General features: G+C 48.3%; 3 protein-coding genes and 1 non-coding gene across 5 annotated transcripts; 2 read left to right on the top strand and 2 right to left on the bottom strand.

Moving 5' to 3' along the window:
* Positions 1-59,877: 59,877 nt before the first annotated feature.
* Positions 59,878-88,726, bottom strand: SCPEP1 (serine carboxypeptidase 1). Its single transcript, XM_062215953.1, has 13 exons — positions 88,599-88,726; positions 85,718-85,866; positions 81,626-81,715; positions 79,953-80,108; positions 78,803-78,877; positions 77,873-77,945; positions 71,986-72,023; positions 70,986-71,114; positions 70,295-70,388; positions 68,840-68,953; positions 66,682-66,819; positions 65,558-65,721; positions 59,878-60,629 (listed from the first exon to the last, which is right to left on the bottom strand). Exons 1-13 carry the CDS (start codon positions 88,690-88,692, stop codon positions 60,567-60,569), a joined length of 1,377 nt encoding a protein of 458 aa, XP_062071937.1. The 5' UTR covers positions 88,693-88,726; the 3' UTR covers positions 59,878-60,566.
* Positions 88,727-93,393: 4,667 nt separating this feature from the next.
* On the top strand, positions 93,394-112,014 carry COIL (coilin). 2 transcript variants are annotated; one of them, XM_062216172.1, is made up of 7 exons: positions 93,394-93,681; positions 102,743-103,853; positions 103,973-104,059; positions 104,604-104,651; positions 107,365-107,434; positions 110,106-110,194; positions 111,042-112,014. In XM_062216172.1, exons 1-7 carry the CDS (start codon positions 93,437-93,439, stop codon positions 111,129-111,131), a joined length of 1,740 nt encoding a protein of 579 aa, XP_062072156.1. In that variant the 5' UTR covers positions 93,394-93,436; the 3' UTR covers positions 111,132-112,014. The 2 variants fall into 2 exon arrangements, with proteins under 2 accessions (XP_062072156.1, XP_062072158.1); XM_062216174.1 differs by lacking the exon at positions 104,604-104,651.
* On the bottom strand, positions 98,706-98,812 carry LOC133747458 (U6 spliceosomal RNA). Its single transcript, XR_009864390.1, has one exon. It is a non-coding gene; the product is annotated as a U6 spliceosomal RNA (small nuclear RNA).
* An 8,304-nt stretch (positions 112,015-120,318) lies between the features above and the next one.
* On the top strand, positions 120,319-139,409 carry TRIM25 (tripartite motif containing 25). Its single transcript, XM_062215648.1, has 9 exons — positions 120,319-121,000; positions 123,871-123,966; positions 126,088-126,321; positions 128,456-128,627; positions 130,131-130,196; positions 130,947-130,970; positions 131,581-131,685; positions 131,771-131,869; positions 134,344-139,409. The coding sequence occupies exons 1-9, from the start codon at positions 120,401-120,403 to the stop codon at positions 134,865-134,867; spliced, it is 1,920 nt and encodes a 639-aa protein (XP_062071632.1). The 5' UTR covers positions 120,319-120,400; the 3' UTR covers positions 134,868-139,409.
* The last annotated feature ends 2,718 nt before the right edge of the window (positions 139,410-142,127 follow it).

Here is a 142,127-nt window from a genome sequence, read left to right as displayed (position 1 = left end):
GGTTGGCTGGTATACTTGGGGAAGTGGGAGATACAAGTCAAAGTGGAATTGTGGAGAAAACAGGATTAAGTATATGTAATCACAGCCAGAGCTCAACCAGGTAGCTGTGGCTGAGGGAGTGGCCACAAGGTCAGGGCAGTTCATAAAGTGACCCTATAATAAGGTCAGAAAGTAGAGGAATGAGAAGGGAGATGAGGGTGGAAGAACTTGGCCATAGCCTCTCTGCTTTTCCCATAGCCTCTCTGCTTTTCCCTATTTGATGGCCACATCTTCTCTTGTAGTGCTAGCTGTGTCCCTGATACATGGTGGTGACAGCTGGCCTTGTGGCACAGCACATTAAGCTGCTGCCTGCGGCACTGACCCAGCATCCCGTATGCATGCCTACTCTAGCCCCTGCTGCTCTGCTTCTGATTCAGCTCCCTGCTAAGGCACCTGGGAAAGCAGCCAAAGATGGCCCAGGCACTTGGGCCCCTGGCATACATGTGAGAGCCCCTGATGGAGTTCCAGGCTCCTGGTTTCAGTTTGGTCCATACCTGGCCTTGGTGGCCAATTTGGAGAGTGAACCAGCCAACAGAAGATCTCTCTATGTCTTAACCTCTCTCCCTCTATAACTCTGCCTTTCAAATAAATAAAATCAATTTAAAAAAAGAGAGAGAGAGAGAGATACTCATGTGAAGACAGGGAGACACAGAGAGTTGGACTGATGCATCTACAGCCAAGGAATGCCAATAATTGCCAGCCAACAACCAGAAGCTGGGAAGAGGCATTGAAGATTACCCTACAGATTTCAGAGGGAACATGGCCCTGCTAACACATTGACTTTGGACTTCTTCCCTCCAGAACAGAGACAATTCGTTTCTGTTGTTTTGCTCACCCTGCTTGTAGAACTTTGTCACAGCAGTCCTAGGAAACTAACATTGTGCCCTTAGACCATGGGCAGTTGGTCAGTGGGAACGTGATGTCATTCAAGAGATGATAAAAGGGGATACCTCCTGTCTCTCCTCTGGACGCAAAGTCTATGGCTGGACAGGATAGGGGCCCAACCAAGTGGCCATAATGAAGGAGCCTTGAATACCTACTACCCAGGTTTTGGCAGCATCATCACCACATACTTCTTAGAGTTTGTTTCAAATACATACGTGTGTGTGTGTGTGTGTGTATTTAACATATGTTTATTTGAAAGCCAGAGAGAGGAGAGACAGAGCAAACAACAGATTGTTCATCTGCTGGTTCACTCCCCAGTTGGCTACAACAGCCAGGACTGGACCAGGTCAAAACCAGGAGCCTGGAACTTCATATGGGTCTCCTATGTGATGGCAGGGACTCAAGTACTTAGGCCATCATCTGCAGCCTCCCAGGTACACTAGTTGGGAGCTGGATCAGAAGCAGAGAAGCTGGGACTGGAATCGGGCATTCCTATATGGTTTATGGGCATCCCAAGCAGCTGCTTAACCTGCTATGCCACAACATCCACCCTTTCAGCTGCAGGTTTAAGATCTTAATTCTGGAGGCCAGCGCTCTAGCTCACTGGGTTAACGCCCTGACCTGAAGCACTGGCATCCCATATGGGTGCCAGTTCTACCCCCGGCTGCTCCTCTTCCTGTCCAGCTGTCTGCTATGGCCTGGGATAGCAGTGGAGGATGGCCCAAGTCCTTGGGCCCCTGCACCCATGTGGGAGACCCGGAAGAATCTCTTGGCTCCTGGCTTCGGATTGGTGCAGCTCTGGCTGTTGCGGCCATCTGGGGAGTGAACCAGCAGATGGAAGACCTCTCTCTCTGTCTCTGCCTCTCTCTATAACTCTATCTTTCAAATAAATAAAAAATAAAAATAAAAAGATCTTAATTCTGACTCTGTTCAGTGGGTGGCTGGCAGGATATGGCGAGCCATTTTCCAAAGCCCCTTCCACCTGCCTAAGCTTCTTCCTGTGGCAGGTAAATCTAGAACTGCTGTGAGCCTTCTGTGGGTGAGATTTATTTGTTTATATGTGGGTTTCCCATATTTATTTGTTAGCTCACTTACCTTTCTGTAAACCACTGCAGTTGAAATAGACTGAAAGAGCAAGATCCAGAAGTCTTATCCCTGGGGATAAGACATTTAGACAAAGTGACCTACCCCTAGGAGTAATGGCACTGAGTACATAGCAATATGTGAGCTCAGATGTTGCACCACCAAAATTTTCCATTGTCTCCAACACACACACACACACACATACATGTACACACACATGCATACACACAGAGAGGGCCAATTTTCTGAAACCATTTTTTGCCCTACCCTTCTAAAACCTGTAAAATGTCTATCTCCCTTCCTTCCTTCTTGCCTGCCTGCCTGCCTGCCTGCCTTCCTTCCCTCCCTCCCTCCCTCCCTCCTTCTCTCTCTCCCTCCTTCCCTCCTTTGTTCCTTCCTCCACCCTTCCTTCCTGTTTCCTTTCTCTCTTTATTTCTTTCTTTCTACTGTTGGAAAGGCAGAGAGATAGACAGACAAAGAGATTTTCCATTTGTTGGTTCACTTCCCAAATGCCCACAACAGTTAGGGCTGGGCCAGACTGAAGCCAGGAGCCTGGACTCAAACCATGGCTCCCGTGTGGGTGGCAGAGAACCAAGTACTTGAGTCGTTGCTGCTACCTCTCAAGGTATGCGTTAACAGCAAGTTGGGTCAGAAGTGGAGCGTCCAGGACTTAAACCAGGCACTCCAATGTGGGATGCAGGTGTCCCAAGCATCAGCTTTACTGCTACACCACACGTGTGTCCCTGTCAAGTCTCTTAGTAACCTCTGTCTTCTGTTTGATCAGACATATCAGTTTCTCACAGACTAGTATACTCCACTTAGGACTGCCACTAGCCCATGCAGTGCCAATATGCAAATTAGGCAGCAAGTGTCCCTTACCCCAGATAAGCACAGTGCTGTGGCAGCCCCGTTGGTGAGCAAAGTGTGGTAGCACAGCCTGGATTTCAGGGTCCACTTGCCCCGGGTTGGATGCCCACATGCAGGGCACAGTCTGTACCACTCTGCATTCCAGCAGTGGAGAGTGAGTCCCAGTAGAGCTAGTGCTGTCTACCATGACTCAGCCAACCAAGCAGACCTCTTAGGGTTTAGTGTACCACACAGTAATGACTTTTCCAAAGCCTAAGGTATTGCCTTGTTTAGCACAATTACAAAATTGCTTGGTGATAACCCTAGAACTTATATCATACCAATTGCATATTGGTTAAGAAAGCAGACTCTGAGGGCCAGCACTGTGGTGCAGCAGGCTGGGCTGCTGTCTACAGAGCCAGCATCCCATGTGGGTGCCAGTTCAAGTCCCAGCTGTTCCACTTTTGATCCAGCTCCCTGCTGATGCATCTGGGAAACAAGTAGCAGATGGCCCAAATCCTTGGGCCCTTGCACCCATGTGGGAGAACTTGAGGAAGCTCCTGGCTCCTAGCTTTAGCCTGGCCCAGCCCCAGCCATTGCAACCACTTGGGGAGTGAACCAGCAGATGGAAGATTTCTCTCTGTGTGTCTCTCCTCTCTCTCTGTAACTCTGACTCAGATAAAGAAATCTGGGCGTATAAATCAATCCAACCACTTTGAACTACAAATTGATTAAAATCTAGTACAGTTAAGGATATACATGTTATAGACCTGCCTTAGGGGAATTGCATTCAGATGTCCGTTGGAATGTTTATGATAGCAAGAATATAATTTTGGGGGCCAGCGCTGTGGCATAGACGGTTAAGCCTCTACCTACAGTGCCAGCATCCCATAGGTGTACCAGTTCAAGTCCTGGATGCTCCACTTCTGATCCAGCTCCCTGCTAATGCACCTAGGAAAGCAGTGAAAAATGGCCTCAGTACTTGGGCCCTTGCACAAGTGGGAGACCCAGAAGAAGCTCCTGGCTCTTGGATTCAGCCTGGCCCAGCCCCAACCATTGCATCCATGTGGGAAGTAAACCAGTGGATGGAAGATCTCACTCTCTGTCTCTCTCTCCTTCTCTCTCTCTGTATCTCTGCCTTTCAAATAAATAAATAAATAAATCTTTGCAAAAAATAAATAAAATAAATTTTTGGAAACAATTTAATGTCCATCAATGGATGAATGACTGCAGTATGGCATATTTCTACATTAGAATGCTATGTGCAATACTATAAAAATCTATTTATTTTAATTTTACTTGAGAAGTAGAGAAATCGAGATTCAGACAGATATCTGTAATCCACTGGTTCACTGTTCAAATGCCTGCCATAGTTATGTCTTAGTCAGGCTTAAGCCAGGAGCCCAGAACTGAATCCAAGTCTCCCACATGGATGACAGAGACCCAAGTACTTGAGCTGTCACCTGCTGCCTCCCAGGGTGCACATGACAGGAAGCTGGAATGGGAAGCAAAGCCAAGACACAGACCCAGGCACTCTGATTTGTAATGGGAGTTTCCTAAGTGCTGATTTAACCACTGTGCAAAATACCCTCCCCTACTATGCCATTTTGTATAAGAGACCTGGGCAGCTGCAGAATTTGATAACTGTGGGTAGTCCTGGAATGAGTGCCCCCGGGATATCAAGGGATATATTCATCTACATATATATACATATACATATATGACATATGTGATATACACATATATGTATATGTACATACTTTTATACATATGTAACATGACATATATTAATGTGTATATATATATATTTGTCAGAGTGCACAGGGGACTTCTGCTGAAGCTATATTTTTTATTCCTTTAAAGACAGTATAAAATTCGAAGCAAATATGAAAAGTGAAGACTGAGGGAAGCAGGAATACAAAGGTAAGTAACAGCTAAATCTCTACGGTTATTTGTATGGTTGAAGTGTTACACAATAAAATTTTTTCTCTTTGTAAAGTGAGGCTTTTATCATCAGACTGCTCCTGGTTGAATCTCTGCTGCCCCATGGCAGTGTAATCTCAAGCAAGTTATGTAACTTCTCAGTTTCCTCATTGGTACCTAAGGATAGTAAGACCTACTCGTGGGGTTGTTGTGGAGATTAAATGAGATAATCTATGTAAAATACTTTGGACAGTGCTGAGTAAATAAATCCTATTACTCTCTTTCAAATGCTTTCACCAATGAATCAAAGCAAGTTAAAATTTACCCAACAAATATTTATTAGACACCTGCTTGTGCCAGGCCTTGTGCAAGAGGCTATGGTTGCCAAGGTGAATTACGTCCAGTCTGCTGGGAAGGCAGAGACACACAGGAGGGAAGGCCAAGTGCAGTGGCTCTGACTGTGACGGGGAACCCTAGGCAGCATGAGAGAGGGTAAGAGGCAGCGGGTTTCATTCTGTTTGGTGGGGGCAAGGAAGGACTGAACATATTGCTGGTGGTCTGTCTCTGCATTTGGTACTCACCACTAAAAATATGATTGCCTCAGTTATCTTTGTTGCATAATAACCTTAACACTGAATGGCTTTTAAAACAACATCAATTGTTTGTTAGCTCATCAGAGATATCTGTTTGTGCTCTACATGTTGTCACCTGCGTGGCTGGACTGCGCATGGAAGATCCAAGATACAACATTCACATGTCTAGTGCCTCAGCTCTGATGGCCAGAAAGGCAGGGGAGCAGGCATTTCTTTCTTCTTATGGTCTCTCTAGAAGGGGTACTGAGTCTCTTTACATAGTGGCTCAAGTCTCCAAGAGGATAAAAGCTTATGCTGCCAGGCCTCTTAATACCCAGGCCCAGAACTTGTGCTTCAGTCTTATCAGCCAAGAGGCAGGCATTGTTACCCAGCAGGTTAAGCTTACAAAGCCAGCATCTCACAGAGGAGTGCCTGGTTTCAAGTCCTAGCTACTTTGCTTCAGATCCAGCTCCCTGCTAATGTGCCTGGGAAGGCAGCAGATGATGGCCAAAATACTTGGGTCCCTGCCACCCACATAGGAGACCTAGATGGAGTTCCAGGCTCTGGACTTTGATCTGGCCCAGCTCTGCTTCTTGGGGGCATTTATGGAGTGAACTAGAGGATGGAAGATCTCTCTCGCTTTCTCTCTCTCTGTCACTCTGCCTTTCAAATAAATAAGTGAGTTAAAAAGAAAAATAAAGTCACCAGACTAGCCCAGATTCAAAGGAGGGTCCGTAGACTCCGGCTCTCCATGAAGGAAGCAGCAGGACGTAACCTTAACTAGGAAAGTCTTCTGTTGTATATCAACAATTGCCCAATTTATTTTGACTAAATCGAGTACTGTAGAAGTGCATGATGGTAGCTCCCTGGCATACAATTCTCCCAGTGGCCACAATTGTGCTACATATTTTTCTAATAATAGATGACCTGGAGTTATGGCATTGGGCAAGTTTCTCAAGCTGTGGACACCTTTCCCTTAGCACATTTATTACACCACTTTCCGTTTTACAGCCAGTGTATGACTTTGGAAGTTCCTCACTGTCGGGAATCCAGTACTGCTTTAGGAACTGGTGGTGTACAATGCCATGCCATCTAGGTTCAAATCCAGATTTTAGTAGTTACTCACTGTAAGCCCCTCGGGCATATTATTCAGCCTCTCTTCCTACTCCTTTCTTGTGCATAGGATGAGGGCTATAAGATCTAACTTCCCAGGTTATTCTGAGCATTGAAGCCAATGCAAGGAGAGTGCTGGCCCAGGTAAGTGAGACAGATGAAAAGTGCCATAATACTGATGGGGTCAGGTTTCCTGCCTTCCTTCTTAAGTGAGGTAATATGAGGCATGCATTTGGATGCGGTTTCTTCTGTCCCAGGAAAATTGAACAGACCCAAAGCATTGCTTGCTCCTGCCTGAAAGGCTCAGCAGTTGTACCACGGGGCATGGCTTTGAGAATTTGTTCAGCCTTTAGGGAAGCAACTTAGTAATCATCAACGAGTCATTAAAAAAAAGTTCATATATTTTTACCCAATAACCAGATTTCCAGAAAATTATCTGAAGGAATGGATTCAAAAGAAAAGTAAAATCTATATCCATCAAGCTCCTGTTGCCATTTTCTTTGGGGCAGCTGAAATAGAGAAGCATCTTCAATGTCTAATAGCAAGGGGATGGTTAGCTAAATTTTGATGCAAATCAGTATTTGCTGAAATATTAGCCATTATGAAAATGACTATTATTATCACTATATGGTGGTGTAGAAAATTTTAAAAAATGCCAACAGCTGCCTATTGCAACACTAGTAACCCATATCAGAGTGTGGGTTCAAGTCCTGGCCACTCCACGTTTTTTTTTTCCCAAAGAAACCTTTTATTTAATGAGTATAAATTTCATAAGTACAACTTTAGGAATATAGTGATTCTTCTCACCATACCCGTATTCCCACCCCCGCTCCCACCCCCACCCCATGTTTTCCTCCCTCTCCCATCCCCAGTCCCATCCTCCATTAAGATTCATTTTCAATTAACTTCATATACAGAAGACCAACTCTATAGTAAATAAAGATTTCAACAATTTGCACACACACAAAAAAAACTGAGAACAAGTTTTATAGTTAATTCTCATAATAGAACTCATTGAGGACATAAATTCTGTATAGAAAGTAAGTGCACAGTGACTCCTGTTGTTAATTTAACAATTAATACTCATATGGATGATGTCAGTGATCACCTGAGGCTCTTGACATGAGCTGCCAAGGCTACAGAAACCTTTTGAATCCACAATCTCTATCAGTATTTAGATAAGGCTATAAGCAAAGTGGAAGTTCTCTCCTCCCTTCAGAGAAAAGTATATTCTTCTTTGATGGCCATTTCTTTCCACTGGGGTCTCTCTCACAGAGATCCTTCATGTAGGATATTTTTTTCCACAGTATCTTGGCTTTTCATGCCTAAAATGCTCTCATGGGCTTTTCAGCCAGACCAGAATGCTTTAAGGGCTGACTCTGAGGTCAGAGTGTTATTTAAAGTGATTGTCATTCTATGAGTGCTAGGCACTCCTCTTCTGACCCAGCTCCCAGCTAATGTGCCTAGAAAGGCAGTAAAAGATGGCCCAGTGCTTGGGCCCTGCCAGCCACATGAGAGACCCAGATATAATTCCTGGCATCTGGCTGGCTTGCTCCCAGCCATGGGGGTTATTGGGTAGTGAACCAGCAAATGGAAGACCTGTCTTTCACTCTCTCTCTCTCTCTCTCTCTCTCTCTGTCACTCTGCCTTTCAAATAAATAAGATAAATATTTTTTTTAAAAAAAGAAAGTAAGAAGTAAAATGCCAAGTGACAAATTCAGTATTTAAAAGGTTTTTTGCATAAATAAGAATCAGAGATAGACATGGGAAAAGCATTTGTTTGTGTTTGGGAATTGATTTTATATATATATATATATATATATATATATACACACACACACACACACACACATATATATATATATATATATGCTTTCTTGTCATTTTAAATCAAAATCAGAAACAAATTTAGGCAAGGTCATATTGACAAATCAATTATGAAAAAAAAGAAAAGTGATATAATAAATGCCAGAGAATGCAATGCAGAGCTTTTAAGAATGTACATTCATGGCATTGGGGCAAGATGGCGGAATAGGAAGGGAGCACACTGAAAGTCCGGGAAGAGACCGTTTAATAAAAGTGGAGATACTGCAGGTTCAAGGAAGAGTAGGGGAAGAAACAGCAGAGGAAACTCTTCTGGAACTAGTGATTCACAGTGGACCTGTGTGGAGAGCTTGGGAGCCCACAGTTTGGGACACCTGCGGCAGAATCAACACACCAGCACTGGAACGTGAGGTGAGCTGAACCTCAATAGCCCGAGACACCAGCGGGCAAGCGGAAAGAGGAGACTAGAGGGAATGAGGCTTGAAACCCCATGGGGAAAAGTTCACCAGGCTATCTAGTAGAGAGAGGAAAAAAAAAAGCGACCGATACAGACACAAGTTTCTCTGTCTCTGCTAACCTCTCAAAGGCAAGAAAGGCAAAGAGCAGGCGCCATTTTGGACATACGTCATAAGCAGGGCGACCTCAGGTCTGCACCCGCCCTCAGCCAAGCAGAAAAACCTTACTCTGGGTGTGTGTGTGTGTGAAATAATAGGAGATTAGGACCTAGTGATTGTGTGGTGCTAATGAACTGAGACTGTGAAAAAAGAGACGGTGGGGGAGAGAACTCACAGAATTCTCATGAGTACTCTCCAGAGATGCTACAATTCGGTAACCTTGGCAACCCAGTGGGAGACTGCAGGAGAATTGGAGCCCACACTGAGGGCAGCACAGATTCCCTGTGTGGTCCTTGGGAAAGAGCTTCCAATCGCTGGCTCCCGTGGGTATATCATTCGCCTGCTAAGTACCTCCAATTCTGCTCAGCTGTGTGGAATTACTCCCCTTTTGAATCAAAAGAAAGAAAGAAAGAGAGAGAGAGAGATTTACCACGCCTAACCTGGGAGTGTCACCTTTGGCACACCCTTAACCCTGAGGAACCAAACAGAACTCTCAGGCCAAACCCATCTCAAGCCTCTAAGGCTCCATCAAAAGCAGACAGTCCGGCCGGCGCCGCGGCTCACTAGGCTAATCCTCTGCCTTGCGGCGCCGGCACACCAGGTTCTAGTCCCGGTCGGGGCACCGATCCTGTCCCGGTTGCCCCTCTTCCAGGCCAGCTCTCTGCTGTGGCCAGGGAGTGCAGTGGAGGATGGCCCAAATCCTTGGGCCCTGCACCCCATGGGAGACCAGGAAAAGCACCTGGCTCCTGCCATCGGATCAGCGCGGTGCGCCGGCCGCAGCGTGCCTACCGCGGCGGCCATTGGAGGGTGAACCAACGGCAAAAGGAAGACCTTTCTCTCTGTCTCTCTCACTGTCCACTCTGCCTGTCAAAAAAAAAAAAAAAAAGCAGACAGTCCACTTAATACAGTCATAGTATAACAAGGAAAAAAACACCACAGCGAGGGAAGAAAAATCCAAAGAATATCTCTACAATGCCAAGCAACAAACGCAAAAACCGAGGAAACAAGAACAAGGAAGACATTATGACACCCCCAAATGAACAAGACACCCCAAGCCAAGATTATGAAGATGATGAGATGGAAGAAATGCAAGATACAGATTTCAAAAAATTTATGATAAAAACAATTACAAGTTTTCAAAAACAAATGCTTGAGCTACGGAATTCCTTACTGGACAGGATAGAAAATCTCCTTTGAGAAAATGAAATCTTAAGGAGGAATCAAAATGGAATGCAAAAACTAGTAGAACAGGAAAGTGTGATAGTGAAGAGAAATAAAAATGAAATGAAGAACTCAATAGATCAAATGACAAACACATTAGAGAGCCTTAAAAACAGAGTCAGTGAAACAGAAGAGAGAATATCGGACTTAGAAGACAGAGCACAGGAAAGTATACAGTCAAACCAAAGAAAAGAAGAGGAAATTAGAAATCTAAAAAATATTGTTGGGAACCTACAGGATACTATTAAAAAATCCAACATTCTGGTTCTAGGAGTTCCTGAAGGCATGGAGAGAGAGAAAGGATTAGAAGGCCTTTTTAGTGAGATACTTGCAGAGAACTTCCTGGGTTTGGAGAAGGACAGAGACATCCTAGTATAGGAAGCTTATAGAACCCCTAGTAAACATGACCAAAAGAGATCCTCACCACGACACGTGGTAATCAAACTCACCGCAGTGAAACATAAAGAAAAGATTCTAAAATGTGCAAGAGAGAAACGTCAGATTACTCTCAGAGGATCTCCAATTAGATTCACAGCAGACTGCTCATCAGAAACCCTACAAGCTAGAAGGGAATGGCGAGACATAGCCCAGGTACTAAGAGAGAAAAACTGCTAGCCCAGAATATTATATCCTGCAAAGCTCTCATTTGTGAATGAAGGTGAAATAAAGACCTTTCACAGCAAACAGAAATTGAAAGAATTTGTTGCCTCTCGTCCAGCCCTGCAAAAGATGCTTAAAGATGTGTTACACACAGAAACACAGAAACATGGTCACCAATATGAAAGAAGGTAAAGGAAGGAAACCTCACAGCAAAAGATCACAGGAAGCTCAAAGTATATATTAGAAAATATCTTTGGCAAATGGCAGGGCAAAGTTACTAAAAACAAAAAGCAACTCAAATCAATTGGCAATTTACAAAAAGAGTTAAAGATTTTAAAAGCTATTATCAAAATTGCTATATTGATCTATTATGTTATGTTATATGTGTGTGCATATTGTATGCCCACATGGGAAAATTTTATTAAGAGTTTTATTTTAATTGGCTTATAGATAAGACTGTCCATAAATTTAAGCTGCTAAAATTAATCAAAGATACGTTTTGATTCTTGTGACCTGAATCTCTGTATCATATGTTTTAACTTGTTGCTAGAAAGAAACTAAAAACACTTTATATGTTTGTGTTAAATTTATTGGTTAAACAAACTACACCATGTTAGATATTTAAGAGGTGTTTCCAAATACATGATTCTTAAAATTTATAGAAGGCATTGGACCTTCTGGTAAATGTTTTCTTAAGTTGTTATCTAATGGTTGAAACTGTTTGCTAAGTTTTCATGTGATATTGCTATTGTCAGCAAGCGATCTAGGACTTGCTCCCTCATTTCTCTATTCTAAGCCCAACTTGTTCTTTCATTTCTCTATTCTCTTCAAGGTAGGAAACTAATTCTATTATGAAGGAACCTGTAGGATGCACAATTTAATCTTTAGACCTTATAAAAGAGATGGCTAACATTTTTCTGTAATAGCATAGCCAAAATAAGAGCTTAAATTATAATCTCATAGCTAGATTTACTTCGCCATCAGCGAAGTATACAGTAAGTAGAAAAAACCTCCCTTTCAGACCAAAGGGAAAGAAAGTTTTTAAGTGAGAATATATTTACTCATGGGCATTGTCTACCTTAGAAAAACTACTACAGAACATGCCTGTGACTATAGACTTGTAGTTCAGGCCACCGAAGATTAGAGATGGGAAATGGGCACTCCCTTGACTTGCATCCTCTGGTCTGCTTTAACACAAACCAGGAAGAAAAGAAAGCTAGGCATCAGAAGCAATGGGTGGCAGGCCTATTAAGGGCTGATCTGTACAGTGATCTGCCCTCAAGGAGACCCAACAGGCCAGTCCACTGCAGTGGCTTTCAATGTGGTAAGCCTGGGCTTCAGCAGAAGTTAACTTGTGAAGAGCCCTGGCAGCTCTGCCAAGAGTTGGATCACTGGAAATGGACCTGCCCTGGAGTCGAAGGATGCCCAGGTCAGAGCCACAGATCTTATTGGCTCTAAGCTGAAAAGCCCTTCACTCAGCCCAGCTTCCAAAGTGACCACCGCAGCTGGGGGGGTGGCCAAGTAGGGTCAACAACATTGCAGGCAGAACTGTAAATTTCTTGTTAGAGATGCCACCTGCCTTTACCTGGCCAGATCTCCTCCCAGGCTAGCTAAGTAATGAAAGTCAACAGGGTGCCTTCTCCCAGGAGGTTCACACCTCTCTTAGGATGTACCCCATGTGAAAAGATAGGTCTGGGCCTCTTAACTTACAAGGTCTAAAGCCCAACAGATTATTATCAAGCCCCTTCTATCAGGTTCTATTTGCCTCTCAATCAGAAAACTTAATTGTAGCTTAGACAGCACCTTTCTTAGCTCCTCTAATAATGACTCTGTCCTTTGTTCTAGACCTGTCTAGCACACTTGGGCCTCATTCCTTTGTAATCATAACCTCTACTCTACCACCAATGGCTCTACTCCCAACCTGTGTGTACTGATGGTCCTCTTCCCCACTTAATGCTGAATAATTGTTCAGAATTCTCTACAGACAAACCCCTCTACCTACAAAAGATGAGTGACTTTTCTCCCAGTCTTGGCTGGAATCAGCTTTAAGCCACATCCATCAAACTGTCCCCACAAGGGTCCAGAGAACCCCCACACACACACACATTTCCTCTCCTCTATGAAATCCTCTCATTACCTGGTTAATGCCACTCTTAGGACCATTGGTTACTATTCTCACCCTGTCTTTTATACTACAGTGTCTAAGTGTTTACAGCAGGTTATAATGGAACAAACAGAGGCCTACAACAACCAGGCGGTCAACCAATTGCTGCTACAAGGATATACTCGGCTCCCCACCCAGGAGACAGTGGCCTGAGACATCGCCCCATGCCAGCGAAGAGTACCTACCTCATCGCCCTATGTCAGCAGGAAGTAGCTCTAAAGACAGATCATCGTCCCTCTACCCCTCCTGGACTTTTGAGACTAATATAACCCCATACAACTCCTGCTTTATAAAAAAACAAAAGGGGGGAATGTTAGGAAACTGGGCCAGTTTTAGCCAGGTGGCTGAATGGCCCAGCTATCTGAGCCAGGCTCCACCCCTCATCCTAATGTGATTTGCTGCTCCTGCTTCCCTGCCCGCCCTCAGGCAAAGTTTTAAAAGGGCCTGTTCCTGAACACCGTGCTCTCTCAGCTCTTCCCTCCTGCTCTCTTGGTTCTTCTCTCTTGGCCCTTCTCTTCTGTGCTCTCTTAGCCTCTCTTGGCTCCTCTCATCTCTCTTCTCTCTCCTCTCTGCTCTCTCCTCTCTCTTAGCTCCTCTCCTCTCTGTTTCTCTCTTATACTCTCTTTCTCTCTCTTTCCCTTCGCCGCCCCTTCACTCCGGTCTGTTGGGTGTTCCCCAATAAACCCTTTCCCTTAAAAAAAAAAAAGAGGGAGGTGCCTTTCTCTGAAGGGAGGAGAGAACTTCCACTTTGACTATGACCTTGTCTAAATATGATCAGAGTCGGCGAACTTGGAAGGCTTCCATAGCCTTGGCAACTCATGACGACAGCCTAGGGTGGTTACTGGCACCATAAACTAGAGTGTCAATTTGTTGGGTCAACAACAGGAGTCACTGTACACTTGCTCTTCATGTGGGATCTCTGTCTTTAATGTGCTGTACATTGTGATTTAATGCTATAACTAGTACTCAAACAGTATGTTTCACTTTGTGTTTCTGTGTGGGTGCAAACTGTTGAAATCTTTACTTAATATATACTAAATTGATCTTCTGTATATAAAGAGAATTGAAAGTGAATCTTGATGTGAATGAAAGGGGAGAGGGAGTGGGAGAGGGGAGGGTTGCGGGTGGGAGGGAAGTTATGGGGGGGGAGCCATTGTAATCCATAAGCTGTACTTTGGAAATTTATATTCATTAAATAAAAGTTAAAAAAAAAAGAATGTACATTCATAAGGTTCTTCCTGGAGATTCTAATTCAGAGGGTCCCTGGTGGGGTAAATCCTCTATTTATTCATAAGTCTAATAAGTTTGCTGTACACCAGGGTGAGACCCCCTGAGACAGACACTCGTGATTATCCTTCCAAATAATCTGATAAATGCATTGTCTGATCAGCAATAGCAATACAAGCAAAACTCACATAATTAGAATACTTTCCCCTGAATAAAATATGTTCCTGCTTGTGGGGCTTTTACTCTTCCATCTACTTAGTTGTACTCTGACAAATTTGTAGCCTTTGTACATAATCCAGAGCACGGTGAGGACAACTTTTGATAAACACATGTGGTTCTGTACAATATAAAGAAAAAAAACTATGACATTAAAACTGATGGCCTGGAGTTTAGCAGGGAAAGAAATAGAAGCAGACAAAATGTTATTTCTGTATTCATCAAAAGCTGTGGATGAGAATTACAAGGACAATCTCCTGCTGTGACCAGCTGTGGCTCTTTCTTGAGGACTAGAAGTCCTGGGTAGTATTATGAGATTTAATATGCATATTTTTCTTTCTTTTCTAATGTTGGCATTAACACATAGGAAATTATTGTTAAAGACTTGAGAGTTGGGCTGGTGTGGCATAGTGGTGAAGTTGTACCTTGGGACACCCACATGCCACATGAGAGCACCTGGGTTGAGTCCTGACTATTCCACTTCCAATACAGCTTCCTGCTAAGGCATACCCTGGGAGACAGCAGATGATGGCTCAAGTATTGGGGTCCCTGTAGGATACTCAGATTGAGTTCCGGGCTTCCGGTTTTGCTCTGGCCTGGCTCTGGCTATTGTAGGCAGTGGATGGAAAATCAATCTCTGTTTGTGTCTGTCTCTGCCTTTTAAGTAAAATGAAACTAAATAATTTTTAAAAGTTTTTATAACAACTGTAAGAGTAGAAATGGAAAAATCCAAACTGATCCTTGCTCTACCCAGTTCAGCCTCTATAGAATATAATGAAAGAAACAGTAGATTCTTTGAGAAAATCCTAGGCTTAACCAATTTTCTTGATAACTTGCTTTATGTTCTTTGTACAAAGCAATTTCTCAGAAGGCTGGATTGTAGGTATTGTTTGAAAAGAGGTTCCATGATGAAGGAGGTTTGGAATGCAGGGTCTATCCAAGTTTGAGAGGTTTCTTTGCAGCGTTTCTCAGGGCCTTTGTGAATCTCCATGAAAAGAATGTAGTATGAAGGTTGAGTGTTTGGCCTCGTGATTAAAATGCTGGTTAGGATGCCTACATCCTGCATCAGCACCTGGGTTTGACTTCTGTCTCTGGTGTCTGATTCCAGCTTCCTGGCTAATGCAGATTCTAGAAGGCAGCAGATGGTGGTTCAAGTAGTTGGCTTCCTGCTCCCCACCTGGGAGACCTGAATTGAGTTCCTAGCTCGCAGATTCAGCCTCTCAGACATTGTGGGCATTTGGGGAGTGAACCAGCAAATGAGAGAGCTCTCTCTCTCTCGCTCTCGCTCTCTCTCTTTCCATCTCTCTGCCTCTCAGAGTAATTAATTAATTAAAATCCAGAATGTTGATTGGAATATGAAAACAGCTTAGCTGATGGTATACAGTTTACAAAACACTTGCATAGACCAATATGATTTCCAATAAGAGTTAAATAACTGTTAATTGTTAAAGCATAGAAAATTAATGCAAGCTATTATAGTCCTAGATTTATATTGGTTAATTTAGGTTTTTCACCTAAAGAATATTAATTTTCATGTGAAAATATGTAGAAAATTCAAAAGCCTCTCTAGAAAAGTCACTAAAGTTTCTGGGCATAATATACTTGCAAAAAAAAAAATAGAAAAGAAAAAAATTGGGGGCCAGCATTATGGCACAGTGGGGTAAGCTGCCTGTTGTAACACCAGCATCCCATGCCAGAGTTCAAGTTCCAGCTGCCCTACTTCCAGTCCAGCTTCTTGCCAATGCACCTGGGAAAACAGTGGAAGATAACCCAAGTTTTGGGTCCCTGCCACCCACGTGGGAGACCAGGATGGAGTTCTGGGTTCCTGGCTTAGGCCTGGTCCAGCTCCTGCCTTTTTGGACATTTGCAGAATGAATCAGCAGATGGAAGCTGTGTGTGTGTGTGTGTGTGTGTCACTCTGCTTTTCTAATAAATAAATAATAGATAAATATTTAAAAACAAATAAGTGCTTTCTTATATGTGGATAATAATTAGAAAGTAATATATAAAAATACCACTTCCAATAGAACCCACATCTACAAGGTATTTGAGAATAAGTCTAATTAAAGTATTCTCAAAATATTTACACAGAAAATGTAGTGTCATTCCTGAAAGACATAGATGTGTTTCTACATAAGTTGGGGGATCGTATTGTGCATTTGGAGAGACAATGTGTTAAGGACATCACAGCCTCCACCTTCCAGCAGTCTCCATCTTTTACTTTGCTTGCTTCCTTGTCATGTTTGATACCACCCAGCTTACCCTTTCTGTCCCATGTTTCTTGTAATGTCTGAAAATAAATTGTCAGGTGTCTTTTTCCTCTTAGCAAGCCTCTAGTGACACATGTAGGTGTTCTGTCTAAAGCTTCCTGATAACAACCTAGTATGCATTTCTGAGGTCTCTAGCAAAGTGCAAAGCATATTTGTGCATCACCAGATTCGGTGAACTTATTTATGTCTCCCAAACATTAGATATCCATTTGGATACCTTGGTTGAGAAGTGTTTTTGTTGTGCTCAAAATTGCGCAGCTTAATTTTACTAAATGGAGTGCAGCAAATGTAAGTGGAGGTATCTCCTGGCTCAAAACTTCTCTCAATAGAATTTTGCCACCTTTTTTTTCCTGGTAATAGATTCACCCAAAGTCATGGAGGTGAGCATGTGACTGAGGTTGGGTCTATTTGTAATGCCTCATTTCTGTGGCCTGGGATTGGGCCAGGTGGTAGACGCATGACATAAGCTGGGCTGATCAGCCTTTCTACATGTAGGGAAGAATAAAGCTCATAGGAAAAGGCAGCAGAGAAAGCAGAATCATAGTAATTTTTTTTATAATTTGTTTACTTGAAAGGCAAAATAACAGAGAGAGAGAGAGATAGAGACAGAGACATGTTCCATCCACTGATTTACTCCCCAAATGCCCACAGCAGCTGGGACTCGACCTGGCTGAGGCCAGGGGCCAACAATTCAAGCCAAGTCTCCCACATGGGTGGCAAGAACCCAACTACTTGTGCCATCACCACTGCCTCCCAGGGTCTACATCAGCAGGACAGTGCAATCAGGAGTTGGAGCTGGGACTCAAACCCAGGCACACTTACATGAGATGTAGGTATCATTTTTTTTTCTTTTTTCTTTCTTCTTTTTTTTAATTTTATTTGTTTGACAGGCAGAGTGGACAGTGAGAAAGAGAGACGAGAGAAAGGTCTTCCTTTTCCGTTGGTTCACCCCCCAATGGCCGCTGCTGCTGGCGCACAGTGCTGATCCAAATCCAGGAGCCAGGTGCTTTTCCTGGTCTCCCATGCGGGTGCAGGGCCCAAGGACTTGGGCCATCCTCCACTGCACTCCTGGGCCACAGCAGAGAGCTGGACTGGAAGAGGGGCAACCGGGACAGAATCCAGTGCCCCGACCGGGATTAGAACCCAGGGTGCCGGCGCTGCAGGCGGAGGATTAGCCTATTGAGCCACAGTGCCAGCCAAGATGTAGGTATCTTAACTGCTGGCCAGACCCCCCCACCTGGAATGTATCTTCAATTTATTTAATTATAATAATTATAATTATATATGGACAGGAGCACACTGTCCTGTTTTAATAATATTACTATTAAAATGCAATATCTTGATTTTTTCCATTCATTAAATATTGTAATGGTTAAATGACCCACTGTCCCACTAAGTATGTCATGAGAGTACTTTTCATTCTCTCCCTGCAAGAGTGTGGCTATCTCTGAGAAGACAGAACTATACTCTACTTCCTTTTCTTCCTCACCTTCATTGCCAGTGTTTCCTTGGCCACCTTTAGAGGCTCACCTTCCTTATCCTGCCCTCTACCTGGGATGTAGTGGACTTCCTTGTGGAAGTCCATGCTCTTGTCTTCCATTTTCTTAGGTTCTGAGGCCACGAGATTTCTCTACCTGTTGTCTTTATACGTGTTCAAATCTGTGTGTGTCTCTGCCTCACCCAGAGCTGTTTCTGCAGCTAAACCCCAGTGGCTTGCTCTACCTGCATGTTGCAGTCATCTCAAACTAAAGATGCAAGGCTCAACTCTCCCCTCCAAAATCGGTTCTCCTTCCTCATCCCTCTGTTTCTGTTGATGACGTTATTTTTCTCCTAGCCTCCCAGGTTCCAGTATAACTTATCTTTTATTATTCCCCTACCTTGGCCCACTTCTAAGTATGTCCTCCTAACCAAACCTTGCTGAAAGAAATAAGCCTTAGCCATTTGATTATAAAGTAAAGGTGGCATCAGATATATGACCAGAGTCAACAGATTCCAGCAATGTTCCATACCGGCTGTGTCCAACCCACTACACAAAGGAAAGAGAGAATCTGGTTATGTCTTTTGTTTTGGCGTGGTTAGTGTTCCTTCTTCTAGGAGTGGAACTGTCTTGTCATTAGGGGAAAACATCCCCCTCCCATTGTTAGTCGGTATTTTCTAAGTGGGGAGGATGCATTTCTGTTTCAAGATTTACTTCCCAGGTTCCACATGAATCAAGCTGGACTCATCAGGGTCAGAGAGAGTGGATCAGGAATGGCCATGTGACTTAGTCTAAATCAAAGGAAATCATCTCAGAGACTTTGGTTAGAAAGCAACAGGAAAGGGACTCTCCTTTAATAGTTGGTGGAAAATAAGAAACTGTGGAAGGACATTGATATGGTAACTTGGGGAGATACTAGCTGATAACAGAGCCAGACAAAAGAGAGCTGCATGACTGTGAGCACCTGGACCCACTGGCTCTGGACCCAACAACCCCTAGACATAGGTGAGCCAGGAAATTCCTTTTCTGCCCAGGCCAGTTCCAGTGTAATTGCTGTCATTTCCAACTGAGTGAGGCCTGAGTATTCAAAGAGCTCTTCACAAATAGGCTTCCCTTTTTTCCAGACACGAGATAAGAATGCACCTCAAACTGTCTTTGAAGTGAGGTATGGCCATGGGGTCTGCTTTGACTGATGACATGCGAGCAGGCATTTTAGCCAGTGCATGATCTGTTACTTCTTTCTTTCTCTTTCTTCCTTCCTTTCTTTTTTTTAAGATTTTTTTTTTTTTTGACAGGCAGAGTGGATAGTGAGAGAGAGAGACAGAGAGAAAGGTCTTCCTTTTTGCCGTTGGTTCACCCTCCAATGGCCGCTGCGGCGGCGCATCTCGCTGATCCGAAGCCAGGAGCCAGGTGCTTTTCCTGGTCTCCCATGCGGGTGCAGGGCCCAAGCACTTGGGCCATCCTCCACTGCCTTCCCGGGCCATTGCAGAGAGCTGGCCTGGAAGAGGGGCAACCGGGATAGAATCCGGCGCCCCAACTGGGACTAGAATCCGGTGTGCCGGCACCGCAAGGTGGAGGATTAGCCTGTTAAGCCACGGCGCCGGCCAAGATTTATTTTTTATTTACTTAAAAGGCAGAGCTACAGAGAGAGGAGGAGAGACAGAAAGGGAGAGATTTTCCATCCACTGGTTCACTCCTCAAATGGCCACAATGGCCAGGGCTGGGCCAGGTTGAAGCCAGGAGCAAGGAGCTGCTTCCAGATCTCCCACATGGATACAGGGGCCCAAGCACTTCCTCTGCTGCTTCCCTAAGTGCATTAGCAGGGAGCTGGATGGGAAGTGGAGCATTTGGGACTCAAACTGGTGTCCATATGGATTGCCTACATCGCAGGCAGAGGCTTAACCTACTACACCACAATGCCAGCCTCACTTCTTTCTTTAATGCTTAATTCATTTATTTGAAAGGCAGAGTGATATAGGGGGAAAGAAAAGCTAGATCTTCCATTTGCTGGTTCATTCCCCAAATACTTGCAAGAGACAGGGCTATGGCAACTCAAAGCCAGGAGCCAGGAACTCCATCCAGGTCTGCCACATGGGGAGCAGGAACCCAAGAACGTGTGTCATCATCCACCACCTCCCAGGCACATTAGCAGGAAACTGGATCAGAAGCACAGATGAGCTGAGACTTGAATCTCATACTAGATGCATCCCAAGTGGTGGCTTAACCCACTATGTCATAGTACCTGCTCCTGTCACTTTCTTTCTACCATAGAAACCAGCAATACTACAGATAGTATCTCTTCAATTCCAGGTTGAAGTGATGGGAGAGCCCCTAGCTGACTTGCTATGAGCAAGTATCATAAGTGAGAAATAAATATTTTTAAAAATAAGATAGTGGGGTTTTTCCCACACTTATTTATTTGAGAGGCAAAGAGAGACAGAGAATCCCATCCTCTGGTTTTTTGCCCAAATTCTTGCAATGGCTGGGACTGGACAGCACCAAAAATAGGAGCCAGGAATCCACCAAGGTCTCCCCATAGGTGGCAGGGACACAGGTACTTGAGCAGCCTCCTGGGGTCTGCATTATTAGAAAACTAGAATCAGAAGCAGAGCTGGGCATTGAACTCAGCAGTAGTGGCTGACAGGCATCCTGGCCACAAAACAAACACCTGCTTTTTCTAACCCTTTGCCTTCTTCTTCCCTGGTATGATGTCCAAGGGGACAAGCTCTGGAGTCCAGCACAGCACACTCAACTCCCAACTCAGCCACATACTAGCAAGTGAATTAATTTCTCTAGGCCACCAGCTCCTCATCTATAAGATGGGGATGCAGATGGCACCTGCTTCTTAAGGTTGTCATGAAGATGAGATTCTTCACCTAAACACTTAGCCTGAGGCCTGGCACTGAGTAAGTGCTGAAGAAATGTTATTAGTTATCATTTGTTAGTGCCTTCTTGTTCTAAGCTCATGGTTTACACAGAGATACTGGCATTTCTAACTGACTAGTGGAAGTTACAGCCCATAATTTTCTGTCATAAAATAGAACTACCATATGATCCAGCCACCTTCCCTCTGGGTACTGAACCAAAGGAAGTAAGAACAGGTTCTTGAAGAGATCTCTTTACCCCACATTCACTACAGCACTATTCACAATAGCCAAGACGTGCATCAAGCGGTGAATGGATAGAGAAAATATGGCATGCAAAGACAATGGAATATTACTTCGCTTTTGAAAAGAAGGAAATCCTGCTGCAACATGGAAGATCACAGAGAACCTCATGCTAAGCAAAGCTGAAATAAGCCAGGGACAAAGAGACAAATATTGCATGATTCCAATAAGTGAATTCTGAAACAGTTGAACTCACAGAATCAGAGTAGAACAGTAGTTGCCAGTGGTAGGGAATGGAGGAAATGGGAAGATGTTCATCCAGGGAGCACATTTTCAGCTACAAGATGAATATATTCTGGGATCCAATGTATAACAGGGTCACCATAGTTAATAACAGTGTATTGTTTACTTGCAATTACAGAACACCAGATTATAAATTGTCCTCACCCTCCTTTCTCCCCTCCCCCCAAATAGTTAACTGTGGGCAGTAAGGGATGAGCTCATTAATTGGGTTGTGGTGACTATTACACAATGTCTGTGGTCTATTAAATCCTGGCAACACTGAATATGTACAATTTTTATTTGCCAATTAAATATTTCTAATTAAAAAAAAAAAACAGATCAATGCTACAAACTCAAGCGACCAAAAGGAAAAGCATGGGATTCTGTGTCAAGGATGTCTCTGTCCTCCAAACTCACCCCCTCTCCCTGCTGGGGGCTGCTGCAAGCCCACAGCCACTTGGGAGCACCCTTGAGTTAGGGCAGACCTGTCCTTCCTCCTGCCAGGTGCTTGGGATCCCAGCTGGCCGAACAGGCAGAACCTTTCACTTTCACATGTCCCAGGTCTGGGCAGACCCATGGTGGAGAGCTAGTTCCCAGCAGTTACAAGCAATAAAGCTGAGGCCACTCCTATAGCCAGAGGGCTCCTGGCAGCCCAGCCACTGCCGCCTCCGTGGGGGCGGTTCCCAGCCACAGGAGCAGCATTTATAAAGATGGCTGGATTAATACTCCAAAGTCCCCCCTCCCATCCCATTTCCTGACGGCCTCCCTGCACACCCACGCGTGGTCACTGTCCTGCAGATCAGAAAACCAAGGCCACAGACACAGGAGGAAAACTGCAGACGCGCTGCTAAGCTAAGTCAGGACACAGAGATTGCAGGGCACACTTGCAGTCACATGATTGTGTATTTTTGTCTGTCTTTTCATTTTTTTAAGGCTTTCCTTTTTTTTCTTCCACTAATGTGCAGTGAGAATGTGGAGCCAGAGGACATCTGAATACACAGTCCTCCTAGATGGTGACCGTTTTCTTCCACTCATTTCTAGTTATCTCAACCAAATCTAATTTCAAGCAACTAGTCCTTTTTGAGAAATTCCAAAACATGTAATGTAGATATTACTTTATCTTTTTTAAAATTAGCAGGCTTTGTTTTTAGAGCATTTTTAGGTTGACTTGAAAATTAAGCAAAAAGTACAGAGGCCCCCTACACCTCCTCTCTCCTGGCTCAGGGCATCCCCTGTAATTAGCATCTTGCCTTAGTGTGCTACATCTGTTAGAACTGATGAATCAGAACTGATACACTGCTGTTCAGCTGAGGTTTTCATTTACCTTAGGGCTCACTCTGCATGGCTCCACGAGTTTTGACAAATGTGTGATGTCATCATGTACACTGTCAGAATGATTTCACTGTCTGAAATCCCCTAACTCCCCTTCACCCCCACTTCTCCCCAGTCCCTGTTTGTCACTGAGCTTTCTACCATCATGTAGTGTTGCCTTTTCTCTGGATATCATGTGGTTAGAAACATATAATATGCATCATTTTAGCAGGCCTCTTTGACTTGGCAATGTTCATTTAAACTTCCTGTCTTTCCCTGGCTTGATGGCTCAGTTCTCTTTTTTTTTTTTCCTTCTTTCTTTTCTTTTCTTTGTTGTGGTGGTAGTGATAAAATTCACATAACCTAGGGCTGGCTCTCTTACCCATGTTTAAATGTGTGGCTTAGTGGTAATGCATTCTTTTTTTTTTTTGACAGGCAGAGTGGACAGTGAGAAAGAGAGATGGAGAGAAAGGTCTTCCATCAGCACACCGGGTTCTAGTCCTGGTCGGGGCACCGATCCTGTCCCGGTTGCCCCTCTTCCAGGCCAGCTCTCTGCTGTGGCCAGGGAGTGCAGTGGAGGATGGCCCAAGTCCGTTGGTTCACCCCTCAATGGCCGCTGCTGCTGGAGCTTCTCCTGGTCTCCCATGCGGATGCAGGGCCCAAGGACCTGGGCCATCCTCACTGCACTCCCGGGCCACAGCAGAGAGCTGGACTGGAAGAGGAGCGACCGGGCCCGGCGCCCTGACCGGGACTAGAACCTGGTGTGCTGGTGCCGAAGGTGGAGGATTAGCCTATTGAGCCGAGGCACCGGCCTGATAATGCATTCATAATGTGGTGGTACTATCACCACGATCCACCTCAAGAACTCTTCATTATGTGCAAGTGAGGCTCTGTACCCATTAAACAGTAACTTCCATTCTCCCTTTCTCCCCAGCCCCTGGCAAACTCCATTTTACTTCCTCTATGATTTTGACTACTCTAAGTACTTCGTATAAGCTGAATCATGCAGTTTGAGAGTAGTTCAAAATGTTTGTGGGAAAACAGATATAAAAGATTGGGTTTTTGGTGTAAAAAAATTGAAATCCGGCCGGTGCTGTGGCTTAACAGGCTAATCCTCCGCCTTGCGGCGCCGGCACACCGGGTTCTAGTCCCAGTTGGGGCGCCGGATTCTATCCCAGTTGCCCCTCTTCCAAGCCAGTTCTCTGCTATGGCCTGGGAAGGCAGTGGAGGATGGCCCAAGTCCTTGGGGCCCTACACCCGCATGGGAGACCAGGAGAAGCACTTGGCTCCTGGCTTCGGATTGGCGTGGTGTGCTGGCCGCAGCGGCCATTGGAGGGTGAACCAACGGCAAAAGGAAGACCTTTCTCTCTGTCTCTCTCTCTCTCTCTCACTATCCACTCTGCCTGTCCAAAAAAAAAAAAAAAAAAAAAAAATTGAAATCCATGCATAGTTTTTTTTTTTTTTTTCAGAATGCTAATTTGTCATGAGATTTTTGAAGACCCCTCACATTTGCCTTGTTGTTGACTGGCTTATTTCACTTAGGAAAATGCCCTCAGGGTTCATCTGTGCTGTAGCATGTATCAGAATTTCCTTCTATTGAAGGCTGACTGGTATGTGTGCACCGCACTTTGCTTATCGAGGCATCTCTTGATGGACACTTAACGTGGCAGCCATGTTTCAGTATCGTGAATAATGCTGCTGTGGACATGGGAGTGCAAAGCTTTCTTCAAGATTCTTTCAGTTATTTTGGGTATGCACCCAGAAGTGGAATTCCTGGATCATATAGTCATATCCTAAAAGTCATTGCCAGATCCAACATCATAGAGCCTTTGCTCTGTGTTTTCTTCTGAGGTCTGTAGTGTTAGCTGTTACATTGAAGTCTTGATCCATTTCTAGTTAACTTTTGTGATATCACTTCATCTACAAATTCTTCAGTGTACATCTCTATGAAGTAAGAACTCCTTTAAAAAACAGCCACAGTCCAGCCATGACAACATAATTAACAATTCCTTGATATGATCAGATCTCCAGTGCAGAGCCCCTCTGCAGACAGCAGCACACCAGATGGAAGCAGCTATGTGGGGTTGGGGATGGGGAAAGGAGGAGAAATGGATGGTGAGCACATCCAGCGGTATCCCCAGCTGGCTGTGCAGAGCCCAGCAGAGGCCTGCCAGGACATCCCTCCCTTTGCTAAATGCCAAGTACCTCTCACCCCCAACCCAGGGTGACAGATTTAGCAAATAAAAATATAGGGTGCTCAGTGGAGTTTGAATTGCAGATGAGCAATAACCGCTTTTTTAGTATAAGTATGTACAATGCAAACTTGGGTCATTCCCTTTTTTATTTGTTTATTTACTTATTTGGAAGATAGGACAATAGACAAAAGAAGACAGGGGGAGACTTCTGCTGATTCACTCCCCAAATGGCTGTAACAGCTGAGACTAGGTCAAACTGCAGCCAGGTGCCAGGAACTCCATCCAAGTTTCCCATTGGGTGGCCAGGACTCAAGCATTTGAGCCATCATCTACTGCTTCCTAGGCACATTAACTGGAAGCTGGATTGGAAGTGGAACAGCCAGGACTCAACTCAGCACTCTGATATTGGATGAGGGCATTCCAAGCAGCTGCTTGACCCTTGTACCACAACTCCTACCTCAGGTTATACCTGTTTTTCAGAAAGTGTTGGAATGGGCATTTGATACCATTTGGGCTGATGGGTATGCCTGGTTTTGAGTCCTGGCACTGCTTCAGAGTCTAGCTTCCTGCTAAAACACACCCTGGAAGGCAGCAGATGGTGGTTCAAGCACTGGGCTCTCTGCCGCTCAAGTGGGAAATGATGGAGTTCCAGGCCCTAGCCCAGCTGTTACAGGCATTTGGGAAATGAACTAGCAGATGGGAGATGTGTTTGTGTGTGTGTGTGTGCCTTTCAAAAAAAAATTCATTGTTAATCCTAAATTCAGATTTAACAGGAGGCCAGTACATTATGTGGCTGCCTTACCTCCCCAACTCCTCACTCTATTGATAGTGGAAAATGCTGTTCTGGACCCTGAAACATCCCTCAGCTCCCTGTGACCCTCACCACTGCCCAGGTAATCACTCTGCCTTGCCATGGATCCAAGCTGGTGGGCTAGAAATTCAGAAAGCAAAGGTCTATCTGACCACAGTGGATCTGGCGAGGACCAGCTGAAAATTCCCCAAAGAGCAAGGACATTGGAGAGTTTCCTCTGGTCCCCTTTCCTCCACCCCTAGTCTGGCTTCTGAAGAGGTTCCTCTTCTTTTCAGCAGGTCTGGCTTCACTGTCTCAGAGCACGACCTCTAGGCCACCTGTCTGGCTGACAGGTTCTGAAAGGGAATCCACAAAGTGGAAATCATCCAGGGAGTCCTGGGGGTGAGCTTCCCTCTGCACTGGTGTACAAGGTTGCTCTCTGCTGAGGGAAGCTCTCTGTAGTTATTGTTACCATGTGAATCAAGTTTCACTCCTTGGCAGCCCTTTTAGGAGTGGAAAAAACTGGGACTTGCTTAGACCTGTTGAGTCACATGCGAGGTGATCTCATCCAGCAACGCAGTGAAGGACGTAGGGGTAAGCCAGGCTGCGAATCCATCTGTGGGGGAATTTGACAGAGGCGTGATGACCTTATGCACCCAGTGTCTTTGAGAAAAAGATCGTGTTACCTGCCATCGCAGGTGTCTGCTCCTGGAAAATAGCTGCCCACTCAACACAATTGTTCCAATTGCTTTTATTTACCATGAGATAGGTCCTCGACACAGAGGATCAAATAAGACATATGTGTGTGGAGTAATGCATGTTAACTTGAGCACCATGTTCCCACCACCAAGTCTAAATAATACTCAGCCTCCTGGAAGACCCAGGGCCTCCCTCCTCACATCCGCTTCTCTTCCCCACGGTGGCCACTGTCCCAACTTGTGGAAATCATCTCTGCGCTTTGCTCTTTGGTGTCACTGCTAGGTGTGCCCTGCTAAACAAGCACCTGTTTGTGACCTACATATAAATGGAATTATAGTGTACATATTCTCCGTGACTTGCTTCTTCCTCACAACCATTCTTAGACACTCGGGTGCCCAGAGACCTTTTCAGGCTGTGAATGTATGAGTTTGCTCTGGCCTTGAAGTCACATTGGCTAGCTTTGGTCTCCTAGCCCAGCCACATATCAACTTTGTGACTTCTCTTTCCCTCCTTTGTAAAATTGGGACAGTGTGCCTCTGGACCCAAGCACCTCCCAGGGGAAACATGTGTCTCATTTGTCATTTTGTCCTTAGCCATGCAAGTGCCCTGTGCTTGATAGATCTTGAGTGAATAAAGGAGTTGTGTAAGACAGTACAAGTAAGGGCCTAACACTATGCCAGATTCATGGCAGGTGTTCAATACGTGGGAGCTAATATGGTGATTGTCCCTGGCATTGTTTATTTGAATATGTACCTGCCTATGGTAGGCAGCCTCTAAACTGGCTGCCAGCAGCCCTGTCCCTGTTCCCTTGTATTTCTATGTCCCTTGAGCATAAATTGGACTTACTGGCATACTTTAACAAATAGAATGCAGCAGAAGAGAGAGAATGTCTTAGTCTGTTTCATGTGGCTATAAAAGTATACTTGAGACTGAAGAAATTATTTTCCAGAGTTCTGGTGGCTAAGAAGGCCATGATCAAGACACAGGCATGTGATGAGGGCTTTTAGGTTGAACCCTCACACAGCAGAAGACAGAAGGGCAAGAGCGGGATGAATGTGTGTGTGTGTGCCCACATAGTAGAAGAGCAGGAAAGAGAGAACCTCTCCACAAGCTCTTTTTCTAGTGGCAAGAATCTACCCCTGAAGGCCAAGTGAACCCTCAAGACCTAAATGCCTCTCAGCTCCCTGCGTGGGGGATCAAATGTTCAACACATAAATGTGGGGGATGCTTTCAGACAACAGCATAGGATGTGATTTCCAAGATTGCGTAAAAAGACTGTAGCACCCATCTGGGGTCCTCTTGCTATTTTTTGGATTGCTCCCCTTGGAGGAAGTCAGCTGCCCTGTCTCAGGGCAGCCTGTGGAGAGGCCCATGAGATGAAGGGCCAAGGCCTGCCAGCACGCACATAAGGGAGTCTGGAAGTCGATTCTCCACCTCGTTGAGCCTCCTAATGAGAACGCAGCCCCAGCTGACAGCTTGACTGTGACCTCATGGAAGACCTGCAGCTGGTGACACTCAGCCCAGCCATGCCGAGGTTCCTGACTATAGAAACTGTGAGATGACTGATATTGGTTTTATTTTCAATTTTATTTGAAAGACAGGGTGATGCAGACAGAGGCTCTTCCATCAGCTGGTTTACTTCTCAAATGGCTGCAATAGCCAGTGCTGGCCCAGACTCAAGCCCAGAGACCAGAACTCCATCCAGGTCTCCCACATGGGAGGTAGAGCTCCAAATGCTTGACCCCAGAATTCACCTCCCAGATAGTCACACCAACAGGAATCTGGGTCAGAAATGAAGCCAGGACTCAAACCCAGGAACTCCAACATGGGACATAGCATTGCAAGTGACACCCTAACCACTGTGCCAAATGCCTAAGTCTGCTTTGAGCTGCTACATTTTGGGGCAATTTGTACAAGAGCCATAGATAACCACATAACTGCCTCCCCTTGGGTGAAGAGTGCTGGCAGTCTTTAGAGAATGTGTCAGACACAGAGATGCAATGTTCAGATCCCCACTTAAGGATGGAGACACTGCCCAGCTGCAAGGAGCTCAGCTAAGTGACAGCCTCCAGGGTCCACATCAGCTTTCAAGTTGAGCTAATGCTCTTCTTGGGGCACTCTCCCTAGCCAGTGCTGAGCAAGGTAGTGGTGTGAGGGCCTGGCCATCTCTGCCCACGCCGGACTCCACTTGTGTGTAGTCTTTGCTTCAGAGCTCTGTGGTGGGCTGGCAGACTTGGTCAGGTCTGCCTTGGGGTTTTCTTCTGTGAGTGTTGCTCCCTAATAAGTCTTTCTCATTTCAAGCCCCATCCTGGCCTCTGCTTCCTAGAGAACCCATTGTGCAAATGAAGACAACATCTGTTTTCAGGGCCGATGTTGTGGTCCAGCAGTTGAGGCACTGTTTGCAACTCCAGAATCCAATATGAGTGTCAGTTCCAGTCCTGGCTGCTCTGCTTCCAATACAGCTCCTTGCTAATGCACCTAAGAAGGCAGCAGAAGATGGCCCAAGCACTTGGGCCTCTGCCACCCACATGGGAGACCTGAATGGAATTCCTGGCTCCTGACTTCAGCCTGGCCCAGCCCTATTTGTACCTGATTGTAGCAGCAATTCAGGGAGTAAATCAGCAGGTGAAATATATTCTCTCTCTCTCTCTCTCTCTCTCTCTCTCTCTTTCTCTCTATCACTCTACCTTTCAAATAAATAAATCTTTAAAAACAGAAGAAGGGGCCACTGCAGTGGCATAGCTGGTGAACCTGCTGCCTGCAGTGCTGGCATCCCATATGGGCCCTGGTTCGAGTCCTGGCTGCTCTACTTCCAATCCAGCTTTCTGCTATGGCCTGGGAAAGCAGTAGAAGATGGCCCAAGTCCTTGGGCCCCTGCACCCACATGAGAGACCCAGAAGAAGCTCCTGGCTTCTGGATTTGTGTTTTTTTAATTATTATTATTATTATTTGACAGGTAGTGTTATAGATAGAGAGAGACTAGAAAAAGAACTTCCTTCCATTGGTTCACTCCCCAAATGGCCGCAACGGCCGGCACTGCGCTGATCTGAAGCCAGGTGTCAGGTGCTTCTTCCTGGTCTCCCAAGTGGGTGCAGGGGCCCAAGCACCTGGGTCATCCTCCACTGCCCTCCCGGGCCACAGCAGAGAGCTGGACTGGAAGAGGAGCAATCAGGACTAGAACCTGGAACCCATATGGGATGCCGGCGCCACAGGCGGAGGATTAACCAAGTGAGTCATGGTGCCGGCCCCATGGCTCCTGGCTTTGGATCAGCATAGCTCCCACTGTTGCAGCCATCTGGGGAGTAAACCAGTGCATGGAAGACCTCTCTCTGTGTCTCTGCATCTGTCTCTCTGTAACTCTGCCTTTCAAATAAATCAATACATCTTTAAAAAGAGGAAGAAGAAGAAAAAAAGGAGGAGGAGGAAGAAGAAGAAGAAGAGGAAGAGGAAAAAGAAGAAGAGGATGGAGAAGAGGATGAGGAAGAAGGAGAAGAAACCCAAGCTTTCTAGTTAGCCCAGATCTGAATCCAAGTACACACTCCACATGACTGGTCCTGTGACCCTGAGCAAGTTACTTAACTCTTCTGAGTCTTATTTTCCTCCCATGTAAAATAGATAGCAAATGATGTTGGAACTGAAGTGAGATATTTATCAAATGCATAACAGAAAGCCCAGCACACAGTTAGTACTAAAGGACAATCATTAAGTATCCACGGGCAACACAGCAATTAACCCCTTGTCATGTCCCAATTTTTATTAGAAATTTGCTCAATACATTGTCTATCATATTGATTATCGGTCTTTGACACTCAGGTGGATTCTCCGTTACCTCTGTGAAACTTCAAGCCCTCAAACACCACCATAGCCCATGTTGTTACCCATAAAATGAATAAAGTAGAACTCAGGATTTCACATGACTCCTTTAGGTCCTTGACAGCTCTATACATAAGGACCAAAACCTTTATAAAGCTGTTAAAATTAAGGGTGGCTGGCATCATGCTAAAGCAGTTGGTGAGCTGTTTCTTTTGTGTGCCTTGGACTTGATCACATGAGAAGACTGAGCTACCTTTTTAATAAACACAGATGTGGGGAATTGAACAGATCCAAACCTGCTCCTCTCATGGCCTGCCTCTCCTTGGTGGATAATTTCAAGCCCCATAAAATGGAGAGCCACCTATGGTAGGTTGCTCTCTCATCCCCAACCATCTCCAGTCCAGCTCAGCATCTGACCTGTTCTCCCTTCAAAAGCCCTGAATCTGTCACCTCTTTTCATCCCCAGTACCTCCCCAGGCCCTTCCTTTAAGAGCTTCCCAACTGACCCTCCTCTGGTCCCTACAGACCAGCTGGAGAGATCTTTTTAAAATGCTAATGGGGGCCCACACTGTGGGTAAAGCTGCCACCTGCAGTGCCGGAATCCCATATGGGTGCCGGTTCCAACCCTGGCTGCTCCACTTCCAATCCAGCTCTCTGCTATGGCCTGGGAAAGCAGTAGAAGATGACCCAAGTTCTTGGGCCTCTGCACCCAAGTGGGGGACCAGGAAGAAGCTTCTGGCTCCTGGCTTTGGATCGTTGAGGCCAACTGGGGAGTGAACCAGTGGATAGAAGATCCCCCTGCCCCCGCCTATCCTTCTCTCTGTGTGTAACTCTTTCAAATAAATAAATGAATCTTTAAAAAAAATAAAATAAAATACAAATGAGTGGTGGGTGTTTTGCCTAGCAGTTGGGATACCAGTTATGATGCCTGTATCCCACATCATGTCCTACATTGGAGAGCCTGGGTTTGACTCCTACTTCCAGCTCCTGTTTCTAGCTTCCTGCCAGTGTAGACCCTGGGAGGCAGTAGGTGATGGGGCTCAAGTGATTGGTTCCCTGCCATCCATGTAAGATACCTGGGTTGAACTCCTGGCTCCCAGCTTTGGCCCCATGTGAGCTAGCGGACAGGAGCTCTCTGTCAACCTCTTGAACAAAAAAATGAATTAAGTCAATCAATTAAGCAAACAAGAGTGTTAGCTTGCACAATTCAAAACTCTCTGGCAGCTTCCCCTTACGTGTGGAGTGAAGGCTACCCTCTTCATCGGAACTGCGGAGGCCCCACACTGGCTTCTGCATCTCCCCAGGTCTCCTCCACACCCACCCCCCAACCTCGAACCTCCCTCTCAACAGTCAGCTCCCTCTTAACAGTCAGCTCCCTCTTGCCTTGGGCTGCTAGAACCCTTCTGCTCCCACTCCTCAAATTGCAGGTGCCTTTTCTCTTTCAGGTCTGAGAATAAACATCCCCTCCACAGGGAGGCCTTTGTTAACCTTCTCCTATAGGTTCCTTCACAAGCAGCCTCCCATTAGTCTCAGTCCCAGGGCTCAGACTTCTCTGCCTCCCTTGCATGTCAGTTAGCTTAGTGATGGCTCCCCTTAGGTTGCTACAGTTCCTTAGAGTGCAGGGGTCTTATCTCTTCCTCCTCCAGTGCCAACCCTAATGTTGGCCTCCTTGTTTAATATCTGCCTAATGAATGTTCTAGCTGAGAATATCACTTTTATCATTGTTATTTGTTCCTACTGCAGAAGCCATACATTGTAATTGTAGAAAAGATTAGATACACAATTAATAAAAAATAAAAATTAATTAAATTATTTTTAAAAAATAAAGATTTATTGGGGCTAGCACTGTGGTGTAGTAGGTGAAGTCACTGCCTGCAGTGCTGGCATCCCATATGGGCACCAGTTCAAGACCTGGCAGCTCCACTTCTGATCCAGCTCTCTGCTGTGGCCTGGGAAACAGTAGACGATGGCTGAAGTCCTTGGGCCTCTCCACCCATATGGGAGACCTGGAGGAAGCTCCTGGCTTGAGATTGGCTTAGCTCTGGCTGTTGAGGCCATTTAGGGAGTGAACCAGTGGATGGAAGACCTCTCTCTCTCTCTCTCTCTCTCTCTCTCTCTTTCTTTCTCTCTCTCTGCCTCTGCCTCTCTGTAACTCTGCCTTTCAAATAAAAAATAAATCTTAAAAAAAGATATTTATTTTTTTGAAAAGGCTGAGTTACAAAGAGAGAGGGAGAGATATCATCATCTTCTGGTTCACTTGCCAAATGGCCACAATGGCTGGAGCTGGCCAGGCCAAAGCCACAGGCCTAGAACTTCATGCAGGTCTCTCACGTGGTTGACTGAGGCCCAACCACTTGGCTGTCTTCAGCTGCTTTCCCAGCACATTAGCCAGGAGCTGGAGCAGAAGTGGAGCATCCAGTACCTGAACCAATGCTCGTATGGGATGACGGTATTGCAGGTGGAAGGTAGCTTAACCTGCTGAGCCACAACTGTGGCTCCCATTCCACATTTAGAGATAGCCACCATTTGCATTCCGTGCAACATGCTTGGGACATCAGACGTCCTCTCTGGCATCTCCTTGCATTCTCACTGGGTCTTTCTTTCTCCTGGTAGCTTTCCAATTCTAGTTCAGCTGAATTGCCACATTCACTTCCCAAAGATGCTGTCTTCTTTCTTTGAATTCTGCCTGCATCTTCTACTTTGTTTTTCTCTCTTCTTCATCCCCAGAGGTCCTCTAACCCAAGGCCCACCAACACAAAATGGGCAACAGATTCTTTACTGGAGTGTGGGCTTATGGAAGGAGATCCCATCCTAACTCCAGAGAGCAGTTGGAAATATGTCTGCTGTCTGTAGAGCTAACAACATTTTCATTACAGATGTTTGGAGAAGTAAAGCAAGAGCTGTTTACATTGAATCTACATTGACTAGAGATAAGAGGCCAGATCAGAAGAAGCAGGGTACAATTTGGACAGTCCACAGGTAGCACTTGGTGCGGACAACAGCGCCCAGGGAGTTGGTCACCTGAGGTTTTGAGTCAAGGTTTCAGGATGCATTCAGGAATGTCTCTGGTTGGTTTGCTCAGGAAGTGTTCACTGATTAACTTCCCTTCTTCTCCCTTCCATCCTCCAGGGCATAATTAAATTAAGAACACTGTAGAATTTTTCTCTTATCAAAAGGAAACAGATTAAAATCAGCAGAGGCAAAGGGTACCTAAGGCACGACCAGGACCATCAGGCCCCTCCTGCACTTTCCCAGTGCATTGTGCAGGCCTTGCATGATGTTCCCAGCAAGAGTGTGTGACAGCCCAAATGATGTATTGTCAACCTGCCAGCTCACCTGGGTGTTCACACAGTCCCCAGCCCCTCCAGAGTTCAGACCAATACAGCCTGGCCTAGGGTTCCTGCTACAAATCCCATTGTTAGCATAACCCATCAGGTGAGCAGGACCCAGATCCACAAAGATGTTTGGATCAGGCAGCATATTCCGGGGGCTCAGAGGATGTCTCATATCAACCTCTCCAGGGCCAGAACTTTGAAATGTGCAGAGTTGAACACCTCTAACTTGCTGAGTTAACCTCCCACTAAACACAAAGAAACAAACACACAATGTGCTCAGCTGTGATTTAAAATCAGAGCTTGATACTAGTTCTTCTCTAGGTTCTCCAGACTAAATGTATAAACAAGAGTTTATTTACCCAGTAATGAGAAGGCAGGGCAGTAAAACTATATTCTTTCTTCCCTCCCCTGCAATTCAGAGCAAATTCAAATGGTTCAGAGGATATTATATCTATATCTATCTATAGATACAGAGCATACATGTAAATATGCAGGAACATTTCAAACAATCGTGGAAAATGGAACTAGAAGTTAAATTTATTCTGGTATTAAAAACCTTGATATCTATGTGTACAAAAAATTCAAGGAAAATGTCTATTATGAAAAAACTATGCATGGGGCCAGAGCCATAGCTCAATAGGCTAACCCTCCGCCTTGCGGCGCCGGCACTCCGGGTTCTAGTCCCGGTCGGGGCGCCGGATTCTGTCCCGGTTGCCCCTCTTCCAGTCCAGCTCCCTGCTGTGGCCCAGGAGTGCAGTGGAGGATGGCCCAAGTGCTGGGGCCCTGCATCCGCATGGGAGACCAGGAGAAGCACCTGGCTCCTGGCTTCGGATCAGCGCAGTGCGCCAGCTGCAGCGGCCATTGGAGGGTGAACCAACGGCAAAGGAAGACCTTTCTCTCTGTCTCTCTCTCTCACTGTCCACTCTGCCTGTCAAAAAAAAAAAAAAAGAAAAGAAAAGAAAAAACTATGCATGGAAAATGTGTTATGAAAAGCTGCATAGGAGCCAGCATTATGGCATAGGAGGTTAAGCTGCCACTTGCTACACCAGCATCCCATATTGGAGTGCTGTGTATCCAGTCCTGGCTGCTGTTTTCAACCCAGCTTCTTGCTAACACACTGGGAAGGCAGCAGATAATGGATCAAGTACTTGGGTCCTGTCACTCATGTGGGAGACCTGGATGGAGTTCAGTCTGGCCCAACTCTAGCTGTCAACACCATTTAGGGAGTGAATCACCATGTGGAAGATCTCTCTCTCTCTCTCTCTCTCTCCATCTCTCTCTGTCTCTATCTGTGTGTGTGTTGTGTGTGTGTGTGTGTGTCCCTCTCCCTCTCTGTCACTCTGCCTTTCAAATAAATAAATAAATAAATCTTTTTTAAAAACTGCATATATTTCATTTTTTTGTTTTTGCATCAAAACAAATCTTTTGAGAGCTTACATTTGCTGGCTCACTTGGCACATGCCTACAATGACCAATCCAGGACTCCTGTGTGTGTGACAGGAATCCAAAGGTTTTTTCCAAAGGTTTCATTTAACTGGGTTTTTGTTGTTGTTGTTATTTATTTAAAGATTATATTTTATTTGTTTGAAAGGCAGAGTTACAGAGAGAGAGAGAGAGAGAGATCTTTCATCCACTATTTGATTCACTCCCCAAATGGCCTCAATGGCCGAGGCTGGGCCAAGCCAAAGCTAGGAGCTTGGAACTCCTATGTGTGTGGCAGGGCAGAGCCCAAGCTCTCAGGTCATCATCTGCTGCTTTCCCAGGTCCGTTAGCAGGGACTTGGGTTGGAAGTGGAGCAGTTGGCAGTTGAACTGATGTTCATGTGGGATGCCCGCATTGCAGGCAGTGGCTTAATCTACTGCACCACAGTACCAGCCCCAGAGATTCAACTGCTTAAGCCACCCCTATTGCCTCTGAGGGTGCTCATTCAGAGGAAGCTAGGATCAGGAGGAGAGCCCAGGCACCCCTTATGGGATGTAAGAGTCTCAGCCAGCATTTAACCATGAGGCTAAATGCCTGTCTCCAAAATTAACATCTTTTGATTCCATTTTTGTGATTTTTAAAAAATATCCATGTATTTATATATACTAACATATATATACATATAAAATATTTTAATGGTATATGCTATTTGTCCTTTTTCATCTAAATATCCTTATATAGTTTTCTCTTCCTTTATTTTAGATGCTTGCTTAATATTCTATTATTGTAGGAAAATACCATCATCTATTTAACTGATCCCATATTATTAGACATTAACTTGCTTTCATTTTTTAACTATAATAAATAGTACTTTAACAAACATCCTTGTAATGAGAGTCGTAGTGACATGTCCAGAGCTGTTATGACTCAGAAAGAAACTCCCAGGTATTTCTGTCCCGGTTTACCTCGTGAAGGTGGTGGAAGCTTCCCTCAGGCTAAGTCTAGTGTTCCAGGCAGGGGGACTTGCAATGTCTGGGCTTGTTGGGCTGCCAGTAGACAATGCAGTAGTGGGGAGCTGGGTGCTTTTCTCACTCTTCTTTCACTGTTCCGTCCTGCAATGGAAGTTGCTCCTCCATGGAGTCATTTGGGGCTTGGTTTCCTCCTCCTCATTCTCCCCTGCCTCTATCATCTCTCCTCTCTTCCCATCATTCCCCAGAACAGATCATGTCTCCCCTTGGAGGTAGAAGGGGAAGTCTCTATACCCTACCTAACTAAGTCTCTAGACCCAACCTAACTGTTGGCCCAGCAACTGTTCTTCACACCGAGAGAGGAGAGCAAACCAACCTTAGATTATAGTGAGGGAGCAGGAAAAGTGGAGGAACACTTGGAAAAGTTGTCTCTGGACATTTGGAGAAGTCAGTTGGCCAAAGAACTTAAACTAATCCAGACCCCTCAATATCTCCTTATGGTAAATTCTCAGTCATTCTATAAGCACTCACTATGTATTGGGCATTGTTCTAAGGACCTTGAAAATATTAACTCATTTAATTTTTCTTGGGTCCTATGAGGTTAGGCACCATGACTACCCCTACATTACACATAAGAAAACTGGAGGGAAAGTCAGTAATTTGCTCCAGGTTGTGTAGGTACAGTTGGCAGAGATTCCACCCCCCAAAATGCTGGCAGCTCTCCTGGAGGCCATTGTCCACCTTTGCTACACTGCCTTTCCCTACGGGTAAAATTGTGAGGAGTATGTACACTTGAAGGTTTCAAACCCATGGCCAAGTTGCCCTCGGGAAGGTTGTCATTGTATTAAGCTTCTGCCAGCTCTGTATTCACTCAGCAGTTACTGTATACCCCTTGTGGATGAACCAGACACAAGCCTGCTGTCAAGGAGTTTCTAGTAACAAGGACAAGCACCATCCTTGGTCGTATGTGCTGTGGGGATCCTGGGAGCAGTTATAGTCATGCTTAGTCCAGTTTGTGGGTTAAACAAGACTTCTGGGGCAGGCATTAGGTCTAATGGTTAAGGTGTCCCCATCCCATACTGGAGAGCCTGGATTTGACGCCTACCTCCAGCTCCCGACTACAGCATCCTGCTGGTGCAGACCCTGAGAGGCAGAGGTGGTAGCTCAAGGGCTTGGGTTCCTGCCACTCACTGGTGTGGGAGACCTGGACTGAGTTCCTGGCCCCCAGCTTTGGCCCGATCCCAGCTGTTAAAGGCATTTGCAAGAGTGAGTCAGTAGATGGGGGCATTTTCTCTCTCTTTCAAATACATAACAAAATAAAATAAATAGTAAAAGAAAGTAAATACTTCCCCTCCACCAAAAAAAAGACTTCCTGGGTGGCTGAGATTTATAAATGAAGACCGGGACTGGTAGAGAAGAGAGATGGCAGGAGAGAGGAGACGGCAGAAATGAAATCAAAACGACAGAGTTACATTGTGGACCCTTTGCAGGATCCTTCGGAATATATTAAAACTAGTATTTAGGCCGGCGCCGTGGCTCAACAGGCTAATCCTCCGCCTTGCGGCGCCGGCACACCGGGTTCTAGTCCCGGTCGGGGCACCGATCCTGTCCCGGTTGCCCCTCTTCCAGGCCAGCTCTCTGCTGTGGCCAGGGAGTGCAGTGGAGGATGGCCCAAGTGTTTGGGCTCTGCACCCCATGGGAGACCAGGAGAAGCACCTGGCTCCTGCCATCGGATCAGCGCAGTGCGCCGGCCGCAGCGCGCAACCGCGGCGGCCATTAGAGGGTGAACCAACGGCAAAGGAAGACCTTTCTCTCTGTCTCTTTCTCTCTCACTGTCCACTCTGCCTGTCAAAAAAAAAAAAAAAAAAAAAAAAAAAAACAAAAAACTAGTATTTATGACTGCGTTGTATAGACATATATATTACTATTATAGATTACACAACTGTCCTTGATTTAAAATCTGTTGTTTCTTTCGGATTTTAAAGAAATTAAAACCTGTTTGGGGAGCTCTACGAATTAAAACATGTTTGGGATTGGGCCAAAGCTGGGGCCCTAGGCACTGAACCCACTGGGCCTGTGGGAGAAGTCGGCCCTTCAGAAAGGTCAAGAGCATAGGCAGAGAGGGAGGGGTGAGACAGAGGTCAGCACTGAGAGCTGCTGCCTTCTGGGTACTGAGAGTTGGAAGGGAGGGGCAGTGCTGGGGCACTGTGCATGGCTGTAAGGGGAGCATCAGGAATAGACTCACTCCAGATCGACCTTTGTGGCCTCAGCACAGACCATGGCTGGGAGGGCAAGCCTGGAAGGAGAGCCGTCAGCTTTGGGAGGTAGAGGGATCCAGGGCAGATCTGAGGGAACACACAGCCAAGGAAGGAGCCCAGGGAGGGGGCAGACAAACTGAGAGCCTACAATCAATAGGACTTGGTGATTGGTTGACTGCAGGAGGAAGGGGCAGGGGGACATCCAACCTAAGGAGATCCTTAGCTTCGTGACTTGGGTGCCTGAATAGAGCCATGGCGACCCTGTGGTTCAAAAGAAAAGAAACAGATTGGAAGATACTATAGGAAGAATAGTTAAGCATTTTTAGAAATACTGAGTTTCTGAGACATCCAAGAGGATAGAATTTTTCAGAGCCAGTGGGTGAAGTAACTCTTAAAAAAATTGTAGTGACTTTATTTTGTTTTTCAATTGTATTTCTTTACTTACCTGAAAGGCAAAGAAAGAGATGCAGAGAGAGCTTTCATCCAGTGGTCACTCCCCAAACGCTCACAACAGCCAGGACTGGGCCAGGCCAATGGTGGGAGCTGGGAACTCAGTCCAAGCCTTCCTCCCGAGTGGCAGGGACCCAACCACTTGAGCAATCATCTGCTGTCTCCCAGAGTCTGCCTTAAGAAACAGCTGGACTTGGGAGACAAACCCAGGACATAAACCTAAGCACTTGGCTATAGGATGCAGGCATACTAATCAGTGGCTTAACCTCTAGGCCAAATGTCCCCTGTAGTGATTTCAAAAGTATAATGCTACTGTCTGTTGTTGATGAAACATATACACTAATCTGTTTCCAAAGCACTTTAGAATTTTTAAGGTAATTTCACATATGTGCTCCATTTTGCACTTAATGGGCAAGAATGCGGGCCCTGGCCACAGACTACACAGGTTCAAATCTCATAACTGGGCCGGCGCCATGGCTTAACAGGCTAATCCTCTGCCTTGCGGCACCGGCACACCGGGTTCTAGTCCTGGTTGGGGAGCCGGATTCTATCCCGGTTGCCCCTCTTCCAGGCCAGCTCTCTGCTATGGCCCGGGAAGGCAGTGGAGGATGGCCCAAGTGCTTGGGCCCTGCACCCGCATGGGAGACCAGGAGAAGCACCTGGCTCCTGGCTTTGGATCAGCATGATGAGCCGGCCGCAGCGGCCATTGGAGGGTGAACCAACGGCAAAAAGGAAGACCTTTCTCTCTGTCTCTCTCTCTCTCACTATCCACTCTGCCTGTAAAAAAAAAAAAAAAAAAAAAAAAAAAGAAAATCTCATAACTGCCACTGTCTAACTGTGTCATCTTGGGAAAATTATTTAAACTTGTCTTGCCTCACGTTTCCCATCTGTAAAATGGTTTAATAACAGCCCCAGCTTGTAGATGGATGGTTAAGTAAATTGACAACCATAAAGCACTCTGAACAGTGTGGCATTTGGCATGCACAGAGTCAGGACAGCTGCCATTAACCTCGCCATGGTAGTGAGCACTGCTGTCCTCTCACTACGACTCCTGTGGCAGTTGAACAGGCAAGAATCCACACTGCTCTGTCACTGTGTTTCCTTCTGGCTGTGCCCATATCTGTCATAGGGATGAGAAAGGGTGTGGCAGTGACTGGGACTCCTGGAGGGTCTGAAATGGGGTTTGGCATCCCAGGAGGAGAAATGTTACACTGACAGCATCAGTGGCAAAAATCTTGGGCAGGCCCCTGGGGAGGGGGAGGGTCTGCTCACATGGAGATCCACCCAATGCTAGAGAGAAAAGGGAAACCTTGAGTTCGTAATAAATAAATTTGACATCGTTTATTCCATTGTAGCCAAGGTGAAGCCACCCAGCTACCAGGTAACACAGGGAACACTTCCCACCCATTTCATTTAATTCAGCCAAAGTTCACTGAATGTGGAAAAAGACCAGTGTTCCTAGGAGACCAGAAAACTGTTCAGAATACAAATGCATCTAGTGGCGCAGGGCAGGGGAGCCACCAGGCCATCTCGTGGTCAGACCTAGTGGACAGGACTCCACCAGGCACTTGCACTGTTCATTCGTTCTCTCAATCCCACTGGTGAGGTATTGGATACTTCTTTCACAAAGAGGCTAAATAATCTTCCTAGAGCCACACAGACAGGAAAAGGCAGAGCTGCAGTGGGAACTGAGTCTGTCTTCCAGGGCCTGAAGTCTCTGGAGATCAGAAAGATGGACAAACAGAAGCAGCAGCACTGCTGAGCTACAGGGCTGCTCATTGCACAGCTTCGTGCTGCTGATATCAAATAATAATACTAACATTGTGCCATGCTCAAATACCTATGTGTATGGGCCAGCATCATGGCTAATGCACCGGGGAAGCAGTGGAAGATGGCCGTATTTGGGCCTCTGCCACCCATGTGGGAGACCCAGATAGATTTCCAGGCTCCTGGCTTCAGCCTTGTCCAGCCTCTGCTGTGCTGGCCATTTGGGGAGTGAACCAGCAGATGGAAGATTCTCTCTCTCTTTCTCGGTACCTGTCTCTCTCTGTGTCTGTCTCCCTCCCTCTGTGTCACTCTGCCTTATTTTATTTTATTTTATTTTTTTTTTATTTTATTTTATTTTTTGACAGATAGACAGTGAGAGAGAGAGAGAGAGAGAGAGAGAGAGAGAGAGAGAGAAAGGTCTTCCTTCCGTTGGTTCACCCCACAAATGACCACTACGGCTGGAGCTGCGCCGATCCGAAGCCAGGAGCCAGGTGCTTCTCCTGGTCTCCCATGTGGGAGCAGGGGCCCAAGCACTTGGGCCATCGTCCACTGCACTCCCAGGCCACAGCAGAGAGCTGGACTGGAAGAGGAGCAACCGGGACTAGAACTCTGCTCCTGACTCTGCCTTTCAAATAAATAAATAAATAAATAGTTTTTAAAAAACCATGTGTACCATTTCATTTTCTCCCCCTAATAACCATACAAAGAAGGTACTGGTATTGTCTTGCTTTAAAAAATGTTTTATTGGAAAGACAGAGTGACACAGAGAGAGGAAAAGACACACAGAAAGGGATCTTCCATCCTCTGGCTCTCTCCCCTGCAACAGCTGTGGGTCGGGGAGGGAGACAGGCTGAAGCCAGGAGCCTGGAACTCCATCCTAGTCTCCCACGTGGGTGGCAGAAGCCCAAGTTCTTGGGCTATCATCTGCTGCCTTCTCAGGTACAAGGGCAAGGAGGAGCTGGGTCAGAAGCAGGGTAGCTGGAACACAAAGCTTACATTCTGATATGGAATGTAGATGTCCCAGATGGCAGCTTAACCCACTGCGCCACAGCACCTGCCCCTATTGTCTTGTGTTGCAGCTGGGGAGCTCAGGGTGCAGAGAATCTGAAGAGCATGTCCAAGGTCACACCACTAGTAAATGGCAGAGCTAGGACTCAAACCAGAGTCTTGCACCAAACACCATGTTTTTGTGCCCTGTGCTGTGCTGCTCCTACTAGAAATAAGACGCAGCTGCTCTTGGGCACTCATCCCGCTGCGCCAAAGCCCTATCCAGCGGCAGAAGGAGGGAGGTGCCTGACCAGACAGTTAAGGCACAGGCTCTGGAGTCAGGTACCCCTTGATTCACACGTAGCCTGGCAACCTCACGGTGATGGCTGCCCCTCAGCTCAGCCGCCAGACAAAACACCTGTGCTGTTCTCTCTTTTCTGCCATCTGCCAGGATTGTGACATGAATATGCAGGGGAACAAACATGCCACAACCCCACTGGGGCTCTCCTCCATCCTGTTCCTTACAACAGCTATGGCCCCTCCTCAGTTTCCCCGGAAAGGACGTGCCCACCCATCCTTACACCAACAGTGAACAACCTACTCCTGACAGAGGCTTTTAAAGCACAGCTGGGGAAAGTGTCCTACTGGAACAGCAATTTCATCTTTAGTTTTGCTTCTCTCCAGTGTACACACCTCGTCCCCCAGCTCTGTGCCCCACCCTGGGACACACACCAGTTCGTCTGGGTGCCTTGCTATCCTCTTTCCTTGTGCAGCACACCCCAGGCTGCCTCCCTCCAGCCCAGGTGGTTTGTTGAAGTGTTTCTTCCAAATAAGTGGCCTTCTCCCCTGCAAAGAGCTTCCTCAGCCAATCACCCTTCACTGAAGCTCCCTCGGAAAACAAAGACAATAGAAATGTCCGTTACAGCCAGAGCCATGGCGCTGATCTCAGAAGGGAAGGTCCGGGCCAGCTGCCTCTGTCCCACTTTCTCTGTTTCCAAATGTCACTGGTCTCAGAGGTCTCAGCATGTCCTGAGACAGTCTGTGCACACGACTCTGTGGCTTTCTAGCTCCTCCTAAGAGCAAGAGGGGTTGGTCTCTGAAGGTTGCCAGAGGTAGTGGCAGGAACCTCTCAGAGAGCAATTACCTTGAAGAGCCTTCCCTGGAGAACAGGCTGTTTCTCATCCAAGTTGGAAAATTCCCACATTGTGCCAATGAGTCCAGAGGGCACTTGGAGCTTCACCAACTGAAACACTCACCACTCTTAAAGGGACCGCAAGCAAGGAACGGGGTGCCTTCAGGAGCCGTGGCAGCAGCCAGGTGGCTTACAAAGAAGCTGTGCTAGATGCTGCCCTGGTGGAACCCACAGGAATATCATGTGGAGTCCATTGTAGAAACACAGATCAGTGATTAAATATAGGACTCTCCCTACACCCTTGCCCCCCAAGACAGTATAGATTTCATTGCCAAGTTATACAACCAAAAACAACTTACATCAGAAACATCCTGAAGTCTGCAGTTATTTTTTAAAAGATGTATTTATTTATTTGAAAGAGTTACAGAGAGAGAGAGAGAGAGAGAGAGAGAGAAGGAGAAACAGAGAGAGAGAGAGAGGTCTTCCATCTGCTGGTTCACTCCCTAAATGGCCACAACAGCCAGGGCTGGGCCAGGCAGAAGCCAGGAGCCAAGCATTTCTTCTGAGTTGCAGGGGCCCAAGCCCTTGGGCCATTTTCTCCTTTCCCAGCTGCATTAGCAGGGAGCTGGAGTGGAAGTAGAGCAACTGGGACTTGAGCCAGCACCTATGGGGGATGCCAATGCTGCAGATGGAGGCTTAACACACTGTGCCACAGCGCCAGCCCCTGAAATCTATACTTTAGTGGCTCATTCAACCAGCCGCAGGTTAATCACTGCTGTAGTAAAACAGCCAATGATGGTTGCATGTGTCTTCCTCGTCACACTGGCGTCAGATGCATTATGCGATTTCCATTTCTTTGGAAACAGAGGTACATCCTCTCTTAGGCTTTGCCCAAAACAACACTCAACTTTGATTGCTTTCCCCAGGTGAAAAGCAACTGACTGAAATATTCCAATGTGTGTAGGCCGGCAGGAGGAAGCTGGCTTGTCACCACAAAGTGGATGGCTCCCCAACTGCCGGATTGGAAGGTGACCATATAAGACCTGACACTTCAATCCAGGGGAAGTTGGGGGAAAGAGGGAATCTTACAGAAAATGACCAGACACACCCAATGTGGCTTGAAAGGGGGGAGCATGGGAGGGGCAGCCTGGTCTAGAGTGAACTCTGCACACCAGAGAACACCAAACCAAATACTGTCACTGATGACATAGTTTAATTCTGGAGAGCATTTATTAGGGGCTGTTCTTGCTTTTGAGTCTGACTCTGATTTTCACTGCTAACAAATTCTGTATTTTTTGTTTTGACAGGCAGAGTTAGACAGTGAGAGAGAGAGACAGAGAGAAAGGTCTTGCTTCTGTTGGTTCATCCCCCAAATGGCCGCTATGGCTGGAGCTGTGCAGATCCAAAGCCAGGAGCCAGGTGCTTCTCCCGGTCTCCCATGTGGGTACAGGAGCCCAAGCACTTGGGCCATCCTCCACTGCCTTCCCAGGCCACAGCAGAGAGCTAGACTGGAAGAGGAGCAACTGGAACAGAATCTGGTGCCCCAACCGGGACTAGAACTTGGGCTGCCGGCGCCGCAGGCAGAGGATTAGCCAAGTGAGCCGCGGCGCTGGCACTGCTAGCAACTTCTAATGACAGACAAGGTCAGTTGTCAAGGTTGCTTGCAAATAGCTCAGCAAAATATTGCATTCCCTTGACTGCTCCCAAGTGACCACATTTTTTGAAGAACAAAAGAACCTGATTCTGCAATCCTAACATGGGGCAGATCTGAGCCCCAGAGCGTCCGCGTTTTCATCACACTGGGTTGACTGTGACCAAGTTCACTCTAACACAACTTCTTTGGGTTTGAGGAGCTTTTGTTTGGTTGATTTTGCTTTTCTTTTTTTTTTTTTTTTTAGATTAGCATTTTTTAATTTTAAGAATGTCTTTTCAGTGGTTTCTTTTTCCTAGTCCAAATGAAAACAGGACTTGACTTGGGCTTTAGCAAATTAAAAGAGGTTATGCATCTAGGAGCAGAGTTAAACATGTTCCCAGAGAGAGGCCAGCACTACTTTATTTTTGGTTGCAGTTCTCTCAAGAGGACCTTTTAATAGCTCTTGGAATAGGGGCCATAATCCTTGGAATCAAGACAAACTGAGAGGATTGGCTCCCCCCAACTGCCTTTTATTCCTTTACACTTGAGGCATCTAAATTGGAAGTTGAATGCAATGAATCCTGTAGTTTTACTTGTAATTTCCTGCTACTACCATTACTATTTTCTTTTTTGATAGCATCAAACCACCTGACCCAGTCTCTAAATCCATTTATTCCCAAGGCAGTAATTCTTCACTTCTCTGAGTTAAAGAAGAATGTAACCGTGTATAACAATGTGGCCACACCTTCCCCAGTTTCTAAAACCACATTGTATTTCGAAAGAATTAGGCTTGGCTGTAAATGCTAAAAACCCAAAGCAACTGTGGCATTAAGATAGGCAGTTACTTCTCTCCCAAGAACAGAGAGGAAAGTGGTGAAAAGGTACAATGAGGGTGCTGAAATCCTCAGCAGATCTCCTGACCCCTACCCCAATGATATGGTCCTGTGATCCGCTCAGGGTCCCTGATGGTACATCCACAGTCTGGCTCATAAAATGAAGGAAAGGAGGGAGAAGAGAAGTTAGAAGACACGCACTGGGGAGGCCTTCCAGCTGCTACCAGGAAGACATTTCTGCTCGTATCAGTTGGGTCAGTGTTTGGCACGTGGTCACACATAACTGCATAGGAGGTTGGACAATGTAGTATGTTTTCTGGTGGCTGTGTATTCTAGCTATGGAACAGGCATTGTGGTGCAGCAAGTTAAGCTGCCACTTGGGATGCGAGCATCCCTATCGGAGCACTGGTTTGAGTCCTGGCTACTCTGCTTCTGATCCAGCTCCTGGCTAATGTGTTTGGGAAAGCAAAAAAGGATGGCCCAATTGCTTGGGCCCCTTCCACCCACATGGGAGACCCAGGTGGAATTCCAGGCTCCTGTCTTCGGCTTGTCCCAGCATTGGCCGTTATAGCTATTTGGGGAATGAACCAACAGATGGAAACTAACTCTCTCTCTCTCCCTCCCTCTCTCTCTCTCTCGATCTGTTACTCTGCCTTTCAAATCAATCTTTGTTTTAAAAAATTCTATTCTATGCCATATACTCTATGGCCTATGTTCTTAGAATTCACCATTTTCTTTTTTTAAAGATTTGTTTATGTGAAGGGAAGAGTTACAAAGAAAGAGAGAGAAGGAGAGATGGAGAGAGAGAAAAAGAGATCACCCATCTGCTGGTTCCCCAAATGGCCACAATAGCCAGGGGTGGGCCTGGTTGGAGGCAGGAGCCAGGAGCTTCTTCCAGGTCTCCCATGTAGGTGCAGGGACCCACACATTTGGACCATCTTCCCCTGCTTCTCCCAGGCAGATTAGCAGGGAGTTGGATCAGAAGTGGAGTAGCCTGGACTCGAACTGGTGTTTATATGGGATGCTGGCACTGTAGGTGGTTGCTGTATCTGCTATGCCGCAACACTGGCCCCGTAAAGTTCACCAATTTTTATCAATTTTACCTTAAGACTTTTGAAGCATCTCTTGCTATTATTGAATAACAGTATAAGGTAGTATAAAATAAGAAATTGGAAATGTCTCATCCTTTATAATATTCAAAATCATTACCAATAATTTTGCTTTTGATAGTCCATACTAATTAAATAACTCTAAAATCAGAAAAAAAGGTATAGTCATTTTTTAATCAGAGAAAAGAGAACCAGAATAAATTTTAAAATATGGGGAACTGATCAAATAAACTGTCAGACATTTTCTTAGTGGAATATTATGCATCTGTTAATAAATGTCCACAGGAACATAGATAAGTTCTTATAATTTTCTGTTAAGTTAAAATATAGGAATATAGGGGAGAAAGAGAAATAGCACTGCAAAGTAAACCTCAATGGCATTTTTTTTATAATGACAATTTTAATGATAATTTTTTCTAGACTTCTTCATTTCTTAAATATTTTTACCATTACACTTTTTAAAAAAAAAGATTTATTTTATTTATTTGAAAGACAGAGTTACATAGAGAGAGGGAGAGACAGACAGAGATCGATCTTCCTTCCACTGGCCCACTCTCCAAATGGCCACAACAGCTGGGGCTGGGCCAGGCCAAAGTCAGGAGCCAGGAGCTTCTTCCAGGCCTCCAATGTGGGTACAGGGGCCCAAACAATTGGGCCATCCTCCACTGCTTTCCCAGGCACATTAGTAGAGAGTTGGATGAGAAGTAGAGCCACTGGGACTGAAACCAAAACCCATATGGGATTGCTAGCACTGCAGGCAGTGGCTTTACCAACTACACCATAGCACTGGCCCCACACTTACTAATTTTTTAAAGATTTCTTTATTTTATTTGAAAGTCAGAATTACAGAGAGGGAGATACAGAGATAGACACATATATACACACACAGAGAGACAGAGAGATCTCCATTCCCTGGTTCACTCCACCAGATGGCCACAATTGGGTAAGGCTAGGCCAGGCTGGAATCAGTAGCCAGGAGCTTCATCCGGGTCTCCCACATGAGTAGCAGGGCCCAAGCACTTGCAACATCCTCCTCTGCTTCTCTCAGGCCTTTAGCAGGGAGCTGGATTAGAAGCGGAGCAGCTGGGACGCTAACCGGCACCCATATGGGATGCAGACATTGCAGGTGGCAGCTTTACCCAGTATACCACAACACTGGCCCCTACACTTACTATTTTTATTAGAAATAAAAACATGAGGTGGAGTTTGGCCTCTCTTAGTCTTAGTATACCTGCATCCCATATTAAAGTACCTGGGTTCCATACTCAGCTCCTCTCCTAACTCTAGCTTCCCGCTAATGCCGACCCTGGGAGGCAATAGTGATGGCTCAAATAATATGGTTCCTGCCACCCAAGTGGGAGACCTGGGATTGCATTCCTGGATCCCAACTCTGGCCTCAGCCCAGTTCCAGCTATTGTGGACATTTTGGGTAGTGAACCAATGGATGAGAATTTGTTCTCTGTCTCACTGTCTTTCTTCATCTGTCTCCCTGCTTCTCAAGTAAATAAAGATAATTAAAAAAAATTAAAAAATCGGCCGGTGCTGCAGCTCAATAGGCTAATCCTCTGCCTGCAGCACTGGCACACTGGGTTCTAGTCCCGGTCGGGGCACTGGATTCTGTCCCAGTTGCTCCTCTTCCAGGCCAGCTCTCTGCTGTGGCCTGGGAGTGCAGTGGAGGATGGCCCAAGTGCTTGGGCCCTGCACCCCATGGGAGACCAGGAGAAGCACCTGGCTCCTGGCTTCGGATCAGTGCGGTGCGCCGGCTGCAGTGTGCCGGCCACAGCGGTCACTGTGGGTGAACCAACGGCAAAGGAAGACCTTTCTCTCTGTCTCTCTCTTTCTCTCACTGTTCACTCTACCTGTCTAAATAAATAAATTAATTAAATATCCTATTTTACTCATCTCATAAGGCTCAGTTTGCACCTTCTGTCCAATAGTTTATCCTGGCCTCTCTCCCCCATTACTGTAAATACCTCCTGTTACAGAAAGTCACCCCTTTTGCTTACCAGTATCCAGGGGAATCCTCTGTAAGAGAGTTAGCCCTTTCTTCTCAGTGCTCCTTGGCAGGCGCTGTACAGGCCTGTGGCTGAGGCCCACTGCAAAGGGAAATGCACCTGCTCAGGGCCTGGACTAGGGGTGTGGGGAGCAGCTTTGCAGAGTTTCTTGAGCTTTAGGTGTTTAAAGATATTAAGGAATTTTTCATAATTTTGGATGAAGGTGGAGGGTGATAATGATAGTGTGGTTATTTTCTAAAAGTTATTTTAAAATTTTTGATTTCAAGCTCAGCAGATACAAGAGGGTAGCAGTTGTTGTTTGGTGCCTCAGGGGAGTTTGATTTCTCTCTTTTTGTCTCACTCTGTCTCTCTGTAACACACACACACACATACACACACTATTGCCCATTTTGTTTTCATCTTTTTATTCTACCATCGGTCAACAGAGTCCTTGCATGTGCATCGGGTTCAATGAATGCTTCTTTGAACACTTGCAAGTGCAAGACTACAAGACCAGCCAGCCAGGCTCAGAGGAACTGTGATACCCCAGGGAGGACTGTCTTTCATTAGCCCATCTGGTGACTAACATCTCTCATCCCGTGGAGGATAAAACCATTTGCCAGCTTCCCAAAGGATTAGCCTTTACAAAAGAAAAAAAAACCAAATAAACAAAACAAAAAAACTTCCAAAAAAACCCACAACAACAAACAAACAGCAAACTTTGACTGAGGGAGTGAGTCCTTCGTATTTAATTAGCACAATAACCCCATTATTATCCCTCCTCACTTAACAAAGAGTAAGTTGAAGCACAAAACAGTTAAGTTAGTTGCCAAGGGCCACCTGGCTAGTAGTGACCTGAGCCAGGATTGATTGCCCCCAAGGAATCTGGCTACAGAGTTGGTTCTTTTAAACTCTCTGCTTCATGAAGCTATCTCCAAGTTTTTCTCCTCCAACTCTGGTTTCAGATTTCTTCCTTCTGGAAACTCCTCCACCGGGCCATTAAGTATTACAAGTTCCCATGGGATTTGCCCTAGGCCCTCCTTCCTTCTCTCAGTCTAGACTCTCCCAAGGCAATTTTATAGGGCCCTGGGGTTCCACTGCTATCAGTTATCAGGATTGCCCTGGAATACATATGCCAGAAAAAAGTGACTGTGCTAGCCTAGCTGAACAGGTGCTTATTTTTCTAGCAAGACTAAAAATCTGTGGTCTGGTGCTGGCACAGCAACTCTTCTGTCATCACCATCCTAGGACCCCTGGTGTGTCCCTCACCACCAGCCTGTGTGTGTAATTTTTGTTCTCGGGCTTTGTTTTAACTTCACATAACATGTTGGATGGTTTTTCTCTAGCCTCAAGTTCACATTGCAAGCAAGAAGCTGGGTGATAAGAAAAATGCATGTGAGCCTAATCTGTTTTTAAAAGTTCCTGGAACTTCTACCTCTACTTACTGCTCATCAGCTGGAACTGGTCCTTCCTAGCACTCAGGGAATTGAGGAAGGTATCTTCTACTGGCACCTTGCCCTCCTGGAACAAATGTAACGCTCTGATAGAAGAGAGCTATTGCATGAGCAATCAACATCCCGTTTACACACTATTGATGCCACATTTATAACTGTATCTCATCTCAAATCTCATCCAAGCTCCACATTTGTGTATCTAACTGCTTACTTGCCATTCCCTCTGGTGACTCCAATGCAAATTCTATATAATTTTATGCTTTTGCACTCTTTTCCTCCAGCACCTTCTTCTTCCCAAGGGCCCCTGCTCAGTGCTCTGGTGGCATCACGCCCCCTATGCAGATATTCATGATGTCCATCTCGGTTGTAAGTGTACTCCTGGATGTGTGGTATCTCTCTGTGTACTCACCCTGGTGGTAGGCACCAGATCTTGTCTTTCAGTTGTTGTCATCTCCCCAGTGCCAGCACATCGCAGGCAGCCATCAGTAGAGGGCCCCCACCATAGAGTTATAGGAACATCCATGGCCCCAGGGCACAGAGAACAGACACTGGTTGAGGGGCAGTGGGTTTGCTCCCATAGGGTTTCATCCTGCTGGGGCTCAACTGAAGATGCATGGTGGCTCCTCAGTACTGACTTTGAGCCTCCACCCAGGAGCCTTCCAGAGCCTGTCTTAATGCTAAGCCACACTAACATCCCTCAAGGTCATGTGCCAACCAGCTTCCCCCATTCCAGTTGGCCTCATTGACTGGGGCTGGACAGCCTGAGTCTCCATCATGCTCTTTCCCACTGACAAAGACTCTTCTTTTTTTTTTTTATGAAATTTGTTATTCCCCATATATTTTTTTAAAATCTTTATTTATTTGAGAGGTAGAATTAGAGACAAAGAGAGGCAGAGAGAGGGAGAGAGAGAGAGAGAGTTCTTCCATCCACTGGTTCGCTCCCCAAATGGTCACAATGGCCAGAGCAGCGTGGATCTGAAGCCAGGAGCCAGGAGCCAAGAGCTTCCTCCAGGTCTCCCATGAGGGTGCAAGGGGCCCAAGCACTTGGGCCATCTTCCACTGCTTTCCTAGGCCATAAGCAGAGAGCAGACTCCACACTTCTGCCTTCCTCCATTCTCCATCCCTCCCTTCCACCCACCCCAACATATGCACTGAGACTTGAATAAACACTAGAAGTTTCCAAAAGCTTAAAGTCATATCCCTCGGATGATCTCAGCCCCTCCTTATAAGTGCCTACCTGGGAATTTGTTACTGAATCTGAAATCAGACACTCATTGCAAGAGAAGCAAATGACTCAGGACAAGGATTTCAGGAAAAGGAAGGGAGGAAGTTTATTTAGGATGCTGACAACCAGGAAGATGGCAGGCCTGTGCCTTAACTTTTAACCTGTCAATCAAAGCAAAGTGGGAAACAGGGTTTGTGTAGGGAAACACAAATTTAGCTAAATGACTACAAGAATAGGAGCTGTGTAGGGGTGACGTCTGCCAGATGTTCCATTACTAGCTGGGTCCTTGTGATCAGGACATTCCAGTCCTTATCTTGTGATGAGGTCATCAGTGCCCAGGTCTCAGGGAAATGCAGACAGAATCATCAGCCAAAGAGTGGGTAGGGAGTCCTGGGTCAGATCTAGTTACTCGGGCCTTTGAATCCTCAAAATGGTATAGAGGTCGCCCCTGTTACAGATTCACTGTTTGCTCCTGACCAAACCTGGTGAGAGGCCCCAAATGCCCTCTTAGAGCAGTTCCTTTAGAAAGCTTGTTATAAATCCCTTCTCTGCCCCCTGAAGATATAATTTTACTGCCCAGAGCTGTCTCTGTGAAATGTAAACTTCCAAGGTTCTCGCTCTGGCTTTGGCTCTGGCTCCCAGCTGGTGGGCAGGTCTTACCCTACTTTGTGTGAGCTCTGTCTCCTGTCATAAGAATCCAGGAAGTTTGTCACTTCCCCAGTTAGGTGCCAGTCAACCCTCTCTTCCCTCTTTTTGTGAATTTCAGATTGCCTGGCTCTGCTCAAACCTCTGCCATTATTTTCCCTTCCAAGTCCCTCATTCTCTTGTCAAAATTCCCTGTCATCTCTGGACAAATCAAATTTCAGTTCATTTCCGGCTAGAAAAAAATCTCTTTTCCATATTGCAATAGTATTACTGAATTGGATCTATCCTCACCATGTTACTGCTCAGCTTTGTTTATTGTTGACAACGGTGATTATTAAAGAATACATCCAGGGGTTGGCACTGTGGTGTAGCTGGTAAAGCTGCCTGCAGTGCTGGCATCCCATATGGGCCCTGGTTTGAGTCCTGGCTGTTCCACTTCTGATCCAGCTCTCTGCTATGGCCTGGGAGAGCAGTAGAGGATGGCTCAAGTCCTTGGGCCCCTGCACCTGTGTGGGAGACCTGGAAGAAGCTCCTGGCTCCTGGCTTTGGATAGGCCCAGCTCTGGCCATTGGGAACATTTGACGAGTGAACTAGTGGACTGAAGATCTTGCGCTCTCTCTCTCTGCCTCTCTCTCTCTTTCTCTCTCTTTCTCTGCCTCTCTGTAGCTCTGCCTTTCAAATAATAAATAAATAAATCTTTTTAAAAAAATAAAGAATACATCCACTGCCCTTTTCTTTCATGGCTTTTTTTAAAAAAAGATTTATGTCATTTATTTGAAAATAGAATTACATAGAGTGGGGGAAAGAGACAGAGTGAGAGATCTTCCATTCACTGCCTCACTCCCCAAATGGCTTCAGTGGCTGGGGCTGGGCCAGTTCAAAGCCAGGAGCCTGGAACTACCCCTTGCTCTCCCACATGAGTGACAGAAGTCCAAGTATTTGGACCATCATCCACTGCTTTCCCAGGTGCATTAGCAGGAAGTTGGATCAGAAGCAGAGCAGCCAGGACTCAAACTGGTGCTCAAATGGGATCCAGTGTGGCAGGCAGAGGGTTAACCCACTGCACTACAACCTGGTCCCTCAAGATCTTTTTGATTCTCAAAAATACCTTTTCTTGGGCTGAGCATTTGGGGCAGCAGTTAAAGAGGTCACTGGGGACACCACATCCCATATGGGAGTGCCTGAGTTTCAGACCTGGCATGGGTACGATTCCAGCTTCGTGCTAATGCACACCCTGGGAGGCAGCAGGGACGGCTCACATAGTTGGGTTCCTGTCACCCATGTGTTGCTGCTTAGTCCCGCTAGGCAGCGGTGTCTTTTCCTCCACAAAGTCACTGGGGACAGGCTTCTGTGAACATGTCCGTGTTGATTCACAAGCACGTACATTATAAAGGGCAGGTAAAGGGGGCATAACCAATTCTGGAGGACGCTGACCATAGGGCAGAATGGACACTGGTGCCAATATGCCTATCCAATCAGCTTGAAGGTCACATAGCTTCCCAGGTGGGCTTAATGGGCTTGTTTACCTGATTGGCAGAAGGCGGGGGTGGGGAGAAATGTGCCTGGGTTCAGGTAACTGCTGAGTTTGCCCACAATGTGTGAGACCTGGATTGAATAAACTGTTTCAAGTTCAAACTCTCTTCTTAAAAAAAAAAAAAATATTTTCAGCTTTATAAAAAACTGAAAGTATTTTTTGATGAACTGATCAGATTCCTATGTTTTTTCAACAAGAGCCAACAGAAAGTATATAGAAAAAATTATTTCCTTCTGTACACCAATAAAAGAAAAACATTCAATGCTTCTGGCACCAGATTGTGGGGTTTTGTTTCCCATACAAAGCAATTATTCCAGTCCTCTGTAGACATCAATTGGGTGTGCTACAATTAATCCAGTTCAATTCTGACATTCTCTACATGGAGTTAGTACAGGCCCCACAGATAAGTGCTTAGTCCCACAAAACTGACCCCACTTCAGACACCATTCTAAAGTCCAGGTGGTCATGTGTATTTCTGGAGGGTCCCATGGCCTCCTTCTTGTGTTCAATCATTTGCTAGAACAGCTCACAGAAATTTGGAAAAGTGCGCAACTATAGGCCTGGCACTATGGCACAGCAGGTTAAGATACTGCCTGCAGTGCAACCATCTCATTCAGGCACCAGTTTGAGTTCAGGCTGGTCCACTTCTGATCTAGCTCCCTGCTAATGCACCTTGGAAAGCAGAAGAAGATGTCCCAAGTGCTTGGGCTCCTGTCACCCATGAAGAAGACCCCAGTTGAAGCTCTTGGCTCCTGGCTTTGGCCCAGCCCTGGCTGTTGCAGCCATTTGGGGAGTGTATCAGTGGATAGAAGCTCTCTCTCTCCCTCTCTATAACTCTTTCAAATAAATAAATAAATAAACCTTTAAAAATAAAAGTGTTCATTAACTAAATTACTAGTTGGTTATGAAAGCATACAACTCAGGGACAGCCAGATGAAAGAGATGCACAGACCAAGTACAGGAGAAGGCGTGTGGAGCACCCTGCCTTCTCCACATGGCTCTGCCCAGTGCCTCCATGTACTCACCAACCTGGAAGCTCTCTGAATCTGGGTTTGTGCCTGGGTTTGATACCTGGCTCTGCTCTTGACTTTAGCTTCTTGCTAAAGCAGACTGTGGGAGGCAGTAGTGATGGCTTAAGTGATTGGGTTCCCATCTCCAATGTGGGAGACCAACTCTGGTTTCAGTCCTCCTGCCATTGTGGGCATCTGGGGGAGTGAACCAGTGGATGGGAGAACCTTTCTCTGTCTCTGTCTCTCTAATGAAATATTTTTAAAATTGAAAAAAAAATATCCTTATAAATCAAACACATTAACATGAAAATAAAAAAACCTGCATCTAAAACAGAGGAAATTAACACAAGGTATAAAAGAACAGTTGAGGGGCTGGCGCGGTGGTGTGTGGTGTAGCAGGTAAGGCACTGCCTGCAGTGCCAGCATCCCATACGGGCACCGGTTCAAGACCCAGCTGCTTTCAGGCATGGGAAGCCAAGACACTGTGGCAAAAAAATGATCTACATGAAGGATGTCTGTGAGTGAGACCCCAATGGAAAGAAGGGGGCATCAAAGAGGGATGTACTTTTCTTTGAAGGGAGGAGAGAACTTCCACTTTGCTTATGGTCCTGTCTAAATACTGACGAAGTTTGTGGACTCAAAAGGCTTCTATAGCCTTGGCAGCTCATGTCAAGAGCCTCGGGTGAGGGGCCAGCACTGTGGCATAGTGGGTAAGGCCCCCGTCTGCACTGCCAGCACCCCATATTGGTGCTGGTTCAAGACCCAGCTACTCCTCTTCCAGTCCAGCTCTCTGCTGTGGTCCGGGAAGGCAGTGGAGGATGGTCCAAGTGCTTGGGCCCTGTACCTGCATGGGAGACCAGGAAGAGGCACCTGGCTCCTGGCTTTGGATCGGCATAGCGTGCCGGCCGTAGCGGCCATTTGGGGGGTGAACCAACAGAAGGAAGATCTTTCTCTCTGTCTCTCTCACTGTCTAACTCTGCCTGTCAAGAAAAAAAAAAAAATAACAAAAGGAGATGAGGTGAAACAGCAGCTGGGGTAACTAGAGAAAATAAATTAAGGAAAAAGGTAATTACAGACATTAAAAGCACCTGAGAAACTCAACGCGCGGCCGTGACATTACTGAACATGAAATAGCTGTGCTGTTGGCAGTCTTGAGAAAAGCTATCCAGAATGAAAGCAGCAAGACAAAAAAGTGGGGGAAAGATCTGAAACAACATTTGAGTCTGTATACTGGAAAACATTGCTGAACCAAAGAGCCAACTGAGCAGCAAAACCTCATCACACAGCAGGCAAAGTTAATTAAAAACTGCAGCCGCCAGTGCGCCCACCTGAAGTTATCGCGTGACAAGATTAAACACAGACGTTCCCAGCTTCCAGATATTAAAATAAACTGATTGTTCACAAAACAAAAAGGAAGGCGAGCTGGTTTCAAATTTCTCAGCAACACTTGATGCCAGCCATGAGGAAAGCTGTGGCTGTGGAATTCTAGATCAGGTCAAGTTGTTGTTGCTCATGCGTACAGGTAGCAGCAGGACCCGATCCAGTAAGCAGGTTCCATTTGGGGGGAATTTTGAATCTGTTAACAATGATTAGGTGTTGTTTTTTGTTTTGTTTTGTTTTTTTTTTTTTTTTTGACAGGCAGAGTGGATAGTGAGAGAGAGAGACAGAGAGAAAGTTCTTCCCTTTGCCGTTGGTTCACCCTCCAATGGCCGCCGCGGTTGGCACGCTGCGGCCAGCGCACCGCACTGATCCGATGGCAGGAGCCAGGGGCTTATCCTGGTCTCCCATGGGGTGCAGGACCCAAGCACTTGGGCCATCCTCCACTGCACTCCCTGGCCACAGCAGAGAGCTGGCCTGGAAGAGGGGCAACCGGGACAGAATCCGGCGCCCCGACCAGGACTAGAACCCGGTGTGCCGGCGCTGCAAGGCGGAGGATTAGCCTAGTGAGCCACAGCGCCGGCCATGATTAGGTTTTAATAGCGAGATCAACCAGGATTCGATCAGAGAAGTAGAACTAGGTTGTAAGTGAATGTGTGTGTGTGTGCACATGTGTGCTCTTTGTGTTACAGGGACTTGACTGTGGAAGCTGGTTAGGCAGTCTTTGTACAGCTGGCATCTCCGAATCAGATGCGGGAGCTTGAAGTCCACAGAGCCAGCAGTCAGGAGGGACCGTGCATGTAACGTGGAAAGGAGCAAGTGCAGTGTGACTCTCGTGCACGAGCGGAGTCCCTGGGACCGTCCAGGAAGCAGAAGCGAGTGCGGGTCCTTGGCGCTGCTTCACAGCGCTAAGCGCACTCACCTGGCCCAGGAGGATCCAAGGGAACAGGGAGCAGGTGCAGACCTGGCTGCTGACAAGCTGAGCCAGCAGAAAGATGACAACTCATCTGAGCTAAAAACGGCTATTCTTCCCTTCCATCTTCCACATCCCCACAGGAATCCCTCTGTGGGTCACCCGAGTCAGAAGCATACAGGAAAGGTAATTGTGGACTGTGTAATTCCGCTGAGGCAAGCAGAAGCATGATAAAGACCCCACAATTCACCCCTTGTCAATGCAGTACCATACCTGTCCCTTTAAACCATACTTTATCGCCACATAAAGACAAAAGAGTCGCCGGTGCTGTGGCTCAACAGGCTAATCCTCCGCCTTGCGGCGCCAGCACACTGGGTTCTAGTCTTGGTTGGGGCGCCGGATTCTATCCCGGTTGCCCCTCTTCCAGGCCAGCTCTCTGCTATGGCCTGGGAAGGCAGTGGAGGATGGCCCAAGTCCTTGGGCCCTGCACCTGCATGGGAGACCAGGATCAGCGCGATGCACCAGCCGCAGCGGCCATTGCAGGGTGAACCAATGGCAAAAAGGAAGACCTTTCTCTGTCTCTCTCTCTCTCACTATCCACTCTGCCTGACAAAAAAAAAGAAAAAAAAGACAAAAGAGTCACACTTCTGTTTAACATGACACTACTGTCCTTTTATGCATTTTTCCCCATAGAGCTCTTTTCATCTGCTGGCTTTCTCCCCAAATAGCCACAATGGCCAGGACTCGATCAGTCCAAAGCCAAGAGCCTGTAACTCCATCTGGGTTTCCCACGAGTGGAAGGGACTCAACTACTTGAGCCATCATCTGCTGTGTCCCAGGCACATCAGCAGGGAGCTGGACCAAAAGCAGAGCAGCCAGAACTCTCTTTGCCACAATGCCAGCACCACCACTATCCCTCTTAAAACTATCCTTTTTCCTAAAAGAGCACCAGAATTCCTTTTTTTTTTTTTTGTCTTTGGACAGTGATCACTCTTTTCTTGGTTCATTGACAATCCCTCCTTGACATTTTGTAAAATGAATGCTTACACAGAAAATTGTATGCTCTTAGCCCATCTTAGATTATTACAGAATAGGAGAGGAGATGAAAGCAAAAATTCTGGGTTAATATTTACTGAAATAGATTCACATCAAAATCAGGAAGAAACATTGTTTCGACAAGGCACGGGATCACAGCTAGTATTTGTTTACTACCTTAGTTTTTTGTTGTTGTTGTTGTAACAAAATGCCTGAGAGTGGGCAATTACAAAGAAAAGAGGTATATTTTTGGCTCATAATTCTGGAGGTGCAAGAACATGGTGCTGATACCTGTTCAGCTTCTGGTGAAGGCATCCTATGGTCAAAGACCCGAGAGAAAGCCCTGGAAGCCACACTCCCTTTATTGTAGCGCCCTCTGGTGGAGCTAATCCGGTCCCAGAATGACCCCTCACTCAATCCTGCCAGACTGCATTAATCCATTCGTGAGGGCTCCTTCCCATGACCCAAACTCCTCCCGCTAGGCACCACCTCCCAACACAGCCACACTGAGGAATTAAGTAAGTCTTGAAGAATGGACATCTACGTTGCTGAGCCCATGTGCAACCTCCATCCCTGCTTCCAAGGCTCAGGAGACTATACAAGTGGCTGGAAGGGACTGATGTCCACAGATGGTTCATCCTATCCACCTGATTATTAATATCAGGCCCTTGTTTGTATCACTCACATCCCATTTCAAAGTGCCGGTTCAAGTCCCAGCTACTCTGCTTCCATCCAGCTTCCTGCTAATGCACTTGGGAGGCAGCCAATGCTGGCCCACGCATATGGGAGACTCAAATGGAGTTCCCGGCTCCTGGCTTCATCCTGGCCTAGCCAGGGCTTTTGGAGGGTGAACCAGCAGCTGGAAGATCTATCACTCTGCCTTTCGAATATATAAAATAAACTTTTTAAAGCCGGCGCTGTGGCTCACTAGGCTAATCCTCCGCCTTGCGGCGCCAGCACACCGGGTTCTAGTCCCGGTCAGGGCACCGATCCTGTCCCGGTTGCCCCTCTTCCAGGCCAGCTCTCTGCTGTGGCCAGGGAGTGCAATGGAGGATGGCCCAAGTGCTTGGGCCCTGCACCCCATGGGAGACCAGGAGAAGCACCTGGCTCCTGCCATCGGATCAGCATGGTGCGCCGGCCGCAGCGCACCTACCGTGGCGGCCATTGGAGGGTGAACCAACGGCAAAAAGGAAGACCTTTCTCTCTGTCTCCCTCTGCTGTCCATTCTGCCTGTCCAAAAAAAAAAAAAAAAAAAAAATCTCCCTTTATCCTTTGGTAAGCATTCACATGAGATGCAAATATGTTCATATTCTGCTTTTCAGAGCAGTCTATCCTTATACTTTTGTCCTCAATTTCCCAGTCACATTTCTCCCAATTCTGACTACCCAATCAAACCATGATTTGGTGAAAACCGATTCTGGCCATCTCCCATTCCAGGCCAAATGAACAGCCATTGCTCTAAGTTCTATTTACTAACAGAATTTCCCCTTACCTCTTTCAGGACTGTCCCAGAGTGGGAATTGGGGGCCATAGTTGAGTGCTTTTGAAACATACATGCACATTGTACAGAGCAGGCCAAGCCCAACAGTGATCTTCCCCATGAAGGCATGAGTGTAGGTTGACAGTGTCTTACAGCAGGGACAGAGTTCATGAGCAAGTCTAAGAATTAATCATAGGGTCTTGGGGCAAGACTGACCTCAGGCAGGATGAAAGGGCTGCTTCCGGTGGCCACAAAGGTTTGTGGTCCCCAGCTTCACTGCAGACTGCCCTATGACCCATCTCAATGCCCAGAATCACATTTCCTCCCAACAGAAGAGAGCGCTCCCAGTGCACCTGGGAATCCAATTTGTGCTGGAATTCAGGGCTTGATTTGATGATTTACCAGGACCAACTGCAGGGGCAGTGTTGTTCCGTGGATAAGATACTGCTTGGGATATCAAAGTGCCTGGGTTCCAGTCCTGGCTCTGTTCCCAATTCCACCCTCCTGCTAACGTACAACCTGGGAGGCAGCAGGTGAAAGCTCAAGTACTTGGGACCCTGCCACCCACATCGGAGATCTGGACTGAGTTCCTAGCTCCCAGTATCAAGGCAGTGATCATTGTGGGCATTTGGGGAGTAAACTAGTAAATGGTAGCCCCCTCTCTATCTCTCATATTAAAAAAATTATAAAGCCTTTTTAAAAAAGTCCTAAACATTAATCTTAAAATGTGGCAATGCTTTGGGTAGAGGTAGGTGTTTGGAGCAACTGTTAAGACTTGGGAGGTCTGCATCTCATATTAGACTACCTGAGTTTGAATCCCACCTCTGCCTCCAATTCCAGCTTCTGGATAGTGTGCATGCTGGAGGCAACAGGTGATTGGGTCCCTGCCACCCCTGTGGGAGACCCAGATGGAGTTCTGGACTCTCGGCTCTGGCCTTGAGGGAGCGAAGTGGTGGATGGAAGACCTTTCTCTCCTTCTCTTTGCCTTTCAAATAAAAAATGAAAATACATAAATAAATAATTATAAAATCCTTTGCCTAAACAATTATACATTTATGAGTTTACTGTCAGGGAATAACAGGGATGTGCAGACACACGTAACCATCAGAATGAATCACAGAGCACTGTTTACAGTTGGGATGAACCAGAAATTACTTGTGGGAAACAGTTGGGGCTGCAGTAAATAAACATGCACAACCATGAAACCGATCACTCAGCAGCCACTCAGCTGTCTCAGAACACTGCCATGAAAGGCGCCTGGGCAGACTGATGTGTGAACAAAGCAGACAGCACAGTAGCATATAGGACATGACGATTCAATCTTTGTAAAAAATATATACGTCTATATAGCAAAAAAGGACCTGCCATGGTTTCTACCATATTGGTAACAGTGCTTGTCCCTGTACACGAGTGTTTATTTTGTTCTTTGTTTACCTTAATTTCCACTGTTTGTACAAATCACATCATTTGCTTTTGTAATAAGGAAAAGTTAATCTGTTATAATCCTTCATTTTGATAAAAACAAGCCCATTTTGTAAGAACTTCAGTTTTCTTAAGCAGCACTGATTTCCAGCTTGTCCTGGGGCAACACTTTATCCTCTGCTGAGGCTGGGGGGAACCTTCCCAAGCACAGCCTAGGTCAAACTGAAGGAATATGGCTGACTCCCACTGCTCCAGGGTCGCGGGCTCAGCTCCTGGACTGAGATCAACCCAGCTCATCTCCAGCCGTCAGTCCTATTCTTGCTGAGTCACCAGCTTCATCATCTTCAGAGCCATGTCCCCTTGGTCAGAGGGAACCTGGAAGCAAGCACATCTGTTAGTCTCCTGTGACATCCCTGGGACTGCAGTCAGGAGTAACATCCCGAAAGCTTGTTCCTATGGGGCGGTGTTGTGGCGCAGCAAGGTAAGTGACTGTGATAACGCGGCATCCCGTATCAGAGTGGCTTCCCTGCTTCCAACCCAGATCCCTGCTAATGCACCTGGAAAGGCAGTGGATGATGGCCCCAGTACTTGGGCCCTTGCTACCCTTGTGGGAGGTCTCTTGAGGCATCATCCACTGTCCCCCAGGATGTACATTAGGCAGGAAGCTGGATTGGAAATAGAGAAGCCAAGACTCGAACCAGGCACTCACTTACAGGATGTGGACATCTCAAGCTGTGTCTTAACCACTGTACCAAATGCCTGCCCTGGAATAAATTCTTTAGAAACTCTCTTCCCAGCCAGTGCCGCGGCTCAATAGGCTAATCCTCCGCCTGTGGTGCCGGCACCTGAGGTTCTAGTCCTGGTTAGGGCGCCGGATTCTGTCCCAGTTGCTCCTCTTCCAGTCCAGCTCTCTGCTGTGGCCCGGGAGTGCAGTGGAGGATGGCCCAAGTCCTTGGGCCCTGCACCCGCATGGGAGACCAGGAGAAGCACCTAGCTCCTGGCTTTGGATTGGCGCGGTGCACCAGCCGCAGCGGCCATTGTGGGGTAAACCAACGAAAAAAGGAAGACCTTTCTCTCTGTCTCTCTCTCTCACTGCCCACTCTGCCTGTCAAAAAATTTAAAAAATAAATAAATAAAAAAGAAACTCTCTTCCTGAACATCATCAAGAGGGAAGGCCACAGGCCTCAGTTTCTCCTTGACAAAAAGAGAGTAAGGTAGATGGTGTCCCAGGTCTGAAACCTCCCAGCTCCACGTTCTGAGATGCACTGGGATCCTGGACTCTCAGGCCAAGCCAGAGTCCCCAGGAGGCACAAGTGCAGCTGTGGGCCACTAGAAGATGACATATAATCAACTAAAGGGGAAGTGGCTATTTTAAGGCTTTCCCCCAACTGATCTGTTGTTCTGTATATAACAAGAGGAAATGGGCCGGAACTGCAGCGCCTGGGTGAGCGGATGAGTGTGGGGTTAGTTTGGCCTGTGCTCTCCCACCAGCCTGGGCAGGGATCTTCCTAGTGATGGTGCTTTGCTTCCAACCAGCTCCTTCCTGGTCAGTACTGAAGGTTCTCAGATATGCAGAACCATAAATCACATATCCCTAACCCCATGGCCTGCTGCTTGCTCGTTCTCCCAGCAGACTTTCTTCAAAGGGTGTGTGTCTTTCTCCCACACCCTAAAGGAGGCTGTCATCTGCTTCTTTTCACTGCTCATTCATTTTATTTTTATATATATACATATATATGTATGTATATATATATATACATTTACATTAACAGGCTATAATTGTACATTATTTCTGGAATACAGTACAATATATCAAGACTTTAAAAATATTTAGTCTTAGGGGCCAATGTTGTGGCACAGTGGGTTAAGCCCCCGCATGCCCCTATGGGCACCAGTCTGAGTCCTGGCTGTTCTACTTCCAATCCAGCCTCCTGCTAATGCACCTGGAAAGGCAGTAGAAAATGCCCCAAGTTGGAGACCCGGATGGAGTTCCAGGCTCCTGGCTTTGGCCTGGACATTGTGGCCATTTAGGGAGTAAACCAGCAGATGGAAGATCTCTCTCTATGATGCTGCCTTTTCAATAAACAAATAAATCTTTTTAAAAAATTCAGTGACTTATTTTCATTTTATCTGAAAGGCAGAGAAACAGAGATCTATCTGCTGGTTCACTCCCCAGAAGTCAATAAATACACAGGGCTGGACCAGGATGAAGCCAGGGACCAGGAACTCAATACAGGTCTTTCACATGGGTGGCAGGGACCCAAGAACTTGCGCTATCGCCTGCTATCTCCCAGAGTGTGCATTAGCTAGAATGCTAGAATGGAGAACGGAGCTGGGCTTTGAACCCAGGTGCTCCGATATAGGACACAGACTCCCCAGGGGGCATCTTACTCACTGTGACAAACACCTGCCCCTCACTCATTATCTTTAACCTTTCCATCCCACCTCCTGAGCCTGCCATTTCACTAAAAACACTTGGCACTATCACTAAAGATGCCATGTAGGGGCAGCTGTCACTTAGGATACCTGCATCCCATATGTGGTCCTCTATGTGGGTGCAGGGGCCCAAGGACTTGGGCCATCTTCTACTGCTTTCCCAGGCCACAGCAGAGAGCTGGATTGGAAGTGGAGCAACTGGGACTAGAACTGGTGCCCATAAGGGATGCTGGCACTGTAGGCGGCAGCTTTACCCACTACACCACAGTGCTGGCCCCAGCCTGTCTTTCTCTATATCCTCTGCCTCTGGAATGTTATTTCTCAGACAAATGTAATAATTTCACTCCTTTGCTTGTAGCTGCTCCATGGCACCTCCTGTCTGAACCCTCAGTCTTCCCCCCCTCCCATGCCCTCAATGGCTGCAGGCTCCTGTGACCCCTGAACTCACTGCTCCCCTTGCTCCCACACCTGTCCTCTTTACCTAACTCACTCCTGCTCATCATACAGGACCTTGTCTTCTGTATCTGCAAGCTTGGGCTGCCTCACTTCCCTGGGCCAGCTCCCACCTTGGCATTGCTTCCTTCAAGTAACTAAGAGTCAGTCTGTCCCTCTACACCAGGGATGGGAACCTTTCCTCCACCAATGGATGTTTATAACTTCATTTGTGGGCTACACAGAATTATCAACTTAAAGATTAGTTTGCTATAGAGTTATTGAATTTCGAGTCCTGCCTGTGGTTGCCTGGAGAGGGTCAAGCCAAAGATTCCATGGGTCTTACACTGCCCACAGGCTGATGTTCCCTGTCCCCGCTCTGGACAGTGGGCCTTTGAGGAGAGGGACTGTGCACTGTTCATCTTCATGCTCCCAGTGCCCAGTACCACACAGCGTGGTGCACTTAGGGGACACTCAGATATTTGCTCAATGGGTAATTAGGCTTGCGGCATCTTCATTTCTGGGAAATCTTAAGAAGAGCTGAAGGATCAGCGAGGTTAATCATGAGTTATCCATGGTCTAGGAAATACTGTGAGGCCAAGCCAACCGATTCCAAGCCTCTGCTTTCCTCTCTTACCAGGGCTTCCGAGGCTGACACTGCTGATATTCTGTGCTGCACAGTTCTTTGCTGTGCACTCTAGGATGTTCGCCAGGATCCCTGGCCTCTACCCACTACATGCCAGTGGCACCACCTCTCCTTCCTCAAGCTGTGACAAGCAAGGATGCAAGTATCTGCAGACATTCAAGTCCCCTGGGACAAAATCAACCCTGGCTGAGAACCACTGTGTCCCTAAGAAGTGGCTTGGAGCAGGCCCTGTGGTGCCCCCATAACCTCTATTTGCATCTCCTCTGCCAAACAAGTAAACACAGTTGTGCTCACTGTGCAAACACAGCTGTAAGCCCTGTTCCCCAGCCACATGTCAGAGCCTAGTTTCTGCTCCTCAGTCCCTTCTAGATGGACACTATGTCCTTGGGCATACAGGGCTGGGGAGGGGAGGCCAGAAGGTTCCTGCCACCTCACAGCATACAGGAGACAGCAATCCTGGGACCCTGCTAGATGGGCATCTGATGTAGCAAATGCCACTCTCATATTGGAGGGCCTAAGTCCCAGCTTTGCTCCTGCTTCCAGCTTCCTGCTAACGCACATTCTGGAAGGCAACAGATGATAGCTCAAGTAGCTGAGTCCCATGCACCATGTGGGAGATCTGAATTGAGTCCCCGGCTCTCAACCTGGGCCCCTGGCCAGGAACCATTACAGGCATTGGGAGAGTAAACCAGAGGATGGGAGCTCTGTCTGTCTCTCTTGCTCTCTGTCTCCACCTCCTAAGTAAATACAAATAAACTTTAAAAAAGAAGACAAAATATGTACACAAGTGGCCAGTCCAAGGTATAACAGTGAAAGGGGCATCTGGGCCCTTCTGCCACCTCCCATGCTACCTTCTCCTTTGCAGGTGTGAGTGTGGGGTGGGGAAGGGAGCAAGACTGAAGTCCCCTTCATCTCCCTTAGCCCAAGGAAAGCTACTCATCAGCCTGTAACCATGAGAGGAGGGTGGCCTCCTGGCCCATCTCTGCGCCCAAAGCCTATCCTGAACAGAAATCCTGAACAGAAGCCCCCAATGCCTGGAGACACTCCTTGCCTTGTGCTCTGCTCTGTGACTCGGCTTCTCAGAGCATCCAACTTTGATTTCCACTGCCTGAAAATGATCAAGGAAAGAAAATTTCTCCCCTTTCCTTGCCCCAAGACAAACTGTTCCTCCAGGACAGATGGTTAAAAGGAAAGTAACTGATTAATTCACATAAGCTAAAGTGTAAAGGATAGAGAGCCCAGTTTAACTCTCTCTGGAGGGTTTGCTTTTTAAAATGAGGGTTTTTATTCAATCCCAAAGGAATCAGGCACTTTCTAGATGAAGTATTCCTTATCCAAAATGTTCAGGACCAGAAATGTTTCAGATTTTCCCAGATTGGGAGATATCTGCAGTACACATAATGAGAAGTCTTGGCAATGGGACCCACATCTAAACAAGGCACTCACCTATGTCATACACATAGCCTAAAAGGAATTTTCTACAATGCCTTTTGTGTGCCTGCATTCTGACTGAAACCTGTCACATAAGGTCAGGTGTGGAGTTCCCACTGTGGCATCACGTCTGTGGCCAAGACATTTCAGGCTTTAGAGCATTTGGAATTTTGAATTTTCAGATTCAGGATTCTCACCCTGTAGCAGAATTCTGTTAAAGAACTCAGAACACTCCCACGCCTGAAGGATTTCTAATGAGACCATGCCAGACAGTGGACACACACGTAATAAACTGCCCACTGCTTGCCTCTTGGGATGATTTTAAGCTTGGGACAAAACCTGACACTTTCTTTCTCACCATGTGGCCAGCTCTTAGAATCCAGTAGAAAGCCAGGTTCTTGTAGGACTTGACAAAAGCAGATGTTTCAGAGGATTTGGGGTCGCTGTACAGGGCCTTCCACCTCAGCTGATTGAATTTGGGCAGTTCTGGCCACTTCAGCTTCCGCACCCAGGCCTCCTGACCTGTTTGTCAAAAGACAAAAAGGACCCCACATTAACACCTGGTGAATTATAAGGGGAAAAAATCTAGGTCCTATAGCTCGGTGTTTGCCAAACAATGAGGTGCATAAAATGCACAGGGAACTGGATAAAATGCAGAGTCTGACTCAGTGGTTGTGGTGGGGCCTGCGCAGCTGCATTTCCAACGGGTCCCTGGTGAGACTGAGGGTGTTCAGAAATCTAACAGCTGTGGAGCTATTTTTGCCTGACCTTCCTACCACTATCTGCTCATGAGGAAGGGACCCAGGGACCTCTGGAGCTGACAGGGCTGGCAGGAAGAGCAAGAAATCTCAGCAATGAGCCAGGACATGAATGACACCTGGGCAGGCTGTGGATAAAATGCAGATGACTCTGACCATCCTTAGTGCCCTGGATCACAAGTCCCAAGAACAGCCAATACTGCCAGCATCAAGACCACGCGCCTCGATGTGCCTGACGGCTCTAAGAACCTGTCCCCGAGCCTCTGCCGGCCCCACTGGAATCAAAAGCAAGCACGTGGCAGGCCGGCAACAGGCAGTAGGGAGTCAGGAATCCACAGAGACCATTCCCCCTAGGCCCTTGGGTGAGGGGTGAGGTGTAGTTTGCAGTCTGCAGTGCTTTGCCACATCTACTGCGACACTGCACAGCAACACGGTCTCCCTCAACAAGGCGCACTCGCTCAATAGCCAGCAAAGTGTCTCCGTTTTTTCAGGGGGGCAGGTGTGGTCTTTCCTTTAATCATACCTCAGGACCTCAAAACCTGGAAGGGCCCAGGCTTCTCCCCGACTTCTCTGAAGAATAAAGGTCAAGGCTGAATGGATGTAACAGGAAATGACCTTCTTCCTGGCACATCTCACAGCCTCAAGACTGACACGTCTGAGGCCGGTTCCCTCCCAGCTCACCCCATGAAACTGCCTGCACATGTGCCACCAGGTCACTTCCTACCCATGGTGTCCACGATGAGGTCGAGCTGGCCATTATACACGGTCACGTTGACCCCGGTTTCCAGCAGCTCATCCACAATGCTGATGACCGGCTTCATGAAGTCCCCCTCCATGTTCATGAAGACGTTGGAAGATTGGGCTGCGCAAGAGGAAGGAGATGAGGCTGCAGCTTGAGCTATGCCAGAACATGAAGTATCCCAGGCTCCACCACCTAACAGTAACCCTGGTGCAGGACCTAAGACAGCCTCGATGCACAGGGGCTTCGCCAGTCAGGGCAGAAACCTGTGCCATGAGCTAGCTGGGTGGAAGGGAGGCACAAACGGTGCACGTGGCCCATTCAATGGTGCACTTGTGACGACGGCAGATGCCATTTCTAACAAGGACCTGAAACCTGGAGAAGGCTATTGTCCAAGGAAACAGGGAGGCAGAGGCCCAGAAAACACTCTCCAGGCCGGTCTACTCAGGGAATAAAATGTATTTTGGGCCAGCATTAGTTTCTTCTTGGGCTGAGCAACACGAGGGCCAACTTTCAAGTTCTGATCAAGGGGAATCACCTTATAATAAAACAAATGAGACCCAAAAACCAATCCAAAGTTGCCCCTTGGGAAAGCCGAAACAGCAGCCAGTCCCAGGCAAAAGAGGAAGCCATCAGCACAGCCATCACGCTGGATTCCTGACCACAACCACCATCACCATCCTCATCCTCATTAGCATCAACATCCTGAATGACAGTAACAACAGCAGCCACACTCTTGACTTGATTGCCAATCTCTGTGCTAAGTCTGCATTTTACATGCAATGTCCCATTTGCTCTTCATCACTACCCTGGGATATTCAAAGTCTTAATTTGTACAACAGTTAAAGGAAATAAAGCCTAGAGAGGCTAAGGAACAAACACAGCCAGGGTGCAAACCAAGACTCAGGCGACTCCACACATGTATGCTTTGTTATAAACTCAGGAGCCCAAGGGTACTGGTCAAGGACAGTTTGTTCTTTCTTGATTGTACAAAGATAGATCTGGAGGCAAATGAGTTTCATTAATCAGCAGTTACCTCCAAAAATGTAATCACCATGCCCATCCATCCACACTGGGCAGGGAGGGTCCCTAGACCAAAGAAGGTAGGATTGGAAATGATCATCCTAACTAGCAGGCAGGAGAGAGGTGAGCTGAAAAGGTGGGCCTCCCCCTGGCCTCCTGTGCGTCCACACGTGGCACACAAGCAAACCCACCCTTTGAAGCTTCTGACACCATAGCCCTTTGATTCAATCTAATTAATAACTTTTCTTCATTTCTAAAAAACTCCAAGTGGTGAGGGGAAATGAGGAGGCCAGGTCTAAGATGAGCCCTCTGGTGACTGCAAGTGGAGACAGGATGGCCCATCTCCCATAAGAAGGAAAGACCAGGACCAAGTCTTCACCACTCAGCAGCTGCCAAGGGGCCACCCTAGACAGGGCCCCACCCAACTCCACAGCTCTTGGTTACCTTGGACACAAACAAAACAAAACTCTCCTTTAGAGGTTTTCCCTCCAGAAGCTTGGAATTGCTGCTTGCATAATGTCTCTCTGTAGGATGAATTAGGAACTTATCCAGCATTTCCGCCTGACCTTGGCCTTTAGTAACTCCAGTATTTCCTCACCTCGGCCCTCAGAGCACAATGTAGCAGATGCCCCATCACACCCAGCCTCAGGGTTCTGGAGAGGCCAGCATGAGAGAGCTGCTCAAAACCTGTCCAGGTACACAAGCCAGTCTGATATCCTGCAAGGGAGCTTGGCTGAAAATCTCACCTGCAGCCAGCTGTGGCCTTGGGCATGGCTTTCGTAATGTAACTTTTATTATGGAAAATGTCAAACTGATAGAAAGGTAATGAGAAGAGTATGGGAATCCCTATGTGCCAAAGCGGGCTCCAACAATTACTGACTCCTAACCAGTCGTGTGTCATTTCTTTCCCCACTCACTACCCTAGCAACCTTGAACCAATTTTGGCCCATTGCTGTCTTGATACCTGCTTACTCATCCTTGCAATGTGGCTAGGGAATACTATTTTACCCACATATCATCCCCACCGTGAAAACCCATCCTATAAATTCAGGCCTCTGAATTTGCATCTCTCTTCTCCCTCCAACTCTGTAAGTGGAACTTATTTGGGTCACACAAATACCTCCCCAGGAGAAATCCTCAGGAATAATTTTGAGTTTCTTTCTGATGGGACCATTCATGAGTTGACTCAGGGAATCTCCATGTAGGTGTCTCACGTGACGCTGACACAGACGAACTGGAAACAAAACAAAACAAAAACTGGACGTGGTGAGTCGAAGGACTGAAAGTGGGACTAATGAGGCATCTTAAAAAGATTTATTTTTTCATTTATTTGAGAGAGAGAGAATTTATTAAGAGAGAGAGAATCTTTCATTTGCTGGCTCACTCCCCAAATGTCTACTAGGACCAGAGCTAGGTGGCAGGGGCCCAAGTACATGGGCTATCTTCTGCTGCTTTCCCAGGAGCGTTAGCAGGGAGCTGGATTGGAAACAGAACATCTGGGACTCCAACTGGCACTAGAATATGGGATGCCAGTGTCACAGCAGTGGCTTGATCTGTGCCACAACACCAGCCCCAGTGGAGCATCTTTTCCACGCAGCTGGGGATGCTGTAGAGTAAAACAGGGGATTCTGGTTGAAAAAGGGAAAGCATCACCTTGATTCACCCCAGGTGGAAGAAGAAAGTCAGGACTGTGTTGGAAATGGAGAGGCTGGTTAGTGGACAGCTGCATTCTATGTTCTTGGGGGCCACTGAGATGATCTAGAATGTCCAGAGAAAATCAGCTGTGGGGTGGGCAAGGGGCACAGCTGTTAAGAAGCCATGGGACACCTGCATCCCACACTGGAGTGCCTGGGTTCAAGTCCTGGCTCCACTCCTCCTCCAGGAAGCAGCAGGTGATGGCCTAAGTAGTTAGGTTCCTGCCACCCAGAGGGGAGACCTGGGTGGGGTTCCAGGCTCAGACACGGCTACTGTGGGCATTTGAGGAGTGAACCGTGGATGGAAGATCTCTGTGTCTCCCTTTCAAATAAAAATCAATTAATCAATCAGCTTTAAAAAGAAAAAAAATCAGCTGGAAAGTGGAATGTGGGGCAACCATTACACGCCTTTCCCGCAGGGAGGAGCCAGGCACCGTGTATCCCGAGTAAAGCCGGGCCAGCCGCAACACCACTACAGTCAGCTTCGATGACAAAGACTCTGAAAGTCAGCGCGCAAGTGTTGGTTTCTGAACTTCAAAATCATCATGCCAACAGGAACCGAGTACAGAAGACTACTGTAATAGTTTCCTTTACATAAAATGTGCACAAAGGGCAAACCGAGTGACAGAGAAAGCAGTTGGGGTCTGCCAGGGGGAGAGCTGACTGCAAACGTGGGGTCTTTTTTGGAGTGATGGAAAGTCCTAAAAGTCGATTGTGGTGATGATTACACAACTCTGCGGATACACTCAAAACCGCTGAATCAACGCAATAACAATGGCTGCATTTTGTGACTTATTAATTAGATCCTAATGAAGCTTTGAACAGTGGGTTTCTTCTCACATGGAGGCAGGTGCAGGATAACGACGACAAGGCTCACTCACCCAAGTGGCTCCGCGTGAATTCCAGGCTGGACTCCATGGCAGACATGGGAGTGTCTTTGGTTAAGATGTTGTAGAAGTTCACCCCATCCGTGTTCTGAAATACAGGAGTGCACGTTCCTGTCGCTCTATCATTCCATTACCAGTGCTGCAATACTGGCAAGCACCTGGCTGTCTTATCCAAGGACAGCTTCCACTTTGTAAATTTGCTCGGACCAGAAGGAAATGCAGCTCTGAAGACCCAAGAGCCATCTGTGTCAGTCCCTTCTACGCTAAGTGGTGCACGCCCATGGGAGCAGAGCTCACCAAGGGCCAGGTGCTAACTTTCAGGGGGCACAGAGCTGAGGACGATCCCACACACCCAAGTCCATGGCCAGTGCACCTTTTCCTTCTGGATCACTGAAATAAGAATGTTCCATGGAAAGGATCTTAAGAAGGCAACTGATGTCTCCAAATTTGACACTCGCCTCTGCTAGACACAGACATTCAGTCAAGAACAAGCTAGCCTTGTGGGCCTGGGTGCCGTTCTGACCCTGTAAGGGGCCACGACGTTACCGCTCACACCCACGAGATTCATCCTGCAAGATGCAGTCATTTCCAGACTCATGGGAAGACTCAGGATAGACCCCAATCCTGACTACACCAACCACTGGCCCTGAACCCCCAGAGAAGGACCCGGTGTGTCCCCTTTTACCTTCTCAATGACCATTTCTGCTTTCTCCCACAGCTGAGTGGCTTCCTTGTAGAGCCCCTTGTTGATGGCATCCAGGACTTGCTCAGCAACACGAGAAACCTCCGCCAGACCTTGGTCGTCCAGGAGAGACTAGAGTGCAAACCAACACAGAAAGGCCCACTTGACTTGGGAAGGTAAGACTGGTAGGACAAAGAGCAGGAGGAAGGAGAAAGGGGAACTCACCCAGGAGCAGGGATTTAGCTTTGTGGTTAAGACTGCCTTGTCCCACATCAGAGTGCCTAGGTTCAATACCTGGCTGGCTCTTGACTCTAGCTTTGTGAATAAATTCACATTAATGCAGCCCCTGGGAGGCAGCAATGAACGATCAGGTGGTTGAGTTCCTGCCACCCATGTGGGAGACTGGAACTGTATTGCTGACTTCTGTCCTGGCCCAGCCCCAGCAGCTGTGGGCATTTGGGGAGTAAAAGCGTGGATGAGAGTTCTCTCTGTGAGTTTCTGTCTCTCTGTTTCTCTCACACATACACACAAAATGGATCATTATAAGTCTCACATGAGGGTACTTCAGAGAGTTTGTGGGAAAAAATTGAGATTAAAAGATGTTTATTTTGGTGCAAAGATTTTTTTTAAATCCATGCATGGATTTCATAACATGCATTTTATGACCTCTTTGAAGATTCTTTGTATGTATTGATAAAAGAAATACAGTGAAATGTTAACTGGGTCAAGATGGTGGGTGTGTGGGTGCTCACAGCCACCTTTCAACTTTACTACATATTTGAAAATTTTTATAATAATAAGGGAAAAATGAAAAATGGAGTAAGTGCATTGATTTGCTTAAAATTTGTCCCCAAAGCCAGCTGTTTCTTAGGGTCTCCAATGTGACGTGGACTAAGAGCCTCTGCAAACTCACTGAAGTTCCTTCTTGCTGGGGACAGAGCCAGAGGAGGTGGGCTGGGTCATTTATGATGGATGGTGGAGAGGTGAGGACCCATCTACTTACCATGCTGTACAGATAAGGTCCCCAGGAGAGCACTGAATCTAAAAAAATCACACGTGTACAAATTATATGTCATGGCTTTAACTTTCCAAAGAAAAACCCAACCGGCTTCCCTCCAAAGCAGAAAGAGACCCAAGCCAGAAACTACGTGGCCGTGGTTTGAGCCTCCATAACTCACCACTGCCCACACAGGAAGTGGGCTAGCATCTTGGTGGCTGGAAGGTGAGACGAGGGTGTGGGGCAGCCAGCTTCGAGGACTAATGGCACAGCAACCTGGCCTGATTCTGGCCCAGCAAGTGATGCAATGGCATCCGCCAGGCAGGGGCTGGGTGTGTCTGGGGAGGCCCTGATCTGCAGACTTCTAGGCTTTTTGAAAGCTTTAGGTATGTCCCCACCCTCATGTTTCCACTCTGCATCCTGTTTGCACCTCCAACTTGGAGACAGCAGCTTCTGCCAGGAGACCAATGAGTTTGTGAGCCAAGTGTTGGTGGCTGTACTGCCAATTGATTCATTTCTATTCCACAAACACTGAGAATTTATTAAGGGTTTGGGAAGAGGTAGGCGTTTGGCATAGCCAGTTAAGATGCTGTTGGGATGCCTACATGCCACACGGGAATGCCTAGTTCAAGTCCTAGCTCCGCTTCCAACTTCTTGCTAACGTGCACCCTAAGAGGCAGCACGTGATGGCTCAAGAACCTGGATCTCTGGCACCTATTTGTAAGACCAGCACGGAGTTCCCAGCTCCTGGCTTTGGCCTGGCCCAGCTCTGGACTTTGCAGATGTTTGGAAAGTTTACTAGCCAATGAAAGATCTCTTTTTCTGTGTCTTTCAAATAAAAAAGTGAAAATAATACATAAAACAAAAGCTTGAGAAGATGAGATAGAGTAGGATAATGCCTACTGTCAAAGAGGACAGTGGGGCTGGTACGGACATGTTCACAACTACTGCATCACGAGACAAGAGAGGCACCAGTGAGAGATGGCCGACAGAGAGCATCAGGGCCTCATTTTATAGAGCACGTTGGAGCATGTCATGCCTCTGTTTGAAAGGTTTCAATGGCTTCCCGAGACCTAGCATCTCAAAGTAGGCTTCCAGTAGTCACAGTTCTGCAGCATTTTAATTTAGGTTCTCAGACAACAGAAATGATTCCCTGAGAAAATACCTTTGGAGTTATACAAAATGCAGCACATTTCTTTACTATGGGACCTCTCAGAGCCTTTACTGTGCCTGGGAATCTGGAAGAGGTGGAGTCAGTGTTGAGCACTTCCAAAACTTAGGAGACCAGGGAGCCCTTTGCACAGCACCTCACTGGATTGGTATTCCTGAGGCGTGCAGGCACGCCAGCCTTCGTGACCTACCTACTGGTCAGCTCTCCAGCTTAACCTCATGCTTGGGCCTTAGTGTCTTGAACTACTGAACCGTTCACAGTTTGTCAGTGCTTCCCATTCCCTGCTTGCTCTAGACCAGGGACTGGCCATCACTTTCTATAAAGCAACAGAAAGTAAGTAACTTTGCCAGTCTGCTACAACTATTCAGCTCTTAGCTTGCCACCTCCAAACAGCCACAGATAATATGTAAATGATGGGTGTGGCTGTTTCAATAAAGAACTTTAATTACCAAACCAGGTGGCAGGACATTCTTGACCTGTAGGTGGCAACTTGCCAGCCTCTGATGGAGACCAGCACTGTCCAACAGACCTTTCTGGAACAGTGGAAATGCTCCATGTTGGTATGGCCCAAGCAGCTAGCAGCCACTACTCTTGAAGTCTCTACTCAGCACATGAAGCATGGATGGTGCCCTTGAGAAACTGAAACTCTACTGTTTCAAAATTTTAATTACTATAAATTTACCTAGACACATGTGGCTCGGGGCTACCATATTAAAATAGTCACATGTGGCTAGTGACAGTGCAGGTCCCAACCTTCTTGAAGATAGGGAGTGTGTCTGTGTACCTACGCCTAAAATCTAGCACAGTGCTTATCATTAGCAAGCAGTGAGCAGCTGCTCAGGGACATCAACAGTTCTACAGCCTCATAAGGGAACACCTCTGGGACGAGGCATGATGCTTCCACTGGATCTGGAAGGCTGGGTTCAGATCTGGACAGGCAGATGCACAAAAGGAAATGGGCCATGACAAGGAAAAAAGCGTAGGTTCTGGCCTGGATGACAGCACTTGCAAAGCCATAGGGATACACTCCTTGATTTGATAGTAAAGTACATGGATTTGAGCACCTGCTGCTTGAGTTTGAATCCCAGCTCTACAACTTCAGCTGTGTGACTCTAGGAAAGTTACTGAACCTGAGTCTTAGGTTCATCATCTACAGAATCAGAGTAACAGCAGCATCCATCCCATAATTATTGTAAGGAGTAAATGAGATTAGCACATGCAAAGTGCTCAGTGCTATTATGAAATGATGGCGAGACCCTGGGTGCAACTGTTACGTGCTGACGTTGTAATTCTGGATCATAAACAGCTCTTATCTGTGCCTTAACAAGGATGCTCGGTTGTGAAACGACAAACTTCTGTGTTACAAGACCTGATGATAACCCTGTCTGGCCATCAACAGCGGCAACAGAGTAACATCTGACAAGAATCCTGCAGGACTTCCAGCCCTTGGTCAAGGCTTCTGCAGCTTTGTGATCTCCTATAAGGTCCACCCAGGAAGGAGAAACACACAGCAGCCCTCCTCTCCATGCTGACTCAGCTTTATGCCGTGTCAGCCCTACCCTGGGGCTGCCACATCCGAGGCAAGAAATAAACACCCCAAGTAGCAACAGAACATCCTCATCCAGGGGCAAGCACCGTGGTGCAGCAGGTTCAGCTGCTGCTTGGGATGCCCACATACCAAACTGAACTACTTGGTTCTAACTACCAGCTACCCTGCTTCTGATCCAGTTTCCTGCTAATGTGCCAGGAGGCAGAAGATGGCTCAAGTAGTTGAATCCCTGCCACCCACGTGGGAGACCAGGATAGAGTTCCTGGCTCCTGGCTTTGGCCTGGCACAGCCCCAACTGTTGCAGGCATTTGCAGACTGAACCAGAGGATAGAAGTGAGTGCTCTCTCTTTCTCTCTCTTGTAAATATGTTTTGTAAAATCTTAAAAAGAGAGAGAGAGAATATGATGAACCGGTAAGGACACAGCTCTGTAACAAGCCAAATTCCCATCTTTGGGGAGGAAAATATTACATTTTATAAACTGTCATTTAAAAACACTGATGGCGGAGTGGGGAGGAAGGGAGTCAACATTGTAGGCAGCAGATAAAGCTGCCACCTGCAATGCTGGTATCCCATATGGACACAAGTTTGAGTCCTGGTTGCTCCACTTCCAATCCAGCTCCCTGCTAATGTGCCTGGAAAAGCAGTAGGAAGAAGGCTCAAGTGCTTGGACCCCTGCACTCATGTTGCAGGCCCAGACAGATTTCCTGGTTCCTAGCTTTTGTCTGGCCCAGCCCAGGCTGTTGCAGCCAATTAGAGAGTGAACCAGCAGATGGAAAATCTATCTCTCCCTCTCTCTCTGTAACTCTGCCTTTCAAATAAATAAAATAAATCTTTTTAAAAAGTAAATTTAGGTGCCAGCACTGTGGCATAGCGGGTAAAGCCACAGCCTGCAGTGCTGGCATCACATATGGGTGCCAGTTTGAGTCCCAGCTGCTCCGCTTCTGATCCAGCTCTCTACCCAGACCTGGGAAGGCATTAGGAGATGGCCCAAGTCCTTGGGCCCTTGCACCCATGTGGGAGACCAGGAAGAAGTTCCTGGCTTCAGATCAGCACAGCTCCCACCATTGTGGCCAATTCGGGAGTGAACCAGTAGATGGAAGACCTCTCTTTCTCTCTGCTTCTCCTTCTCTCTCTCTGTATAACTCTGACTTTCAATTAAATAAATAAATATTAAAAAAAAAAAAAGCAAAAAACTGATACAGGGCTGACACAGTGGTACAGTGGGTTAAACTGCCACCTGCAATGCCATAGTTGATAAGGGCATTGGTTAGAGTCCCAGCTGCTCTACTTCAGATCTAGTTCTCTGCTAATATGCCTGGGAAAGCAGAAGATGGCCCAAGTCCCTGGGCCCTGCCACCCAATGAGAGACCTGGAAGAAGCTCCTCACTCCTAGCTTCAACTTGGTCCAAACTTGTTCACTGCAGCCAGCTGAGGAGAGAACCAGCGGATGGAAGCGCGCTCTCTCCCTCTGTCTCTTTTTCTCTATGTAACTCTTAAAAAAAAAAAAAAAAGACACAGATGAGTGGGCATCATGGTATGGCAGCTTAGACTGCCACTTGGGATGCCTGCTTCCCATACTGGAGTTGCGGTTCAAGTACCAGCTACTTGGCTTCCAATCCAGCTTCCTGCTATTGTTTCCTGGGAGGTAACAGAAGATGGCTCAAGTGTTTGAGTCTCTGCCATCCATGTGGGAGACATGGATGAAATTCTGGGCTCCTGGCTTCAGTCTGACCTAGCCCTGGCTGTTGTGAGCATTTAGAGTAAACCAGTGGATGAAAGATATTTCTCTAACTCCCCCCACCCCCTCTGCTTTTAAGTAGATGAAAATAAATAAATATACATTTCTAATAAGTGAGTAATCATCACAGATCACAAATCATAGTGTATCTTTGTAAGAGTTGATGCATGCATAAACTCATGTACCACCACCACCCCAATAAAGTGAGCCATGTGGCCCTGCTCGCCTGGGGAAGTTCCTTTTCAGCTTATTCCCCTCCCTCCACAGGCAGTCTCTCTTTTGCTTTCTAAATCTGTCATTGGGTTTTGCCTATGAAAAGTCAGCTTTTGTTAGATTAGAATAGCAGTTCTTGGGGCCAGCATTGTGGCATAGTAGGTAAAGCCACCACCTTCGAGTCCCGGCTGCTCCACTTCCAATCCAGCTCTCTACTAATGTGCCTTGGAAAGCAGAAGGGGATGGCCCAAGCACGTGGCCCCTGCACCCACATGGAATACCTGGATGAAGCTCCTGGTTCCTGATTTTGGCCTGGCCCAGCCCTGACTGTTGTAGCCATTTAGGGAATGAACCAGCAGATGGAAGACCTCTCTCTCTGTCTCTCCTCACCCACCCTGTAACTCTGCTTTTCAAAGAAAAAAAAAAAATTAGTAGTTCTTGACCAGGGATGATTTTGTCCCCCAGGGGACATCTGGCAAAGTCTGGAGACATTTTTAGTTGTCACACCAGGATGGCACTAATGGCAGCTCATAAGTAGAGGCCAGGAATGCTGCTGATAAATATCCTATGAGGCACAAAGAATTAGACAACCCACAACGTCAACAGTGCCGAGGTTGAGAAACCCCGTGTTAGAGCTAACCCCAAGATGATAATTTCAGCCATGCAAGGACACACCCTGGGTTGCAATATAAACACTGCAGCCTGTGCTGCCAGCAAGGATGCTGAATTATGAAACTGCAAACTCAATGAGTTTGCAAGACCTGATGACAACCTTGTCTCAGCAACCATCAACATGCAGGAAATTTCACCCCAGATGCTCACGCCGGCACAGGGTGGTGGAGGGGACAAGCTGAGAAGACAGGCTGGCCCTCGTGCTGAGTCACACAGACCTGGGTTTGATTGCTTGTGGGCCACTCATGCTGTATGTCAGAAGGCAAACATGTCATCACTATCATCGGTGTTTAGAATGTCTCCAACTCTAAATTGTGATTCTTTGATAAGAATCAAGTCAGAGAACTCAGTTCAGTCCTGAGCAGCCCATGGTAGATGCTCTGTGAATGAGTTCTCACTGCTTCTGGAGCCAACACTTTCTGTGTTGACTTCTCCAAGGATCCAGAAAATTCTGTTGCCTGTTAGTTGATCTGAAACACTCAGCCCAAAGTCCTAGGAAAGAATGGTTGAGAGAGGGTACAAAGAGATGCCCCCAAATTCTGTACTTACCAACAGGGGAGATCCAGGAGTCACCCAAGGCAACCCCAGAGAAATTGCACTTGATGGTCCCTTGCTGCACAGCCTGAAGAGAAGACAAAAAGAATATGTCTTCAGCAAGGAACCCCAGGGCCTCTATCTCTTCCTCCACAGAGAGAAACAAGCCTGCTACAGTGCCCTTCCGGGGCACAGAAGACTGCCAACTGCCCTTTCCCAGGCTCCCTGGGCACCAGAAGACCCCAGGCACAAGGCTGCCTCCGCTGGTGCCATCTGCAAAGTGAGCAGAAGTCTGCAAACCATTCCTTGAGCATTCCTTCCATGCCCCAATGATCTGAAGTGCCACCTTATAATTTATATAGGATCAATCTCTCTCTGTCTCTTTATGTATATATGTATGACCCATACACAGCCATATATGTAAAATCTGCTTCTGGATTCTTTACCCTGTTGCATTTCATCCATTTGTCTGTTGCTGTGTCAGTACCAGATTGTTTTACTCACTGCAGCTTTATAGCTTGTTCAATAGGGTGACGTCCACTTTCTTTTTAAAACTTTTCATGATTATTACAGACTTAATTTTCATGTGCATGTATAAGACCTTATTCATTAGCAAGTGAACATAAAAAAAAATTAGGGGCTGCCATTGTGGCATGGTGGGTTACACTCCTGCCTGCAATGCTAGCATCCCATGTGGGTGCTGGCTCAAGTCCTGGTTGCTCCCTGCTCATGGCCTGGGAAAACAGCAGAAGATGCTTGGGCCTCTACACCCACATGAGAGACCAGGTAGAGACACTCCTGGCCCTGGCTGTTGCAGCCATCTAGGGAGTGAACTCATTCCGTCTCTCCCTCTGTCACTGTAACTCTGCCTTTCAAATAAATAAATAAATCTTTTTAAAAATTAGTTTTCCATCCAAAATTGTAAAAAGTCATATTCTTTCTTACCTTATAAAGTTCTAGACCAATACCAGCAGCCATTTTTCCTCCATAGGATTCTGAGAAAATGTAGAATGGAATTGTCTAGCAAGAAAAGGAATTTACAAAGAATTAAATATTCTGATTATCTCTTGATTTGCACAACTTGATTTCAAATTTCTGTTGTAATGGCCAGACTAAAGAAATCTGCTTTGTCTTTTGACTTGATAGGTGATGTTTATAATACAGGCTCTAGGGTTATTTTTTCAAGCCAACATCTTTAGAAGTGATAGAAACAAGTCATGACCCAATTTGGAAGTAAAACAGTTTTCTTTAAAATCAGCTGTGCAGTGGCTGGTGTCATGGCACAGTGGGTTAAGCCACTACTTGGGATGCCCACATCCCATTTCCAGTGCTGATATGAGTCCTGGCTATTTCATTTCTGATCCAGATCCCTACTAGTGAGGCTGGAAAGGCAGCAGAAGATGGCACAAGTAGACTTAGGCCCTTGCACTTGTATGAGAGACCTGGATAGAGCTCCTGGTTTCTGGCTTCAGCCTGGCCCAGCACAGGCCATGGAGGGCATCCGGGGAGTAAATAGTGGATAGACAATCTCTCTGTGTCTCTGTCACTCTGTCAAATAAGTAAATAAGCCTTAAAACAAAACAAAACAAAAAACAACAACTGGGGGCTGGTGCTGTGGCATAATGAGTAAGGCCACCTACCACCTGCAATACTAGCATCCCACATGGGCACCAGTTCAAGTCCCAGCTGCTCCACTTCCAATCCAGCTCCCTGCTAATGGCCTAGGAAAGCAGGAGAGGATGGCTCAAGTGATTTGGTCCCTGTACCCACGTGGAAGACCCAGAAGAAGCTCCTAGCTCCTGGCATCAACCTGGCCCAGCCTTGGCTTTTGTGGCCATTTGGAAAGTAAAGCAGTAGATGGAAGATTTCTCTCCCTCTCTTTCTCTCTGTCTCTCCCTCTCTCTCTCTGTAACTCTGCCTTTCAGATAAATAAAATAAACCTTCAGATAAATAAAATAAACCTTCAGATAAATAAAATAAACCTTAAAAAAAAAAACAACTGGGTACCAAGCTCTTAGAAAAATTCATGGTTACTCTGAGAGATGCAATGCTGCTACTGCCAGGCCTTTTCTTACTTGTGTGAGTCTTGGCATACCTGGAATTCTTTGTGGCAATCGAAGAAGGTCTTCAGCAGGACCATCATGTCTGCAGCCACCATGGCGAGGTCTTTGGCATAGGAGGCGCTCTTGTTCACGTAACTGAACCCCGTGCCCACGGGATTATCCACGAAGAGGAGACTGGCAGCCTGGAGCTAGGAGCCACAGAGGAAAAGCAGATGCTGCAGTGAGCGCTGACAACTCCTCCAAGTACAGCAAAGCCCTCCCGGGGGACGGGACCAGCGAGCTGATGATACCCTGCTGCTCAAGGGGGTTGTGAAAAGCTGCAGGACAGAAACAGAGACTGCAGCCTGAGAAGGAGAGACAGGAGGGAAAGATGAAGACACACATGGTGATCAGGGACTCTGGGCTGTGGCTTTTCACACTACACGCACTTCCCAAGGAGACACAACACACGAGAGGAGGCAGAAGCCCGCAGGGTCAGCCAGCAGGAACACCAAGCCCTGACAGCGAGCTCAAGGTCTGAATACCAAGCAGCACTTTTCTTCCTGGTGAACCCGGCTTCCACCCTGCCCTGGGCTCCCTGTGCACAGCAAGAACAGACTTTACTCCACTGCCTTTTCAGAACAGGCTGAGATTTGTACAATTTCACGTCTGGAAGGATCCTTCGTGATGACAGAGTCCAGCCACACCCTCTACCGATCAGGAAATATGAAACCCCAGGAAGGGCACAGATGGGTCCAGGATCACAAACTTGTGGCTTGGTAATGACAGTACCAGGACCAGCACCCAGGTCTGCTCACTCAGGCCCTCTGCCCCAGCCTTACGGCCGCCTTAGCCCGGGGAGGCCTGGAGACGAGCCAGCAGGGCACCGTGCCACTGCTCTCGGAAGTGGCCCGTACACAAACATTCCAGGCCGAGAGAACGGTGAGATGCACTTAGCAAAGACCAATGGGTTAGCGCGTGACGAGAGAGGGGGGCTGCAGAAGGGGCCCTGAGGATGGTGGAGAGCACCATAGCAGCAGCTGCAGGTGCAGCCGGGAGAGGAACCAAGCTGCATAGGGCAAAGGAGGGCCACGGTGTGGGGGAGGCCCACCACTGACAAAGCCCCCACCTGCTGGCTATGGATACGCCTGTGGCATCTGGCAGCCTGGGAGCAGGGGCTGAGCCAGTGGATGATGGTGGGAGTTGCCCAAGGGTGGGGCTGTCAGGGCTGTAAAGGGAGAAGTTTGGGGGAGCAGGCAGGGCACTTGGCAGAGGGCTTAGGGGAGGAAGTGATGCAAAGAGTGAGGGGGAGGGGTAGAGACAGAGAACTAGAGGCATCACAGAAAGGGTGGGGCCCAGGAACACGAGGTCTAGACGTAAGGTGGAATGAAAAGGGGTTGGAAGTTGTGACCACAGGGCGGGGCTCTGGCTGTGGCTCTGCAGAGGGCCAACGTGAGGGTGGGTAGTGGGAGGGTCCTGGGTGTCTGCAGGGACACATTTCTGAAGACAGGTGGAAAGAGTCCCCAGTGCGGAGGCCAGAGAGACTGGAGTGAGACAGGCCAACCTGAGAAATGGGAAGACCTATGGACAGGAGCTCCAGGCCCCGGAAAAGGTGTGGCAGGGTGAACTGCTAAACATGTCACCCCACCCAGAGGTGGGGAAGGCAGGTGGGGCCCAGCCCCAGAGAGGCCACATGCACTGCAGGTAAGGGCTGTCCTCACTGTACCCAGGTGGTATTCCGGGGTTTGAGGTCAGTGTCAAGAGGCCCGATCTCCTGAAAGTTTCCAAATCCAGTGCTGGAACCACCCGGACCGCCCTGTGGAAAAATACAAGCACAGAGACCACGTTAGCCAAACCTTAGTCATGACGCTGGATGCCGGCATTCACTATAAACGGGGTGGGATTTAGTGACGGCTGGGTGAACCTGCACAGAAGAGGCAATTGCTCAGTGAACCTCGGGCTTCTGCAAGACCAAGCCCCGTATCAGTGGCAGTCTGAGTCCCAGCTGCTCTGCTTCTGATCTAGCTCTCTGCTAATGTAGCTGGGAAAGCACCCGACGATGGTCCAAGTGTTTGGGCCCCTGCCACCTAGGTGGGGAACCCAGATGGAGTTTCTGGCTCCTGGCTTTGACCTGGCCCAGCCCTGGCTGTTGCAACCATTTGGGGAGTAAACCAGCACATGGAGATCTCAAGCTCTGTTTCTCTCCCTGATACTCTGCTTTTCAAACAAATAAATGAATCTTGAAAGAAAGAGAGAGAGAGGGAGGGAGGAAGAGAGGAAGAAAAGAAAGAAAGGGAGAGAAAGAAAGGAACAGGGCTGGGCTAAGGGCCCTGGAGAAAACTTGCTGCCTTCTGGTTTGGGGAGTGGGAGCCATGACCTGTCTGGGGGGCCCCTGACCTTCAGTACTGGAGCAACCTTCACAAGCATCTCACCCAACCCCTCTCACTTCACACAGGGTGGTGAGGCCCGAGAAAGGATGTGGCTTGGCCCTGGGCTACTGGGCAATTAGCAGCTCTCACAGGACTGGGCCTGAATCTCCTGACTCCACCTCCACCCACTCCTCCGAGGGTGGGGGACTGTCACCTCAGATTGTTAGGGTGCCCGATCTAAGGGGCAGTTTGGTCAAGCTGATTCTCTGGATACAACATATCCAACATAGAAGTCCCAGGGGGGCCCTACACTCTGAGAGGCCCAGAGGAGGGGCAGGACAGACAAGAGGCACAGTGGGGCAGCCCAGATGGACTTCTTGACGGAGACAGGAGGGGGCCTCTTGGTAGCTGGGCAGGGGAAAGGAGACTGCTTTCTTGGACAAATCTAGGAGCCTATGAGGAGAGCAGGATCAGCCGCAGGGAGGGGACAGGCCCCGGGCCTAGAATAAAAGGACACAGCACCTCAGTGCACAGCAGCATGGGTAGGAAAGGGAGATAGAAAAGAAGAAAGGGAACAGCTCAGGCAAAGCAGAGGCCAGGGCACGAGTGGAAGGAAATCTAAAGAAAAAGACAAGGTGGAGTCAGGGCTAAGGGGTGATGAGACAACTGCAGGAGGCCTCGACTCGGAGAACCTGCAGCAGCCTCAGATCAAAAGTGATCTGCGTAGGCTGTATAGCCCACTACTGTGTGTACTTCCAACTCAAGATTTCCTAACACGGGGCAACACCAGATGGAGCAACTTAGATCAACGGCAACAGTAACATTAGCTGGAATGTCCCCAGCGGGGAACAGTAAACCATGCCTACAGGATGGAACATAATGCTGCCATGTAGACTCACAGACTCAAAAGCTAGGAGTCAATGTTGTAAAATGCTTCTAATGCAATAAGCAATCAAAACCCAGCACTCAGATGTATCCTTGAATGGCAGCTGGGTCACTTTTTCCCTAGCAAACTTACAGGATGGGGCCGGAGCAAAGTGTCAGGGCTGGGGGAGCTGGGAATCCTGGGAGGCTTGGTGTTGGTGGAGAAATCCCATTTCCTGTTCTGCTTTTGAGACCACAGGGGCAGCAGATGACCCCTCCTCCTACTCCACCGACCCAAGCTCCCCACCACCACCACCACCACCATGGCAAGGGGAAGCTGGCTGAAAGATGTGTGGTTGTTCTTGATGAACACATCCCATTACAAACGGTTTCTGTCTCAAACTTTGGGAGGGGGTGGTACCCTAAGCTGGGGCTATCCTGTGACTCTGAAATACAGTAAATGTAGCAGTGAACTACAAAAATGCTTAAGTGACTTGGAAGTGTCCTTAAAATAGCTTGCTACTCCACTCAGATGATGTGACCTAGATTCTCAGATTCCCCCCAAAGAAGTCAGTGCTTGGGTCCTCAGTAGGCTGTGAAGATAGACCTCCTTTTCATCTAAATTAATTGTTCCTATCTCAATCATAACATTCTTTCCTTCTTTTTCCTTGTGGCTCTAGGGAACTCGAGGAGAGCGACTGAGTGTCTTCTGCTGATAACCTTCAAAGAGCCTCAGAGGCAGAAGGTCATGCTAACTGCACGTGGTGGCGGGGGGGGGGGCAAGGGGGGGCAGGGGGGAGGGGTGGGGGCACTGGGTAGAGGCTGCAGAGCAAGTGGGAATGGGTAGGGCTCGCCTCCCCCACCTCCAGGCTCTCCCGCCCTCTCTGGGAAGGGGCCATCCCTGGTCAGATTTGGGGACAGTGAATTCAAGGCAGAGTTGCCAGATGTCTTGATATTTGGAAAGAGTCAGGAAATGGCCTGCCTTGAAAATGCTGACAACCAATTCCATGAAAACCACCACCTCACTCCACGTCAATCAAAAGCACAGTCACAACTTCCAAAATTCGGGTTCTTCAAACTACTTCCCAGAGAGCTCCGAAAGCGTCCCCAGGGCAGCCAGGGACAAAGGGGTTGGGCCAGCGGGTGGGACTGGGCATCCTGCCGCCACCTCAGCTGGGGCACTTCTGCTTTTCTCTGCTTTGGCTCCCGATGTGAACTTTAGTCTGAGTGTGAAGACAGTTGTTCTGATTAATAAATAACGGGGCTGAAACCCAAGGCCCAGAGAAGGAAGCGTGGCCCTGGCAAACAGCACCTCCCCCTCCAGCTGCCTGGGGTGGACAGGGCTCCCTGAGTCCTTTTCTTCCCTTTGTTCCTGGGCTAAGCCTCCCCTCTAGCCCTCAGGAGGTCACCTATGATAAGCGGAAGAGAGAAAGAATGGCTCATCTTCACTCTGTCTCACCCGGAAGCCTGGGCCTGGGAGGCTGCCTGTGGACACTGGTATTCGGCAGGAAGTCTCATTCCCACCCCAGGCAGGTGAGGAGCAGGGCTGCCCTGTTTACTGGTGAGTGACCTGGAAGCCAGGCTGGGCCCGAGGCTGAAGCAACCCCTCCCTGGAGGTGGGCCTTCCAGCGGATGTGAGCCACCTCTGGACACACACTGCAGCAATGCCAGGAAGGGGCCTGTGCCCATCTCTAAGGGCCCTTCAACCAGCACCCTGCCTGCAGTCCCACGATCAGAATGCAAGGTTAAAATGCAAACACACATAGGGAGAAGGGTAGAGCTTCACATGTACACTAAGATAACAAGGCTGGGAGCTGGTGGTCCTTTCACAAGATGAGCTCTCTGGGGTCAAGAAGCGAGGTACAGGGCAGGTGTTGTGGTGCAGCGGGTTAAGCTGCTGTGTGGGATGCCCACATCCAATATCAGAGTGGCAGTTCAAGTCCTGGTTGCTCTGTTTCTGATCCAGCTTCCTGTTAGTGTGTCTTAGATGGCAGATGATGGCCATCTGGGTCCCAGCCATCTCTGTGGGAGACCTGGATGGAGTTCTGGGCTCCTGACTTCTTCTACCTGGCCCAGCTCTGGCTGTTGCAGGCATTTGGGGAATGAACCAGCAGATGGAAGATCTCTCTCTCTCTCTCTCTCTCTCTCTCTCCCTATCTGCTTTTCAAGTAGATGAAAAAATAAACATTTATAAAAATAAAATAAAAAGTCGAGGGCCCAGCAGAGGATTATAGGCAATGAGAGAGGAAGAGAGGGTTACTGTACTTCAACCTTGGCTTCAGAACCTTTCAGAACAGCTTTATCAGTAAGGATACACCAATAGAGCAGTGGGATCATTCTATAAGGGTTCCCACAACCACCTGGACTTCACAGAAAAGACTGTGGCAAAAGGCTAGAGCCCCTTGCCCTCTGGGTTGGCCTCCTAGGTTATCTCCACTGCGTCAACGCGATGCTGACCCCCACCGCCACCCCCTGGGCCTGGCTGCTGGACCAGATCAGCCCTTCCCTGCTGAGCTGTCAGCCCTGAAGAATGAGTTGGGGGAGACCTGGCCTCAACCTGAGGCTGCACAGGGAAGCCACATTACCTGAAGCCACATGACCAGGGGCAGTTCTGAGAAGTTCTTGCAGGGGTGGGTGGCATAATAGAGCCACCAGAACATGTGGGCATCCTGGCGGACAGTCACATAGCCCCACACTTCCTTGCCCTCCTCCGTGGACCCATCAGTGGCAGCTCCTGCAACGGAAGCTCAGTTTCACTTTCCCGAAGAAAGGTTCAAGGGCAAATCCAAGCCTGGTAGACCGGGCCATGCCAGGTTAGATGTGACTGGTTTTATATTTCAGACAACTTACCCACTCAAATCTATTATGTGGGATATAGAAATAAAGAAACCTAAGCTACAAGAAAAGAAACCAAAAAGCACATGGGAGACAGCTGATTTTTTACTTTTCCCTTTCCATCTTTTTGTAATCACTGAACACTTAATAGAATTTTATAAAACTGAGAGTGCTTGACATTTTGAGAAAAAAAAAAAAAACCTCAAAATGCAATATACTAGCGTTTAATATCATGTTAAATATGTGGTTAAAGACTCATCACCCATTAGTGGAGCTGAGACTATTCAATACATGGTTCCAGCACAACAATCTTGGTTCCATCACACTATAAGCTAAAATGAATTCCAAGGGGATCGAGTATTTAAATTTAAATATTAGAAATAATACAAAAATATACAGCTAGCTCTTTAAATCCACACAGTCCATACCCGTGGATTCAACTAACCTTGGATCAAGAATATCTGAAGGAGCGGGCATGGCACAGTGGGTTAAGCTGCCACTTGGGGTGCCTGCATCCCATACTGCAATGCCAGTTAGAAGCCTGGCTCCTCTGCTTCCAATCCAGTGCCCTGTTAATGCCCCTGGGAAGCAGCAGACGATGGCTCAAGTACTTGAGTACCTGCCACGCACGTGGGAGACCAAGATGGAGTTCCTGGTTCCTGGATTTGGCCTGGCCCAGCCCGGGCTTTTGCCGGCATTTGGGAAGTGAACCAGTGGATGGAAGATCTTCTGTTTCTCGCTTTGTCACTCTGCCTTTCAAATAAGTAAATTTATATAAATTTTCAAAAAATTTGAAAATAAAAATAATACAAATATAGTACAGCAATTATTTACATCACATTTACATGTTTAGGATCATAAGTTACCTAGAGATGATTTAAAGTATATAGGAGGAAAAAAAGTATACAGGAGGATATATGTAGGTCATGTACAAATACTACCCCATTTTATGCAAGGGACATGAGTATCTTTGGATTTTGGTACTGAGAAAGGTTCGGGAACAAGTTCCTCCTCACAGGCACCGAGGAATAGCCATGGATGAATATTTTTCTGACCTCTGGGTGAGGAAAAGTTTTAAGCAAATCTCAGAGACTGTAAAGAAAAATATCAACAGAGATGAGAACAGAAACTTGTCAAATTTCTATGTAACAGAATTCCTGTACATCAAACATAAAATTGAAAGGCAAAAAGCAATGAAAGAGCTGTCACAAATCTAAAAAAGGGTAATTTTCCTTATTCATCTAGAACAATTTTTTTCCAGTGGAGATTTTTATGTGTGTGTGTGTACGTGTAATGTGTATATATGTTTACCTGCATATACATATGTATATGATAGATATCTATGTCTGTATACACATACATATATAAGTAGATATATATCTATACTTCTTGCACCTCCCAACTTCAGTTTTCCTTACCTTAACTTCTCCAGCCTCTGCAAAAATAGGTACTGCAAAAGAGTAGGGTAAACCACCTCCAGTAACAAAGTCCAAGTTACAGTATCTTTTCTTTTCCTCACAAATCACTCTGGGGCTACAAGTGTAAAGGCTAAGCATGTTCAAAGATGAGGGGAAGAGTCCTTTGGCACCTGGATTGTCTGCCTTCTGCTTCCTCCCTCCTCAAATCTCAAGCCTCTCTGGCAAGTAAAAAAAAAAAAAAACAAAAATTGATCTCAAGAGGAAAGAGAAAGAGATGCGACTGGACGAGGAGACAGTTCCGTCCTGGAAATCAGAATGAAGCATGAGAAGACCAGAAAGCCGCAGGTGTGGCAGTAAAGTTCTCTAAGCAAGGACCATAAGGACCATGAAATCACAAGAGTCCCTGGAAGCCGGAGAAGGTTTTCACCTACACCCCGGATGGGGGTGGAGTGGGTGGCGGCAGCTCCGTCACTCCAGCTCAAGCACCCAGAGAAGGGCCTTACCTCCACGCGATGCCCCATTCCTGGCAGGATTTTAAACACCCCCTCTGTCTGCATGTTTCTCTGAGGATGCCTACCGCTGAAACACAAGACCCTGGGACAGCCCTCATTGCACAAGAGGGAAAACAAGACTGGTGAGTGACTCGCCTAAGACCACAAGGCCGACTCGGCGCCCTCAGGAAGCCTCAGTTCTTGTTTCAGACCAGGCAAACATTTTTGCTCGATGAAGAGCGAAAGTCAATTTGCAAGGCGTCCTGTTAAAAACGTTGTTTTGGTTTGTCTTCCCAGGTCTGTGCCAGCAGCAAGGGGAGAAAGGCCTTGTCTCAATACAATGGGCCCTTCCTGGTAGGATTTTTAAGGGTCTTTCGGAATATAAATAAAAAGGCGCTCTAGCCTCACTAAGCAGCCAGTGGCCAAGTGTGGCAGAAAAGGGACGTGGGCTTAGCGCCGTGGAAATGCCACTTAACAGCACTTTCCCAAATCATACATTTTCACACAACTGCTGCTTTCGAGGCCCAGGGGAGAAGGAGGCACTAGAATACCTAGAGCAGAAAGGGGTAGAAAAAGCCCTTGGAATGGGGGGAAAAAAAAGTGAGGTTTAAAAGCACCATAAAAATGCAAGGTAGGAACCCACTAACAAACTTCCAGCTCTGGAGAGAAGCGAGAGGAGAGACGAGGCCCGTGTCGCTGATGCAGCTTCTGTCAGAACCTACCTAGCGCGCTCTGGCCCAGTAGAGGCAGCGGCAGAAGCAGCAGCAACAGCAGCAGCCACCGAGGCCCGGGACGGCTCGGCGGCGCCAGCTCCATGACGAACACCGCGCGGCAGCATCAGCAACAGGCTGGACCCGGGGTCCCACCACGTGACGGCTGCGGGCGGAGCCGGGGGGCGGGCCGGGGGCGGGGTCTGGGCGGGCGAGGCGGGGCCGAGGCTCGCCGCCGCGCGCGCCCTCTGCCGGGCAGGCCGGGGGCAGTTCCGCAGGCCTGGCCTTGGCATCTTCCTTGTAGGGCCCTTATAGGGGCGGACGAGTTGAAGGCGTTTGATTTAGGCTGTGCGACGGCTCTGAGAGACTACAGAGAAATAACCCTGCTGCCTCGCCCTTCTCTGGTAATGTTGTGGCTATATTTTGTGTCTTTTGATAGGTGTTTTTGTTACATAGGCCCATGCATTGGTCAAAACTCAACAAAGGTACTCTTAAGATATGTGTACTGGGACTGGTGTGGCCCAGCGGGTTAAGGTGCCACCTGCAACACTGGTATCCCATGTGAACGCCAGTTTGTGTCACAGCTGCACTTCTTCCGATTCATCTCCCTGTTAATGTGCCTGGGAAAGCAGAGGAAGATGGCCCAAAGTGCTTCGGCTCCTGCACCCATGTGGGAGCCCGGGACGGAGATCCAGGCTCCCAGCCATTGCCATTGAGGCCATTTGGGAATCAAACAGCAAATGGAAGATCTTTCTCTCCATCTTTCCCTCTCTCCCCATCTCTCTTTCAGATGAATACGTCTTGAATTTGTCCTCTTTCTTTGCACTTTGCTATACTGGAATTTCAAGCAAACTTTCCTCAAATCCTTCCTCCACCCCCTCCTGGCAAGCTACCATTGAACCTGCAGCTGTCAGCGCCCTTGGCAGGAAGACTTCCTTAGAGCTTCAGACTCAGCTAAGGCGGGGCTGTTTTGACAGGTCCTCACAACATCCTTGACCTCTCTTTCATCACGCGCACCATGAGTGTTTTTAAATGATCATGTGTGTGGCTGTTTATCTCATTTGATCTTCCTTGCTAGACTGTCAGCTCCGTGAGGTTGAGGGTCAGGCCGTCAGTGACGGTTGGCCAAACAGACTGTGATCACAAGGCAACAGTTGAGAGTGTCACACGTGAGCCAGGCCGGCTCCTTGGCAAATGCTCTTCCATAACGTCACCAAGTTTGGGAGAGATTCTTCTTCTATGGTGTGCAGAGCCCAAGAGGCCCTGGCATATTTGGGGACCAGTACGTTATGGGGGAAGTTGTTGGGGAATAAAGCATCAGAGGACTCGGGTAAGTCTGGGCCAGGATGCAGGGTCCTGAGTACAACAGGCTGTCACACCACCAACTCAGCATTTAGCAAAGGTGATGTGGATCCGGGCAGTCACACAGCCCGAACTGTATGTCTGTCAGTTTTGTTGTGCAGGTGCCCAAACAAGGTGCCCTTCCTCTTCTTCGGGGCTAATTGCTACAGGAACGATCGGAACCCCAACAGGCTAATAGCCATGATGTGAAATCACAAAACCCCCAGGCCGAGGTGGAGGCAGAATGTAACTGCTGGACAGAGCTGAGTGGGGGCAGGAATACATGGGCCAGGAAATGCATTAGACAGCAATCTTGGGAGTCAGGGAAACCCAGGAAAGTCAGTGGGGCTTTGTGTGCCCACCTCTTCCTTCTCAGCTTTGCAGAACCATTGAAAAATGATATGCTTTTTGGTTGTTGCTTTACTCTTTTTAAAAAATATATTTTCATTTTATTTGAGAGGTAGAGATACACACATACACAGAGATAGAGACAAAGAAACAGGGGGACAGAGATCTTCCACCTGCTGGTTCACTCCCCAAATACCCAAAACAGCTAAGATAGGCCAGGCTGAAGCCAGGCGCCCAGAACTTATTTTGGGTCTCCCACATGGATAGCAGGGATGCAAGTACTTGAGCCATCATCTTCTGCCTCCCAGAATGCACACTGGCAAGAAGCTGGATGGGAAGTGGAATACCCAGAATTTGAACCAGATACTCTGAAATGGGACGCAGGTGTCCCAAGCCTCAAGTTAATCCATTGCACCCACAATGGCCACCCTGGTTGCTTTGTCTTAAGTGATAAGTGTGAGCTGTTAATAAAAGGATTCATCATGAATAACACACACACACACACACACACGTGTGTGATGCTGATCCACGACAAGTACAAGAAATTTGGAGCCCTATTTTTGGCTTCAGTTTTTAAATTTAAATTCCTGTAGGCACAGTAACAGGCATGTACCAAGCGGTGTGGGTGCATCAGAACACAGTTTAATTCTTACATTTCCAAACTCAAATTTAAGTAAATGAAGAACCAGAGTCTGAGAGTACCTGCCTACACACTGGCAGGATGAGACCTTGGGCCAGGGTCTCTCACCACCATGATGCAATAATGAGCCCGCCCACCTCTTCAGGTGCCAACACGCCCAGTTAGGGAACATGAACCTTTCACCCAGGATCACACCAGGATGAGGGTCCCCCCCACCCCCCAGCCAGAGCAGTGTCAGAGGAAGCCAGCTGAAACAGAGTGAACAAGATCTACGCTCGGAACATTCACCACACTTTTGCTTTTGTGCTTTTCTCTCATGTCCTGGACACCTTTTCATATCCATATATTTTGAACAATCTCAAGAAAATGGTTGAATAGATCATGATTCCCCATGTAGTGGGGTTTTATATAGCTATTAAATAGACATACACTAGTTTATCCTATTTCATCCCAGTCATGGGCATTTACTTTGCTTCCAGGAAGTCGCCATTCTAAACCAACACTGCATGCAAGGTTTTGCCCAGAGATGTTAGGCAGGTGTCAGGTGTAGGAGTGGAATTGCTGGATCAAAGAGTACATGCAGGCTGGGTGCTGTGGCGCAGTGGGTTGAGATCTCTACATTGGGTATCAGAGTGCCTGGGATTGAGTCTTGCCTCCACTTCTCATCCAACTTCCTGCAAATGTGCCTGGGAGGCAGCAGAGGCCAAGCACTTGGGTTCCTGCCATCTGTTGTGAGACTGGAATGGTGTTCCTGGGTCATGGCTTTGGCCTAACCCTGCTTTGGCTGCTGTAGAAATTTAGAGAGTGAACTAGCAGTTAGAAGACCTCTTTCTCTCCCCGTCACTCTGCCTTTCAAAAAAAAAAGCACACATGTACTTAACAATTTTTCTTTTTTTTCTTCTTTGTTTTGTGTAATTACAATTTTTTTCTCTTTTTTTTTTTTTTTTGGACAGGCAGAGTGGACAGTGAGAGAGAGAGAGACAGAGAGAAAGGTCTTCCTTTTTGCCGTTGGTTCACCCTCCAATGGCCGCTACGGACGGCGTCTCTCGCTGATCCGAAGCCAGGAGCCAGGTGCTTCTCCTGGTCTCCCTTGCGGGTGCAGGGCCCAAGCACTGGGGCCATCCTCCACTGCCTTCCTGGGCCATAGCAGAGAGCTGGCCTGGAAGAGGGGCAACCGGGATAGAATCCGGCGCCCCAACCGGGACTAGAACCCGGTGTGCCGGCACCCAAAGGCGGAGGATTAGCCTGTTCGTAATTACAATTTAAACAAGTGATGTCAGGTAACCTTTTAGAAGTATCCAAGATTAAAAAATAGATCCTTTCTATAATTAAATATAGCAAAATACAGATAAATGCAAAGAATAAAGAATATTGCAAAATTATAGATAAAGTACAAAGGAGCATAAATGTTGCAAAAATACAGTAAAGCATTGTGTACCTACCATTCAGCTTTATTAAAAAATTTTTAAAGATTTATTTATTTATTTGAAAGTCAGAGTTACACAGAGAGAGGAGAGGCAGAGAGAGAGAGAGAGAGAAAGGTCTTCCATCTACTGGTTCACTCCCCAATAGGCTGCAATGGCTGGAGCTGCACCGATCCGAAGCCCTGTTTAGTGATACTCATCCTTAAATACTTGGACCAATGGAAAACCCCTCACAGCTTTGCCCTTGACGCTTTCATTGTTCTTTTCCTACCTAATAGTGATGCATAATTACATGTAATGTTTGAAGCTATTTAGATCAATTATGTATCACTAATAATATTAATAATTTAATACAAAAGACATAGAGCTTTAAGAAAAAAACTTGAAAAACTGTTTTTTTCAGTGCATCTTCTGAGTGCCAGAAACCTGCACCTACTCACCTACTACTTTGGGGAAGTTACTTATCCTCTCTGAACCTTGGTTTGTTAGATCTTCTGAATGAGGATAATAGTTCATACCTTTGACATGACAATTAAAGGGTTGACATATATATATTGTAGGAAAAATGGATATTAAAGGAATAATGTAAAATTTCGCACTTACCTACCTACAGGTAAATAAAAGGACTTATTTTTGCATTTTAAAATATGGATGGTGGTGGGCATTAAACAGCTAGAGTACTTTTTTCACTGGATACATTTAGAAGAGAGATGTCAATGTCGACGACGCGCTAGAAATGACATCTTTTTCAACTCCTTGGGATGAAAGATTGGGGTCAACTAAACGTATTGGGAGTTGCTATCTTTTTAAAAAAAAAAATCTTTGACGTACTTTAGATCGCCACTGGTGTCAAGTGCTTGTTCATCCAGCGACTTGCCTAAATTCGGGCCCTCCATTTATCTGATAAGAAAGGAATAAAAGCATTTATTTCTTTTGTACTCTTCCCTAGCCCTGTCCTGAACAAAACTCTGTCAACCGCGCTCCTGCAGTAACCACTCGTTGCCGAAAGGTGGCACACGGTAGCGGCTCCAGGGGGCGGGGGCCACCTGCGCACGGGAGCTTTGTGGTGTCTCTCGGCTTCCGTTGAGGACGGCAAGATGGCAGCTTCCGACACGGTTAGGTTACGGCTTCAATTTGATTATCCACCGCCAGCCACTCCACACTGTACAGCCTTCTGGCTTCTGGTCGACTTGAACCGATGCCGAGTCGTCACGGATCTCATTAGTCTCATCCGCCAGCGCTTCGGCTTCAGTTCGGGGGCCCTCCTGGGCCTCTACTTGGAGGGGGGGCTCCTGCCCCCAGCCGAGAGCGCGCGCCTGGTGCGGGACAACGACTGCCTCAGGTGCGCGTGGGCGGCGGCCCGGGGACGCGCCTGCGGCCGCGGGGCCGCGCGGGTCGGCGGCGGGGGCGGCGGGGGCGGCGGGGTGGGCTTGGCGGGGCGCAGAGGGCCCGCGCGGTGTGGTCGAGGAGGGGCTCAGGAGCCTGCGTTTTGACGCGCGTCCTGCAAGCCTGGGACGCTCCCCGGCGCAGGTGGACGGGACGCGGGACAAGCCTGCTGTGTGCCGGCCGGCTCGGGGTTCGTGCAGCCTTGCTTTCCCAAGTCCTCGCTCAGCCTGGCGCCGTGATCGTGCGCACGGTGCCAGGGACCGGCCTTCCCTCGGCCGCGGTCAGGGTCAGGGTTCGGGGCGGGACGCCAGGCAGACCGCAGCTGGCAAGTTTTCTTCAAACGCGTGTTTTGTCCAGCGTTAGCCCTGTGATAGCCCCGGGGGCATTCGGTGTCTCGCCCCGGCGTTTTGGGGTCCACTCACAGAGATAGGTGTTTGGGTCCTTTTGGGTTCAAGTAGGTGGATTTGAGAAAGGCAGAGTAATTCCAGGTGTGCTTTTGGACATGTAGAGAAGATGACGCTGAGATGACTGTCCCGGAGCAGTTGTAGTAGGAGCTGCTGGCGAGGTGTGGAGATGCAGGCATTCCAGCTCGGATGCATGTCTTGGGCTAATTGTTTCAGGGCTTATTATTATTATTTTTTCCTCTTTAAACTTACTCATTTATTTTATTTACTTGCAAGACAGATCTCCCATCTACTGGTTCACTCCCCAGATAGCCACAATAGCCAGGGCTTGGCCAAGCCAATGGCAGGACCCAGAAATGCAATCCAGGTCTCCCTTGTGTGTGGCAGGAGTCCAACAACTTGAGCCATCACCTGCTGCTTCCCAGGGTAAACACTGTAAGAAGCTGGAACGAGAATGGGGCTGGGACTGGAACCCAGGTAGTCTGATGTGGGATGTGGGCATCCCAGCCAGCATCTTAACTGCTGTGCCAAACGCCCACTCCTGTTTCTCTTTTCTTATGAAAATTATTTATTTGAGAGGCAGAGAGGGAGCGAGCGAGCTCACCCTCCACTGTTTCATTCCCTAAATTCCCACAGCAGCCAGGCCTAGGGCAGAGCTGAAGCTGTGGGCGTGGAGTATGATCTGGGTCACCTACATGGGTTGCAGGGGCCCAGTCAGTCACCTGAGCTATCACACAGCCTCCCACAGTCTTCAGGAATTATCAGGAGGCTGAAATAAGGAGGGTGCTGGGACTAGAACCCAAGCACTGCAGGGTGGGATGTGGGCTCTCAAGCACTAGACGGGATGCACACTCCCTTTTCCCCTGTAAGCTTTAGCTTATGGTGAATTAATTTCAGAGTGGTGAATGCACCCACTTCTTTTGGCTTGCCCTTTCCCCAGAATATCATTGACTATTCCTTTTGCTACCTAGAGCACGTCGCATTCACAAGATTTCTTCCGAACACTAGGGAATTTAATTTGGAACATGACTACATCTTTGGCTCTCTCTCAGGTCAAGGATGCTGTGATATAATGATGTTCCACTGTTTCAGATGACAGCTTGAAAAAGCCTAAAATTCAGAGAGTTTTTTATCCTATTTATTGTCTGTGAAATGGGTCTGTATTCCCTCTGCAATTTAGGGAGTATTTAAATATTACAATTGTAAGGACTGTCCCCTCCTAGAGGGTGTACTTTCTAAACTGTCCTCTGCCCAATGATTAATAACTTGCTGCCAGCTACCCATGGCTGTACTGCAGTTGATGAGTCATCTGGGAAATAATATTCTTTATAATGAAGTTAACAGTGTCAAAAACCGCATGAAAACTGTTACAAGTAAATTTCCCCTGAGTGCGTCAGCTTATGGCAAGACATGCCTTTTTTAGCTGGCTTCAGTGGTAAATGGGTAAAGCTTGGGAAAATCCTGAAAATTTTGTGTTGTTTCTTGCCTCCAGTCATCTAGCCTTCCCTTGACCAATTGAATTTTTGTTCATAGCTACCAAAGGAAACATAGTCTCTGCTGTGGTTGGATGTGGTTCTGTGTACCCCAAATCAACGTATTGAAAGCGTAGTCCCAAGTGTGGCAGTATTGGAAGGTTGGAGACCTTTAAAACATGAGACCTGTGGTAACTGGGTAGGTCACCGGAGGTACTGCCCACAAAAAGATGAAGGTAGTTCTCTTGGGACCCTAAGTTAATTCTCATGAGAGTGAGCATCATAAAAGAGTGAGTCTGACCCCGAACTCTCTGGTTTCCTTTCTCTCCATGTGATCTTTTCCACTTGTGCAGTCTCCTGCTGTGGTGCCTGCTGCCAGAGTCCAGCTAACGCTGGTGCTCACCAGGCCCTCAGGAGAGTCCAGCAAATGCTAAATGCTAGTGCTGTGTCCTTCCTCGAACAGTCAAAACTGTGAGCTAAACAAATTTTTTTTTTTGAGAGTGAGAGCTCCCATTTCCTGCCTGCAACAGCCAAGATGGGGCCAGGCTGAAGCTGGGAGTTGGGAACTCAATCCATGTCTCCCCTAGCGGTGGAAGAACCCAATGATTTGAGCCATCATTGCAGCATCCTGGGGTGTGCATTAGCAGGAATGCTGGACTCCGGAGCCAGAGTGTTTTTTTTTGTTTTGTTTTGCTTTTTAAGATTTATTTATTTGAAAGGTAGCGTTACAAAGAAGCAGAGGCAGATAGAGAGAGATCTTCCATCTGCTGGTTCACTCCCCAAATGGCCACAACAGCCAGAGCTGGACCAATCCGAAGCCAGGAGCTTCTTCTGGGGCTCCCATGGGGGTGCAAGGGCCTAAGGACTTGGGCCATCTTCTACTGCTTTTCCAGGCCATAGCAGAGAGCTGGATCGGAAGTGGAGCAGCCAGGATTTGAACTGGCACCCATATGGGATGCCTGCACTGCAGGCGGCGACTCAGCCTGCTGTGCCACACCGCCAGCCCCCAGAGCCAGGTATTAAACCAGGGTATTCCAGTATGGGATACAGGTATCTTAATTGGTATCTTAACTACCAAGCTAATTATCTTCTCTGCTTTTGTTTTTAAAATATCTGACTTCAGGTAATATGTTTTAGTAACTGAAAACAGACCAATACTATGTCTGTTCTCAAAGTTACCTTAATGTTGGAGTAGACCAACGTTAGTGTCATGCTTCTAAATATTATTTTCTCATGTGACGTAGGCAGTTAGCCTAAGAGTTAGACTAGATTTCACTGCTAACTGCAGAGAAAGCTGGGCAAGGAGAGAGATTGTGGACAGAGTGCTCAGGGTACGTTAAGGATGGGGAGGAGACGCTGGACGGCCAGGACGCGGTCGTACAGGCAGACACTAGCCTGGCTTGGTGAAGGATGCGTCTGACCCGCAGAAGGCTCCTGTTGGGAGTGCAGGGGCTGCTGAGAGAAGTTCAGTGAGGGATGGTATAGCCAGGTGGGCGAGGCCCGAGAAATAACCTTTGAGGCCCAAGAGGCAGTGCCATACTTGTGTGCCATTGCTGCTGGCTCAAAGCCCATTCGCTCAAGCTGGAGGGCTTGACTTCACCTGCTCCCAGACTGCGGGCAGCTCCTACAGGAGTTCTCTGAGTCTCCTGGGAGGCGGAAGTGCTGCCATTGACTTGGATCCCCCTGTGTTGTTTTGCAGGGGTGCTAAAACAGAATTGCCATAGACTGTGGCTTACACCACAGGGATTTGCTTCTCAGAGTTTCAGACTGGAAGTCGAGGTGTGGGTGGGCGTGGTTTCTTCTGAGGCTTTCTCACTGGTTTGCAAGTGAGTCCTCTCACAGTCTTGGCGTCCCGTAAGGACCCTGGTACTGGCTACGTTGGCCTGGCACCCACCGCAGTGAGTTCATCTTGACTTGATCACCTCTTTAAAGGCCCTGTTTCCACACAGGCACATTCTGGGGTGCTGGGGTTAGGACCTCACCACAGGAATTTTAGCAGGACGTGGGTTAGCTCATAGCCCGCTCTGAAGAGGGCTCCGCAGAGGCCTGGTAGCAGAGCTGATTTGGAGAGACAAGGTAGAGTCAAGATTTCTCGGTTGCAGAATCATCCTGGAAGGCAGCTGAGGGCATTCTCTCCTCTCTGAACTCTGTGACGTTTAGTGCGTGATGGAGTATCAGGGATGGTTCTCATTTCGTGTTGCTGTAGTTAGAGATTCCTTGGACATCCACTCGGGACATGTCAGGGAGGTAGTGGGAGTTAGGAGGACAGTCTCACCCGAGCTGAGGACAGTTTGGTTTCCTGGAGCCTCGAGTAGCTGCCATTAAAGTTGCCCAGCTTTGTGTAGCTCTGAGTCACTGACGCTGGATGTTGTCTACAGCATGCTGATGGCTTCTGGGATGTAAAATACTGAGAGCTGCTCTCACGTCAAGGACCTTGCTTATCTAATGCCCATGGATAAATAGAGATCAATGAAGTTGGCCAGGAGCCGGTACTGTGGCTTAGTAGGTTAAGTCTCTGCCTGTGGTGCCGGCATCCCATATGGGTACCATTTCATGTCCTGCCTGCTCGTCTTCTGATCCGGCTCTTTGCTATGGCTTGGGAAAGCAGTGGAAGATGGCCCAAGTCCATCGGCCCCTGCACCCACGTGGGAGACCCGGAAGAAGCTCCTGGCTCCTATCTTCGGATCAGCCTGGCTCCAGTCATTGCAGCCATTTGGGGAATAAACCAGCAGATAAAGACCTCTCTCTCTGTCTGTCCTTTTCTCTGTAACTCTGTCTTTCAAATAAATCTTTTTATTTTTTTTTTAAAGTTGGCCATTGACTGCTTTCATTTCTGGAACATTTGTAGCCATTTCTTCCCATACTTTATTAAAGCAAAAATTTTTTGTTGTTAAAGAAATTGTACTTCAAAATAGTCTAAGGTAGAAAGTCCTCTATTTTCCCACACCGCATGCCCAGTTAAGTTTGGGTGTGTCTTTCCAGGTCCTTTTCATACTTGGGCAGACACAGATGCGTTTTTTTGTTTTTTTGTTTTTTTTCTTTTACTACATCCCACAAATTTTGATAATCTTTGTTTATTTTTCATTTATTTCATAACTTTTTTTTAAAATATGGAACGCTTCACAAATTTGCGTGTCATTCTTGCGCAGGGGCCATGCTAATCTTCTCTGTATCGTTCCAATTTTAGTATATGTGCTGCCGAAGCGAGCACCACAGATGCGTATTAAACACAAGTGTCACCAGTGCGCCTGGTGCTGCACCTTTCTCTTTCACCCAGCACGTCATGAGTGTCTTTCGTTTTAGTAGCAGACAGTCCCCAGCTGAGTGTGGCTTGCCTTGGTACAGTGTACCATACAGCCATTCTTTCACCTTCAGCACAGTTTTCAGTAGACTGAAGTGAGCTGGCAGTACTTCATTACAAGCTAGGCTTTGGGTGAGGTGATTTTGCCCAACAGTTCACTCATGTAAGTGTTCTGAGCACATTTTTAAGGTATGCAAGGCTAAGCTGTGCTGTTTGGTAGGATAGGTATATTAAATACATTTTCAATGCAACGCTATTTTCTACGGAGTCTATTATGGTATAACTCCATTGTAAGTTGAGAAGCGTCTGTATACAGTAGGTGATCTGCATCTTTGTTTTTAAATGCTGTAGAGTGTTTCTTTATATGACCATGCCAGTATTTAGACAGCTCCTTATTGATGGACGTGTTGGGTTGCTTCCTCACTGTGGGGAGTATTCTCATGTATCTTTCTGTGCTTGAGCACTGATTCAGCAGGATACATCCCAAGAGGAGGTACTCCTTCATCAAAGAGAGGACACATCTTCAGTTTGATAGGTACCAGCACACCGACCTCCAGAAAAGTGGTACAGGTCTATTTCTGCCAGCAATATGAGTTCCTTTTGCTTGTTAGCATGTGAGAGGTGGGGGAGCAGAGTGATTGAGAGCTCAGGGCCTCCAATCTAAATCTTGGGTTTGACTTGGCTCTCCAACTCATTCATTGTGTGCCCCTGTTGAAGAAATTTGACCTCTCTGAAGGTGATAATGCAGGCAGCAGTCAGACCAGAGGAAGGCTGCAGGAAACAGGTGAGTGGGTAAAGGGTCCCCCTTGACCTTCGCAGTTGATGGGACGGGTTTATTAGAAACCTACTAGCGTCTCCTTCAGAGGACAGCAACATCTGATGGTTGTTAAATACAAATTAGACCTGGTGTTCCAATAGCGCTTGCTCTGAGCTAGGTGTGCTCTAGATATATGGTAGTTCAACTGAGAACTGCAATTACCATTATCTTCCTTTGTATACCTAGGAAAGGCTGAGGTAATGATTTTAAAATAATTGAATTACACTGAGAAGAGGGATTTGAACCCATGTAATCACTTTGGCCTTGAAAGGAAGTGAGTAGAAGTGTTAGGCAGGGTAGGTGGGTATGTCTGTGTTTTTTAAAAAGATTTATTTATTTATTTGAAAGGCAGAGCAACAGAGAGAAAGAGAGGGAGGGAGTTAGAGGGACATAAAGGAGAGGTAGAGGAAGGGAGAGATGTTGGGAGGGAGGGAGGGAATTAGAGGGACAGAAGGAGAAAGAGAGATCTTCCATCCACTGGTTTATTCCCCCAAATGGCTACAATGGCTGGGGCTGGTTCAGGCCAAAGCTAGGAGCCTGGAACTCCTTCTGAGTCTCCCATGTGAGTTGCAGAGGCTCCAAGCACTTAGGCAATCCTGTGCTGCTTTCCCAGGCACTTTAGCAGGGAACTGGATGGGAAGTGGAGCAGTCAGGACTCAGCTTCGGTTTGGGATGCCAGCATCACAAGCTGCAGCTTAACCTGCTGCTTGACATCAGCCCCGCATGTCCGTTTCTGTTTATCAAAATCCTTAAAGCAGCGTTGCAGATTTACAGGGAATACTTGCATCTTGCTAATACCACATAATTTGCCCAGATGGAGGATCTGTTTTAAAAGTTTTTTGGTTCTCATATCTCTTATCACTAATAAAATAAGCAATTCACTTTTGTTTGTGAAAGGACAGCTCCGTTTGTTGTTGGGGATCCAGATAGAGGAATGAAAAACGTTGCAGGCCTGGCGTTGTGCTATTGTGGGTAAAGCCGCTGCCTGTAGTGCTGACATTCCATATGGGTGCCATTTCTAGTCCTGGCTGCTCCACTTCTGATCCAGCTCTCTGCTGTGCCCTGGGAAAGCAGTAGAAGATGGCCCAAGTCCTTGGGCCCCTGCACCCACGTGGGAGACCCAGAAGAAGATCCCAGCTGCTGGCTTTGGGTCAGCACAGCTCCAGCCATTGCGGCCATTTGGGGAGTGAACCAGCAGATGGAAGACCTCTCTCTCTCTCTCTCTCTGCCTCTCCTCTCTCTGTAACTCTTTCAAATAAATGAATAAATCTTAAAAAAAAAAAAAAAGAATTGAATCTTGAATCTTGAATTACAACATTGCTACAAGTAAAAACAAATTAATTTTTTTTAAAAAAAGGAGAAATCTGATAGTCTGACTTTTTCTAAAACTACTACTACTGCTTCTTTTTTTATAGATTTATTTATTTATTTAAACATCAGAGAGAGATCATCATTCACTTGTTTGCTTCCTAGATGGCTGCAATAGCCAAACATCTGGGCATCCCTAGCCCAGTCAAGTTGACACATAAAATTAACCGTAGAAAGTCATCGAATATTATAGGTCACTGTAACTATCCCTCAGAACATGAATTGTTTAGTATCTTGCTAAATTTTTTTTAAAGATTTATTTTATTTATTTGAAAAAGTTACAGAGAGAGGTCGAGACAAAAAGGTCTTCCATCTGCTGGTTTACTCCCCAGAGGGCCACAATGGCTAGAGCTGTGCTTACCTGAAGCCAGGAGCTTCTTCTGGGTCTCCCATGCGGGTGCAGGGGCCCAAGGACTTGGGCCATCTTCCAGTGCTATCCCAGGCGATAGCAGAGAGCTGGATCGGAAGAGGAGCAGCCAGGACTAGAACTGGTGCCCATATGGGATGCCGGTGCTTTAGGCCAGGACTTTAACCCACTGCGACACAGTGCTGGCCCTTCCTAAATTTTTAAAAAATATTTATTTATTTGAAAGAGTTACAGACAGGTAGAGAGAGAGGTCTTCCATTTGCTGGTTCATTCTCTAGATGGCCACAACTGCTGGAGCTGGGCCAATCAGAGGCCAGGAGCCAGTAGTTTCTTGTGAATCTCCCACGAGGGTTCAGGGGCCCAAGGACTTGGGCCATCTTCTACTGCCTTCCCAGGCCATAGCAGAGAGCTGCTTTGCTGGATGGGAAATGGAGCAGCTGGGACTCAAACCTGAGTTTATATAGGATGCTGGCACTGCAGGCGGTGGCAGCTTTTACCCACTATGCCACAACGCTGGCCCCTTCCTAAAGTTTTTTTTTTTTTTAAAGATTTATTTATTTATTTTAAAGTCAGAGTTACAGAGAGAGAGGTCTTCCATCCTCTGGTTCACTCCCCAATTGGCTGCAACGGCCAGGGCTGCATCGATCTGAAGCCAGGAGCCAGGAGCTTCTTCCGGGTCTCTCATGTGGGTGCAGAGAGCTGGATTGGAAGTGGAGCAGTTGGGACTCGAACTAGTGCCCATATGGGATGCCAGCACTGGAGGTGGCAGCTTTATCCACTATGCCACAACACTGGCCCCTCCCTTCCTAAAGTTTTTAAAAAGGCAACATTCCAAAAACAAAAATGAATAATCATCTTTTAGGGTTGGTAACTTATGTAGTGGAAAGTTGAGTGTTGAAATGAGACAGACTGAGAATTAAATTGCTTTTCTGCTACTTGTCAGCTGTGGATTCTGGGCAGGTTGCTTGTCTGAGATGTAATCGTGTGGCAGACTCTCTGTGACGTGACAGACTCTCCTCTGTAGTGGTGTTTAGATGAGAGGTGATCCATAGAAGATGTTTGGGATGCAGTCAGTAGTCAAAGAACAAGACCAACCATTTGAAAGTTGACCATAAGTGATGCTGTCTAGGCCATTTTGTCAAAAGGCATCCTTTGTGTGTTAAGTGATGTAACAGTTTTTCATGGACTGGTGGTACTAAGTTTGTAGCATCATCTTGGTGTATAACTAAGTCCTTGGGACGTACTTATGCAGTGCTCACTCTAGCTTTCTCTTTTGTTCTTTTGACAGAGTTAAATTAGAAGAGAGAGGAGTTGCCGAGAATTCTGTAGTAGTCAGGAATGGTGATGGTACTCATTTTTTACCTAGAAAAGCAAAGAAGCGGGCATTTAAGTTGGAGGAGAACGAAGAAAGTGACATAGATTGCAAGTATTCAAAGAAACATTGGAAAAGGCAAGAGAACAGTAGTAGTAATGAGAAGGCCTTGGTTCTGCACACAAAAGCGGTCACAGAGCAGGCTGTGGGGAAAAAAAACAAGAGAAAGAACAAAGCATCGGGTGGCACTATGGATGACAATGATGAAGAAACCAAAAGGAAATCACCAAAGAAAAAGGAGAAATGTGAATATAAAAAGCAGACCAAGAATTCCAAGTCTCCCAAAGTGCACGTGGTAAAAGAGTGGACCACTCAGAACTGTAGTACTCCAAAAAGTCCTGCTAAGAACAGCCTGGCAAAAGCCAGAAATAAAGCTGGTGTAGGCACTGTTTCAAAAGACAGCCCCAGTTCCTCCTCGGAGTCGGAGTCTTGTCACGAATCCACCAGCGATGGGCTCAGCAATGTCACTTCGGAGGCCAGAAATTCCTCAGAGAAAATTCCCACTGAGTTAGCAAAGGAAGGATCCTCTACAAAAAATACGACTGCAAACAAATTGCCTGCAAAAGGTGGCTTTAGCCTTACTCCGAGCCAGGGCAAGACCACCGGAACATCCTCGTCTAGTTCAGACTCGAGTTCAGAGTCGGATGACCAGTGCCTGCTGTCCAAGAGCACTCCCGAGAGTGCCTCGGGGCTCTTCAAGACGGCTGGCCTCTTCCCAGGGAGAGGCTGCCCGGGTCCAGGGCTGTCCTCGCAGGTGCCACCTGCTGCCGGCTGGAAGTATTCTGACTTAAGCGGTGGCAGACAGGCTCCCGGTCCTCCCTCTGTTGCGACTCTCCCCTCCAGCCTAGGAAGAGGATGGGGTCGAGGAGAGGACCTTCTTTCTTGGAAGGGAGCCAGAGGTCGGGGTGCGCGGGGGAGAGGGCGAGGGCGAGGGCAGGCTGTGTCTGGTGTTGTGAACAGAAATGCTGACTATCAGAAGCAGAAGCAATTAAATGAAATGATAACAAACACATCTACTTTTATCCAGGTAGGTATGATTGGTTGTAGCTTACCTCCCCCACTTTCCCATGGAGTGTATCTGGAGTTCATGTCATGAGTTTACGTTTTTTTACGAGTACCAGTCACTTGACTAATGCTGTTTTTCAGAATCCAGTAGAGACACACAAGAAGGATTATAGTCTGTTACCACTCTTAGCAGCTGCCCCTCAGGTTGGAGAAAAGATTGCATTTAAGGTATGCTTTATTTTATTTATTTATTTAAAGATTTTATGTATTGAAGAGACACAGAGAGAGGCAGAGAGCTCCCATCTACTTGTTCACTCCCCAAATGCCCCCATTGTCTGGGCCAGGCCAAAGCTGGGAGCCTGGAACTCAACCCAATGTGGGTGGCGGGAAACTCAGTCCCTAAGCTGTCACTGTACCTCAACAGGAAGTTGGAATCAGGAACCAGAGACAGGCATCAAATCCAGGTATTCCATTAAGGGGATGCGATTGTCTTAAATGGTGTCTTAGCTGTTAGATGGAAAGCCCACCCCTAAGGTATATTTTAAAACAGCAGTGCTTGTAACCAAAATGGTTAACTCCATTTCCAAACAAACTTCACTCGTCTAGTCACATTAAATAATATTTATAAGAGCCTTCTCACTGGTTGATGATAGAGTTCCCCTGGCTTGTGTGGGCACCTTTACATTTCACGATTTTCTTGGGTAGGAGGGAGGAGCTGTGGGAATGTGAAAGGTTATAAGAGCTTGGTATTTGTGACTTTTTTCTTCTGTAGCTTTTGGAACTAACATCCAATTACTCTCCTGATGTCTCTGACTACAAGGTAAAGTTGTTTATTTAAAAATAATTAAGTTTTCAGTATATTAATAAAATGAAAATTGTAGATAATACTACTTATATGAATAGTATAGAATTTTTTGAGTGAACAGTGTCATAAAGTAATGTAGAAAATGAAAACATTAACCTATAAACTTGTGAACAGCTGAAGTCTGTCCATGCTGTTTTCTTGGCACTTGAGAAGAATATAGAATAAAAATTGATGAGCTTGATTTTTTTTTTTCCTAATCAATTTAAACACGTACTTATTTGAAAATCCACTCCCTCATGAGCCTAAATTTTGAAAGAACATAATATGAAAATAATAAATAGCTCTCACCTGGAAAAGATTATTTTTATTATAAGCATCTATTTCATGTATTTGTAAATGTCTTCTGATTATTATGGTCTAATATGGTATCTTTGCATCATCACTTAACCATGTAGTTCACAGTCATCCTTGGAATTTACTCTCTTTATATCTGTATGAGACTCTGTCATACGAGTTTTTCATTGTTCAGTAAAAGCTTGTCTCAGTGTGATTATGTTTCCATCCCTTTTTTTCAACCAACAAAATTTTGATATAATCTTACTAAAATAAATACATACTCCCAATATGTACAATTTTTATGTCAGTTAAAAAGTTTTTAAATGTATACTTTTTTGGTATAATATGTAGAATTATAAGCATTAAAAATTTTATTTATTTATTTATATTTATTTTTATTTATTTGAAAGGCAGAATTACATAGAGAAGGGGAGAGATAGAGAGAAATCTTCTATATACTGGTTCACTCCCCAAATGGTCGCACCAACAGGAGCCAGGAGCTTCATCCAGGTCTTCCACATAGATGTAGGGGCCCAAGCACTTGAGTCATCTGCTGCTGCTTTCCCAGGTGCATTAACAGGGAGCTGGATCAGAAGTGGAGCAGCCGGTTCTTGAACCAGTACCCACATGGGATGCTAGCGTTGCAGGTGGCAGCTATGCCACAATGCCAGCCTGTCAGTCTATATATATAATATATATATATATATAATTTTTTTTTGGACAGGCAGAGTGGATAGTGAGAGAGAGAGACAGAGAGAAAGGTCTTCCTTTTTTTTTGCCGTTGGTTCACCCTCCAATGGCCACTGCGGCTGGTGCATCGCGCTGATCCGAAGCCAGGAGCCAGGTGCTTCTCCTGGTCTCCCATGCGGGTGCAGGGCCCAAGGACTTGGGCCATCCTCCACTGCCTTCCTGGGCCATAGCAGAGAGCTGGCCTGGAAGAGGGGCAACCAGGATAGAATCCGGCACCCCAACTGGGACTAGAACCTGGTGTGCTGGCGCCGCAAGGCAGAGGATTAGCCTGTTAAGCCATGGCGCCGGCCATCAGTCTATATTTTTAATGTAATAATTGGTAATGCTGGAAGGAAAGTTGTTTTGGACTGTCTTAGACAGCCCAGGATGTTGTGTTACTCCACCATAGATAACTGATTTTCTGTTTTATTTGACAAAATGGCAATGAATATTGAATTGATAAATTTAATAACCTCTGCCAATTATAGTTCTAGGTCATATGATTTATTGTGTATTAAATTGATACTAGTTACCATAGTTATTTCCTTGGCAGGCTATTTGCTTACTTTAGTTCCCAGTATTTTTTGGAGAGTTTTGAAATCACATTCAAAACCATTTTAGGAATTACAGTTTGTCCCACTCTTTTGCTTTGACCTCAAATGCTGAAATCGAGCTTGATCATCTGCTTTATTTGTTAAGCTCATCTCCAGAAGTCAAATCTCTCCTCAAAGAATGTAGTCTCCCAGACTCCTGGCCACCATTTGGTCGGATTTAAACACTACTGTTGGCTGTGCCCAGAAAAGCTGGGTAGAAGCAGGAGGAACTGACTGGTGGGCCTCACTGGGTGCCTCCAAAGACTGCCTGTCTGTCTCACCACCACCCATGTGCACAGGGCAGTGCACCCTCTTGATGCATTTGAAAACCAGCTCCCAAAGCTGGGGACCTGGAGGAAGGGACCCGTAATGCTGTCAGTGACCAAGGGACTTCTCGTTTCTAGTTGCAGTTTCTGCTTGCAGCTTACTACCACTTTGTAAAAGAGGCCCTGTTGGGATATGTGAGGCCTTCCCTGATGTTGTCACGAGCAAACCTCATCTGAGTTATCGTGCTGGCCCATGCTTTTCCTCTTTCTTCTATTCAGTCGCTTTGATGATCTAGTCTAATCTTTACTTTTGTGTTCTTTAGGTCAGTGTCTGCCATTTGTGATTTAAATGTATCTATTTTGCTTCTGAGGGTAATTTTGTGTGTTCAAAGTGTTTATCAGAGAAAGGGGTTAAGAGAGGGAAAGAGATCTTCCATCTGCTGGCTCACTCCCCAAACGGCTGGGCCAGGCTGAAGCCAGAAGCCAAGATTTCCATCCTGGTCTCCCACATGGCTGCAAGGGCCCTAACACTTGGGCCATCTTCCTCTGCTTTCCCAGGCACATTAGCAGGGAGCTGGATTGGAAATGAAGCAGACAGGACTGGAGCTGGTGCTCCGATGTGGGATGTCGGCTTCACGAGCAGCAGCTTAATTTCCCCTGCACATTGATTTATTTAATTTTTTTATTGAGTTAAAATTCATGTAACAAAGAATTTACCAGTTTACAATCTGTAATTCAGTGGTTTTAAGTATATGTACTATGTTATATGTGTTGATATTTGACTCGGACTTTTGTTTTTGAAAGGAAGGAAAAATACTAAGCCACAATCCAGAGACCCAGCAAGTAGATATAGAAATTCTTTCATCCTTACCTGGTGAGTCTTTTAGAAATGAATTTAAACATTTAGCCTGTACATACCTGTGGTGGTTTCTAAATAGCCAATAAAGAAGCATCTATGGCCGCCACTTAGCCAGCCTCCCGGCTGACTGGCGATATCTGCGCCCCTCTGTGCTGTACTCCTCTTAGCCGGATCATTGGCAATCTAAGAGGAGTGGGGCAAATTCTGACTGCTCTAATATGGACTTTCATCAAAAGTTATATGAACTGATGAAAACTGAAAAGAATTATTTTCAGGAATTACGAACACTACTTTAAAAATGCTGTTAAATTATGTGTGGGTGGATCAGCTATAAAAGATTGGGAGACATTCTGTAAAAATTTAGGAAGATTCTGCACTTAAATTGCCTTGCAAAGTTTTGCATTCTTATGTTAATTAACAAAACAATGGAAATTGCAGACAATACATTAAGGGCATTGTTTACCTAATGAACTCAAAAGAACTACTTAGCGTTATTTCAGAAGTTTGACAGGTGAACATACTTTTATGTATTAAGTCAAAGTAAATTTAAAAAAAAAAAAGTTTCCCTGTTTTATCACTGATTAACCCATTAATGGTCCTGAAAGCCTAGAACAGAGACTGAGCTGTGCTGGAGGGTCCCTGGCTAGAGAGCAGGGGAGATCGCTTTTCTTGGTTATTTTTATGCAGACCCTACTGCAGTTAATTGTTTTTTGTTCCTTTTTAAATAAGATAGGGAATAGGAGATTCAAAATTCCAGTAGATAGAAATGTCACAAGCGTTTTTAGCTAAATTCCTATGTGCTATTAAATAAATGATTAGCTATAACTGTTTTAAGTTTTATTTATTTGAAAAGCAGAGTGACAGAGCGAAAGGGAGAGGGGGAGACAGAGAAAGAGATCTTCCACCTGCTGCTCTACTCCCCACTTGGCCCCAAGGGCTGGGGATGGGCCAGGCCAAAGCTAGGAGCCTGGAATTCCATCTGGGTCTCTCATGTGGGTGGCAGGAGCCCAGATCCTGGGGCCATCCTCTGCTGCTTTCCTGCATTATCTAGGAGCTGGGTCAGGAATCCAGCAGTGGGGACTTGAACTAGGGCTCTGATGAGGTGTGCCAGTGTTGTGAGCAGTGCTGTAACCCTCTGTACCTCGGGTATAACTTAGAATGAGAGCTTTCCAGCTTTCCTCTGGTGAAGTTTCATTGGTAGAAGCCCCTTTTCTCAATGGACAGAGAAACTTGTCCATGTCAGTTTCCACAGACCCAACCTGGTCATTTCTTGTCAGGTCGTTGCAGGCGATGACATCCAGTCAGAACTTTTCTTCTCCAGGGCATCAAGACATTGGCTTGTAGAAGTACGAGGAGCCCTCTATTTGCACGATACTATTATTTATGATTTTCATTTACCATGCTTTAGCCAGATAACACCAGTCCCCCAATGCCATTGGGAATGTTAAGTGTGAGTAAGTCCCTAGAGTACTGCTGGCTCTTCAGTCCTCAGATGGCTGTGTCAGTCATATACAGGCATCGTGACCTGTGACCAGTCTTGTCACTTAGAGAAGGGTTGGGTTGCTGTGCAGCCGACATTTGGTTTACGTATGCGGCAGAGTATGGAGTTGTGCTGTCTCCTTGTCTTGCAGTGGCAAACCCACACAACATTTTACAAAAATGAGTAATTATGAAAGGGGATTGCCCAACAAAGATAAAAGTGTGGTCAACAGCAAAATGGGACAGCAAGTGATGGAGCTGAAGGTGCCATCAAACTGAATTTTGGTGGCGTAACAGGAGAAATAGCTAATGGCGGGAATGTGACTCTGCCGTTTATGTGAACTCGCTGACATAAACGAAGAACGTGATTGTGAGGAAAAGGACGCAGATGGTCCCGGGAGTGCCCCCACCCAGCAAAACAGCTGCACAGAGATGGCACAGAGCGAAATGGAATGCGCTTTCATAGCTACTTTATGACATTAAAAGTTCAAGGGATAGAAGTGTTCAGGGCTGATCGAAGCTTAGGAAGGAGTGTGGCAGTTCTGCACGGCGTAGGGGAGGTGCCTGCTCTGCGTCCTAAGTCATACAAGAAGGCAGGCACTGAGCAAGCCACGCTTGACACGTTTCTTACAAAGACATGAAAGTATTTCCACTTTTCAGTTTCTAATATTAAAGTGTACCTCACAAATCCCAGTTTCACTTTCCTATACAGTAAAGGTTGTTAATGTTTTGATGAACATTTTTAAAGCTCATGAGACCAGCATAGTTTGTACCATCGAGATCATTTTGCATGATTTTTGCTTGCATGGTCATTGTTCTGATCTCTTACTACTGTGCAAAGCAGGGACCACATATATGATTTGTGAAGGCAGAACAACATTTCATGTGACCCCTCCCCTTATTGTAACATATAAATGATATTTGAGAATTATCTTGTTTCACATTCTATTCTGAGACTATGGGTGACAGTTCATCAAGCTCATTGCTTTTGGATGAAGGAGAGATCATCTCTGACCAAGAAACTCTGCTGTCACTGGCACAGGCTTTTCTAAGGGGTTCCCGTTAGTGAGGAGCACCCCTTACTGTACGTGCCCGGCCGTCACAACTGTCCACAGCTGTTCTCCCAGCGATATAAAGTCCCTGCAGAAGAACACCTGGACTGTTGAGCGGTGGCTTACTGTCTTTCCTCCTTCCCTTCTGGTTTCAGCCTTGAAAGAACCTGGGAAATTTGATTTGGTTTATCACAACGAAAATGGCACCGAGGTAGTGGAGTATGCCGTGACACAGGAAAGGAAGGTGGGCATGCTTCTCTCAGCTGATACCGGGGTCCTGGGACGTGACGTTGTAGCTTCCTAAGCCGCCTGTGTTAAAGCCGTAAAGGATCCGAGCCCTAGGGGAGCCTGCCCCTCCTGCAGAGTGGCAGTTACAGGTCTAAGTGCCAAATCAAGGCACCCTCTTGGCCCTCAGAGAGCCTGTGTAACAGGTGGCACAAACAGGGTTTTGATGGGATCAGCAGGTTTGATGCAGTCTCCTGTACATGTTTGTTTGCAGTATGTGCAGCCCCACTTTTTTTGTTGAATCCATTCCTGGAAACAGCATTAGAAAATTCAACCTTGTAGGCTTTCTTATTCCATTATTAAACAGAGCCTTGAAATAGAAGCACAAGCCTGTAGTAACCTTTTGTGACACTAGGTGGCTCTCATTATTCATATATCCATATGGCCAAGCATCAGCGCTTGTTTTCTCCTGTTGTAAAATAGTTCCTGTCTGTAGGCAGTGAAGAATAAGCACTGTAGAGCTGCACAAAAGGGCACCAGTGGCCTTGTGATCCAGCTGGGCCACATCCAGCTCCCAGGTCTGTGGGCCTCACGTGCACTGGGCAGATGCCTGACCGCCCTGGAACCGGTTAGCCCTCTCCCCCTGCCAGCAGCCTCCCTCTACACTTGCCCTAGATCAAAGAAGATGAATTATGTTTAACGTAAAATTTGGTGCAGCCTGCCTAAGTGAGTTCTTGTAGCCTAACTGAACTTAGCTTACTTGGGACTCAGATGATTCTGGTTCTTCCCATTCAGGACAAATGAAAATGTATTTGAATTTTTTTTCTTACTGAAAACTATATGACCTATGTTATGTTTTTCCTCAGATCACCGTTTTTTGGAGAGAGTTGATTGATCCAAGGCTGATTATTGAACCTGCAAGTAACACCTTGCGTTCAGAACTTGTCAGAGTATGACCTCTCCACTTGTTAGTCTATAAATGTCTTGTTTGTGAAAGTGGCTATAACCTGAAATTTAAAAAAAAAAAAAAGTGAGGATTTGAAAGTTGTATGGATTTTTTTTGTTATCTTCACTGTATATGAAAAAAAAAATCTACCTCATCATATAAGTAACATGGGTGTTGGTATTGTAGGCCTTCCTTTTTTGTCCCCCAGGTTAATTTTGGTTAACAAAGTTCCAGACACAACATTCCCTGCAGGCATTGTTGTCATCCAATGTGTATGGTTTCTTCTTTCTCTATTTTTTTGACCATCAACTAGCAGTCCTCAATAGGAGTTGGTAATACCAAGTACAACAACGTGCTGCATATCTTGTCTCAATAAGTTTTGTTAAGTAACATTCTAAAGTATTGAAGCGTGTTACTTGACCTAATTTTTTAACATTTGAGTTGTTCCATTAAATGTGGAACATCTTATAAATTCCAAGTATTTTATACTTGAAATGGTTGAGAATTCACAAGTAGTTAGTTGGGTTTGTTATAGACAATGAGTGAAGGAATCCTTTTCATTTTTCCCAAATGTAAATGAAGGATTCTCGGGGCCCTGTGTAGAGCAGTGAAAATCAGAGCCCGGGTGTGTGCCTAGAGGAGAACGGCGTTCCACCTGGAGAGAGGACTCACTGAACCACAGAGCAGGTGGTGGCCCCTGCTGCAAGACGCCAAGTGCCTGGCTCAGGTGCCGCAGTGAGGATCAGAAACGGAAACTTCCTTTGCTGTTACTATTCAACACAAAGCTAGAAAGGCTGAATATATGCTGTAAAAATTGCTTTCTTTTAACAAAAGATCATATCCCTCCTTCAGCTTTGCAAATTTTTAAATAAAATCATATTGAACTGAAAGTCCGTGCTGGGTCCTCGTGTTGAGTTGCGCGTTGCAGCTTGCGCTCCTGTTCTACAGTAGTGCTGTAGGTTGTGATTTTCTCTAACAAGCTCTGCTTTGACCAAGAGTCTGGCATTGCAGGGTTTGGGCGAGTGGCGTTCTTCAGATCTGGGAGCCATGGGTCCAGTGAAGATGACGTCACGGTTTAATTTGCTCGGCATGCATGTGTATGAGAATTGGGTTTGTTGGTTTATAATGGAAGGGTACCCCAGAAAGAGTGAGATTCATGTGAATGGTGGGGTCTTGGCACTGGGGTTCCATGGAGCACAGGATTTGGAAGGGTTTGGAAGACGAATTCAGGGCACTGGTGGACATGGCTATAGCAAAGGAAGTGCTGGCCTGAGGGCGGGTTTTCCTCAGGTGAAGGTCAGCGTGTGTGTTACCTTTTCCTTCTGTCGCAATGTTTTTCAAACTATGAAGAGTCCACTAGGAGGGTCAGAAAACCCATTTAGGGGCCATGACCAGCTTTTTGAAAAAATAAAATACAGTAGTTCAGGGAAATAAAAAGTGCATCACACCCAAAACACTGAGGTTTGCTATATAGTTCTCACACTTCATTCAGAGAATCACCTGTGTCCTGGATCACCAGGAGATGCAAATGCATTTCTCACTGCTTGAGATCAAGGGCTCAGGGTTGTATTCTCTTTGGACTGGGAGTCTAAACAATACCGTATACCAGCACTGAGAGAAGAGGGGAGAGGGAAATGCAGGTGTTGCATGAGAGGTACACGCAGGGATGAGCGTTTGGCCTTGCAGTTAAGATGCCTGCACCATGCATCATACCCAGGCATGCCTGGGTCTGACTTGCAGCTCTGGCTCCTGACTCTAGCCCCCTGCTGTGCAGACCCCACGAAGCAGTGGTGTGGCTCAGGTAGTTGATTCCCTGCCACTCACAGAGGAGACCTGGACTGCATTCTTGGCTTCCGGCTTCAACCTGATCAGACCCAGCCATTGCGAGCATTTGGGGAGTAAACCAGCAAATGGGAATGCTGGCTGGCTGGCTGGCTGTCTCTGCCTGTCAAAGAAAAATAAATAAAAAGAAGTATGTGCCAGGGATCTTGTTACACTGTTCCTGAGCTGGTGGTCCAGAAGCTCACTTCTAGATGAGGAAAATGGGAAATACTCAAATACCAGCTGCTGATACTATAGGATTGTTCTATGGGTTTAGAGAAGTAGTTCTTCCAACCCTTCTCAACCCCGTGCTGAGTGCCGACTTGCCAAAGATCCCCCAGCTGGCAGAGGGAGAGTGTGGTGTAGCCTCAGAGCAGCTTTCTGTGTCCCCAGGATGTTGTGGAGTTTGTCCTGGCCTGGAGTGTAGGCAAGAGCAGGGCACCTGCCTCACATTCCCTCCTGTCCACTGCCGTTATCCTTGGGAACCTGAACCTTCTGGCGTAACCCCCTGCTGCCCCACGACTCACCCTGGTCCATCTTCAGTGTCTCCTCACCATTGTAAACTGCACCAACTCCCAACAGAAAGACTGACCCTGACTTGCTCAGGCCGTGTCCCGCCGTGCCTTTCTCCCTGTGGGGAAACCCTCCAGCTCTCTTCAGCACGTCCCTGACGTCACTGTTCTCTTCTTTGCTGTCCTCTCATCTTGGACACTGTGGTGGTAACTGAATTACAGTGACCTCCCTTGTCTGGGGAGGATACTTCCAAGACCCCCAGTGGATGCCTGAAACTGGATATTGCCAAACCCTGTGTTTTCTCCTGTTCATGGAGAACTTGCACCTTTTCACTTAAAGGAAGCCCTCTAATGGTTTTCTTGGCATTTCCAAATCTCCAGCATCCCTACTCTTGCATTTGGGGGCCATTAGTCAGTGAATAGAGTTACTTGAACACAAGCACTGCAATACCATGACAGTCAGTCTGATAACCAACACTGCCGCCATCTGAGTGGCTGACATGGACTGCATGATTGCACTGGACCAAGGGGTGATTTGTACCCTGGGCAGAAAGGGTGGGACTGCTGAGATTCCGTGCTACACATGGGCACCCGATTTACAACTTATGAATCGCTTATTTTTGGAATGGCCCATTTAATATTCTTGAAGTGCAGTTAGGGGCTAGGGAGGAACTGCTGTGCTATGAATAATTGCATGCCAACAAATAGAGTAAATGGACTCATTCCTAGAAACTCAAGCTACCAAAACTAGCTTAAAAAGATAGAAAATCTGAACAGGCCTATACCAAGTAAAGACATTGAGTTAGTCATCAAAATCTGCCCCAGAAGTGCGCAGGACCACGTGACTTCACTGGTGAACTCTACCAAACATTAAACCTTCACAGACTGGCAGGACCTTTTGAAAGAGCAGGGAGAGCTCCTAGCTCATTCTTTGAGGCCAGTATTACCCAAAGATGTCACAAGGAAAGTGCCCCCTAGTGTCCCTAATGAATACAGACACAAAAATTCTTTACAAAACAGTAGCGAACTGAGTCTCACAACCTATAATCTGTGACCAAGGGAGACGTATATGGAAATCAATCAGTATACTTTTACCATTTCAGTAGGGAACAAAACCTAAATAGAAACAGAAAAAGCACTGGCAAACTCCCTGTCATGATAAACACACTCTGGGACTTGAGGACATCTCTGAAAACCTCCTAGCTAACATCAAGCAATGACTGAAGGGTGAAAGCTTTTCTTCCAAGGTCAGGAATAAGACAAGGATGTTTGCTGTTGCCATTTACATTCGGCATTGTGCTGGATTTTTGAGAGATCAATTGCATTTGTATACAACAGAAATGAAAAATTGTTAATTTTTTAAAAGATTTAGGGGCCACTTTTGGGGTGCAGTGGGTTAATGTGCTGCCTGTGCTGCTGGCATCCTGTATGAGTGCCGGATTGTGTCCTGGCTGCTCCACTTCCTATCCAGTTCTCTGCTAATGTGCCTGGGAAAGCAGCAACAGATGACCCAAGTTCTTGGGTCCCTGCCACCCATGTGGGAGAACAGACCAGAATGGAGTTCCTGGCTCCTGGCTTTGACCTGGCCCAGCCATTTCAGTTTGAAAGGCAGGTTGCAGAGAGAAATTTTCCATCTGCTAGTTCACTCCCCAAATAGCCACAGTGGCCTGAAGCTAGGCCAGGCAGAAGTCAGGAGCCTGGAATTCCATATGGATCCCTCACATGGGTGGCAGGGGCCTAAGCACTTGTGCCATCTTCCGCTGCTTTCCCAGGCTGTTAGCAAGGAGCTGGATCAGACATGGAGCAGCTGGGACTTGAAATGGAACTCACTGGATACCAGTGTTGCAGGCGTTGGCTTAACCTGCATCACAATTTTGGCCCCTTGAAATGAAAAATCTAAAAAAGAAGAAACAATTCCATTATAACAGCACCAAAATGAATGTAATTCTTAGGAAAAAAAAAAAACAACAACAAAATAAGTGTAAGAAATATATGTTGTAAATTTTTAAAAATTGTAATACTGTTAAAATGATAATATTCCTGAAATTGACACATATATTCAACATCATCCCTATCAAAATCTGAGCTAGAATTTTTGGAGAAATTGATGAGTTGATAACAAAATTCATATGGAAATACAGGGACTCAGAATAAATAGTTAAAATATATAATTAAAATATAATTAACTTAAAATAATTTTGAAAAAGTTGGAAGGCTCACACTTTGTGATTTGTAAAAAAAAAAAAAGATTTATTTATTTATTTATTTGAAAGAGTTACACAGAGAAAAAGAGGTCTTCCATCCGCTGGTTCACTCTCCAATTGGCCGCAACAGCTGGAGCTGTGCCAATCTGAAGACAGGACCTGGAGGGGTCCAGGTCTCCCGCATGGTGCAGGAGCCCAAGGACTTGGGCCATCTTCCACTGCTTACCCAGGCCATAGCAGAGAGAGCTGGATCAGAAGTGGAGCAGCCGGGACTCAAACTGGTGCCCATATGTGATGCCGGCTCTGCAGGCAGCGGCTTTACCCACTATGCCACAGCGCCAGCCCCCACTTTGGGATTTTAAAGCGTCATATAGATATAGTAAGAAAGACTGGTACTGGCATAAGGATATAGATAAATGGAATAGAAATGAGTCCAGGGGCTGGCACAGTGGTGTGATGGGTAAAGCCACCACCTGTGATGCCAGCATCCCATATGGGCACTGGTTTGAGTCCCAGCTGCTCTACTTTTGATCCAGTGCCCTGCTGGTAGCCTGGGAAAGCAGTGGAAGATCGCCCAAGTTCTAAGGCCTCTTCGCCCATGAAGGAGATCCAAAAGAAGCTCCTGGCTCCTGGTTTTGGACCAGCCCACTTCGGCAGTTGCAGCCATTTGAATGAACCAGTGGTTCAAAGATCTTTCTTTCTGTCCCTCTCTGTAACACTGCCTTTCTTTCTTTTTCTTTTTTCTTTTTAAATATTTATTTATTTATTTGAAAGAGTTACACAGAGAGAGGAGAGGCAGAGAGAGAAGTCTTCCATCTGATGGTTCACTCCCCAGTTGGCTGCAACAGCCAGAACTGCACTGATCCAAAGCCAGGAGCCAGGATCTTCCTCTTGGTCTCCCAAATGGGTGCAGGGGCCCAAGCAGTTGGGCCATGTATGCACTGCTTTCCCAGGGCATAGCAGAGAGCTGGATCAGAAGTGGAGCAGCTGGGTCTTGAACCGGCGTCTGTATGGGATGCTGGCACTTCAGGCCAGGGCATTAATCCGTTGAGCCACAGTGCCGGCCCCAAACACTGCCTTTGAAATAAGGAAATAAATCTTTTTAAAAAGAAAAATAAATAACAAAACTATGAGCAGTAATAATGTTCTCCATTACAAAAAAAAAAAAAAGTTACAACATGGAGGAACCTTGGAAACATGCTCCGCAAAGTAAGCCAGAGGCAGACGAACATATTGACAGAGGTGGTTTACTCACTTCCAGGGGCTGGGGCCCAGGGGGAATGGGGAGTGGTTGCTTGTAGGTAGTTTCTTTGGGGTGATGTAAATGTTCTGGACTTAGTAATGATGGTTGTACAACCTTCTGAATATACTGAAACATGCTGAGTTGTCCACTCTCCCTAAGGGGTGAGTTTATGGGATATGAATTACTTCTCAACTTAAAAAATTTGGGCCAGCGCCGTGGCTTAACAGGCTAATCGTCCGCCTTGTGGCGCCAGCACACCGGGTTCTAGTCCTGGTTGGGGCGCCGGATTCTATCCCGGTTGCCCCTCTTCCAGGCCAGCTCTCTGCTATGGCCCGGGAAGGCAGTGGAGGATGGCCCAAGTCCTTGGGCCCTGCACCCCATGGGAGACCAGGAAAAGCACCTGGCTCCTGCCTTGGGATCGGCGCAGCGCCAGCCGCAGCGGCCATTGGAGGGTGAACCAACGGCAAAAAGGAAGACCTTTCTCTCTGTCTCTCTCTCTCACTATCCACTCTGCCTGTCAAAAAAAAAAAAAAAAAAAAATTAAAAAGGGCAACTGATGATATGGTCTGATTACAAACACCTTTCTGGCAATAAACTCACTAATTTAGAGGAAATGGGACAAATTCCTTGAAAACACAACTTGCCAAAAACTGACACAAGAAGACATAAAAAGTCTGAATATTTCTTTAAGAGTTAAAGAAATTGAATTAATAATTTTAAACCTCCACATGAAAAAACTCCTGCCATCAGTTTTTTAACAGTGCATTCTATCAAACATTTAAGGAGGAAATAGGATCAAAATTCACACACGCCCTGAGACAGTAAATGAAAGAACAGTTCCCAAATGATTTCTCTGAAGGCTGCATGACCTTGATGGCAAAACCTGAGAAAGGCAAGAAAATGAGAGACCCCTGCCCCTCATGAGCAGCTGAAACCGCCCTTAACCAAAGAGCAGCAAATCCAATCCAGCAGTGTGGGAAATGGTGACACACCAGGACCAGGGGTTATTCCAGGAATGCACGATTGGTTTGATGTTCTACCTGCTTATTCATCACATTATCCAAATATAGAAGAAACAGGATCACTTGCTAGAAAGAAACATGCTTAAATAATCAAGAGTACCTCAATAAAATATAATCATAGCCATTATGGAGAAAGTAAGAACTCTTAGACTCTACACTTAGGGTTAAGAGTAGGCTCATGGTGTGGGAGGTGGACACCATGGTCTTTCCCACACTGGAGCACCTGAGGTCAGGAGGCCTCCATCCCGGGCCCTTCCCCATCTCTGGACAGTGGACGTCCTCTGTCACTTAGACTTCCCAGGCCGTCCTTCAAACAGGAGCAAGAACCGATGACCTTCCCACGGGGCTGAGGACTCAAAGTTGGATGCTAGAGCCACAGCCACAGTCTGAATTTCAATTCCACGAGGGTGGTACTGGTGGGAATAAAAGGCAGATTGTATCTGCAGGCAAAGGAGGTTTATCACTCTGCTCTCCCAAGCTCCAGCACAGTGGGAATCTGCCTAACACTGCCAGCCATGTGCTAGTCTGGGCCACATAGCTCCCTTGTGACCAACGGGGTCACCTTTGGCTTGAGGACACTGTTCTGGGTTCCTGATCATCGCACAGCCTCCAGCCCAGGGGCAGTCCCTGGCCCTCTGGAAGCCCGTGGCAAGGGCTAACATGTGTGGTGCCCATTCCTGCTGCGTGTGCTTCATTCGTGCCCACGGTGCCCCCACCCAAAAGGTGCTCCTGGCACGGCATGAGAAGGCAGGCCAATGGCCGACTCCCATGCCCTCCTTCAGCACTGGTCTGCTGCATGGTAGGTGTCCATAAACACTGCATGGACGCATGAGCGTAAGGTGTGGCCCTCTGGTCATCTCCATTTTCTAAGCAGCCCTTCTAGCCCTCTCCCCCGGGAAAGTGCATTTCACATTCCGGCCTGAGTCCCCGGCCACCTCCCTCATGATAACTGGTTAAAGGGCTCTGCATGGCTTTCTGTTCCTGGACCCTCTCCATTCTTCCCTTCCTGCCTCCCCCCTCCTTCTGTCTTTCTCCTTTGCCTTCAAACAACAACAAAACAAAAAGAGAACAAAGGGGGGGATTTCGGGGAAGCCAGGGGTTGGAATGCTGAGTTCAGCAGTCCTGAGCTGGAGTCCCAGGCCTGGGATGGTCGTGGGGTCCTCGTCTGTAGGCTGGACATACTGACACTGGCCTGGAGGGTTGGTCTGGATTATAAGATGGTACAGCAAGACTGGTGTAGCTCATGGCAGGAAACCCTAAGTATCAGTCACGATGGCGATGACAGCTCCAACCTGGCTCCAGGGCAAACTCCAGCTGTCTCCTCCCCCTGTCCTATCCCCTCTAGAACACCTCCGGCTTCCTGTGCAACCACATTTCCTGCGCCCGGTCCAGGGAGGTGGGAAACAGCTAAAATAAGGAAAGAAGTCTAACAAAGCGATTTTCAGGAAAAAAGAGCTTAGGTTCCAAAAAAGAGCTTAGGTTCCAATGTTCTGTGTGTGTGAGACAAAACACTTGTTAAGTTTGGGTTCCCCCAAGCCCCAGGCAAGTAGGAATGGGAATTCCAAATAAAGCATGCTGTATTGTACACTAGAGGGAAGTCATCCGGTTCCAGTCTGAAGCTGTGGCCACTGGCACCAGTCTCCAGGGACTGCATGTTCATAGGGGGAGAGTTGGGTGAGGGTAACAGGTGGAATAATAGGGAAGAAAATAAGGCAGTCTCATTTAAACAGTTCTACTGTTGTTTTTACTTGTGCTTTCTAACTCTTGTTTGCACAGAGAAAAGAGCTCCCGTGTGCTGATTAAATGCTGAATGACCCACAGGGGCTGGAACCAGGAGCTGGGAACCCCAGCCAGGTCTTCCACGTGGGTGGCAGGGACCATCACTCGCTGCCTAACAGGGCCTGCACTGCCAGGAAGCTGGAGTCAGGAGCCAAAGCCAGAGCCAGGAGTGGAGCCCAGGGTCGCCAACGTGGGACACGGTTGTCTTCACCACTCGCTAAACGGCCCCTATCTCTCAGAAGGAAAGGAGGCAAGAAAGCTGAAGACAGGAGAGAAAGGAGGCGAGAGACAGAAAGGGAGACAGACACAGAAAGGCGGGAAGAAATAGTGAGACCCCACCCTGATGGTGGACGCAAGGCTGTGCGGGAGCCAGACGGCACGGCACGAGGATCCCCAGCCCGCGGGCACTCACCGCAGAGCGACCCACAGGTGGGCGTAAGGGCGCGCGGGAAGTTCCAGTGCTGGGCGCCTGAGCCCACCCCACGCCTTCGCGCCGCTCTCCGACCCTCCCGCTAGGGGGCGACTGGGACCTCGGCGAGCTCGGGCTTCCCGGGGCCGCGAGCGGCCCGCCCCGTGCACGCCCCCAAGCGACTTCCTGGCAGGCGCGGGCAACGCCTTCCCCGGCTAGGTTTCGTTTCCCCGGGAGCCTCTGGGCAGTCGCTCGGCGCTCCGGATCCCGTGCCGTCCCCAGGAGCGCCATGGCGGAGCTGCTGCCCTTAGCCGAAGAGCTGTCGTGCTCCATCTGCCTGGAGCCCTTCAAGGAGCCGGTCACCACCCCGTGCGGCCACAACTTCTGCCGCTCGTGCCTGGACGACACATGGGCCGTCCAGGGCCCGCCGTTCCGCTGTCCTCAGTGCCGCACCAGCTACCAGGTGCGCCCGCAGCTGCACAAGAACACGGTGCTGTGCTCCGTGGTCGAGCGGCTCGCGATAGTGGAGCAGGACCAGGCCCGGGCGCCCGGCGACGGCTGGACGCCGCCCGTGCGCAGCGCGGCCCCCAGCACGGTCGCCCAGGTGGCCTGCGACCACTGCCTGAAGGAGCCCGCCGTGAAGACGTGCTTCGTGTGCACGGCCTCCTTCTGCCAGGAGCACCTGCGGCCGCACCTCGACAGCCCCGCCTTCCGGGACCACCCGCTGCAGCCGCCCGTGCGCGACCTGCAGCGCCGCAAGTGTCCCCAGCACAACCGCCTGCGGGACTTCTTCTGCCCGGAGCACGGCGAGTGCATCTGTCACGTCTGCGTGATAGAGCACAAGACCTGCTCGCCCATGTCCCTGAGTCAGGCCAGCGCTGACCTGGAGGTAGGCTGGCGGGGGTGGGGGGTGGGGGCGGGAGGGAAGCGTGGGCCCGCTGGGCGCTGCAGAGAGGCCGCCATGCCCCGGATCCCCTGGGGAGGGAGGCCTCGCTGGGCCTGAGTTGGAGTAGGGGTATCCCCAGCGACAGAGCAGGAAAGAGCTGGGAGGTTGTGCAGCCCTCCCCGCTCATGGCCCGTGCCCCAGCCATAAACCCATTTAACAGAGGGAATACTTGCGGGAGAGCTGGCTTGCTTGAAACCTGCACTTATCTGCTTAGGTCTTTGGGAGAGGGTTTTGAGCCGTCGTATAGGAACCCTGGAGCTCACCTCTCTGCCCTCATGGATTTCTGGCGGCACCTGGGAGGTGATTATTCTCAGTTTCGTTTCGTAGTTGAGTGAACCGAGGTCCGTGGGTGTTAATTTAGCTGGGGCATAAGCATTGTGGCCCAGCAGGTGTAGGTCTGACTCACAATTTGCAGTTTCTCCCCATGGACCAGCCTCCTATCCAGGTCTGTGGAGTCCAGAGCGGGGGACATCCTCAAGTGGCCCAAGCCTCCATCTAGTGACCTGGGAGGGTGGGCAGAGTCCCTGGAGGTGACCCCACGCTGTGCTGGTGTGACTGAGCTGGGCTTTGGCCCTGCTCCTGGGTCCTCCTGGGTCCTCCTGGGTGGTAGGAGGAGGGACTAGGTGAGTCGCTCAGGGCCTTCTAGACCTGTGCTGGTTTCAGTAGTTTTGGGGAAACCGTACCTGCCCTCTGTGGACTCACAGCAGAGCGGGGTAAGGTGTCATCCACCCACTTTGCTTATGCAGTCCCAGCTCCCCGGCGGCGTCTGACTGCATTTCATATCCAGGAGGACAAAGAACAAGGCCTGGCCTCATGCTGCCAAAGGAGACCTGAGCCTGGGGGGTGGGGTGGCAGGACTGCCGGGCCCAGGGGATAGGCCTGGCTCCCATCTGGCCGCAGCCCTTCTTTGCTTCCCTGGGTCTGAGCTGGGCTCCTCTGGTCTTTTCCCCTGAGTTTAGAAGCTGGCTTTGAGGCATGTGATCTGGCTGGGTGTGGCCTGTGGCCCACACGCTATCTCAGCCGCTGTTCCAAGCCAGGAGGAGGGCCCGTGTCACAGAGGTTGAGTCTGACACGTCATGGGTCCTAGATTTAAGGTGAGGGTGGGTCCCGAATAGCTCAGGTAGAGTGGGAGAGGCAGCAAGGAAGAAGGGAGGGCCAGGGAGTGTTGATACAGCTTGCGAAGGGAAGGAAATGTGTTTTTCCTAGACATTTCTGGCATGCTCAGATTGGGTTGTGTGTGTTCATTTTAATCCCAGGGTTTGAGCTGTGCCAGTTAACAGCAGTGTGGCCTCTGGCAAGTCGCTTAATTGCCCCGTGGCTCAGTGCCTGCCTCTGTGGAGGCTGGGTTGTTCCAACCGCATGGCGTTGTTCTGCGCTGTAAATACATGAACGTGTGGAAAGCGGTGTGGAAGTCGCGGCAGGTCAGAAATGCCAGCTGCCGCGACAGCGGCGGCCGTGACTTCCCTCCCCACTTCTGTGCCGCAGCGCTCGGCTCCGTCTGAGCAGAGGTCTGGCAGTCTGGGAGACTGGTGATGCGTAACGTGCCTTTGTTTCCGGAGGCAGCCGGGGCCAGGCAGTTCTGAATGAGCTTCACTGAGTTTGGGGGGCTGCATTGTTGACGCCTGGACTTTGGCCTCTGTGGGCTGTGTCGACCTTTTTCCTAACGTTGGTGGTCCCAGCCCACAGGGTGGCCAGGCGAGCCTTGGAATGTTGTCCCCTGTCGCCCTGAAGCTGACAAAGGCTCGCCCAGCTCTCCTCCAGGATTGTGGATCTCCAGGATTGTGGTTCCACAATCCCTTCTCTTTTAGCAATCCCCCCCTGCCTTCCCCTTCGGTTTTCTGTCTGCTTTTCTGGTTGTTGGCCGTGGGAGGATTGAGCCATCACCGAAGCAGCTGTCCCGGGTGGCTCTGCCTCCATGCCGGCGTGGCCACCTTTTTATTCTCCTCTCTTTGGTGTTGTCAGCTGTAAAATGGGTAGGCCTGAAGATGCTAGCAGAAATGAGTGGAATAAAAGTTTGTACAAGAGAGTTCAGACGTGAGACAGAGTAGTGGTAAGTAAGGTAGGTAGCAAGGTAGGGCATCTGTCAGAGCAGATGGGCCCCTCTCCAGATGGAATCTGAGAATGTCCAGTTTACATGAAGACTGGGGTTTGTAAGGCAATGGGGTCCAGTTCTTCCCATCTGTCTCCTTCCCCTCGCCCATCTTCTTCTGGAAAGAGAGTTTGCTGGGTGAAATAGGTACAGTTCCTCCCAGGGTTTTATTTCCCAGTGTCATCAGGCTGGGCAGCCCACTTGGCGCTGGGCAGGAGGGCAGGCGGGGATCACCTGCAGAGTTCTCAGGGCTGTGGACAGGACTTTGCAATGTGGAGACCCGTGCTGCTGGAGGCTGCCCCCTTCCCTCCTCTGGTGCTTTGTTGACTTTAGGCTACACACACACACACACACACGGGCTGATCTCTAACTTCCTACCTGGTGAAGTCCCAGGTATGGGCAGGTGCGTTGTTCCGGGTAATCCTCCTGATAGCCCTATGGGGTGGGAGCAGTTGTATCTCTTTTATGGCCAATGAAACTGAGGTGGTGAGAGCGGTACAGCTGCAAACTGGGACTTGAGCTGGGTCCGTCTGACCCCACATCCTGTTCTCTGAGCTTCCTTACTGTGCGGCCCCCCTAAAGGGTGATGGACTGCTTCAGAAAGCTCTACCCAGGTAAGACATGGGGTGGCCGAGCCCCTGTGGGACAGACTCAGGGCATGGCACCTGGTGTTGGGGGCAAGGCTGACGAGGAGCTGTCTCACCCTTGTGTGTTTTCTCTGCAGAACAAGCTGAGGTACAAACTCACCATCATGTACAGTCAGATCAACGGGGCGTCGAAAGCGCTAGAGGATGTGCAAGCCAGGCAGCAGGGTGTGCAGGTGAGTGGCCAGGCCCTTGTCTACCAGCCCGGCCCTGGGGCCCCCAGGCAGGATAGGGGCAGCGCTGAACTTGACAAGGCTGGTGTTGGGTGCGCTCACAAGCATCAGAATTCAGCACCAGACTTGCAAAGCAAGCAAAAGCACTGTGTGCTCAGGAGAGACCCTTTGCAAACCCAAGTTGAAAACCACCCACAGGCTCAACCGTGGGGGAACCTTCAGAACTTGAGCTGGGGGTGGCTGCTGTGGTACAGTGGTTAAACCACTGCTTGGGATACCCGCGTCCCATATCAGAGTGCTGGTTCGAGTCCCGACTCCCCTGCTTCTGATCCAGTTTCTGCTGGTGTGCACCCTGGGAGGCAGCAGGTATTGGCTGAAGTGCTTGGGTCCCTGCTGTCCTCATGGAAGACCCAGAGTTCTGGGCTCCTGGTGTCTGCCTGGCCCAGCCTTGGCTGTTGCAGGCACTTGGGGAGTAAACCAGTGGATGGAAGCTTGCTTGCTCTCTTTCTCTTTCCCTCTCTCTGTTATTATGCCTTTCAAATAAATAAGCATTTTAAAAAAAGAACTAAAATGTAGGAATATAAAGAAATGATTATGATCTGAATTAGGAGAAAAACAGGAAACCAATATCCACTAGAGTTTCGTCTTCTCTAAAAAGAGTGTTGTTTCCTGGGGCTGCTGTAACAAATTGCCACAGCCTTGGCGACTGAAACAAATGAAACTCATTGTTTCACAGTTCTGGAGGCCGGAAGTCCAAAATCACAACATGGGCGGGGTCAGTCACAGCATGGGCGGGGTCACACTGCCTCTGACATCTCTGACGGAGACGCCATCTTTGCCTCTCCCAGCTCCAGCCCCTCAGGCTGATGGCTTCGTGGCTGCATGGCTCCAGTCTCCCCTTCCTTCCCCTTTGTGTCTCCAAACACCTGTCAAATAAAAACAAAACACCTGTCTTTAGATTTAGGGCCCACCAGTGTAATCAGGGTGATCTCATGTTGAGATCCTTAGTTTAATTATATCTGCAAAGACCCTTTGCTGGGAGGCAGGTGTCGGGGGATAGGGAGGGAAGGCAGCATTGGATCCATTGCAGGGAGTACAGGAAAAAAGATAGGAAAGAAGTATTTTTTTTTTTTTTAAGATTTTTTATTTATTTGAGAGGTAGAGTTACAGACAGAGAGAGGGAGAGACAGAGAGGTCTGTCATCTGCTGGTTCACTCCCCAAATAGCTACAGTGGCCAGGGCTGGGCCAGGGCTGGGCCAGGCGAGAGCCAGGAGCTGAGAAATTCATCACAGTCTCTCATGTGGCGCAGGTGCCCAAGCACTCAGGCCATCTTCCACTGCTTTCCCAGGTGCATTAGCAGGGAGCTGGGACTCGAACCGGCACCCACATGGGATGCCTGTGTCTCGGGCTGCAGGTTGACCTGCTGCGCCACAACGCTGGCGTCTGCTAATGCATCTTGATTTGGACTAGCCACGTCTCAAGGGCTGGGAATGGAGCACAGGCACCCTGGTGTGGGATGCAGGCATCTTGACTGGCACTTCAGCTGCGAGGCTCAGTTCTCGGCCCCTCCGTGCATTTCTTTACGTGTTATCGTGCACGTATGTATTCTGTAGCAATTGATTCTGCCCTTCTGTTTGTTTCGCAGCTTTACATGAACAGCTGCTTCTCCAAGTCTGTGTCTTCTTCAAGTTGTGTTTCTCTCTTGGAGCTCTATTCCTGCATGGCCCCAGTTGATTAATTCTCATAACCATTTGGCTTTCCATCCTGTGAATAGCTCTCAGTTTCAAGTCTTCTGCTGACAGGTTTCCGGGTTGTTCCCAGGTTCTCGCTGTTTCAAAGCGTGTCGCTTCTGAACATTCTTGTGTGTGTCTCTGAGGCAGGTGTCTGCGCATTTTCCCAGAGTGCTTTCCTGGGATCGCAGCCGCCGCGCATCGGACACAAACGCCTCCGAATTTCCTAGACTGCCTGGTTGCTGCCCAGGGTGGCTGTGCTGGCTCCTACTGCTACAGGGCACGAGTCAGAGTTTCTGGTGCTCTGCCTCACCCACCTTGGGATGGAAGCTGTAGCTTTTTTTTTTTTTTTTTGCCAATCTCACGGTTCTTCTCTTGCCTCGGCCCTCTTAGGAGGCTACAAACAGGAAGATAGAGCAGCTGCGACAAGAATACCTGGAAATCAAGGCTCTCATCGATGCCTCGGAGGCCAGCTCGACTCGAAAGATAAAGGAAGAGGAGAAGAGAGTGCACGGCAAGTTGGACACCATTCATCAGGTGCTCCTCAAGAAGAAGAGTGAGATCCAGGCCCTGAAGGAGAAGATCGAGGACGGCCTCAAGGAAGGGGACGAGTTTGAGTTTCTGGAGGTGGGTGGCAGGGCCCGGGACCACCGGGTCTGGAAGCGATACGGTGGGGCCTGGCGCCGTTGGGCTGGAAGAGGTCAACAGAAGTATCTCTGAGTTTGCTGGGTTGCGACACGACTTCAAAACGTACCGCAGCCCCAGGGCTTAGAAGAGCTGCTCAGTGGCTCCCTGGCCCCTGAGTGTGGGCACGTCTTCGTCTGCGCAGGGGCTCACGACGCCAGCATCTGAGGGAGCACACATGGCGTGGCCGTTGTTGGTAGAATTCATTTCCTTAGGGTTGAAGGAATGAGGTCGTCCCCTCCTTGCTGGCTGTCAGCCAAGGCCTCTCCCAGCTTGGTAGCTTCCTTCTTTCAAAGCTAGCAGGAGAGCTGCTCCCTCGAGGAAGGCCTGGTCCCCCTTTTGAGGACTTTTACCTGATTAAGTCTGGCTCACCCGAAAAATCCCCCTTTGGATGAACTCCAGGTCAACTGATTTGGGGTCTTTTTGTTGTTTGTTTCTTTTTAAAGATTTATTTATTTGAAAGGCAGCGTGATAGAGAGAGAAGAAGACACACATACACAGAGAAAGACAGATCTTCCATCTGTTGTTTCTCTCCCCAAATGGCCACAATAGCCAGGTGTAGGCCGGGTCAAAGGCAGGAGCCAGGAACTCCCTCCAGGTCTCCTGCATGGGGAGCAGGGCCGCACGCACTCGGGCCAGACTCTGTTGCCTGGGAACACCCTCTGAAAGCTGGATGGAAGCAGAGGACCCAGGACTTGAACCAGCATTCCAGTACGGGAGGCTGGCCTCACAATCAGTGATCAACCCACTGCGCCACAATGCTGGCCCCTGAGTGGGGGGTCTCAGTTACACTGGTAACATTCCTGCCTCTGCTTATAACCCAATCATGGGAGTGATATCCTGCCACATCCCCCTCTGCTCCCCCTCAAAGACCAAGGATTATATGGGGTGTGTCCCCCAGAGGGAACGGGGATCTTGGGGGCCGTCTTAGAATCCTGCCTTCGTCACACCCCATCCTCTGCCTCTTTCCTGCCTTCCTCTTCACTGCCCCCAGGCCCCTGCCCTTCGTGGCTCCCTCCCCCTTCATGTGGCCCACAAGGTTCTTGGCGACCAGATCTTGCCTTGGCCAGCAGCCTCGTGTCTTGCCACCTGCTCTCCCAGCCCATGTCCTGTGTCATGACCACGGGGGGGCATCACCATTCCCAGATGGAGTGGGCACTGGGCGAAATGCCATGCTTGACTCCTCGTCCCTGGACGCCACGTCCTCCTTCCAAGGCCAGCTCCGGTTTCCCCGTCTTCTTGGGATCCTTTTTTTCTTGCCTTGATGGATATTGCAGAGCATGTCCCCCTGCCTCTCCTGGAGCACTGGTGGCAATGTGTCATGTCTGTTGCCATGGTAACCCATCCTGTTCCCTTGCTCCTCACGTCTCTAGTGTCCAGCACAGTGGGCCTGGTAGGGCATCTGGGTTCCCTGCCACCACCCTTGAAAGGCGCAGGTCCTGGGGAGAGTACAGGAGCGGTGGGAGCCTCTCCCTGTGCATGAAGCCCAGGCTGGAGGGCGTTCGGTTTCATCCCAAGTGCTCACACCTGTTTGTCGAGGACGCTGCCTCGACCTCTGGGAAGGTTTCTGAGTCCACAGCCAGGGCTCTTGATGCTGCGTGGCCGTGTTTGGTCTAAAAGTTTGCGACCTTCCGTCAGGCGCTGCCTTCCCCCAGGACGTGTCCTGGCCCAACTCTGCACCCGCTGGATGGCGCTGTCCATTCTCAGAGGTTGCAGGATAGACCTGGCCCTGGCCACCACTGCCTCTTCTCCATACCCAGCAAGAGGAGTGGGAAGAGCTTGGTCCTGAGGCCCAGACAGCCTCACTCCCAGTCGTGTCAGTGCCGGGAAATGGTGGATTTCCCAGGAGACCGCTTATCGTGCCTAGAACTCAGCTTCCCCACCTATAAGATGAGAAACCTCTGAGGTTCCTTCCAGCTTCAGGTTCCTGGATCTTAAAGTGGCGCCTCAACTTTGGGTGACTTCCGGCCTGTGCTGGAGTAGGCTGCCTGAAGTTAGCACCGTAGGCCCAGGGAAACTCTTCCCGAGGCACTGGCCTCCCTGGAGCTGCCTGCACTAATCCCCTGGCTTCTTCCAGAAAGCGTCAAAACTGCAAGGAATCGTGACGAAGCCAGTGTACGTCCCCAACGTGGAGCTGAATCATGAGCTGATACATTGCGTCTACCAGGGCACCTTGGACCTCAAAAATGAGCTGAAGCGGGCTACCAGGCAGCTCCAGGAGAAGAAGCCCAAGGAGGCCCCAGGCCCAGGTAACCCCTAGCAGCCCTGATGCTGTCCCCTGCAGAACTCTGAGCCGGGGTGAGCTGCTCGGTGTTTTGGCCAGGGCAGGGGTGGGGGTGGGGACACGTGACCCAGAGCTTTGGGGTTGGCATTCCAGGGGTCGCCTTCCATTTGCCAGGTGAAGTCTTTGCTTTATCTTGACATTGATGTTGCCATGAAACATGGTATGAGGCTTGATGTTGTAATAGGACTTCCAGGACAGGCTCTGTCTGTGACCCCGAAGCCAGCTTGCACGGGTTCTGAGTAGACTCAGGGTTGTCAGTGTGTTTGGTGAGGGAATGATGAGTTTGAGAACCCATAAAACCTGGACTTCCTCCTCAGCAGCCCCCCTCATCCTGTCCCCCATGTCCATCCATTGCAGGCCTCACCTCTTTAATTTTTCCCAAGTTAGTCCACTGGTCCCAGTGCCCCTCTCACTCACCTGCTGTCTGCTGCCGTCACCTGTACCCCATGACTGTGGCAACTTCCTTAATGGTCTCTGTGCGTCTACTGCTATAGCCAGAGGGAGCTTGTCAGGATTCAGGTCTCACCTCCTGGGACCTATCTCTTCTTCCCCTTTCAAAGGCTTTCCATTCCTGTTGGTTGCCAGACCCTTGACCTTGGCCTACAAGCCAGGTCAGGCCTTGTCTGTCTCTCCAATGCTACGGTGCCCCCATCCTCTCCCCATGCATCGCTCTGCATTCAGTTCTTCCACTATGCGAAGCTTCCTGCCACAGGGCCTTGGTACGTGCTCTCTTCCCACTTCTCAGAAGCCTGACACTCTGCCACCTGCACCGTTAACTCCTCACCCTTTGAAGCGCGGTTCAGACATCACATTTCTCAGCTGACATCCCTGCTACCACTGCCACGCCTTACGCTTGGTCCTGCAGTCTTACCATGCTTTCAGGCACATGCGTCTTTTTACTCTCCCTTGAATTGCTGTCTGTCTGCCCTGCCAGCTTGCGGTCTCTGAGGGCAGGGGCTATGTCTGTTTCTCATTCAACACTGTCCCACAGCACCTCACACAGAACCTTATGTGTCATCCAGGGCGTAGGCTTGGACTTCAACTTGGCCACTTGAATGTCCCTGCAGAAGGGCTTCTGAGACAAGTGGTGGTGCAGCTCCACTGGGGGAGTGACTTGTAGGGGTTCCAGCTGCTGTGGGGGGAACCAGAAGTGACCCTACCTCCATGCCACCCCAGGCACCTTCATCTCACGTGGGTGTCATCCCCAAAGTTAGAGAGGTCTCGAGGTCACAGACCTGGATGCTGGTGGCGATCAGGCTTGACCCCAGCTGCACCTTAAGCCAGAGAAAAGAAGGAACACGCTAACCTGGTCGTGCTCTTCCTTTGTTTCTGTCCCTTGCTGGTGACTGGATGAGGAAAGTCAGTGGAAGCAGCTGCCTGCAAACCCTCTGCCTGCCTGCCCTGGCACACAGGCTGCTAGGGCGGGTGGGGAAGAGCCGTGTCTACTGAGCTTTCTTCTCTGGCACAGGTGGCTCTGGAGACCATCCAACACAGGGAAAGATCAAACCCTCACACCCTGGGAAGAAGGTGTCATGTAAGTAGCCCTGCTGTGTCCCCATAGCTACAGCAAGGTCATGGCTGGCCTGTGCCCTGGCTCAGACACTCGCGGGGTCTGCTGCTTCCAGATGGGCACAGTTCCTTCCATCACCACAGGGAGCCCAACCTTGACTGGAGAAAGCTTTGGCTTTAGAGTGGAGGGGCATCCGCTTCTGCCCCCCACCGGCAGGGCAGGCACTGGGGTGGGAAGATGGTCCTCGGGCTCTGTCTGTCAAACTTGGGCAATAATGATCTGGAGCCCCCTGGCTTACTGGGAGTGCGGCTTCCATGAACCTATGAGCATGGGGGATGGGGGTGGGTGGGGTCTTTTTTTTTAAGATTCATCTTATTTAAAAGGCACAGTGCCAAAGAGGGAGATGTTCCATCTGCTGGTTCACCCCAAATGGCCATGACAGCCAGTGCTGGGCCACGCTGAAGCCAGGAGCCAGGACATCCATCCATGTCTCCTATGCGGGTACAGGGGCCTAAGCACTTGGGCCATCATCTTGCGCTGCTTTCCCGGGCGCATTAGTGGGGGGCTGGTTTGGAAGTGGAGCAGCCGGGACTCAAACCTGTGCCCAGATGGGATGCTGGTGCCACATGCTGTAGCTTAACCTACTGCGCCACAGCTCTGTCCCCACCTAGCTTTATTAACATGAGTCAAATTCATGCAAAGGAATGTTATGGTTTTTTGAAAGTGTCATTGGGTTGTACCTAAACCTCTTAATTCTAAAACTTTCTTTTTCAGATGAAAAGAAACCCAAGAACCCTTGTAAGTTGTGCATGTCTGCATCTTTTTCTTTCTTTCTTTTTAATATTAATTTATTTATTTGAGATACAGAATGGGAGAGAGAGAGAAACACAGACAGACAGAGATCTTCCACTTATTGGTTCACTCCCCAAATGCTGCAGCAGCCAGGCCGGGCCGGGCCAGGCCAAAGCCATGAGCCAGGAACTTCATCTGGTTCTACCACATGGGTAGCAGGAACTCAAGTATTTAAGCTATCATCCACTGCCTTCCCAGACACATTAGTAGGAAGCTGAATTAGAAGCAGAGCAGCCTGGACTTGAACTGGCACTCTGATACGGGATGCCGGTGTCGCAAGCGGTGGCTTAACCCGCCAGCCCCTTTGTCTTTTCTGTCTTGCCTCAAGAGGATTTGGGTTTTATGATTCTGTTCTATAACACAGGCAGGCCTGAGGTTGGAGGTGAGGGCAAGCAAAACTGAGTAAGGACAATCAGATGACTGTAGTCCTGTGTGGCCCTGGCCATGCAGGTGTGTGTGTGGCAGGGCTTGTGATAGTTGGCTTGGAAGGGAGTCGAGGCCACCTGGCTGCTGTGTGGCACGTCCCCCACTCATGAGTCTCCTCCCTCACCTGCAGCAGCTGACGCTGTCCCTCCATCTCCTGCCCCTTGCCCACCTGCCAAGATTCCCATCTTCGGAGCCCCAGGACAATTTGTGAGTTTGAAGCCAGCTGACGCAGAGGGTGAGTGACTGTGGGCCAGGGGCCAGGGGCCAGGGGGTATCCCTTTGGACTTTGTCCTGAACATAGCCCTCTGTGTCCTCTGCAGCTGCAGCCAAAGCTGCCCTCTCAGCAGCGAGCTCGGCAGCTGTCAAGGCCACCGAGCTGAAGGCCTTCTTGGACAAGTCCAGACCCGAGCTCCTGGAGTGTGAGTGGTGTGGGGGAGGGGCGTGGGTCCACGTGCTCCTGGCCCTTGGCTCTGTCCCAGTCCCAGTGGCCTGCATGGTCAGTGACTGCCCTCCCCAATCCCCTGCCTCTCTATGTCCCTCCGTCCTCCCCCCCTCCCTCCCTAGGCAGCTGTGAGTCCATGGTCAGTCCTTGCGGTCTCCCTGTTGCTGCCCAGCCTGTCTGAACCCCGCTGGCCCCTCTTTGAGTCTGAGACATGCACTGCTGAGCAGGAGCGGGAGGGTGATTCGTGGTCCCAGGGCCAGCAGCCCTGCCCTGGGAGTCCTGTTGCCTCCCCCATCACCCAGCCCAGCCCCCATTCCAAAGCCTTCCAGCCACCGGTCCCCTCCCACACAGTGCTGCACACTCAGATGCCCAGAGGGCACCCTTCACCACTCACTGTCCTCTCACCGCCTTCCTCAACTCATCCCAAGGCCCCCACCCTGGAGCTGCCGTTCTTGCTCTCTGCACAATCTCACACTCTCCGTGGGGCCCCTCCCTCTGTCCCCTTCTCCCCTCCCCCAGCGGAGCCTGCCTATGCACGGCACATTTGCATCTCCCTCTCTTCGCAGAAACACACCCTACAAACCTTTCTTGGCCATAGCTCTGTTTCCCACCTCCCTTTTACCCAAATACTCATTACAAATACAGATTCTGTCGGGCCGGTCCTCCGAGGCCAGGGGCCGGGGGGCCAGCGCAGAAGGCTGGGTGTTTGGCTCATTGCCCCGCAGCCCCTTGCGAGGGAAGTTGGGGAGCTTGCGGCTCACGCCCATGCTTGTTGGCACCCCTCCCCCAGGGAGCTTTTCCAAATCCCTGCCCCGGGCCGCAGCCCGGCTCTAACTCAGCCTCAGTGCTCTTCAGGGCTGCCCAAGGGTGGCTGAGGTGACAGCCCCAAGTCAAGTCCTCGTCCTGCTGCAGGCTTTGTCCCTGCCTCTTCATCCATGGCCTCTGTGCCCTGATCCCAAACTTTGGTCTCCCTTGACCTCCCAGTGGCGTTCCTCCTGTTTGTCACAGTCTCTCCCCGGAGCCCCAGAGCCACCACACTCCCTCGGGGTTCCAATGACCCCTCCAGTCACTGCCTCCTGGGGCTCCTTTGCACACTCGTCTCCCTGTCCCATTTGGAAGTGGTTGGAGTTCTTTCTTCAGGGCCAAGATGAGCTCCCCTCCCATGGGAGGCCAGAGCCAGTGCTAGGCTGGAACTGCCACCCCATCAGTTGTTCAGAGCCTCAGGTGCTCCGTGGCAGGGCCACGTAAACAGGGAAAGTAGAAGTCTAGCAGCTTAGGACCTCAGCAAACATTTTCCCAGCCCATTCACTTCTCCCCTGGGGAAACTCGGGCCCCATTGAAAAGTACTGCGTCCAGCCAGCCAGCAGCAGGGGCTCCTAGTTCCCAGGTTCCTAAGATTGACCCTGTCTGCCTTGCCCTGCAGCCTGGCTCCCCTGGGTTCTGTATTGCCTGTGAAGGGAGGGGCCGAGACAGGGAGTCCCCAGGAGGCAGCAGAGTGTGAGGACAACACTGGAACTTGTTGAAAGTGGCAGGAAGGGTAGGGTGGGCAGGCTAGTGTCCCAGCCAAGGACATGTTTAGGCCATTTGTGTGCTTACAAATCGTGGTTGGCTCCTTGCTCCCACCGGTTAAGTCCAGGCCTCTCTCCCTTCCCCGTTTCTCTTCCCCTACCCCTGTGTCTGTGTTTCCCACTGCATAACCCTCCGTGACCCAGCAGCAGGTGCCCACCATCCTGTGACTCCGTGGCTCTGCCCTCACTGTACCATGGGTTGCAGTAGCTTTTCTCCCTCCTCTGCCTGGTTCTTCTCACTTTCTTTGGTGTGGTTCAGATCCCGGCCTGCCTGTCCCCATACTCTCCCACCCCTCAAGTGGAATCAGTTGTGAATGGGTCTCTGTGACCCTACTGCAGTGTGCCCACCATTCAGCACAGATGGGTCTTACGGTGCTGCTGTTATTGATGGATTTGCCTTGCTTGTTGGAATGTCCACTCCATGAGGCCAGGCATCTTGTCTCTGGTTCATGGTTGTGCATGTTATGTGGAATCAGGTGCTCAGTCACTAGATTTGGGTAGAATGATGGGCAGATGACCGGCTGGTTGGACAGAATGGGTGAGTGGGTGGGTGGGCAGATGAGTGATGGAGGGATGGATGAATGGATGGGTAGACAGGCAGCTGAAATGGATGGATGGTTGGTTGGATGGATGGATGGTAGGTAGGTGGATATGTGAATGAATGGACAGATAGATGATGAGTGGGTGAAATGATTGGATGATTGATTAGTTGGATGGATAGTAGGTAGATGGACATGTGGATGAATGGACAGATAGATGAACGAGTGGGTAAGATGAATGGACTGATAAAAATGAACGAATAAATCGTAGAAGTCAGGGAAAGGTCTAAAGCTGAGCACCTTGGGCCCCTTGTGACTGACTCCTTGGGGTGCTGTCTCCTCAGATTCTACGAAAGTCATCCTGGACTACAACACTGCCCACAACAAGGTGGCTCTGTCAGAGAAGTATACCGTGGCTTCCGTGGCTGAGGAGTCTCAGAACTACCGGCCACATCCCCAGCGGTTCACATACTGCTCTCAGGTGCTGGGCCTGCACTGCTACAAGAAAGGGGTGCACTACTGGGAGGTGAAGCTGCAGAAGAACAACTTCTGTGGGGTAGGTGTCTGCTACGGCAGCATGGGACGGCAGGGCCCCCACAGCCGGCTTGGTCGCAACAGTGCCTCCTGGTGTGTGGAGTGGTTCAACACCAAGATCTCAGCCTGGCATGACAACGTGGAGAAAACTCTGCCCTCCACCAAGGCCATGCAGGTCGGCGTGCTTCTCAACTGTGACCACGGCTTTGTCATCTTCTTTGCCATTGCCGAGAAGGTCCACCTGTTGTATAAGTTCAAGGTGGACTTTACCGAAGCCGTGTACCCAGCCTTCTGGGTGTTCTCCACGGGTGCCACGCTCTCTATCTGCTTCTAGTGGGCAGCCCGGGGACCTTCTGGCTGACTGCCTGTGAGGCGTCCAGGACTCAGATGAAAATGCTGCATGGGGGATGCTCCTCAGAGAACTTTCCAGAGAGTCCCCAAGGCTGGAAGGACCGGAGGAGTTGGGGGGCGGGAGGGGAGGTGGGATGTGGAGGGATTTGGCCAGGGAAGGAGGTGGGGGTCCCTGTGTTGTGAAGAGAGATTTCTTTCTCCTATACCCCCTGGGGCATGGTGACCTCTTTCCTACTGCTCCTGCTGTTCTCCAGGCTCTGGGCCGAGCTCTGGGGAGGAGTCATGGTGCCCCTGTCTTCTTAGAAGTCTGTGTCTGTTGCAGGCTCTTTCCCAGGCTCCTTGGTCTGTGGCTCTTGGATCTCTGGGGTAGGGTTCAGATCTTCGTGTTTTCATGACTGTTCAGAGTTTCAGTTCCAGACTCGTTGATTCCCGATGTGCTGTACCCCCTGTAGCTCCTGTTGGTGCCCGGTCTCCTGGTTATTGTCTGTGTTCTAGGGACACCGTCCACAGCAGGTCTCCTCCCAGACCAGAGCTGCCCAGAGAAGTGTAGCCTCTTCCTTCACTGGAAAATGGCTCACGCTGTTGCTCCCAGGACCCCACTGATGGTTTTGAGATGCCCAATTGAACCAACACCTTATGAATGAAGATTTCAAACTAAGATCTGAGTCAGGCCTGTCTGGAATTCGTGGTTCAAAGTCAAGATGACCCACTCCTAAATGTTACAAGAGGCGTCTTGCTGCTGCCCTGCAACCTTCACTGAGCCTTGCTTCTTGTAGCCTAGGGCGAGGCGCTCTGCCCAGTAAGAGTGGCCCTGGCCTGGGTCAGCACAGGACAGGCAGCCTTGCTCTCGGCACGGTGTCTCCCCTTCTCACTGACGCCTCTCCCAAGCAGTAGAACCCCCGACCCCTGACCGTAGATACTGGACTGACTGGTGTCGATCCCACCTTGGCTAGCACCCAGCTGCTGCAGACAGGCTGTGGGTGGCTGCCACAGGGACCGTACTAGGACGGCCACTGCGGTGACTTGCCTGTGGTGGCCCAAAGGGCCTCGCTGCAGACGCCGTGGGAAACAGCAACATTCCTGCTCCTCCCTGGTGACAGACTGCAAACCCAGCGCTGGCCTTTGCATGAGTCAGAGGCCTGTTGCGGCCCTGGCCCCTTCTGTCTTCCTCCTTTGAGCAGGATAGAGGTCTGGAAGACACGGGCCAGGGAGGGAATGAGCCGAATAGGGTCAAACTGGTGGCTGTTTTCCCTGCAGAGTTTCTGTGCGGTGAAAATGACCCATCTGTCAAGGGATAGGAGTGAGTGGACTGCTGCAATTTTCTCAAGCTCCTCAGAGCCTGCCATTGTCAGGATGCACGTTCCCATCCTGACAAGTGAGAAATTGAATCTCTGGTGACATGAGTCCAGTTCTGGGCTTTCCTAAGAGGAGGGCTCTGGTCGGGCTTCTTAGGATATGCAAATAGGTCACCACTGGGGAAGAAGACACCCCAGATCTTTTCTTGAGGATATTTGAAAATGTGACACATCTCCAGCCTCTTGTTGGAATCCCAGGGCTCAGAGCACGTGGTGTTCCTGACAGACGTCTGGTCTGTGTCGTCTCCCCGACAAGGACTTTGAGTTCCTTGGAAGAGAGAATCTTTGTAGGGAACACATCCCTACAATGGCTGATACGTAGCCCTGAAAGTTTTTTTCTTCTATTGCTTCTTGGAAGAAAAGATCTTTGCTGATCCTTGTCTGCGTTTGAAAAGGGTCCATCCTTATGGATGTCCTGAAACAAAAGCCCTGTCGAGGCCCATTCATGCTTGGGTAGCAGCCCGGCTTCGAGTAGAAAGCCAGAGCTCTTATCCACAGCTGCTGCTGTGGCTGATCGTAGAGAAACGGAGGCAACAGGGCTGACTCTCCCCTGGCCAGCGTGCAGCTCAGATTAGGAAAGCCGGGGTCCTTCTGCAGACCAAAGCTGAGCCCAGGGCACAATGCTTTGGAGCTGTAAGTTCTGCCTGCAATGGGGAGACCTTACCTCGGCCGGCCTCGCAGGGCCTCTGCGTGGTCCTCGGCTCCTGGAGCTGGAGGACTGAATCCACCTGGGTCCCCATCTCACAGAGTAAGTCACGCGAGAGTCACTGTTCCACTCTCGTCATTTCGACAGGGAGTGGACGCTTCCTAGCATAAGGCAAAACCCTGGTACCAGAAATATCTGGAAACACAAGATACTGTCCTGGGACTAGGGACTGATCCAGTATAGCAGGTCTGATTCGAGACTGGTTGGTCGATGATTCCTGCCATAATTACTCTGAAGTTGATCTGTGATCTGTGACTATAATACTGATATATTCTCTTTTGCCTCGTTTCCCTTCTCACTATGGATTTTAATGAAGCAGGAGTATTTGAGCTATAATTTCTAGAGCTTATTTTATTTAGAATTGATTTTCTTACGGAAATAATCACAGTTAGAGACAGGGCCAAGGTTGGCTGCTGGGCCTTAGAAGACCTGAGTGCAACCAAGCAGTGTGTGACACCCGTTCTGGCATCACAGTGCAGGTGGAAAGTGTTACCTGTCCATCATGCTGGGGACAACAGGTGAGCATCAGAAGGCCAGGGGCCCCACCCAGCCACTCCCTGGGCTGCAGATTGGTCCACGTGACGCAGGCCATGGATGCAGCACCCCCTGGGGAGCGTCCCACGAAGTTTTCTCAGACTGGTAGGTGAGGCACATGCAGGGGGTCAGGGGACAGTGATGGGAAGGAAAGGTTCATTGTGTTTTTTCTTTTTTTTATTTGACAGGCAGAGTTAGACAGTGAGAGAGAGACAGAGAGACAGAAAGGTCTTCCTTCCGTTGGTTCAGCCCCCAAATGGCCACTACGGCCGTTGCTGCACCGATCCGAAGCCAGGAGCCAGGTGCTTCCTCCTGGTCTCCCATGCAGGTGCAGGGCCCAAGCACTTGGGCCATCCTCCACTGCCTTCCCAGGCCACAGTGGAGAGTTGGACTGGAAGAGGAGCAACCGGGACTAAAATCCAGCGCCCATATGGGATGCCGGTGCCACATGTGGAGGATTAACCAAGTGAGACATGGCCCTAGCCCCTCCTTGTATTTTTTCTACTCTTGCATAATGTTTGAAAATTTCTGGAGTGAAAATTGGGAAGAAAAACAACCCAGGCCCCGTTTAGTGGATTTTATACCTGTCTGAACAAGGGTAGGAGTTGGAGGAGATGTGGCTTTGAGGTCTGTGAAAGAACGCGGCTGATCTTTGTCCCTCGTTCTTGAGGGAGACTAAGTCCTTGGGATTTCCTGGGCTCTAAGAGTTCCTTTGTTAAACATGAGCCCCTTGGACCATACCCTGAGTTTGTGAAACACCAGCCACCTGTGATGAGAGGCTGGGGCTTCGAGCCTCTCCTACCTCCAGGGAGGGCTTCTGGGAGGGGGCTAGGGGATTGAGTTCAGTCACATAGGCAACAATGCAATCAATCCTGCCTACACAGTGAAATCCCAGGACGTGGGGGCTCCGTGGTGCTTGCTGTTGTGAACACGTGGAGATGCTAGAAGGGTGGCGGACCCTGATTCTGCGAGGGTCTACAGAAGCTCTGTGTTCCAGACTTTTGTGTCCTGTGGAATAAAACTGGCCTCCTGAGTACGGTGCTGTCCTGTGTCCTGTGACTCCTAGCAGATGATGACCTGAGGGAGGGCGCGGTGCCTCTGGGATTGGTAGCAGAGGCAGCTGGCCTGGGCCCCAGAGGGGCCGTCTGAAGTAAGAGCAGTCTCGTTGGGGACTGTTCTTTGGCCAGTGGCATCTGACCTAGCTCTGCAGGGTGAGTGGCACAGCACTGGTGTCACAACGGGTGGTGGTGGGCCTGAGCCTGCTGCTCTGAACTGGAGCCCCGCGAATGCACACACACAGAGGTGTTCCCTCCCATGGGAGGTCCCCAGCGTTCAGCTTCGGGGTTTTATTCTCTGGGCCCCACCTTCTGCTGCAGCAGTTCCCTCCTCATGGTCACTGTCAGGCAGATAATTAGACACGAGTGATGGGGGAGAGCACAAGACCTCCCTCCAGGGCTGAAACCAAGGACCTGCCCTTGGCCAGAACCCACCCGACACTCCCCACTTTGCATTTTAACTTGTGGTTAAAGTACCCTGATGAAATGGGAGCCCAGCTGGACTGGAAAAGCTCAGTTCGTAGCCACCTGTACAGAGAGCCCAAGGAGAGGCAGCTTCTGGATGTTGGTCACCGATGCCAGTCAAGAGCATCCCAGCCACATCACCAGCCCCTCATACATTAGAAATAAAAGCCCCAGACAGGGAAGAAAAGGTGTCGCTGGCTCTCTCTGTTTCTTGGAACATACTTTAATAAGACCTGTTTTTGCTGTCCCTACTTTGATCTCTGAACTAAATTCAGTGAAAAAGGATGGGGGAAGCTGGCTGTCTGTGGCAGATAGTCCAGCCGTTCAGACACCCCGTTAGTGTCGTGGGACACACTTTTACGAAATGTTCAGGACGGTCCCTTGTGACTTCTTAGGAAAGCCAAGCTGAGTGTGTGTATGTGTGTACATGCAGGGGGCGGGGAGGGGGGGAGCTGATTTCTAAGTCCCCTGGGGTCTGTGGGAGGGAGGCACTGACTAGTACTGCCCTTCCAGGCATTTTCTCACCTGTTCCCAGGAGATCTTGAAATGCTATAGCATCATCAATGACAGATGGAACCCCAACTGCTGTTAACCTGGGAGTGACCACCTACCTGCACTGTAGTGTGTAGGGGCAATCCCATATGTAAAATATAGAAAGGCTCTAAAGAAACAGATCTGAGAGTGATGGCAGGGATCCCATGAAAGAAGCTCTTGGAGGGGGAATTTGGAATTGTCACCAAAAGCTGGTGCCCCAGCAATATAATGAGGACTGGATTTGGGGGTAAAGAGAAGAGAACATTTTACCTCGGCAGATGAGAGGGTCGCAGACCTCTGGGTCTTGAGAGCTGCTGTGTTGAAGGGGGGTGTTTGGGGTCTACAGAAGGGTACAAGGAAACAGGAGTGGGGTGTTTGAAATTCAGGAAGGAGCTCAATGCTCTGGTGTAGGGCTCCAAGGCTTGTACATTCCTTCAGTTTCATGCTCTGGTTGTCGGCAGAAGCAGTTTCTCGACAAGAAGCAGGGTGATACGTGCCTTAGGACATAGGACATGCAGCCGGGAGCTACACACAGGTGGTAGTTATTTTCTGCTCCGGATCTGAAAGTCCCCTATATGAACCCCCCGGGGACAATACTGTTCTTTACTGGAGAAGTGAATGAGCTGGGGATTCTGGTGACTGGAATCTTTCAGGGCTGGCTGTACCACTCCCTGGATGCAGGGAGTTCAGCCAGGGAGGGCGGCTCGAGAGCTCTGGGTCCTGATGGGAGCTAGCATCTGCATTTGAGGCACTGTTCTGGGGCTTGGTTCCGGAATGAATGAATGAATGAATGAAGAATGAAATGGGGTCCCTGTGCTGATGCGTGTGTGCTGGCCTTGAACCCTGGGATGGTGTTGAGCTCTGCATAGGATAGAACAGCATCCTTAATGCTCAGATTCCGGTCCCCCATCCAGCTAGGTCTGTGCCTCTCCATTCGAGCCACTGCCTCCAGCCAGCTCCAGCAGAGCCAGGACTTCCCACCAGGCACTCCAGTGTGGCATACAAGCATCCCAAGGAGTGTCTTAACCACTGTGCCAAATGCCTGCCCCCAGGGAAATTCAGGTGGAACTGCCCTGGAGGCTGGGGCAAAGCATGGTAGCTACAAGGCCATTTTCTGTTCTCAACTAAGGCATACGGGTGTTGCCACCACTCCCTTCCTAGACTCCTCGCACACAGAGTCCCTGCACCTGAGCCCTCCTGACCTGGGAGTCCCGCCTGCTCCCTCTCTATGCAGATGCACTCAAACTTCTGCCATTCACTTTCTGCTGACTGCATTCCCCGCCCCTCCAGCTCCCATCCCTGGCTTGCTGTTTGTGCTGGGAGCCACAGATAAGACATTTTCATCCCCAGGCTGTGCTGATCCCTGTTTGCGTTCCATGACCTTTGTCCCAGATAAGTGGTCGCCAAGGAGACGGTTGTCCTCCCCTGGTGGCTTTAAAGCCACGAGAGGCCTCTCCCTGCTCTCCTCAACCACCACCTCTGTTCCTTCTCCTCTATGGGCCTTCATCTATGTAGTCATCGCATAAACGTGATCACAGTGAGGAAGTGTCCTAAGGTGGATCAGACCACCTAGGGAGCTAGTGGGGTTTCCCATCCACAGCCTTTCCCCCTGCAGTCACGTCAATGCTTTTCTAAGATTTTGCTTACTCATGATGTAGAATTAAAGCAGGATGAGGCCGGTGCTGTGCCATAGCAGGTAAAGCTGCTGCTTGCCGTGCCAGCCTCCCATATGGGTGCTGGTTCGAGTCCTGGCTGCTCCACCTCCGATCAGCTCTCATCAGTGTTTGCACTGGATGGAGTTCCTGGCCCCTGGCTTTGGCCTGACCCAGTCCCAGACATTGTGACCATTTGGGGAGTAAACCAGTGGATAGAAGACCTCTCGCTCCGTCTCTGTCTCTCTGCTTTTCTCTGTCACTCTGCCTTTCAAATAATAAATAAGTTTTTTTTTTTTTTTTTTAAATTGGGGGAAGTTGTTTTGGTCTTTTTTTTGACAGGCAGAGTGGATAGTGAGAGAGAGAGAGAAAGGTCTTCCTTTGCCGTTGGTTCACCCTCCAATGGCTGCTGCAGCTGGCGTGCTACGGCCGGCGCATCGCGCTGATCCGAAGCCAGGAGCCAGGTGCTTCTCCTGATCTCCCATGGGGCCCTAGCACTTGGGCCATCCTCCACTGCACTCCCGGGCCACAGCAGAGAGCTGGCCTGGAAGAGGGGCAACTGGGACAGAATCCGGTGCCCCGACTGGGACTAGAACCCAGTGTGCCGGCGCCGCAAGGCGGAGGATTAGCCTGTTGAGCCGCGGTGCTGGCCTCAATTCCAGTTTTCTGCTAATGCATGGCCTGGAGGTAGTGGGTGATGGCTCATGTTAATGGGTCCTTGCCACCCATGTGGGACATGAATTGAGTTCTGAGAGTGTCTGAAGAGGAAACCAACGGATGGGAGCTCTGGGCCTCTCTCACTCTTTCCCTCTCCCTCTCTCTCTCTGCCTGTTTCTCTCTCCTCCACTCTCTCTCTCTGCCTCTAAAAAAAAAAAAAAAAAAAAAAAAAAAACAACCAACCACCTCAATGAAATGTAAACAGAAAAGCTTCTGCATGTATTG

This window comes from Lepus europaeus, chromosome 18 (assembly GCF_033115175.1).
Source record: "Lepus europaeus isolate LE1 chromosome 18, mLepTim1.pri, whole genome shotgun sequence".
Taxonomy (NCBI): Eukaryota; Metazoa; Chordata; class Mammalia; order Lagomorpha; family Leporidae; genus Lepus; species Lepus europaeus.
This window is presented reverse-complemented; position numbering and strand designations above follow the sequence as displayed.

Excerpts from the sequence above, each read along its gene's own strand:
- COIL (XM_062216172.1), top strand. The coding sequence starts at position 93,437 with ATGGCAGCTTCCGACACGGTTAGGTTACGGCTTCAATTTGATTATCCA. Across the intron at positions 107,435-110,105 it reads AATTCTTTCATCCTTACCTG|CCTTGAAAGAACCTGGGAAA; the intron begins GTGAGTCTTTTA and ends TTCTGGTTTCAG. Across the intron at positions 110,195-111,041 it reads CCGTGACACAGGAAAGGAAG|ATCACCGTTTTTTGGAGAGA; the intron begins GTGGGCATGCTT and ends GTTTTTCCTCAG.
- TRIM25 (XM_062215648.1), top strand. The coding sequence starts at position 120,401 with ATGGCGGAGCTGCTGCCCTTAGCCGAAGAGCTGTCGTGCTCCATCTGC. Across the intron at positions 121,001-123,870 it reads AGGCCAGCGCTGACCTGGAG|AACAAGCTGAGGTACAAACT; the intron begins GTAGGCTGGCGG and ends TTTTCTCTGCAG. Across the intron at positions 131,870-134,343 it reads CAGACCCGAGCTCCTGGAGT|ATTCTACGAAAGTCATCCTG; the intron begins GTGAGTGGTGTG and ends CTGTCTCCTCAG.
- SCPEP1 (XM_062215953.1), bottom strand. The coding sequence starts at position 88,692 with ATGGAGCTGGCGCCGCCGAGCCGTCCCGGGCCTCGGTGGCTGCTGCTG. Across the intron at positions 78,878-79,952 it reads ATTGCCACAAAGAATTCCAG|ACAATTCCATTCTACATTTT; the intron begins GTATGCCAAGAC and ends TTTTCTTGCTAG. Across the intron at positions 68,954-70,294 it reads ATTCACGCGGAGCCACTTGG|TTCGTCTGTGTCAGCGTCAC; the intron begins GTGAGTGAGCCT and ends TTTTGTTTCCAG.